Source organism: Strix uralensis, chromosome 11, assembly GCF_047716275.1.
Source record: "Strix uralensis isolate ZFMK-TIS-50842 chromosome 11, bStrUra1, whole genome shotgun sequence".
NCBI classification, from domain to species: domain Eukaryota; kingdom Metazoa; phylum Chordata; class Aves; order Strigiformes; family Strigidae; genus Strix; species Strix uralensis.
This window is the reverse complement of record NC_133982.1, coordinates 10,319,295-10,445,972: the sequence shown is the minus strand read 5'-3', so window position 1 is coordinate 10,445,972 and position 126,678 is coordinate 10,319,295. Positions and strand designations below refer to the sequence as shown.

General features: G+C 42.5%; 4 protein-coding genes across 19 annotated transcripts; 1 reads left to right on the top strand and 3 right to left on the bottom strand.

Moving 5' to 3' along the window:
* Nucleotides 1-14,290: 14,290 nt before the first annotated feature.
* CIAO2A (cytosolic iron-sulfur assembly component 2A) lies at nt 14,291-23,748 on the bottom strand. Of its 4 annotated transcripts, XR_012630385.1 has the most exons (6): nt 23,513-23,748; nt 19,500-19,661; nt 18,915-18,982; nt 17,699-17,748; nt 15,871-15,916; nt 14,724-14,764 (listed from the first exon to the last, which is right to left on the bottom strand). XR_012630385.1 is itself a non-coding variant. In XM_074880344.1 (5 exons), exons 1-5 carry the CDS (start codon nt 23,637-23,639, stop codon nt 14,667-14,669), a joined length of 486 nt encoding a protein of 161 aa, XP_074736445.1. In that variant the 5' UTR covers nt 23,640-23,748; the 3' UTR covers nt 14,291-14,666. The 4 variants fall into 4 exon arrangements, 2 of the variants coding, with proteins under 2 accessions (XP_074736445.1, XP_074736446.1); XM_074880344.1 differs by lacking the exon at nt 18,915-18,982 and having other exon boundaries at nt 14,291-14,764; nt 19,497-19,661; XR_012630386.1 differs by lacking the exon at nt 14,724-14,764 and having other exon boundaries at nt 15,899-15,916; nt 18,915-18,972; nt 19,497-19,661.
* A 637-nt stretch (nt 23,749-24,385) lies between these two features.
* On the top strand, nt 24,386-66,444 carry SPG11 (SPG11 vesicle trafficking associated, spatacsin). 7 transcript variants are annotated; one of them, XR_012630468.1, is made up of 41 exons: nt 24,386-24,664; nt 25,693-25,877; nt 26,681-26,908; nt 27,696-27,894; nt 28,460-28,597; nt 29,353-29,816; nt 30,060-30,205; nt 31,297-31,429; nt 31,802-31,957; nt 33,222-33,400; nt 33,566-33,742; nt 34,201-34,272; nt 34,707-34,834; nt 35,506-35,684; nt 36,152-36,359; nt 36,886-37,089; nt 38,020-38,126; nt 38,909-39,054; nt 39,854-40,015; nt 40,771-40,837; nt 41,290-41,455; nt 42,396-42,601; nt 43,388-43,496; nt 44,011-44,170; nt 45,371-45,628; nt 45,835-46,035; nt 46,353-46,460; nt 47,584-47,746; nt 48,146-48,360; nt 48,720-49,464; nt 50,327-50,469; nt 51,891-52,089; nt 53,171-53,308; nt 54,967-55,100; nt 55,702-55,809; nt 56,400-56,568; nt 57,314-57,402; nt 57,822-57,977; nt 58,429-58,580; nt 58,963-59,206; nt 66,258-66,444. XR_012630468.1 is itself a non-coding variant. In XM_074880833.1 (40 exons), exons 1-40 carry the CDS (start codon nt 24,453-24,455, stop codon nt 59,141-59,143), a joined length of 7,290 nt encoding a protein of 2,429 aa, XP_074736934.1. In that variant the 5' UTR covers nt 24,386-24,452; the 3' UTR covers nt 59,144-60,258. The 7 variants fall into 7 exon arrangements, 4 of the variants coding, with proteins under 4 accessions (XP_074736934.1, XP_074736935.1, XP_074736936.1 ...); XR_012630469.1 differs by lacking the exon at nt 66,258-66,444 and adding an exon at nt 59,770-60,258; XM_074880833.1 differs by lacking the exon at nt 66,258-66,444 and having other exon boundaries at nt 58,963-60,258.
* On the bottom strand, nt 60,879-70,898 carry EIF3J (eukaryotic translation initiation factor 3 subunit J). Of its 2 annotated transcripts, none has more exons than XM_074880837.1 (8): nt 70,769-70,898; nt 70,590-70,690; nt 65,607-65,664; nt 65,265-65,356; nt 64,665-64,779; nt 63,504-63,662; nt 62,457-62,530; nt 60,879-61,897 (listed from the first exon to the last, which is right to left on the bottom strand). In XM_074880837.1, exons 1-8 carry the CDS (start codon nt 70,803-70,805, stop codon nt 61,766-61,768), a joined length of 768 nt encoding a protein of 255 aa, XP_074736938.1. In that variant the 5' UTR covers nt 70,806-70,898; the 3' UTR covers nt 60,879-61,765. The 2 variants fall into 2 exon arrangements, with proteins under 2 accessions (XP_074736938.1, XP_074736939.1); XM_074880838.1 differs by having other exon boundaries at nt 60,879-61,894.
* Nucleotides 70,899-73,832: 2,934 nt separating this feature from the next.
* CTDSPL2 (CTD small phosphatase like 2) lies at nt 73,833-120,241 on the bottom strand. 6 transcript variants are annotated; one of them, XM_074880560.1, is made up of 13 exons: nt 120,222-120,241; nt 98,189-98,397; nt 94,133-94,271; nt 91,963-92,112; nt 91,289-91,504; nt 90,280-90,358; nt 89,896-90,007; nt 88,929-89,015; nt 83,525-83,587; nt 83,351-83,430; nt 80,972-81,098; nt 80,029-80,124; nt 73,833-79,504 (listed from the first exon to the last, which is right to left on the bottom strand). In XM_074880560.1, exons 2-13 carry the CDS (start codon nt 98,378-98,380, stop codon nt 79,439-79,441), a joined length of 1,407 nt encoding a protein of 468 aa, XP_074736661.1. In that variant the 5' UTR covers nt 98,381-98,397; nt 120,222-120,241; the 3' UTR covers nt 73,833-79,438. The 6 variants fall into 6 exon arrangements, with proteins under 6 accessions (XP_074736661.1, XP_074736665.1, XP_074736663.1 ...); XM_074880564.1 differs by lacking the exon at nt 120,222-120,241 and adding an exon at nt 119,138-119,357; XM_074880562.1 differs by lacking the exon at nt 120,222-120,241 and adding an exon at nt 118,751-118,760.
* Between the last annotated feature and the right edge of the window lie 6,437 nt (nt 120,242-126,678).

Sequence of the window (126,678 nt, the reverse complement as noted above, 5' to 3'; positions counted from 1 at the left end):
CCTCTGGGAATAGGCTGATGAAACAGGCCCTAAATCAAAGGCACTGAGCTTCTGTGAGAGCTCTGTGCACCACGAGCTGTGCGGCAGGCAGGTTTTCTTGCTAGCCCAGCAGTGTTTCACACACCCTCGAGTGGAGCCGGTCCCTGAGCATCCCCAGCTGGCACGGCCACAGCTCCAGTTCACATCCACAGCACGGTGCCCACCAGCACCTTCGTGTCCCTGCAGCCCCGACTGGCTTGGGGCTCTGTGGCAGCCAGGGAAAACCTTCCTGTTTCAACCCAGAAACCTTCCTGTTTCAACCCAGAAACCTTTTTGTTTCAAGAAGGGCCAACCCCAATGAACCCGTAGCCTCAGGTGGGTGGCCACGGCTCCACGATGACACAACACAGGGGCCAGGGTGTCCTTCTGGGAGAGGCTGAGCAGAGCCGGTTCCCAAGTGCTCGGAGCAGCAGAAATTAATGTAAACCAGAAGTGTGGCCAGCCCCCGAGCCCAAAGGCTCCCAAACTGCGGAGGTTTTGGGTGGGTGCTGGGGCAGGAGAAGTTTGCATCACAGTGTGGGAACCTCTACTGGAAGGGCGTTTCATCTGGTTTTTAGCCAGATAATAAGCCAGGCCTCCTACAAGCACATAAATTACATTATAAGTAATAATCACACACACCTTGCTTAAATACCTGCAATATTTTCTTTCAATGACACACCTACAGCTTGTAAAATGGGCTGCAGCTGTAAATTAAAAGCTCCAGAACTGGAGCAGTTCTGTCTGCCCGGCCTGTCGTCATGAGCTCTGACATGTCTGACGTGCGTGCAGCTCCTCGCCTCCTCCCGCAGCAAAGCCAGACCTTTCCCAGGAGCAGAGCTGGCTGTTCACTTGCTCGGCTGTGTTAGTATCCGTGTTTTCACTTGCTCCTTGTAACCAAGGAACTAACTAGAAATGCCTTTTTTTCTCCTTTTAAAAAAGCTTTTATGAATGTGTCGACACAAGAAGGATGTTATTCAGAAATAACTGCTGTGGTAGCATGCGAAGGAAAGCAGGAAAGTAATTATGAATCAAAAGATGTTTGAAATAGAAAGATGCTTTTCCCTGAGGTATCTAAGGGGGTTTGCCAGGAAAGCAAGTTTATCGTTTTTGCTAGGTTAATTAGAGCAGAGTATGAAAGGCAAAAGCAAGAATCTGTCAGCCCCCCCATCAGCGAGGTTCCCCAGCTCCACGGGCGGTGCAGGAGGAAGCCCACCAGCGCCGTTCCCTGCCGGGGCTGCACCGGTCACACCAAGAACACACGTGTGTTTGCCCAGGGCCCCCTCAGCGCCTTCCCCTCCGCGCCTCCAAAGAGCCCTGGCTGTGACCAGCACAGACAGAAGAAAAGCCCTAAATCATGCTTTTCATTGGAGGTACAGGATGCATGGGGACCAGGATGCATTCCCTTTGTCATTCTAAGATACTTTTGGTTCATTACTTCAGAAAGACCCCATTGAAGACCAGCGCTGCAGAACTCACATGCTTCATTTGGCACAGAGTAAAGGGGGGGATTCCCACTCATTGTGACCCACAGTGATGGGGGGGGGCAAAGTCTCTTCGACCTTTGGCCGCTCGGTTTTACTTGGCCTGTCTGAAAAACATTTGGTTTCTCTGCTAAACCATCAGAGGCTACAGAGAATTATGTTCTTGCAGCCTGGTCATCTCCCAGCACCGGCTGAACATCTGCAGTGGGTTAACTGGAGCTGAGGGCTGGTTTTTTAAGGCAGGAATGTACATTTATACAAATCTAAGCAAGCTTAATTACAATAGCAACTGATACCAGAGCTATGTCTCCTCTTTCAAATGGGTTGCTCTTAAAATTTAATGCCACTGAAGACTTTTATGGGCGCGTGGCATAGACTGTGCCTTCCTCGGCAGGCTCAGGCTGACAGAGACCTGCTGGCCCCTGTCTCTGCATGTACATGTATATAGATAGACATATATATACACACATATAGAGGTACATTCAGTCAGACCCCCTGCTGTCACCACTGCTAGGACAGGGAATCGGGAAAGCACACCCCTCCTCCGCCCGCTGCTTTCTCCGTGCCCCCAGGCACCCCCATACCCCCAGCACCAAGCTCTGACAGACACTCCTGAGTGGTTTTTTCCTATATTCCCCACAGAGGAAACAGAACGAACAATATGTTTTTAGAAGAGGATTTCAACTAAGTTTCCTGAAATCTATTGTAATCTCCAGCTGGTAATTACCAAACAGGGAAGGAATTGCTCACAGGTTTCACTTGCCCTTTTTTGGACTAACAGAATAAATCCAACAGAAGGTGGATTTGGAACAAGGGAAAACCCTCACATTGTGTAGGCTTCATTCTTGAGAAGTTGCTGATGAAGTCAGTTTAAAAAAATAATTTGATTTTGGAGTCAATCAACCCTAAAGTTCAGGTTTTTCGTCTGCTCAGGCGTGGTTTGGTAGCTGGAGGCTGTTTGAGCAGCTCTGGACGCACAGGGGCTGTACAGGCAACTCGGACCAAACCAGAGATGATTTAAGTTTAGTGTAAACACAGGTGAACTAACCCCCTTAGCCAGGCCGCTTGCTCCTTCAAAGTAATATTTAAACCTGGTCAGTTGACTATTTTAATCGCAGAAATACTGACTTAAATGAAGGTCCTTTCTTCCCAGATTTTGCTGTCTTCCCATCCAGCCTGCAGCTGCAGCTCCCGTTAAAGCCATCCTGACATCCACGAAACTGAACTTACAAAGGACTTTGTGTGGGTTTTTTTCAGGGATGATTGTAAATATAAAACATCCCTGAAATATTTTCTGTTTCTCCGTAGGCTTTCAGTTTAAGCTTTTATTTATAAACATCCAATTTTGCTACAAGCCAGCCGTGCAAACCATTGACATCAAGACACCGTCAAGGCTGGCTGTGCTCAGGGTCCCCACCTCTTCTACCTCCATCCAGAATCTTTTTCGTAGCTTCTCCTCACCCCCATCCTTATCAGAGGTAGGATTAAATCAGCCATCTCCGCACCGCATCTGTCAGGGGAGCTGGTTCCAGCCCAGTTTCTGGAGACAGATGACAGGTGTGATTTAAGGAAAAAATTTGCAAGATGTGAGAGCTCCCTTTTAGTGGGCAACAAACAGTGTGGGAAAGAACTGGACTAGGATCCAGCAGGAAATTTGTGAAGAAGGCTTGTGGCTATAAAAGGAGACCGAGGACGGTGGTGTTAAACCAGGGGAAGAGGAAAGAAAGGTGCTCAGACCGAGCACCCTGCCCTGCAGCTGCAGGCTGCATCACTACTCACCCCAGTGTTCTGGGCTGTGTGAGCAAGGCTTGTCCCCATGTGGTTATGGTGGGACAAGGGACAGGAGAGATTTGGAAAGGTAAGTGCCCAGCAAAACCATTTAGATGTAACTAAAATAATAAGGCCTTCTAAAAGAAGCTGAGCCCAAGGCCTTGTCCATCAGCACAGCTTAGTCAGAGGAAGCAGCTCGCGGATGTTCATTGATGGAAAATTGTGCTGAGCTCAGCCAGCTCTGCCAGGGAGGCTTCCCCAAGCAAGGGAATCATAGAATCATGCAATCACAGAATTACAGAGCAGTTTGAGTTGGAAGGGACCTTAAAGCCCATCTAGTCCCACCCCCCTGTCCCGGGCAGGGACACCTTCCACTAGCCCAGGTTGCTCAAAGCCCCATCCAACCTGGCCTTGAACCCTTCCAGGGAGGGGGCAGCCACAGCTTCTCTGGGCAACCTGTGCCAGGGCCTCACCACCCTCACAGGGAAGAATTTCTTCCTTAGATCTCATCTAAATCTGCCCTCTGTCAGTTTAAAACTGTTACTCCTCATCCTATCCCTACCTCCCCCCCATCAAGAGTCCCTCCCCCCTTTCCTGTAGCCCCTTTAAGTCCTGGGAGGCCACTCTAAGGTCTCCCCAGAGCCTTCTCTTCTCCAGTTGAACCCCCCCAACTCTCTCAGCCTGTCCTCACAGGGGGGTGCTCCAGCCCCCTGAGCATCTTCGTGGCCTCCTCTGGCCCCACTCAAGCAGGTCCATGTCTTTCTGATGTTGGTGCCCCCAGAGCTGGACCCAGCACTGCAGGGGGGTCCCACGAGAGCAGACCTAGAAAACCGAATGAGATCTGCTGAAACTGGAGCTCTGGGGACACGTTGACAAGTCTGGTGGCTTCAGCCTGGGCAGTGGGGAGAGGCTGTGGGCACGGCAGGCACTTGGCAGTGGCATCAGCATGGCCAATGATGGGAAGAGGTGTTGGGTGCTCCCCAGCCCCACAGCCACCCCAGGCTGCGATTGCCTGGGGATTGGGTAGGGATGTCCTGCAGGGCTGTTTTTTCCAGGGGAAAGGAAGGAATGGGAGTATTTTAAACAGCCACTTCAGCTGGGCAGCTGGGAGATGGGTGACTGGCAGATGGGTGACCAACAGCAGCAGCATCCCAGCAATCAGCAGCAGTATGGTGCTTGCAAACACTTTGAGACTCCTCCTGATTGCAGCATCGCAGGAGAATCTGCACGAGGAAGGTGTTAGGGCAGTAACCTGTAACTCATGTTTTGCTGTTGCTTCTATTTATTCACCGGGATCTCCCTCTCCCCAAAGCCTCTCCAAGAGGAGCCAGAGGCTTCTGGCTTCAGATTAGAAATGAGACCTTGTGCCTCCCCTGGTCACCTCCAGACATTTCCAGAGCTGGAGACAGGAAGGAACTGAGAACTTGTTAACTGGGAAGCAGCAGGCATTTTATGGAGGAGGTTGTTTGTGTCTCTTATTAACAATAACACTTAAACTGCTTCCGCATCTCCAGAAGCAGCTGGGTCACCCTGTCAGAGCACCTGTGTTTTGCAGGCTCTCAGATCTTACCCAAGTGCTCCTGTCCGGACCAGAAGATCTCAGCTGGAGTGTTTTAATCCCCAAAGAGCAAGAGGGGTCACCAGTCCTCCCGCCCAGCATCAGCTGCAATGACTGGTGAGGGATGTGGTCCCACCAGTGACCCGAACAGACCAGGAATAGCTCACAATACTCATCCGTGCCTCTTCAGCTAAGAATAAGACATGCTTTTATTTTCTCTTCTTCTTAAAACCTCTAGCCCTTGTGCTACATAGAAAGGTTTCACCAGCACAGCCTCAAGGGTCAGAAAAGCAAAGGCAGGACAGTAAGAAAAGGATCTGAAGAATTTAGCTGTTTTACCTTTTTTGGGCTTTTATATTGCAGCTGATCGCTGTCAGCCTCTCAGGGTGGGGAGCAGCCATCGTCCGACCGCTTCGGGGTGCCAAACCCCAGCAAGTGCTCCAGCAGGTCATGGCCATCCCAGGGCTGCCTGTTGCAGGCAGCAAGCAGGCAGAGGGACATTCCCAGTGGGAAGTACAACAGCAGAAAATAGGAGGAGGAAAGCAAAGGGAGAGAAAGAATCTGCCTCCTTCCTTGGCTGCATAGCTGGCACCAAGGCATGACATGCTTTGCTCACTCAGAGCAACCGTTTTTTTGTTGAGAAATTAAATAAAGCTGTTTCACACATGTGTGGAAGGAGGGGAGGAAGAGAGGGAGGACCCGCACAGCCCAGGTCAGAGCTCACCTCCTTGGGACCCCCAGTTGCTGACCTGCAGTTGTGCTTTAAGGAAAGTTCAGCATGATTGGATGTAAATATTTAGAAATATCTATATGCTAAAAATAGCTCTATCTATATGCTCTGTTGCCATCTGTCGTGACTAACAGTTACACTCCATGAAAAGTTTTTGCAAACAAGCCCCATCATCCATTTATACAGCCCTGCTGCCCTCAAGGCAGGGGCGAGACCTCCCGGGTGTAAGCAGTAAGAGCCCCTTTACCTCACAGCTTACACCTCACTTGCAAGTGCTTGCAGCCCAGTGATCTGGGATTGGAAACATGGATTTCCAATCTGTGATGTCCTGCCCGGAAGAACAGAAACTGCTATAAATCCCTCTGCATTCAACAGGAGCCCAGCAAAAGGGCAAAAGGATGATGCTGGCTTTTTCAGGAGGAATTGGCAATGGGGAATGGCCTGGGCAAGGCAGCGCCGCGGGGCAGGAGCTCGGGAAGCTCCCCCCTGCCCAGCAGGTGATCCGGGTGGGATGAAGGTGCCACACCAGCATCCCCTTGGCTGAGGTCCCCACGGCTCCACGCGTGGTGGGGGGCTGCTGTGCTCCTCTCACATCGCTGCAGACGTTTCCCCGACTCCCTCTGAGCCTCTGGCAGAGGTGTAACCCCAGGCACCCACACTCCTGCCACGAAATGTGGCTCCCCTGTGATGGGCACGAGCAGAGAGAGCCAGAACCCTATAGAAACCATCACAGCTCAGGTCACTGCCAGCTTCTCCGCTTCCCAGCTTGTCCACAGCTCCTCCAGCAAACACCCGGCGGCTCTGCAGCCGCAGGAGACACCAGCCTGGTGCCACATCAGTGCCCAGCCCCGGGGCTGCCCGGCTGGGGCCTGGCAGAGCCTGCGGAGCCCGGGGCAGGGATGCTGCTCACCCAGCAGCAGCAATGACTGCTTGTAATATCGCTCTGTGGCTTGCTGGTGCCCTCTGCAGTTGTTTCTCTTTATTGTAAATGCAAAATATTAATAAGGGACAATTTTATTACTTGATGATAGCAAGTGAGGACAGTGCCTGTCTTCCCAGGTTTGGAGAAACATCGCATGGTCCTCAGGCACCTCAAATCCTGCCCGGTACAGCCCTCCACTTGCACACAGACACCATGACCTGCTCACGGGCTGTTTCTCTGCTGCCTTCACCAACGCGGTGACCCCGAAACCCCGTGGCTGTGATGGGAGCACAGCAAAGCCTCTGCCCACCCTGGTCTGCAGGGCAGCAGCAACAGGGACGGACAAAGCTCCCAAACCCCAATTCAAATGGAAATGCTGAAAAGTTCATTTTCCTGAGCTGCTGGAGCCCAGCCTGGGGGAGCCACCTCTCAGTCCCCCCCCAGCAGCGATGCATTCCCTGAGGAACTGGGGCTATTCCTGGTTTCAGAGTTTCACAGCTTTTGAGGTCAGGTCCACTTTCCCGAATTGCTGCTCCAAAGAAGGACGTTAACCTCCGTGCTCCAGCACAACGCCGTCAGCGCTGATGATCTCAATGCGCTGCAGAAACAGGGAAAGGCCTCTCCTGGTCACCAAAGCATCCTATTCCCCGTCCACCAAGGCAAAGCTTTTGTCTGAGGCGGGAAGGCCTGCCCCTGGGTGTTTTGTGGAAGGCTCATTTGCTCCAGCTCAGTTTGTGTCATGTTGCTCTCCAGAGGCTGGACAAAGATGTAAAAAGGTAGAATCAGGCTATTTCAGCAAAAAAAATGAACTTAATTTTATTTTGGGAAGGAGTTTGTTTTCTATATTTAGTTTTAAAAACTCAAATCTAGACCAGAAGCTGGGTTTTGGGGTTTTAAGTAGACATCTCAGAAGAACAGCCGAACCCCTGAATCCTGATAACCTTTCAGTGGTGCAACCTGGGGCTGTACACAGGCCCCAAGCACCCAGCAAATTACCAGGCAACTCATCTGAGAAGAGGAGCCGCGTATCTCATGGTTGCAGTATTTCGCAAAACCTCATTGCTCCCAGCAGATATCTTCATTCTGAAAAGAAATTATCAATCCCCTCGCTGGAAAGCAAAAAAAAGCAAGTTCCAGGAAAACGACTGGCAGATAATGCCAGCTCACACTCGCAGGTTCGTTTCGTTGTCTGCCTGTAGTAACCTCTTCAAAACAGGGAGGTCACGGCGCAGGACACGCGGCCCCGCTGCGCCGATGCAGTGACGCACTCTTGTTCCTTCCCTCAGATTTCAGAAAGTCAGACAAGCTGCCTGGGCAGTGAAATGCCCTCTGTGCAGGGATGCTTTCTTCTCTCGTGAGAGAGAGGAGTGGAAGGAGGTGCCTTAAATCTAGTTCTAAGTTAAAAAAAACAAGCTTGCTTTTCCTGAATTGCTTTTTTTTGTTGTTGTTCTTCTGTGGCAGTTTTCCAGGTCTGATAGGCACAGGGGCAATCCCCTCCCTGCATCCTCTCCAATTCTCTCTGTATGGGGTTTTCTCACTTATGGGCCACTGCAAATTAATGACTTAAGCAAATGTCTCCTAAGGCTTTGGTTAGAACAACTCGCTGCTTCATCTTCTGCCAGCACCAGGAGGTCTTGCTGACGTACCTGGCGTAAGACGGCCTGTCGCTGGTACCTGCAGGCAGCTGCCTGACACACGTGCACCTTCAGTCACACAAATCCGTGCCAGGGAGTGGTGAAACCCCCTGGGCATCAGCAAAGCTGTTACCAAAAATGACATTATATCTTTGAAATTATGTTTTGCCACAGCTGCATTTGCTGGCCTGGTTAGATCTCAGGTATACGGTATTTCTAGAAAATGGCATCTTTTGATCATCTGTCAAGCAAAACATAATCTGGAAAAATCCATTATTTTAGTCATTTTAGTAATTTGAAATAGACCTGTGCCTCTCAAGAAGCTAAACAAGCTGCAGACATCCTCCTTGTCACCTTATCTGGATGTCACTAACACCAACAAACTCCCTTGCTTGGAAAACAACTGGCTCTTCGGAGCTGAAAACCTCCTCCAGGCAGGAGTTTTGTCCTCCTACAAAAGTAAAGTTGTTTTTAAAAAGTCAGCTCCCAAGCTCCATCAATCCCTGGGCCTAAGCAGGAGTTAGCAATTGCAACTGAAACAGTAGCTGGACCCTGCTTTTGTGCAAAACTCTGGGAAACCAAATCTATCCCCCGGGGAAGCTGTGAGGCTTTGCTGGACTCGTCTGGAAGCAAATAGCCCACGGGGCTGGCGGCTTCAGGGATGTCCAAAGCAGCTGAAACCAGCACTGCTGCTGGAGAAAAAACTCTTTGAAGTTCCGTATTGGCATTTAAAAATATTTTAGCCATCTCTGGCCTGATACCGGTAGCTCCAGACGGGTTCCAAGGGCCTGTGTGCAGAGAGATACAGAACAGCCAACAGTCACCGGCTGCCCTCAGCCTTTTATGTGCAAATCACACACTCACTTATCTTACTACAGTCCAGAAGCTGTTTATTCCAATTAAAGGTTATTTGAAACGCGTTGAAACTCTGAAAGCATGACTGGGAGCATTTTTGTGTTGGATCAGGAAATGGAATAAGATAATCCTTTTGGGATTAAATTTCTAGAGAAATAAAGTGAATCATTGCCATTTCCCTCCCCGAGAAAAGCCTTTTCCTTTTCCCAGGGCATTTCTCATGGTGTTTGAAGGATACACTTACACTGAAATTGGAAGAGAGCTAGTGTAATTTGAGCAAAATTACCCTCCCGACGCCTGCTGAATTTTGTGGGAGGTTTTGCTCGTGGTCAATAGGCTTTAAGCACACAACAGCCCCCAGTAATTCTGCAACGCAAAGCGCACGGGTACAGGCAGCGTTCCCTCCCGCACACGGACTTTCATCCCCTGAAAATTAGTTTAGCAGAAGCTTCCTCTGGGCCATATCATTCAAACGAAAACTGATCTGCCAAGCAGCTGTGTCTGGGCTGTGGCAAAATCAAGCAGGGAATGGGAAAATGAGTCGCACCTTTCAGGGCGGCCATTAATCCCTTCCCAGAATCTCAGGAATGACAGCCTCTGCCGCCAAGCCGCGCTGTCGAGGCTTTCCCACTGGCACCAGGATGCTGTTTCCCTTTGTTATGTGACTGGGGTACTCCAGGGATGGGCCCAGAGCTGCTGCTGATTTTGCAGGGAAGTCCTAAAATGGACCTTTGTGGATGACACTGGGGCAAAGCTGGGACGCGATGGGATGGGACAGGATGCAGCCCCTGTGCCCGCCGCCGTCGGCTGTGTGCAGCGCTGCTCTCTGGCACCACGGCGAGCTCCCTGCGAGGAGGTGTCTGGGCTTGCTCCCCTTCGGAGAACAAACTCCCGGGGCATGTTTCGAGACGCGTCCAGCCCCGGCTGGGGGCAGCGGACAGATGCGGGCACACGGGTGAGGAGAAGCAGGTGCCGCACGGCTCGGCACTGGTGGGAAAGTGTGAAACCTCTCTTCATCCCCCCACCCTGGGTAAAACCGTTACCTCAGAGAGATTTCCCTCCTGTAACTATTTTCAGGGGGCAGTAGGGAAACAGAGAGCCCCAGGTGAGTTGTGATTAAAGCTCTGTGTTCATTTCCATGTAAAGTGGCTGAAACTGTTGCCCGTTTCCTTCCTTTTATGAATCCTGACAAGCAGTGCCTCTCCTCACACAGCAACGGCAGGAGGACACACTCGTCTGACATAAGGAACGTTTAATCCAAACAAGATGCTCTAATTTTTCTCTTGATGCTTTCTATGTGGGAGTAGATCTGTCAGAGAGAAGGTGTAACAGCTCATGGAAATGTCATGAAAATGCTGTATTGTGCTACAACCGTATTAACGTTCTTGCTTTAAAAAAAAAATAACTGTTATCAAGTGGAAGATAAAACCCATTCAGTTTATAGGCCTACTACAGCAGGATGTTATTTGATTATTCAGTCAATTTTAAATGGCATCCTCATATGATGCTTAAGGAAGTATTTTCAAGAAAATCCACCCAGGACAAGAAATATTCTCATCTAATAAATACCAACCAAAGCAAATAGTTATGCTTACATTTCTGGTCCTAACAACATTTTAAAATAATGCTTTAAAATATCAGAAAGAGAAAAAAAGGCTTGGTGAGAATAATTTATCAAAATTTGCCTTGTCTATCACCAGCACTTTGATGCAAGTAGCTTTGCCACAGATTTCATCAAAGCCACCCAAAGAGCAGGAGTAGGAGACCCCCGCATCCACACAACTCCCAGCATCAGAGGCATTTCACTTTTAGACTTAAAATGCACTTCTGGAGTACAATTTACACCTGCAGCACACGGCACCACAGACAGAACCGCTCTAAAATTTGCATGATACAAATCCAGATCTATCTTTAAATGTAGTATCCGTGAAGACATCTCTTACTACCAACATGTAAGAGGGTTTAGAGTTTTTCTTCTCTGTTTGAGTCTTGCATTTGAAACCTGACCTCTCCTGTCTAGTTCCTAGAGTATCGGCATGAAAGATCAAACCCCAGAGTTTTGGAGGAGACAAAGAGGAAAAAAAAGCATGTAAGTGCTATTTTGGGATGTCTGGTGCGAACAAATATGTTTTCTCAAGGGATGAAAGTTTCCTGATAAAGTTTCTGCTTAAAGGCATAAAATGTAAAATGTGGAATTAGAAGATAAAGTGACGGCGCTGGGGGACAACTCCCCAGTCTCTAATGGCAGCTTTAAACCACTGTAACCGGGAATTCTGATAAAGAAAATTATCTTTGCCCCCATATATTGACATCTTGGACCATTATTAAACAGCCCACAAAAAGCAAAGACAAACAGCAAATAACAACAGCCTTTGAGCTGTGGCTACCTCCCCCGGCCAGCAGCCTGCGGGCTCTCAGCCATCCCCTACGTCTGCACTGGACCAGGACCTGGGCTACAGCCCTGGGTTTGGCTGCTGGTGGGTGCACTAGGCTTCCCTCTGAGGCAAAAAGAATTGATTTTAAGGAATGAGAAAGGAAAAATTAAAAGAAGGAGCACGAGCACAGGTTTGTTGAAAGCTCCCGAACACAGAGAGTGGATCAAGAGGAGGCCATGAAAAAGATGCCAGGGCTGGAACACTCCTATGGAGAGAGGCTGAGAGAGCTGGGGGGGTTCAGCCTGGAGAAGAGAAAGCTCAGGGGAGACCTTTCAATAAAGGGCGCTTACAGAAAAGATGGAGAGAGACTTTTATACCAGGACCTGAAGTGATAGGATCAGACATAACAGTTTTAAACTGAAAGAGGGCAGATTTAGATGAGATCTAAGGAAGACATTCTTCCCTGTGAGGGTGGTGAGGCCCTGGCACAGGTTGCCCAGAGAAGCTGTGGCTGCCCCCTCCCTGGAAGGGTTCAAGGCCAGGTTGGACGGGGCTTTGAGCAACCTGGGCTAGTGGAAGGTGTCCCTGCCCAGGGCAGAGGGGTGGGACTAGATGGGATTTAAGGTCCCTTCCAAACCTAAACTGCTCCGTGATTCTGTGATCTTTTCTCAATGCTCCCCCTCGTGGGAAAACACTTCCAAAACACTTCCAGCTCCACTCATCTCTTTCTCTCTAGAAATCATTAATAGTTAAAAAATCCTTTGCTTTTGGTTTTTTCCTTTTGAAAAGGAAAAAAAAAATGACAGATTGCTTCTACTTAATGGAAACAAAGTCAGTTTAGATTTAATTTTAAACTTGAAATAGAGGCTCTTCTATATGAAGTATTATTCTCTTTTAAACTGACTTTGGGCAGAGGTGCAGACATCGCCTTGAAGCCATTTTGGACATGATGTGTGACAGCAAGTCTTACGGAGCAATAAACAAAAACAGAGGGGGCAAGGAACAATACAAGCATCATAGTGCATCATGGTTTAGCAACGCAAAAAACTTTGGAAGAACAGTTTGTATTAGAAGTGCTAGGCTGATGATGACAAGTGACTACACAGAATAAATCCCTTATATTGAACCGAACTGCTAATTGCACGTACTGAAACTACAATTTGCAATGGTCACCACCTAACTAGTTTATTAAAGAGTAAACAGTGGGGAAGAAAAACACTGCTCTTGCTCTATACTTCTGTTTTAATGGCGTGGCAGCACAAAGCATCTCCCCCTGCTTTTCATAGAAAAGAAACTATTTTACAGAAGTACTTGCCATTTAATGAGTCTTCCCAGCTGAAAAAAAAAAACTGGACAAAACCCAACCAAAGAAACACAAAAACCCAACAGAAAACCTTGCAAAATGCATCTTTTAGGATACTTCATCACAGACCATTCTAGCAGGAGTCTAAATACACAGATTTTTAGGTTTTGCCCAAAGTAGGATTTTAAAGAAAAATTGGTCCATGGGCTCTTTAGTTATTTGGGAAACAGTAGCAAGTTTTTAGTTTCTCTTGCAAACATCAAGCAGGTTGTTGAATACCTGAGGTAGTGGACATAGTGTCCCACATTTAGGTTTACATCTAATTACACTTGACAGAAGCATCTGTAGGAAGTGGTGCTTAAGGACATACGAACTTCCCTCAAGCTAAATTCAGGGTGAGCAATGAGGCCACAATGGGTTCTGAAATTTAAGTAAGATTTAATTGAAGCGAGTAGCTGACGTTACGAAAAGTAATTTTCCACACACATGCTAGAACTGACAGTTCTGCAGATGTGCAATAACCTATGGAAAAGGGCAATTGTTCTCTCCCTCCCTTTTTTTTTTTCTAAGATAACTTTGGCACTGAAAGTAGGGAGATTAGGAGCTCTTGTTGGCACAGCTGTGACGCGTCAGCGTACTGCTTTACAAAGGGAAAAATTTCCCCCACTGTTTCTAATGCGCAGCCTAGCTGGAGTCCACTCAATCATTTCATGCCGTCAGGAAAGCTTCATGTGGCTTATTACTAAAATGGTTACAAATCCCCAAAATCTCAACAGATGTTTGCACTGAACTCCAAGGATTTCTTCAGCGTTTAACCAAATACAAGCCCATTAGAGTAATCGCTGTCTCACAGAGGAACGGCTCCCTAAATCTCTCAGGAACTGCTGCAGAGGATAACTCTACATGCTGACGGGGTAACACACCCCTGGGATACCCCCACAGTCTGTCAGAGCACGAGACGGGCGGCTGCAGCCTCCCCCCTCTGCACATTCACCACCAAGGCCCCCCCACAGCTGCGGAGAAGATCCTGAACATCCCTGCCGCTGGGAGAAAGACAGCTGAGCGAGGAATAGCTGCCCAGTTCCTCAGGGAAAGGTAAATCCATGGTCAAATCCACAGCTGTGGTGTAAACTAACCCCAGGGAACTTCTCCAGTGACGGCTGGCAACATTATGGCTGGCCCCGGTAGGATTAGTGAGGGAGCAGCAAAAAGAAACAGGACAGTGGGAACCAGAGGAACAAAGGGGCTGTGGGATGCTCCCACCTTCCACATTGCAGGTAAGTCAGAAGAAAAAGCATCAAACTGGAGAGATCTTGTCCATAGGAAAATCTTACCCTCGGGGTAATTATAAAGTAAAGCCTCCAGAATCAGAAACCATCTACTTAACAGGGAAAAAAAGTGCAAATATTTAGCAGGAATAGTGTCCCAGTAAAAAAAAAAAAAAAAAAAAATTTAAAAAAAAAAATCTACCTTGTTCTAGTCCAGTCCCTTGGTTCTGAATTCTTTTTCTGAATTAATTTCAGCTTTAATGTGTTTATCACAACAAAGAAGTTGAATGAACCATTTCCTTCTCTAACAGAAATCTAAACCTAAGCTTAAAGGAGAAAAAAAAGAGAAAATTTCTGAACTCAGAAAGCAGCATTTCAATACAAGAATCTGTTTTATTTTTACAGTGCAGTGATTGAAACAATGTAGAAATTTAACTTGCAAAACTGAATTCATATCACAATGTCTATCAGAAGGCAATATGTATGCATTGTTTTGATTTTAATCATAAAATATTTCTCTGGACACCAGAAATTACAAACTCTTAACACTATACACCTCACTTTATTTTAGAGACTAATTAATCATAATTTAAATCTATTTTATAAACAATTTCCTTTAAAAAACATGTGGAAGATAAAAAGAACTCAAGTATTAAACCCAAGGCCTTGATTATTATTATTTTCTTTTTTTTAAACAAAGATATTTTAAGAAATGTATCAAAATGATAACTCTGTGGGTATTTTAGCTACTAGTCAGGCTCCATAACACACTGCTCCACAATTTCACGCAAGTTTGGATTCTCCATCGCAGCTGCTACTCTCTCTTTGTCATTGATTTGCTTGTTGACTGCAAAACATCACACCAAAAGTAAAGTCAGAAGGAGTTTTCAGCGGTACTTCACACATACTGCATCAGTAACACGACAAATGCAAGTTATCACAGTGCAGCGAAGATCTTCCAAACCTCCCGAATGGCCAGCTCAAAGACTGAGAAAACCTACAGTAACAGCACATTGTGCCAACTTTTCAATTTTCTCTTTAGGTGGAAGATATTATTTGCATAATATCCAAAGCTGCCATCTGTACAATAGCTGATAAAGCACTGCACAGGCAGACATTTAAGCTGCATGGCCTGGAATAAGGAGCTTGTGCCAGACACAATAGAAGGACAAGACAAGAAGAATACAAGGGTGCTCAAGAGCCAGCAGTCAAAGGGCAGAGGATTAATAGAAAATGGGGAAGAGAGCAAATGAAAGCTCAGTCACAAAAACCAACCATCAGAAACCAAACATTTTTGTTCCTTTTCTAGTTTAGGAAAAGAATGTAAGGTGCTCTAATGACATGTCTTAAAAATCAAGTGTGAGATTTGTGTCAAATTAGTAGCCCAAGTTCTCCAGGTTCAACTTCTAGTCATTTAATCAAAAGAACTGATTTTCCCCATACAAAGGAATCTGATGCTTAAGAACAAAAAAACCTGGGACAGTGCCTGGACAAAGGCTTTGACAGCTGTTTAAGAGAGTGACTGGCTGTAGCTCTGAAAGAATTTCCATGTCCTGCAAGTTTTATTTTAAACTTTGACTGAGAAACATATATTTTTGTTATGATGATGTTAAGGTAGTGAGATCAACCAGTCATGAACTTCATGTTAATTATTCAGCAGCACAGTAACAACTTCTTTTGTTATAAACACAACTTAACACTAAACACAACTTAACACCTGCAAGAACCCTGGGGTTTTTCTGTTGTTTAAAAAAACAAACCAACAAGCAGCAGCAGCATATGTTCACAGTACCAATACAGCTTTTGAAACAGCCTCAACTGCATGTTTCATTTTAAAGGTTTAACGGTGTATTCATTTCTGAAAACGGACAGTAAGGCAGGGGAAGGAAAGGACTTCTCAAAAGAACACAAGCACACAGTCTGAAGCAGCACTCGTTCATAAGCTCTACTTACTGTCTTCTTCAGTGGAATGTGTGCCTTCAGATATGTAGATTTCCAGCTAGAGGAGAGATCATTAATGTTAAATGCATACATCATCAGTTGAATATATTCATTACTGGAAGAAAAACATTGTACAGTACATATACAACGTGTGTAATTCATACTTCTAAAAATGTTCACAGACAAGAAAAGAGATCAATGACAAGAGCTGATCTTAGACATCACTGCAACACCATCGCAAGACAATCTCCTCCTCCATTTCAGAGAGGCCCCAGTAATCTTTCTTCAAAATTGTGGAGGCATTCATTCCCCACAAATATCAACTGCTCTTGTGAAAAACTAATTGCAGTTAGGCTACTAACTGGCACTGGAGAATTGGCACTACTTTCTCAACAAGTTCTCTGCAGGCCACAATTCAGGAACAATTTGTTTAAAAGCCACCAGAATTGCAAGTGTCACTTTCAAAAGCTAAGCACTCTTGAAAAGACATCCTTAGGAAGAGATTCCTAATAAGATATTCCTAAAAAGTTTTCCTCAATGATGAGAACCACATACATTCTATTTGAAAATGGTAGTGTAATGCTGTACCTATTTGCTGCATAGGAACAGGTTGTAAGACTAGAACCTAAACAGACCTAAATCACCTTCATGCATTTAACAGGCCTGGGAAAAACAACAACAAAACCCTCACACCCACTGAACTGCAAGGAGATCTCATAAAACTGATGTACCAAAGGAAAACCAAGTAAACAAATCCTATGCCTTTTACCTTACCTTGCTGAAGCTAAACCTGTTTGTTACCACGTGTCCAGCATAACAAATCACTGCCTACCTAATTTTCTAGAAACACAAGTCTCACTTTACACTGTTTTACTGGAAAGATGAAGCTAGCAACTATAAAAACAAAACAACAAAATCAACACCAGAAATCCACAGTTAATTAATTCATACTTTAAATTATTTCGGGCAAGTTTCTACAGGTCTATAAAAGACTGTGTTTGACATTAAAGGTCTACTCTTAGTTCCTGATAAGACCCAAACAACTTACTTTCAGGATATATTAACCCCCTGTTTCCTATGTAATTTCTTACATTCCAGCAGCACAGCCAGGGCTGACGCCTGTCAGGGACAGTATATTGACCAGGGCCAGGCCCGTATGCCATCTTTACCACAGCCCCTAAGGCACAGGTCATAAAGAGATTTCCTCAATGCAGTTCCAGTTTTGAATTCTACAGTTCTTCTAAACTCTAATGAACTACTTCTGAAGCTTTTACTTCCTAGATGATGCCTGCATAAAGTAGTGGAACTTCCCTTAACCGGTTTCTAACGGACAGCAGAGAAGTTCTGTTGCTTGCAGGGCTGCTCACTCACAGAGGGTGACAACTCTCAGATATTCCAAATGGTACAGAGTCAGTAACTATTAATATTTTATATTTATGATGCTTAGATATATTGAAATATTGCAGAAGGCCAAATTCATTTTCCTCGAGGCAAGAGTATGACCTCGATTCTTTGTAACACCGGATTTGAGAACACCCTCTCTTCCACCAAGCCAGAACCCAAATGACAGCTGGTGAGGAAATCCCTTGAAACAGAGTATTTCGGAAGTGTCACAAAACATGGTCTTTTGTAAAGGAAAGGAAGACCCACAGTTATGCACAGACCCCTTCGGGTGCTACGCTGTACTGCAACATTCACTCCCTCCATAGGCAAAGCTTTAAAAAGATTCCATTCTTAATCTCAGCTTGCAAGTTACTTGATCCTGCAGCACAGACTCTTTTAGAGAGAACAGGGCATACATTTGTGTAGTTTAGAGCAAGTTCCAGAACAGATACTTTACCTTATGTCTAAAAGGCAAACACCTCTGAAGTTTTATTCTTAAACAAAGGCCTGTTTAAAGAAAACAGAGAAGATTTCCTTGTAAAATTCAAGGTTTGAGGTGCATTTTCCAGAGAATCCATATTTAACAATCAAAAAACACCAGTATAATTGACAACCTTCTCCTTTTGTATTCTGAGCAGCACAAGCCACGGAGGAGACTAAATAATGTGTGGCTTGACCCTTTGGACGTAGCTTCTCACTTAAGCTCATACCTGCCTTATGAGTTTAGGAGGTCTCTGGTCTCTAAACACCTCCTAGAAACATTAAATACAGACAAATTCCTCCATTTCCAGCTTTCTTCTATATTTTTGATAGTGCTTCCCAGCTGTCACTGTGGCTGCATCTGCACTGAGAAGAGTGCTTGGTTTGTTTTCTAACATAACAACATAAATTGCTTGAAGAACACAAGCCTGCAATGACTCGGGGGCGATTCAAGCTCATAACTTCACTATTTAATGCGTAACGTACAGCCTGAGCAGAGGAGCGTTGTGGTTCATCTCTGGGAGCGAGATCCAAGTTTGGGAACACCCCCACCACTAGCCCATCACGGTTTCCCCACAAGGCCTGGCTTTGCGATGAGCTACGCGTGGACAAAGCCATACTGCAGCCCCAGGTCGTCCTCAGGCTGAAGCCAGCGGCAGTGGGAAGAGCCAGCAACAGAAAATACTCCCCAGAAGAACTACCAGCTTGGAGTACTCTGTACAGACAACGAAGTCTGGAAAAAAACGACCTGTTTACTATATTCTTACATATACTACCCAACTATTTAGAACAGTTACCATAACCCTTTCCTGTAAGAGCCTGAGGAACTGTGCTTCGGGGTCACACAATACTGATAACGACCGCACAATCAGAGATCAAAGACCTGGCTGACATTTAAGTGCTGAGAACATGATTAGCAGGAAGTTTAAGATTTGACCTGTACATCACTGATCCTCAGGTCTGAGCCTTAACCCGCTGATGTTCCTAACAGGGTCAAACCACAAATCATTACTGTTTGGCATGCTAATGCTTTACTACCTATACTTTACTTTCTACATAAAGCTCCAAAGCTTTTTTTGGGCATAAATACATGTACTTCTTCATTAAATTAAATTAAAGACTTATTTTCCCTTAAATCTTTAAAACAGACTGAGAAATGTTAGTATTGATACATAATGGTAAGGGTTGCTAACCTTGGTAGATTTAAACAAATCATTTCAGAGATCTCAGACGTGATTTTTCAGATGGAATCTCACCACAAATAATGAAAAAAAAAAGCAAAATAAGCCAGTGTAGATTCTCATTCAACTTAATTGCTTTCAAACTCCTAACAGTTCAGAACTTTTTTTGGTATTCTTAGATTGCACGTGGGGTTTTTTGAACGCGTGTGGGAATGAAGAACAGCCCGTATGGTAAGGGAAAGATAAGAGAGACAATCAGAGTTTTAACATTTTTTTTTAATTTAAGACCTGACAAATTTTCAATTTAACATTACTAAAATAAGCTGGAGAGTATAAAGAAGGAATTCTGTACCACTTCCCAGTAGATTTTTCAGAGCTTCTCTTTGAAGAGTTTCCCTAACTTGATAAAAACAGATGGATGTCCCCACATTTCTTCTGGGTTTTGTTTGTTTGCATTGCCAGTAGGGTTCTCAAGATTAAACCCCCGGTCAAACTGCTGTCAAAGCAATACTGAATTTTAACTAAGACTGGTGTTACTCAGACAACCTAAACCTAACTTGACACTCATTGTTACAGACGAAATAGAAATCTTACCAATGAGAGTAGCCAAAGAGCAATGAGGTACTGTTGGTGTAAACCTGATGATGACCAGATATTCATCTTCACCTATCTCTTGCACTTCAACACAGCTTTCCGTTACCACTTCCAGTTCTTCTAAAGTATTAGGTTTCTCTGGGTCCCGGATAGTACGGATTATATCTAAAGCAGAAGACAAGTGGCCAACAATAAAGTAGCTTTCCTGAATTTAATAAAAGGTACTTTTATTACAATCCATCTTCCCAGCACTGTTTATTTTGCCCCTCTTCAGAAAAGACAGAGCTGTAAATATCAGTGATACATTATCTCACGAGTTGCTTCAGAACTAGGCAAGCTGAGGCGTTTGTTGTTCACTGTGCACATATTTTTCACATTCCAGTTCTAAACTTGCTATTATCTTTACAATCCCATCATAATAAATAGAAATCAAAACATGCCTATTGAAGGATATGTATTACCTTCAGAACTACAGGTCATTTAATATTAGCCTATCCAAAAGATACACGTTGATGTAGTATTTCGGATAGGTTTGCTCGCCTTTTGGGTTTTTCAAAATGTAACTTATTAACAAGACAAGACAGATTTCCTTCTCATCTTCTCTCCACTTCCCAGCCTGGGCCTCACAGATAAGATTGTGAAGCCACCTTAAGGAAAGCCAATACAAAAATAACACACTAGTCCATATTTATCTGTATCAATGGTCACCTCCTTCGCTTGTAAAATGTGGGGATCAACTAGGTTTAATATAGCTGTACAGAAAATGATAAGCAGCATTGCCTTTTATAGCAGCACTGTGCTCTGGATTAGCTTAAGGAGCTTCCACCATACAATGAAACAGTTACAGTTATTGTTGCTTTTTCATAGAGCAAAAGGTTTTAAAGTAGTATTCAAAAGCTACAATATTTGATTACAGGACACCCAAAAATAATGCACAATAGAGTATCTGAATTCAGTAAATTTCTTAAGAGCCTGAAAAAAATAAGTCTCTGCATTTCAGTGTGTTTGCTGAGTGATGCAGCACAGAAGGAAAGGCAACGAGGCAAATGAGGGTGGTGAGACACTGGCACAGGTTGCCCAGAGAAGCTGTGGCTGCCCCTCCCTGGCAGTGTTCGAGGCCAGGTTGGACGGGGCCTTGGGCAACCTGGGCTAGTGGAAGGTGTCCCTGCCCGGGGCAGGAGGGTGGCAGTGGATGGGCTTTAAGGTCCCTTCCAACCCAACCCACTCTGTGACTCTCTGCAATGAGATCTCTAGCCCATTCACATCGGTGCCACGTACGCAGCATAACTTGAAGAAACACTAATTCTGACAGCAAAGGTAAAACCTAGGAAGTTCCCAGCTGTCGCCTCACACTCACTTCTGCCTTGTATGCAGTTGTTTGACCCTTAGAAATGCACGTACAAGCATTTCTGGTATAAATAAGGTAACTAAAGGGATACAGGTTAAGATCAGTTTAAGAAAAAAACAGGTTAAAAGAAAGAATAGCTAGGTATTTTTAGCTAGCTACAGCAATTTTATTTTTAGTGTAGCCCTACCAGTAGCTCTACTACAATAGCTAACTGTATTGCTAAAGCAAATGTGACACCAGCCTTCACCACGGCAAACTACTTCAGTCTATCTTCAGGTACAGACAGACCCACCCAGCTCTTGGGAGCTGCAAAGCCGCTTTCGGGGCATTCCTGCCACTAAGCTGATAGGCCCGGCCTCTGCGGGGATCACAGGCATCGCACCACAGGGCACTCCCATGGCCACATTACTCCAGGCAGGAAGGAAGCAGGCAGCCAGCGGGCAGGAACAGTTGTTTGTGTCTGTCTGGACTCCATCCGTCCGAGAAGGGTATGCCTGAAGTCACAGCCATTCCCTAAAGCCTCTGACCCGTGAGCAAGGATAAGACTTGTATTTGTACAGTTGTACAAGCTTTCACTCCTGGTACTCACCTCACCTTCGCAGAACCTCTCCCCTCCTGCAAGGGCTACTCACATTGCTCTCAAGACCTACGCAATCCTTTCAGCAGGGCTGGGAAACGTTTTCCAAAGTAAGCTGTCATCACTCATACCCTAACACAAAACTGAGGATTAATGAGAGAACTGAGCCCCATTCCCTGACTTCCAGGGAAGCAGACAACTGCTTGCATCAGCTTCTCTTTCTCCATCTACATCATAAGGATGTGATGCTGCTGAGTTACAAACCTACAAGACACAGTAGATGTCACAAGGCTGTTTTACAGAATCACAGAATCAACTAGGTTGGAAAGGACCTTGAAGATCATCTAGCCCAACCATTAACCTAGCACTGCCAGTTCCCATCTACACCATATCTCTCAGCGCTATGTCGACCCTACTCTTAAACACCTCCAGGGATGGGGACTCCACCACCTCCCTGGGCAGCCCATTCCATGTTTGTTCTGTGTTCCCAAAGAACTGATAACTGTTCCCTCAATTACATTAAAGATCATTATCACAGAATCATTCAGGTTGGAAAAGACCCTTGGGATCATCGAGTCCAACCCCGATGGTAACAAGCAAACTGTCTAGCTTTAATAGACGTTTACCAGCAAACAGATTGTCTCATCAGACCAGTAAAAACTATTTTCACCTTTTTTCCATTGTTCTGGTTCTAGTATCACTTTTTGTCTAAAGTCTTAGCCACCTGCTGAAGTCTAGCCAAACAAGAAACTACTTCACATATACATACAACATAAGTATCTTCACATACACATTTCCTTGTAATTTCTGATACATTTCTTCCTCTACTTTTAAATTTTCTCCTCTATGTGAAAAGGCCCTCGAGGAAATCAATCACTTCACCAAGCAGCGAGAGGAACACTGAAGTTGATATTAGTTCAGCAGTTCTTCATGGATGCCTCTGGTCTTTTAAATCTAAATTTTACACAGACAGATGCTTTCATTCAGCAAAGATCACGCACAAGCATAACTTATGAACTGAAATCAGCAGGACTACTTACATACTCAAGGTTCATAACCTAAATTATTACTTAGAACCACTGATGTTTTGAAGTACCTCTATTTAAACATCACTCAAGTTTTAAAATTGAGTTTGTTTGACATCATTTGCTCTTTTATTCTTTTTAAATAAAACTGTGTGCAGTCCTGCATAAAATCCTCACACTACTCCTAACTGCCCACAAAATAACAGTGCCTTGAAGCTTGACAATGTTTTTGGAATCCTCTAAGATGCTACATGCACCACATGCAGAGGTGAAACCTCTTCACATTTTACAAAAAATTCATTCAGTAACAGAAATCTCCATTTTGCTGGACTAACTGGCTGACCTTTCTGGAATTACTTGCCTTTCCAGGTGTCCAGCTCCTCTTCTAAGGTGATGAAACACTAAGGTAACTCCCCCAAGGCAGGGACTGAGTAAGCCCAGCAGCAGCCCAGCCCCTTTCCCACACTCGGGAGCTGGGAAGCAGCAGCATCCCCCAGTCAAGGGGTGTGTTAAGACAGTTCTCTCAGCACACTCCTTGCTCAGGATCCTAACAGTGCCCATGGCACACGCCCCATCCCAAGGTCACAGCATCCACCCCACCTCTAGACACAGCCTGGGGCTGGCGGTGGGGTTGGGGGAAGCTAGGAGGCACCCAGGACAGGCCCTCACCCTTCCCTCAACGCTTCCTGGACTCTCCAGCATCCCAAGGTAACCCCTCCCTGCCCCACACCCCTGGCAGCGACTCCCCTTCTCAAGGAAGCCAAATATATTTCCTTCCTGCCCCACACCGAGAGCAGCCATCCTCACTGCAGCCCCTCAGGGAGGGATGTTCCCACACACTCAACCCCAGGACACTGCTCTCGCACCCCACAACGGCTGGGCAGGGCCTGGCTCCCCCCACCTCACCCCCCCAAGGGCACAGCACCAACGGCCCCCAGGGCCCCTCACAGAGCCCCCGCCCCACAGGCCCTCGCAGGCCCCTCACCGCCCTCGCCCCACGGACCCCCGAGCCCAGGCCTCCCCGAGGGACGACCCTTGAACCCCCAACCAGCCCCACGCCAGTCACCGTAAACCTCGAGCGCCTTGTCCTGCTCCATGGCCTGGTTCCGGGGGGCATGGCAGCCCCTACGCAGCCCGGAGTACCACAGCACCCTGCTCAGCGTGTGCGACAGCAGCCCCAACACCAGCGACATCCTCCCGCTCCGCCATGGGAGAGCGCGAACGGGACCCTCGCGGCCACCGTCCGCCGCCGCCGCCAGCGGGAACTTCCTCGCGGGGCGGGGCCAAGGTGGCCGAAGCTCCGCCCAGAGGCGGGGACAGGTTGCGGCTGGTTTACGGGCGGGGTCGTGTGGCGGATGCTCCGCCCCGGAGAGGGGCGGGGGGTGGTTAATTGTTTCCTCAGCTTTGGCGGGATTTCGCTGCTGCTGCGCGGGGTCTCTGCAGAGCTCCCATGGCGCCGGTAGGCCCGGCCGCGCACACACAGACACTCCCGCTCTGCCGGGCTTTGCCCCAAAAAACCCCACATTTTCCAAGTAACGGTAGGAACTAAGCGTCTAAAGGAGCGTGGGGGAGGGAGCCGTGACGCTTCACTTCCCAAGCTAGAGCTGCAAGGTTTAATAGGATGAGGCGCGGGTTGGATGATGGGAATGAGGTTTGCTGTAGGTTTTGAGCTTCTTCAGACGGCTCGGCTGAGCGCAGAACCGTGTCCCCAGGGGCTCAGATAAACAGAACAGCCCCCCCCGAGGCTGTCCCCTACCTCGGTCTCACCGGCCGCAGGGAGCGGAGGTGCCGTCCGCCCGGTCCCCGCCCGCCGCCGCTGGTCACGGAGACTCCAGCTCCCGGCGTGCATTGCGCCTGGCCGCGCGGCCTGCTGGGAGTTGTAGTCGCGCCAGGGCACTAGTCAGCGCTGTCAGCTGACCGGAAGGAAGAGCCGCCCCGCCCAAGATGGCGGCGGGCCGGGGCGCGGGCGGCTGCTAGGCCGGGGGTGGCGGCCCTCTCTGAGGAGGATGGCGGGGACGAAGCGGGAGCTGCGCGTACTGCTGGCGGCCCTCTCGGGGGAGGCGCAGGGCTCCCTGCGGGACGCAGCCTGGGTCCGGCTGAGCAGGGGCCAGGACGCTCTGGGCAGCCTCCTGGCCCCTGGTGGGATCTACCTGGAGTCCCTGGTGCCGGGCGGAGGCGGCCGGGCCCGGGGCAGCGTCCTCCCGGGAGCCTGGGCTGAGTAAGTGGCGGGGGGCGAGCAGAGGAAGGGGAGGCTGGGAGGGGACCCCCGGCGTCGTTCTGCTTTGGTGAGAGGCGCCGGGCGGGCCCCAGGGGCTGAAGGGGCTCCCCGAAAGGCAGCAGTCGTGCACAGGCGAGGGCAGGCCCTGAAAGCTGCAGGAGACTGAGGGAGACTTTCAAACCCTGCCTTGAAATGGGATCCTCTCCACTTTAAATCCCATTGCCGGAGGGAACGTTGACTTTTATCTGCTTATTCGTGTAGTTGTGGGTGCATTCATTACAGCAGATCAAGAAACAAACAAGAAAACCAGAAAACTTGCCTAGTTTTATCGAGTTGCTGTCTTAAAATTTTGTAGTGCTCTGACTGCTTGACTTCCTTGTCTGCTGGTCAGGGGTGAGCTCTTGTGCATGACGTTCAGCAATCACAAGACGTTTTTCATCTCCTTTAGTAGCTTTTAATACTGAGTCAAAACCAGCACTCTGCAGTGTCAAGCAGAACCAGTGCTGTTATGGTGCTCTGGTCTCATGTTTCACTCTGCACCCTCCCAAGTGGCCTTCTAGCTGTCTCCTCTGCCTACTCCCCCTCCATGCCAGAGCATGTGTGGGGACAGACACCTGAAGAGTTTCTCAGCCTGAGCAACAGGAAGGCAAAACATACAGAAATGGGCAATATACTCTGCTTCTCCCTAGCTCACAGTGCAGATGTTCCTCTTCCAAAAAGAAGCCCTGACGCAGAGGATCGCTGACATGGCACGTGTCATGGATGACTAAAGGGAAGAAACACAAGGCTAGAAAACCCCTGTATTGAGAGGAAGAGAAGTAGGGATTCCTTAAGTGCTGTCTTGCGTTGCAGTCTCTTGTTAGGGATGAAATATGTTCTAGAATTGGGGAGGGACAGGGCAGCATCAGAATCTTTACTGCAAAAGATTAAATTATACTGTCTGTCATTGGTACACTTCCAGAATTGTTCAGTGTGTGAAATGTGGAAAGAGAATAAGGTCAATAAACATACTGATTGTGTATCTTCAGCTTTGTGTGGGAGAACACAGAAGATGGTGATCTGCAAGCAGACAAGACAAAAATACTGGCTCTTAGTAAAAGTCATGAACTGTTTGTCTATGAATTGACTATAGAAGATGGAAAATACAACCCGATTTCCCTGCACAGTTGTAAGGAAGATACACTTAAACAGCTTGTTGAAGCTAAAAACATTAGTGAGTAAATTTCAATGTGTATTCCATATTTTAAATTATTATGGGTCTAATTCTGCTTCACCCGGTGAAACAAATCGAGGCAGTGGGATTGAACACTAGGGAAGCATCAAATACTTTTACACTGATTTAAAGTGATCAATAGCACTGTTAATGAACTTGAAAAATAATAGTGACATTTCTGTGTTCGAACATGATATTGTGAGAGGGAATTAAACTGTTGTAGGGTAAGGTGTTTGGATGATACAAAGTTAAAAATAAACTTTAATAAAACCTATTCATGCAACCCTGCTATCTCAGACTATCCCTTTAATATTGGAGCTGATGGGAAGACAACATGGTAGGGCTCCTCACTAATCCTGCAAGGACTAATTATGTGTTTAACCTTATGTTCTATAATTAGCAAATGTAGCGTACGTAGAATGCACAGTCTGTGCAGCACCCAGACCTTTGATGTTCTACATGTTCTTAAACAGTCTCCATTGCTAAAGTATTTTTATTTCAAAAGATTGTAGCTTTTATTTTCAGTGCTGACTGAAATACTATTTTGTGATGATTTTTTTGTGTTCTTCATAGTATTGTCCACTTAAAAAGCCTGCACTGTTTTAGGCAACTGTTCTGAAATCGGTGCTCCTGACATAGGAAGTGAGATTTAAAACAAAACAAGCCCCCCCCCTCTCCCCCAATCCCAACTTTTATTAAGATGGTAGCAGAGGCAATGAATTTGAGCTGTAATTTTCTTGAGATATCTTTACACATCAAAAGTACCGGATTGCTATAATCCTAAAATATCTTTAAATTTACAGGTCTGTCTTCAATTTTCTCTTTGAGGATACTGTCCTTTGGAAACAACAAATGCATACTTCTGCTCAATAAGTTTGTTGTTGTGCATCTTACCTTTCCTGGAAATGATTCGCCCTTAGAGACCTGTGACTGCTTTACCCTTGATTTGCCTCCGCAAGTTTTGGAAAGAATAATGGATACACACTTCTGCAGGGGGATCCTGTTTCTGTTAGATAGTTCTGGCTGGATTTGTATCCTTTGCAGTAGAGGCAAGCTCTCAGTGTAAATGATCTGGAAGAACAAAGTCGTTTTCTGTCAGGGTTAACCAGAAATGTCTTGAAAGACATCAAGTGTCTGTTCTGGAGATGCTTTCAATAAAGGGGTTGTGTAGCAAAATGCTAATTAATGTAGAAAAAAATGCCATAGTTGTGTATCAAATGCAGATTCTCAACATGCCACTGGAAATCTGTTTCACACAGAAGTAATGGTTTTCAGTGGTTTTGATATATGGGTCCGTGTATATCAGGCTTAAGTCTACTGTCACTAGTCTTTCTTAATTAGATCCTTTAGAAATTATCTACAGCTGTGCAGGGAATCACAGCTTGGAAACCAGATAGCTGTCTTCTGTGGTGTGATGAACAGGAGCTCAGACCTGGCAGACTGTTCCGCAAGGGGCTCAACTTTAGCCTACTCTTTGTCAATTTTTTCTGACACATATGTAAAAAAATGCAATTAAGTCAGGTTACTTTTTCCTCTTAATTATATAACTGCCAATATATATTTGTCCCAGTTTGCTTCTAAGTATACATTACCTCTTCTGAGATGGCACAAGCTGCGTGTTGGTACAGCACCTAGCACAGCTCACCCTTGATCCTAGCCGAGCTTAGAATGCTCTTGTAAAATAATTCTAAATGTTTTGTTGTGCAGAGATTGTCTTGGACCACAAAATTAACAGGAAGTCACCATCTTTCCCTTGTGTGTAATTTCTTGGTGTTTGGACAGTCTGAGGCCTGGTGTTTTCTTTGATGCTGTTTAAAGACATATTTGACACTTTTGATGGTGCAAATCTGGCAAACGTCAGCATGGCGCTCTGCCAGGGAGAGGTGCAGGACGGGGACAGGAGTCCAGCTATCACATCGCCACTCAGGGCGGTGAAGGTGTCGCATGACCTCAGTGTTGCTGTGATCATCAGTTCTTCCAACTATGCCATCGCTGTGGATCTGAACATGTACTTCAGGTATGTTTGCAGCAGAATTAAAAAAAACCAATCTTCCTTTGGAGTACAACTAACATTAAAAAGTGCCTAATCTTGGTCCTATAATACTTTAGATGCTGTCAGCTTTTTATTTGGAGTTCTGGCTCTGTGGTAGAGTGGAAATTTCATATTTGTTTAAAGATCATTCATTATTATTTGCTCCAGTTGATGCTCTGTCACGTTAACAAATAGAAAAAGTTTGTATTGAACTTTTTTTTTTTTTTTTTTCCTAGGAATACGTGCTGCCAATTAGTGCCAGTGGTGGTAGCACCTTTTAGAAATACTGTAGGGTATAGGATTGTTAAACTATTCTGATACAATCTTATTGATTTTGCTTGATAAATTAGGACTGGGTTGTAATTAGAGGTGTTGTCCACCACAAAGGAAATAGCGTTGGGTTTTGGTGACTTACCTGGATACGTTTTTGTGAATGCTGTTAATCTGGGAGAAAGCTGCTTCCCTGATGGCTCCTGGAGGAGTTAAACATGGAGGAAAAAAGTCTTAAATCATCTGAGGGAGGTGAAATTTAATATTTATTTCTTTACAGACAGTTCCCTGGGCATTTGCTCTGTAAGCGAGATTCTGAAAATCTTCTGGTGAAGCCTCCTGAAGGACTTGATGAGGATGACCTTGCTAGTTCTGACTATAGCATGGAGCTTTTGTCACTGCCTTTCCGCACAGACAGGTACATAATGCAAACACTTTCTAAAACAGGCTGGGTTTTGTCTCCTTTAGATCATTGATTAATAAACTGCTGTTTGGATTTTTTAAATTGTAGTTGTGGCAGGTAAAATCAGCTCATTCTGCTTTAAATCTTTTGATTATTAGGATGATGTTAGGAAATGGGCTGAGACAACTTTACATGTCGTTGAACAGCTTCCAAATAGTAATTACTGTTTAGGGTGTTACCTTTAGTTTGAAGCAGTACTGACAGATTTTTGTGTTCAAGTACTGTACAGTTTGTTGTGTGTTTCGTGCAGATGAGTGCATTTAGATTTCAAAATATTTTGTGTTCATGTAAAACATTTTAATTGTGTTGTGACCCTTAGTATTAGAGGTATTAATACTAAGGTGTTAATACTAATAAAATATGCTAATTATAACTTGATGTAAATGTAATAAATAATTCTGGAATTCATTTCATTCTACCTTTTTTTAAATTGATGGGGGCATTTTCTGTAAGGAAAAGAAGATTTCCTACTAAAAATACTCAGCTTCATGGACATTGTCAGCTAGTGCAGCTGTGATCATTCAACTTGGCTACAAACAGTATTAAATAGAAATAAACAGGCCATGTTAAGGTTAAAATGCAAGATGCTGGGTGGAATCTGTAAGCTTAAAATGCATATTATTTAATTGAGGAAACCTAAAAAATTTATTTATCTGCATTGTTCTTGGAGTAATACCTGGTATTACAGGTAACTTCTTTCTTCACCCCAGGTCCTGGAAGGCACACTTATCCTCGCTGTGTGATAGAGTAAGGAGAAGACGACCAGGTTCTCCAGATTTGGTGAATGACTTGAATTTACCTTGGTATCAGTTTTTCACTCATCTTGAAAATCATGATCCTGAAATCTATGAAAATTCTGAGAAGATGGTGGCTTTTGTTCCACGGGCTGTTACGTGGGTCCCTTCCAAACCGTCACAAAGCGATGGTACAAACCTCAGCAATGCAGGACAGCAATGGAAACAAATCCCCTTAGAAGCACCACAGGAAGTGGTGAAACTGGAGTGTAAACTGGTGACTGGTGTTAAAGCCCTGTTTGTGGTACTAACAAATGACAAAGGATTGACTCTTGCTCTCTGGGATTTTGAGTCGCAAGATGTGACATATTACCACTTCGGCAAAAACAGTGTTTATGTGGATTGCAGTGAAGAGGTGCCATTGTGTCTACTTTTGACAGGTGAGGGGGGGTTTATATAATTGTTCTGATGTAGCTTTCTGAAAAAACTTTTTTTTGGTAGTGTTCTTTCCTGTCTGCGTGGCTGCTGTTGGCTCGTTTCTAATGCATTCTTGCTGAGGTGAAATTCAAACGGAGCCAGTGCAGCTTTACGTCGTTATTTTGGATGAGAGACAGCGGATGGAAATGTTGCTGTGTCGCAACTTCCTTATATATTTTTAATTATGGTTTTATTCTTTTGTTTAGAGCACGGTCTCTCCTTGGTTCTGTTTGGTTTAACTCAAGAAGAGTTTTTGAATAGATTGATGATCTATGGCAGCGCTGGAGTTGTAGATTCTGTTTGTCATCTCAATGGATGGGAACGATGTTCAATTCCGATACACGCGCTAGAGGTAAAGAAATCTGTTTCATGTCTTACAGATAGCAAAAATACTTCTTTAAAGTGATTACTGCAGTTTAGCAATGTTAATGGTGTTCTTAGACACAAGTAAGAATGTGGCTCAGTAACCTAGGGGCAAAAAGTAGTGGTTTAGGTATTAAATAACCAATAGGAAATCCAGATAACCCAGGTGAGTAACCCAAAAGAAGAAATACAGCAACAAAGTCAACACACATTTTAAAAAACAAATAAATAAATTTTAAACTAAGCAGTGCTCAAGGCTCCCTCTTAATTGGACCCAAAAGCATTCTTGCCAATTCCCACAGCAGTTTTTGTCCTCTTGCAAAATGTCAAATATCAAAATAAATCCTTGGAACTAGATTTTTGTTTTTATCATCCCACTCTTGTAAAGCCAAGAGGAGACACTAAAGCTACCAAATGTTGCTTGGTATCCCTTAACAATAGGTGATAAAATATTTTTAATGTACCAGATCACAAAACAAATCTCCTTGTGTCTCTGCAGTTTTCCAGTGCTCTAGTTCTACTTTTAGATGGCAGAGATCCTTGTTTAAAAAAAAAAAACTGTTCCGGAAGTGTGGGACTCTGTAACAGTCTGTCCATTCGGTACACTCAGTCTGTGTTTTCTGTTGTGTTTGGAAGGAGGGAGCTTCGATGAAGACATTTAGTAGGGTTCTTTTGGTTTTATTTGAAGGGTGTGGTGGAAAGTGAATTGATGGGAGGGAGGGTCACAGCAATTTTCAGTTGCTGTAAGCTTATTCAAAATCCTGATTCTCACAGTACTTATGTTATATCCCAAATCAAACTCTAATAAATTGCTGAATTAACATCTGAAGATACAGGGCAGGGTTTCTGCAAAGCCTGTTAAAGGAGCATGGCAGGTACTGAACAGGTCACCTTGTTTTTTCAGGCTACAGGTGTTACAGACATAGATTAAATTTCTTCTTTTTTTCTGCACGTGTACTTTGTACTTTTTTTTCTGCATGTGTACTTTGTTACTGAGTATGAAGTAAAAATATTCGCAGTAAGCATACAATATCTATTTTTAGAATACATGCATAATTGTTCTACTGCATGTCTGTCTAGGCAGGCTTGGAAAATCGTCAGCTAGACACAGTAGACTTATTTTTAAAAAGCAAAGAAAGTCTTTTCAATCTGTCTGCACCCTGCTCTGGGCCTGAGGAGTCTACTGATAGTGCATCCCAGTCTTACCTGAAAAGTAAGTAAAATACTTTCAGCTATGTGGAGGTTTAAATTTAATTGCCTTTCTGTTGTCGGCTTTGTGCTTGTAAAAACAGATTGAATTGCCTGTGGTCTTGTATGTTTGGATGATGCTATATTGCATCTTCTCTACTTCTGGAAAGTAAGAGAGAAATGGTGCATGATGTGTGGGGTTTTTTGTTGTGTTCTGATATTGGCATACCTATTTTAAGCATTTTGATGTGAAGGCAAAGCATGTTATGTATATTGCTTGACACATTTTAGAAGATTTTTGTAGCATACTTTATAACTTTTAATGTAAACTTTAAATTTATGTGATCAGTCGTTTGGTAGAATGCAGACAGTTTAACTTTTACTGTAAATATTGCAGATTTGGAAGAGCTGAGGCCAGCTTTAAACTTGCTTTGCTCAGCAATCAAAGAAAATGATATGGAGCCTCACAGTAAACACTTTTCTGAGCAACTGCTAAACCTGACGTTGACTTTTCTTAGCAAGCAACTTGAAGAGATTTTTGTACACACAGAGGGTAAGATTACTCATTTTGAATTGTAGGTAGTAATGTAATGTGTCGTTGTTTAGGTAAGTAACAACTAATTCTTTTAATTAAAAGCCTATAATTAACAAAAAAAGTGCTAGAGTTAACTGAATGAAAGATGTTATTTAAGGGGAAACATGAGAAATTAATCTGAATACAGTATCTGTGTTAGCTCAGACAGCTATGGTCAGGCTGTCAGATCAGACGGGATCCTGTCGACAGGATCATTCTGGGATGCATAGGAATGGCAGAATGGGACTTGCAGGCTATTGCCGGACACTTGGTGGTTGTGCAGTAAAGTGGCTTGAGTTGAGCCCTCAGCTGCTTGTTCTTTTCTCAGTGCTGCCACTTGAAATATTCCGGCACAAATATTTGTGTGGTTGTGAAATGGAATAGACTAGTTTAAGAAACTGATACAGCTGAAAAAATAACCTGCCAGATTATTTTTCATCTGGAGCACTTCCCAGTCCGATCTACTGTGTGGTGACACAGTCACCATCCCAGTATAACGCGAGGGGTGGCACAGAAGCAAAAAGCGGTGTCTGATGGGGGCTGCAGACTGGGTGTGGGAGTGCGTGACTGTGTACGCTGGCAAAGGTCCCGGAATATTGCCCTTTGAACTACAGCCTAAAAGGTACAAGAATAGAGTAAGAGCTGGAATACTAATGAAGTATTAAAATGACAGAATTCCAGAGGACAATTTTGTTTTGCTAGAGAAAACTGTGGAGAGTGGGGTGACGTGTCCCAACATTCAGTGTGCTGTCCTGCCGCGTGGGTCTGAATTGCTCTCGGTGGTGGTTTTTAGTCTGTGGACCAACAGGCCATACATGTTCTGATGGTAAAAGGTGCAGACCATTAACTGTTATTCTTAATCATTTTATTCCACATGATTTTTAGTAGTCTTTGTTTCTTACTACATGAATATTATGTTTAAAGGTCCCTGCATTTTAAATGCAACTTACCTGACTAATGTTTGGTTGGATTAATAAAAAATTTCAGTTCTCATTTACTTGTCCATGAAGGGCAAAGCACATCAGTGAGGACAGGGGAACCTCTGTGGAGCACTGGTAGGATTGTGACTACATCCTGACAGTTTGCTGGCAGTGGTGGTCAGTATCAGTACCTGTACACGTCAAAGTGCAATACAGAGCTGATGTTCTGTTTATTAGGAGAATTCATTCAACATTGAAATTCAACACTGAAGATGCTGTATTGTTAATTTGTGTTTAACTGATACCTTGTATTCTCTTGACAGAACCTGATGAATTCCTGCAGAAGAGTGCAGATATTTTAACTGATTACATTATTAAACTTAGAAAATTTCTGAGAAGATATCCTCGACCACAAATAAACACGGTACACGCAGATAGTGATCTTGATGAAGACCTACCTTCATTAGAAGAAAGCCACATGTGGGAAAAACTGACACCAGAGGTAAAAATGAGTAATCCATTTTGTTCTATTCCTATGAAATATATTTAAGGAAATTATTAATATGCAAATGTCTTTATTGGGGGAAGAAATCAATATAAGGATTATAAAGATAGTAACACTGAAGATTACTGAGATCAGTTTGTTTCATTTTTTCCCCCCTTCTAGGAAGTCATTGCTGAGGCCATCTTAAGCAACAAAATGCCAGAGGCCCAGGCTTTCTTCCGAATGCATCAGCATCCTGCTCAAAGTCTTCAAGAGTTTATCCAAACAGGTTTGAATCTGGTCTATGACCGTCTTCTGAAGGACAATACCAGAGAGGCCTCAGAACTTCTACGAAATATGGTGAGAGGTGTTCAGTAAACATGCTGATAGTTCTTAGCACTTCTTTATGACTAACGCAATAAATGAATGGTAGGAGTATGGGGAGCATTTAGGTGTCTGACAGATGTGTCGATTCTACCACATACATGTATTACGGTGAAAATGAACTTGTTTTAAAGAGCTGCTTTGATTCAGAATGCTGAGGGAGCCTCGTTATGAATGTGTATTGGCTGATGTCATGATCAGCAGAGTGTAATGATGATTCTGGCAAGTTGGTTATTAAAGGGTGCAGATTTTATATGGAGACATCACACAGATCCCTGGGTTATTATGACATCTGTAGTAGCTGGTGAAGTGAATATGACGAGCACGCTTGTAAAAGGTTGTGTGCTTTGGGAAGAAAGCAGGTGCATTTGTTCTATCAATGTACAGCTGCATTTGTACTGTTTGCATACAATGAGTATCTTCTTTTTTGTTAGGGCTTTGATGTGAAGGAGGAATTGCATAAGATATGTTTCTACACAGTTGATAAACATGTACGAGATTTGTTGGTAAGTGTAGAAAAGGCTTTTTTTGTCTAGCTGATCCTCTTAGGTCTGAAGTCTGATGTGTATTTACGCTGAGAGAAAGCATTGTATTGCACAGACCCTCAGAATGGGACCAAGCAGGCTTTGTCCCTGCATCCTTGCAATGCAGTTGCTGAAACATGTCATTGACATGCCAATGTTCTTTTGTATTTGCAGTTAAAGTAAAAACGGGTTAAAATGTCATCTCTTAGTGCTGGCTCTGGTCTAGTTCTCATCTGCTTGCACACAGTGTGAACTCCTGGCCCTCTTGTAATTTAAGTGTATTGACCTCAATGTTTCCACCGTTTTTTCCTACAGTTGGTTAACTCTTTACACTTGCAGGATCATTTACAACTTTAATATATTATGAGTAGATAAAAAAAATGTAATTGGAGGTAATACTTTAATTTGAATTAAAGGTGAAAGTTTTACAAGAAGAAAATTATTTTTCTGAAAAAGAGAAGAAAATGATAGACTTTGTGCATCAGGTTGAAAGCTTTTACTCGGAATCCTTCCAAGAAAATAAAGAGATTCAATCTCTTTCCAGGTAATGTGGGTTATCAGTTTTAATTATTAATTCATAACGTTAATAGGATTTAAACTATGCTAGCTTCTACATTCCATATGATTTACTGCGCTAACAGTCTCCTGTAATTTCATTAACTTCACACTGGTCTTTGATTGCAGAAATAAGAGACAGTGTGGGAACTGATTACTGTTCTCATTAATGTAACAATTGCTGTCGTGTTCTTTCCAGACTGTCATGATGTACTATTGTCGGTGTAACAGAGGTCTTCTGTTCATGTCATCATCACCATAAATGAAGTACTTTTAATAACAAATGGTCTTACTACATTTATTAATCAGATGAAATATATTCAGGTGGAATGTTTGCTCTGGTTTTGATCTATGATATTCATAATATAGCAAACTTAAGTAACCTAGAAAAATCATTTTACAGTTAACTAATTGTAAAAATGTTACAATACTTATTATTTGCTATGTCAGTTTTGGAAAAATGAGGTAATTCTTTGCTCATTGCTCTCCTATGCACTCTCAAGCTTTTAGCTGAAGTAAGTCCCTCTACCACTTCCAGAACTCTCTTCAAAATGGACTAGCAAAATTTGTTGACCCTTTCATCATCTTCTATTTGTTAAATTGTGGACTATTTTTTTAAAAGAGTACTAGAAAACCTCCTAATGCAATCCTTCATTGCAGCTTCAAGACCTGGAGAAAGGAACAAGACTCTTCCAGCAATACAGCTGTTCTAGACTCACTGCTGGGTTGTGATAGACGTCGGGTTCACAATAGGAGAGTCAGAGTGATGTTTAACTGGGCTAGGTGGTGGGATGAGCTTACTCAGGAAATGATGCTTCTCCCCAGAAAACCACGCCAAGGCAAGTATTCCATTGCTAAGGGCTTACAAGAAATTGTGAATTAAAAGTCTGTCTTTGACGTAGTATGTTGCAGTTGTGTAGGAGTGGCACTGATATAACTGAACTATGTCCCTTACGTTTTGTCAGTGAAAATGGGTAAACTATGTGTTTTCATCCTGGTGTTCTGACCGGGATCTGTGTTTTTCCTGTAGAGAAAAATTTGGAGCTAGCTGAAAGACACTTGTCTAGTGCATGGCCACTTGGTGTAGGTGTCGTGATCTGCTACATTCTGTAACACTTATTACACTGTAGTATTACATTTAGCTTTTCCAACATAAAACTCTTAACAAGCTGTAGCAGTATGCTTAATCTCAGCATCATGTTGCAACCATTCATTCAAAATATGTACGTGTAGAAAGAAATGTCGCTATTTCCCAAAGCAGTGTTTGTTTGTGCTGGTTTCATCAGTTTGCCTTTTTGAAACACAGAACTCAAGACGTGTAATCCTGAGGTTCTTTGGATGCACTTGACAGCCCGGCATGATTGGCTTAATATTTGTTCATGGATTGAAGAATGTGAGCCCAACCAGACTTTGTATGGACAAGCTAACTGGCCCCCTCTCACTCCAGACATTATTGACCGGAACATGTTATGTAGTAGCTATATGAGAAATGATATATTAAACAAGCTGGCTAGGTATGTGCCCTTAATGCATTATGCTACTTTCTAGCTTACATGAAGCTAAAATCAGATAGTTATACATGTACATGTTAATAAAATCTTTGATACATATTAATCTTTATATTGTATTTAGAGCCCTTTTTTGAAGCAGCACAAATCCATTAATAAATTTAATTTTAGTCTTGTACTTGCACTTTCTGTTATCTGAAAACAGTAAGAAACATGAGAGCAATAGAAATCTTCTGTCAGCCCTTCGATCTTTCATAGTGATATTTCTGATGCCCTTTTTAATGCAAGGGAGAAAATTCTAAACACATAGCATTTCCCTCCTCACGCCTCGTTCTCTGCAGAGAACTGTAGTAACTACGATATTGTTTGAGCACTATCAGACATCTTTTGGCATGTTGTGTTTGGCTCAGTCGTGAAGAAATCCCCTAGAAGGAAAGGTCTGCTTTATCATTTTGAACTGAAAACACCCTTCAGAACTTGTTAAAAAGATAACTGTCTAATCAGTGCCTATGCTTTTTCTCTTTTCTGATAGAAATGGAATTTTTGTCTGTTCTGAGTTGGAAGATTTTGAACTTCTGCTCCAAAGAGTGTCTCACCTTGGGGGAGTACTGCAAAATCCTCACCCTGTTCCGAAATACAGTGCTGCAGGCGGTTTGGACTTCCATGCTCGTTTTGTCCTTCACTGTTTAGAACATAATTTGCAGTATCTGTTATACACTTACTTAGACTATTACAGGTATGAATGCTTTTCACCCCTCAAATCTCATGCAGATTTAAATGATGAAACACTATTTTAATAGCTGGCAGCGAGAGTTTTCCTCGACCCTTCCTGTTTGGTGAGGAAGACTACCTGGGTCACAGCAGTGTCATTTAATGAAAAACCGTGGGGCAGTGTGTTAGGTTTCATGTTGTATTGTAAAGCTTTATTCAGGTTGTCTTGTCAATATTAATTTGCGTGCCAGTCATCAAAGGAAACAATTATAGTTGTAATTAGTATAATGTTATAAGCGATACAGTCTTAAATGAGCCAAGACAACTGGTTCTTCAGAATCTCTCTCACTTGAGCACAAGTATGAGTTCATGCTTGATACATTCACGAATAAAGAAATTGCCAGTTTCCATCTAAATTACGATTAGTTGGAACTTGAAGGAGAAAGCAACATTAAGTATTGGAACTATATGAATACTTTCCACTTAATGAATACTTTGCAATTAAAACTTCTTAGCTGTAACTCTAGTCTAACAGTGTAATTATTAATGAGGTAAAAGTGACCAGAAAAAAAGCCAACAAATCTTTGATTGTTTGTATAATCAGTTTTAGTTTGCATAAAATATTTAGTCTATGCAGAGTAATATTTATGAGTCAAGACCCTTCTTTGCAAAGTGTTTGGGGTTGTCAGGGCTGGAAACTATTACTTTGATTTACGAAACAAGCAAGCACAGAAACATAATCTTAAAGAAGGGACTGTCAGAGATGCCCTGTCAGCTAAAGCTGTACATCTTGTAGAGAGGGGTGATGTGATTTGACTCCTTCATGAGAATGGATGAAATAAGTCCCTGTAACACCAAGTCAGATGCTTTTAATTTTTAGTGCGGTGTTATACTGGGGCAGGGGATGGTTACAAATACTGTATTTTCACTGTGCTGCTACTCATCTTATTTCCAGTTTAACTCCTTCAAATTGCCCTATTTTGGATAACAAGGAGTTGCATGAAGCACATCCCTGGTTTGAATTCCTTGTGCAGTGTCGCGGGGTCGCCAGCAATCCACGAGGTAGGAGCCTGGCCTGGCCTCGCTCGGGAGTTACTGCCACCCTCATGCTGCTCACTGGGTATTTGGCGTAGCTGGGTTTAATTCTCTGCTCTGCTGCAAACTTTTTTTTGACCCTGGCAGATCATTTACCTGTGCATCAGCTCCTCATCTCTAAAATGTAGATTATAATTCCTACTTAAACTGTACATAAAGATTTGGAGGCTGTAGATACGTGAGAATTATTCTGTATATGACCATCATTACCTCCAATTTGATTGTATTCTCAACAGTTTCAACAGAAGGAGAATTCATAAGAAAATGCATATACTATTAAAATCAAAGTTTCCTCTAGTGCTTCTGGTGCATTTTGATTTCTCTGCCCCTTGGACTATGTGTTTGCTTTTTGTTGTTATTGTCATTGAAAATCAGAGGAATTTGTGCCTTTAACTCCACTTTTTAAAAAACATTTCATAGAGTCACAGGTTAACAAATTATAAAAATAAGATGGCTGTTTCAGAAAGTGTGATCAGTAGAGGATAAAGAATTAAACCAATGCAATGCTGAATTGTGGGACTCAATCCAAATCAGTCTGTGTAGGTAAAACTGTGGTATGAAATTGGGGAAATCTTGGTAAAATTTGGAACAGCCTATCTGTATTTGTAAGTAAATTGAGAAAAGTCACTATTAACAACAGAAGATAGGAAATTCAGCATTTTTCATAGTCATAGAAGCGTTTTAATGAAAGATGTAATGATTTAATATTGGTTTTGCATGAAATTAAATCTCACTTTTTTTATTTTAAGATCCAAAGATGATTTTCCAGGCTAGTCTAGCAAATGCTCAGATCTTGATTCCTAGTAATCAAGCCAGTGTGAGCAGCATGCTGCTGGAAGGACGTACACTGCTAGCGCTCGCTACCACAATGTACGCACCTGGAGGTATTGATCAGGTACTGTGTGCACCACGTTACTGTTCTCACATGGTGTTGAAAACTCAAAGGATTACATTAATAAAATAAATATGCCATCATATAGTTTCTTCTCATACAAAAACCTGTTTTCAGTGTTCTGTGTTTCAGTGTTAGCTGACCAGATAAAGTGAGTAGAGCAGTTTGAAGTTCCATGGTTTAGAAAAGACACAGTGGCTGTGAGTTGGAGTATTTAACTCCTTTGTAACAGTTACAGCCAGGAGTGTTTGTAGGCACTTGTGTTCCTCAAATAATTTTAGTTTGGAAAATATTTTCAAAAAAACCTTTTAAAATAGTGTGCCTGTATTTGTTAGGCAACTACCTCCTTTTGCAGTCATTTGTAGTTTTTAAGGAAATGAAGTAATGGATAACTGGACTGCTTTTCTGCTTGGATTTTTTTTGGTATGTGCAGATTTTTAAAAAGACTTCAGCTGACTCGTTACATTGTGTTACTAGTTGCATTGTGCTGTAGAGATCAAAAAGCACATCGTAAGCAATTACACTTTTAAAAGAAAAGTGCTCGGTGTACCACATGTTGGAATAGAATTTATGAATGCAGATATCTTTTGATACATAGCACAGTAACCTAAAACATCAGGTAGTGTTGAAGATATGTGTAATATAACTTAAAAGGAAATTACAGGAAAAAAACAGACTTTCTGAGTTGTCACCATATGTCCGATTCCCATGAGGTAGTTTGGCGCATTCAGAGATTGTTTTATTATTATCTCAATGCAGTTTCTTCTTCCTAATGAAATCATTTTGCTTCCTTGCAATGTAGGTTCTTCAGAATGAAGATATGGAAAAACCTCTAAAGAAAGTTGATCCACAGCTCTTAAAAATGGCACTGACTCCTTACCCCAAAATCAAAGCCAGTCTCTTTCCCCCGTGTACTTCTCATGGAATTTTGCCACCTGACATCTCTCTTTACCATCTTGTTCAGGTACACAAAATGCTTCTCGGCAGTGCTTTTAGGCAGAACAAAAGTCAACTAAGAGAAGCTTGTTTTCAGCTAAAGCCTGGAGGGTGGGCACCATATGTCGTTGCCTTGGAATCCTTAGTTTGAAGCTAAAGCTCACAGCTTCATTCTGAACGGTTTTTTAAAATGGTATCTAAATCCTGTGAGTCTGGCTTCCCCCCTGCCTCCCCCAGACATGTAAAGACATCTGCAGTGTTTAACTTCTGCAGTCCTGGAATGTCAGAGAAGTGGTATTCTTGCAGTGTTCAGTGGGCAGGTTGTTTAGTATTATAAAAATTAAAATGTTTTTAATTGTCTAAAGGAAACTGAAATTTGGAATTAAAAGATAGTGTCTCATGGAATGTCAAGACACATTTCTGGGCAAATGCCTTTTCAGATCTGTGGTATGAGATAAACTGAAAGTTGGAAGAAATGCTACAAATTACTCATTATTAGGAAAGTGTTAACTTTGCTAAGATCACAGTTTAGCAAAATACTTGAGTGTGTTCTTTCCCTATTTCCTTAGACCAAAGTCTAAGCCTTTCCCTGCACTTGTCTGCATTCTGATCCCACCAAGTAGGTGAATATGTACCTTTGAGAGAGAGCTGCACAAGATCCATCACTGCTTGATAGCAGCACAGGCCACTCCTGATTGTCTGCTGCTGTAGCTCCCTAAAATATTCTGTAGTCTGGTCTGATGTAAAAATCTGCAGCTATCTCAATATTTTTTTTTTTTTCAGTCATTAGTGCCCTTTGATCCCACTAAATTATTTGGCTGGCAGTCAACAAATACTCTTGCTGTATCAGGTATGTTATTTTTCATGTTTTATAGGCTTTTCTAGCCTGAGTACCTAGGATAAAGTACCTTCCAGTGGAATGATTTGGCAGATAAAGGCCATATATTGAAAAGGCCATTTATTTTACAAAAAAAATAGTGTAATTTCCTAAAATTTGGTTTTGCAATTAAATCCTAGATAGGTTTCCTTTTTTCATTAAGCTCTTCATAGACAGATTTTTTCCTAAATATATTATGGGATAGAAAAGCAGTATTTTTTAAAAGCAAGTTGAGGGCCTAAGAAGTGATCTAGAGTTCAGATTTTACCATGAGAGTTGGAATTTCAGTGGGGTTTGGGTATGCTGAGATTTGAATTAGAACAAGAGGAGAGGTATTGATTGTAATCTCATGTTTTGTAGCTGAAAGCCATTTTCTATGTTTAATTCAGCTGTTTATCAGCTCATAATGATGATATTCTTTCTAGATGCATCAAGTGACTTTCCTCATTTTTCATCTCCTGACCTGGTGAACAAATATGCTATAATGGAACGACTGGATTTTTTGTACTATTTGCACCGTGGACGTCCATCATTTGCTTTTGGTACATTTTTGGTCCAGCAGTTAGTAAAGAGCAAATCCCCCAAACAGTTGTAAGTCTTCTTAAAACTGACAGTCAGATAGTTCTTTTGAAGTTATAATCTAGCTCATGGAGTAACATGAATCCTTCCCACTAGCAAACAAGTGGTGTGCATTGCATCACTTGAAATTGTCGGTGTCCTGGGAATTTATTCAGTCTAGCATTGAGTAGGGTAGAAATCAGATGTCACCTAAAAGGTGGTGAGCTTTATTTTGAATTATCTAAATAAAATCTGCACAATGAAAGCAAGGAATGAAAAATATTCCAGTCATACCAGCCACGGGTAGGCTTTTCTTCTGGGGACCTGAGCCTCTAGATCACTTTGTAGAAAAGAAGATGCCCTTTTTCTTTGACATTTCCTAAGGGTGACACTTCTTTAGTTAAATTAATAAGACAAATAATGTACTAGAGATTGAAGGAATTAAATTTTCTGGCTGAAGCTTCAAAATCATGTGTTCAAAAGGATACAGTCAAATTAAACATCTTGCTTCAATATATTAAATTTACTATTAGGTATATTAGTAGGCGTTACCTCAGAACAAATCATTTTGTTTCTAGAATGTCTTGTTTGTGTATTAGTCACTATGTGTTTCTTTTCATCATTTCTATACAGATCAGTTTCTCTTGTGTAAACAGCTAAGATTTGGACAAAAAAGAAAACATGCGTTAATGCACTAAAACTGCTGACAAGTGTTTTTTATTAATTATATCATCAAATGCATTGGCTTTAGTTTTTGTTAGTTTATTAAGTTACGACCTCTTTGCTTATCATGTGTGAGGCTTTATTCTCCTCCCTGCATTTTTTTATAAATAGGAAACTTCTGGTTTGTAAATATCGTTCATGCTAATAAAGTCTGAGTTTAGTAAACCTTGTAGGTATTTATGTGGGGAATACTCATGTCTGAAAATTGGTTTAAAATCCTGTGTGTTAACTGGTGTTCCTTTTGTTTCAGGATTCAGCAGGCGGGAAATGAAGCCTATGTTTTAGCTCTTTCTTTCTTCACTCTGCCTTCAGTAGGAGCAGCCTGTGTGTGTTTTCTAGAATTGCTCGGTCTTGACAGCCTCAAACTCAGGGTTGATATTAAAGTCGCGAACATAATTTTCAGTTACAGAACTAAGAATGAAGAATCTCAGCACAATCAAATAAGAGAGTCTTTGGGTAAGGGTGTCTTTTGTTTTAAAATAATGTACTATGTATTTCTTGGGAAGAGAAGCAGAGAGGGATTGAAAGGTGGTGCCTAACTTCTCAGGAATGCAGAAAAAACATCCTGTCCTTTGAAGAGCTAAGAATTTTGCTCTCATTTTGTTCCTGCTTCATACTAATTCTGAAGGTGCATTTTGAACCTTGTGTACCAAGCAAGGCGGGAAGACTGTAATATGACATGCAGCCAGAATTGCAGGAGTATCCAAGAGACACTGTCAAAGAGCTGCCTAAGGCTCAGTGTCATATTTAGTAAGGTTCAACCTGATGTTGTAATAAGATAACTAGAGGATTAAACAAAGGGACATTACCAAATCTCTTTTCTCTTTTGTACTTTAAAACTATCTTACAGGTGCAGTGAGATCAGATGTTCAAAGCTGTAAGGAAATTAAATTTATTCTAGGAATAACTTCAGAAAGTTGAATTTCTAGCTATAGGTCCACAGGTGTCTTTTTGTCTCAACTAGGAGACTACTGGCATTTATTTATATTTTCCTGATCATTCCAGAAACATGTATGTTACTTAAAACTATAGGTAGAGCTTATTTGAAAAAAAAAAAAAAAAGGTTATGTGATTTGAAAGTTGAAGTTTCAAAAATCTTGTAGCCACTTTGGTGCCAGACATGTAGTTACTGAAACATTTACATTAATAGGATTTGTTCTGCTTGTTGATTGTGGTACTTTTGAAAATATTACTCTAATCCCAAATAGCATCTCAGAAATAGTAATATCTTCTTTTAAACAGTTGAAAAATTAACAAAATTGGCTGATGGTGAAAAAGCAGCAGCAGCAGAAGTTCTTATCTCCTTAGAAGAAGCCTTTTGGGATGCAGTGGAGCGTCAAGGAATAAAGAAGTGAGTAAAACATGATTTAAGGGATTATGCTGGCAGATTGAGATTGAGCACTGAATTTTGCCATTTGTACATTCAGAAAATATTAAAGAGATCTCTGTGTGTTTTATTGCAGTAAACTGAACAACAAGATTTGAATTTAGAATATAGTCCTGGTATTTCAAATAGTAGAAGTAACAGGTGTCTGTTGGCAAGAATAAGGAGGTGCAGTCTGCATGTCAGACTCGGTGCCCCACAGAGCTCTTGCAGCACGCTTAGGAGTGAAGATTGTTGACTTCTTTTCAAAGCCTGCATTGTCAATACAGTACAATACCTGCCTTGGGGGGTGGGAACATCCACAGGGAAGGTGTGGAAGCTCCCACAGTGGAATGTGACCTGAGCTGTAGGGAAGTCGATGAAGTGCTGGTGTTGGCATTTGCAGGCAATGGATCTCAGGCCACATGAGGAGTTTATACATTGTTAGAATCTGGTATAAATACCAGTTTATTACAGCTGAAGCTCTTTAAATCCCACGCAGGACATCTAGTGACTCTAGAAGGCAGTGGTCTTTGGTAATGCAGTTCTGTAAACTCCATAATATCGGACTGAGTACATCTTACCTGAAGGAGTGTGCCAAATCCAACGACTGGCTGCAGTTCATCATCCAAACCCAGCTGTACAGCTACCAGCCGGATGAGGTGAGCTGTCTGTGTGTGGTTTTAAGTGAAGATAGAGTTTGTCAAGAATGTTCTTTTGTCTGTGGTGTTCAAAAAAAGGAAGGAAAAAAATTGATTCGAACAAGAGAATATCACTTGTGGGAACAACATAAAATGGAAGCCTCATCTGTTTCCAGGGAGTTAGAAGCTGTCTCAGGATGCTCGATATCCTCTGATTATGACAGCTCTTCTCTTACATCTGGATTTCCCAACTTTTCTACTTTTCTCTCTCTCTTGCTATGTGAAAAGCTAACCAGGACAAAGGAAACTGACTCCAGAGGGAGCTGACTGTTCAGCAGATATAATAATATGCTTCTAAGAGTGTGAAAGCTAACTATGAAAGGAGAAGATTAGGAAAAATTTCCCTGTTGGAAAAATCTTATGTGATGTTATTTATCAGTAGTGGAGAAAAACATTTTCAGAGAGGAGTGATTTGAGTGTCTCTTTGAAGTGAATTGCACACAAAAGTGTTTGCCAAGAAGGGACTTAATTTTCATTTTAGATTTAGTCGAAGTTATGAAATACTCATACTGTTTGTAGGTTTTCAATTGGTTTTTAAAGTAATCTAGTTACTGTTTTTTTTACTGGAGAGTTACCGTATAGTCAGTGTAAGTTTTAATAAAGCCACTCATCTTTCCTTTCAAAACTTGCATTGATTTTTGTGTAAAGATACTTAAGCTTTTGGGAATCTAAATCTTCCATTTTTTGTTTTGAATGTAATTTAAAAATGAATAAAGCATTACCAGTATGTAATAATTAAAAGCAATTTGGGAAAAGTAATGTGAGGATGCAAACTGGAAAATTTCAGGTGAGATGACACTTATTAGGCCTAGGATTTTAACTGGGATCTCTTTGTGGTTGTCTTGAAAAGAAGAAATATGAAATTACACAACAGCCACTTACCTAGACACTTTTCATGATATGCTGTTAGCAGTATGAGAGATAATGCCAAAAATAAGTGTCTCTAAGAGGCATTTTAGCTTCATGTAAAAGGATGAGCTTCAATATTTTATTAGAATCATTCACGCCTACAGAACAATTTCCTCTCTAGGTCTCCAAACAATGTTTTAATGTTTTGAAGAATGTTTTATTTGTCTTTTCTGCATATTTAATGCTTCAGTCCTTCCCCCTCGTTCTCTTTGGATCTCACTCTGTATAGATGCTTTCATTCTGTTTTCCTAGGTCATTTCTATCCTTCAAGATTTCACTCCCATTTTACAAGATCACTTGATGCTGGCGCTGGAGAAGTTACCATTTTTGTGTCCCGATGCCAGGAGTCCTGAAAACGGTGCTGCCAGTGCATTTAAGAGCAAATATGCAGATAGTCTCTTCCAAATCCTTCTTCAGTGCCAGAGGAACTCGAACCCTTCACGTTACCTTTTGACTGAAGGATTGAGAGAGCACGCTCCCATTCTCAGTGTTTTAGCAGCTTGTTTTCAAGTAAGTATTGACAAAGTTATTTATCTTTTAGAGGAGTAAGTAATAAAGTGATGGTTGGGCATAATTATGTTAAATGACAGATACCGAGGTTTTTTTCTCAGTTTTTGTAGTAGTGTGAATATTATGATATGTTTCACCAAGTGATATATAATGAGGTGATGTTTGTCTCTGGTTATTCCAAAACCATCATTTTTGTCATTTGACAGGATGCAAACATTATTCATTGCCTCTGTGTTTGGATAATTACCACTGGGGATGATACTACCAGAGCTGAAGCAACAAACCACATCCAAAGCTCAGCAGAAAATCACGAATGGGATCTTCATGACCTCTCAGTTATCTGGAAAGTCTTTTTAAGAAAGCAAAAAAGTAAACCACTTCTAAATGGCTTCCAGCTCTTTTTAAAGGTAAGGTAGTGTCTTTTTAGTGGTATACTTGAGTGTATCTCAAATCATCTTCGTGAGGAGGTGCCTTATAGATTCCCCCTCTGTCTTGCTATTTGTGGCCTAGATAACCTGGGTGTAATCCACTGAAAATCCTAGTTAGGTAAGAAGATGTTTGAATGGAAGTTTTTCCAATTATTACACATTTGCAGATCATATATCAACCTTGCATATAATTTTAATAAATGAGAACTTTATTGTTCTGATACTAAGGAAGATAAATTCTATGTTTATTGAGGTACTTTTAGAGAGGAATTATAACCTGGTTTTGTGTTTTAAAGGATTCCCCTTTACTGTATATACTGGAGATGTATGAGCTATGTATGGACTGTAAAAAATACAGTGAAGCCAAAACCAAACTGGACAAGTTTCAGGAAAGTCTCATAAAAGTAAGCAAATTCATTTTCTCTAAATGTCATTGCCTAGGTCTTCCCTTATTAGAATGTGACAGGCATCTGATGTCCTGTGTGAAAACAATTAAAAAGGATATGTTTGGAATGATCTAGGAGCCCATTTGTGAAGCGGTAGGTTTCAGCAGATTCTTTTTATTGCTGGCAGTTGATGGAAAAATGGTTTTGACAATTCAAAACCTGCAATGCATTCTTCTAAATCATTTTGTTTTAAGTTGATATGAGCTGATTGAAATACAATGTCGTCCTCCTTGTGTGAGCAGTTTACTATTTGAAGGTTGACACTGACTCAAGTAGGGCCACTGTTGGTAAATTGAATTATTAGTGGTAAGTGTGGAATATTCTCTATTCTGTATTGACCAGGGCAAGTCAATACTGAGCTGATAAGCCAGTGACTTACAGGGAATATCTATTTAAGAAAGACAACTCTTTTGAATACGTTTCAAAGTTTCTGAAAAAGTCTGTGATATTGCTTTAGTTTTGGTAGTTGCGTAGACTTTTCTTTGAAAATGACTCAGTGAATTGAATTACACCCTTTGATTAAAACACTGATTTAGCAGTTGGTTTTAAGAGGACCAAAGTGTTTTCCTGCAGTGTTCCTTCTTTGCCACATACAGATGTTTTCACAAATTATTTCAGTTCTTTCCTTTCCATCACAATTTTCTAGTTCCCCGAATATCTTGGTAACTAACATTCCCTGTCATTAGCGGTTTTCCTTCCTGCAATTCAAGCTGAGACTGGATCAGCTTCCTTTCCCTGTGCGCCACGCACATAGCGGATATGCTTATAAAGTATAGAGCAGTTTGACAGGAGCTATTAATCTAGCAATTTATTTTATCTATCCATTTTTGATCCTTCTTACATCTTTTATCTCTTCTGTGATTATCAGGAGTAATTGGTGCCATAAAATTCACTACTTCCAGATCAAAGTCAAACATACATCAGTAATGGATCAGTGCCCCCTTGGGAGTGGCAGTTCATTGTTTGTTGAAGATGGAGGTAGACCTGGTACACCTTCCCTTGCCAGGGCAATTCCCACCAAAATGCAGACTATATTTGCAAAAAAAACCTGCCCAACACTTAAAAATCTTTATCTACACAGCTTAAAACTGAAGATGAACCAGCAGCTTCAGAATTACCCGTGCCATGGTTGGAATCACAAGCAGTGTTTCTTCTTGAGTTGATGCTGCAGCAGTGTAGAACGGAATATGAATTAGGAAAGCTCTTACAGCTGTTTGCTGCAGCAGAGAATCTGCTACTCGATGGTAAATACAGCTTCCTGTGTTAGATGATATCTAAAGACCCCATACAATGTTTTTGGAGTGACTGAAAACCTTTCCTTTACATGTATTCATACTGTTTTATTTTTGTATGAGAATTTATATAATCAGACTTGGCCCTTATGGTGAATTGCAGTGGTGAAAATGTAACTGTGTGTAAGTCTGTTTGGGAGAATGATTATGTGCAAGTGTTGATGAGGAGTGCACAGATTATCTGCAGAAGTATTTTAGTTATGGATTTAGAGCTTATTTTCAGTCCTGTGAAAGCTTTAGAGTGTAAAATCTGTGCTTCTGTGGCAGGGTTGCAAGCTGAAATAAGTAGCAGAATTTCCTCAGGTTTAAAAACCTTTAAAGCCTTTCGTTGTTTATGCTCTTTTAAAACAGGCCCTTATGTGAAAAAACTCTGTGCACTCAGTGAGACCCTGAAGGATTCCTCCATATCGATTAATCGCTCCATCCTAACGAGTTACAGTATGGAGACATTTCAGAGTGAGTGCAGAGCAATTCTGGAGCAGCTACAAGAGAAGGGAATGTTCTCACTGGCTCGGGAGGTCGCAGCACGAGCTGAGCTGCCCATGGACAACGTAGTGACGCAAGAGGTACAATCTAGTTAAATAATGATATTCACCTCTTAACACTCCTGTTACTGGCAGTATTGAGAATGTTACTTCTCAGCCTTCCCCAAACACAAATTTTTCTTCAAATCACTTTTTATTTTAACTACAAGTACACCAAACAAGTAGCTATAAGCGCTGAGCTGAAAAGGATGGTATAGCTTTCCTTATTTTCTTACTATTTTTACTTGCTGTGCAGTCAGTTTCATTTGGTGAGAAAAATAGATGGATTCATGGCATATTGAGACGCTTAATTTAAATTGAGTTTTTCGGTGTGCTGGCCATCCAGTGTGATTCTTCTTCTTTGGAAAGATAGTTGTTTAAAACCTCTTTGAATTTTGCAGGTTCTAAGAGATCTACATCGTTTAAAAGACATTGGACAGTGGCACCAAAACCAGACAAGAATTGAGTTCTGGAAAAAATGTAATGACAACTTCATGAAAAATTCAATCTCCAGCAAAGCTGCATCCGATTTTTTTTTGGATCAGGCAAACACAGTATTTGAGTCTTCAGCTCGTGAGAAGATAAACAGCATTATGGAGAGACATTTGTTGCTTACCCTAGCTGGCCATTGGCTAGCCAAGGATGACTCAGTGTCACTGTACAAATTAGAAGAGATAGAGAAGCAGATCTGGATTTGTCGCATCACACAACAAATGTTATTCACAGATGAGGGGTTGGGCAAGTCGAGATTTTCCTCCCATGTTTTAGTGAACAGGGATCTTACCTTTGATAACCTGGCTAAGGAGTTTTCTTTTTCAAAGCTACCTGCTCTGAACACACCAAAGTACTTAAAACTAGAGGGTCTTGCATTCAGAGAGTCTCAACAGACCCTGAGTAACGATGAGGAGGAATCACTCAAGTTTCTGATTGGATGCCTTCTTGATGAAGGAAACGTGCACGAAGCCAGCCGTGTCTGTCAGTATTTCCATTTCTACAGCAGAGATGTTTCACTGGTGTTGCATTGCAGAGCTCTGGCCTCAGGGGAGACTGATCTGGACAGATTACACACGGATGTTCAGACTCTCCTGGTGGCAAGAGAGAGGATACCTGAGAGCAGTGCGTCTCAGCAGGGCAGAGGCCCAGGCGGTAAGGAGCACTAACCACTTCGGCCACTTGACAAGTAATACCATTGCTGGGCTTCCACTGGATTCTTCCTCTTTTGGTACAGTGTTCATTTCCCCAAATATTTCTGCAGGAAAGAAGGTTTTCGTGACAGTGCGTTATCTCCTTGGTTCATAAATCCTAGTGAAAGGAATTTGAAGCCTTGTAATATACGTTGCTTGTATGTGCTGCAGGCAGGGTGTTTCTGTATACAGTTTCTGTAGTCTCTTAACTGTTCATTTTTTATAGTTAAGAGTTCTGTTCCGGTAAAGTAGCACTGAACTTCACCTACGTTCCTGCTTTTGGGATACACACCCTGGTAAATCTTGAGTGTGTTTCTGGAGCTGAAACAAGGAAATGCTTTAATTAATATTTCTCTTAATTCTTTGTACATTATAAAGGGTTCAGTGTTTCTTATTAATGGCAAGGCTAAGACTGATAATGTTTATATGTAAAATACTCTGTGTGTATTTATGAAGTTTGAACAGCTGGAACATTACTTTCTAATAATACTTTCTAATACTAATATGTATAAAGCTTAATAGAAATAGAATAAATGAAGCCTAAGCCATCAGAAAGAGGCTGAATCCTTATGCTCTCATGCTTAGGAATTCTACATCTGAGATAGTATTGTGGATATTTTGGCTCACTTGTGTTCTGTCATATTGTTTGTACCCTACAACCTAACAAAAAGAAAAAATCACAGGTATCAAGAGTTCAGTTTTCAAAGACTGAGAAAGTATTATGTATTTGCTACTACATATTTCTGGAGTCTTGCTCCAAGTATAAGGCTTGTTGGTGTTACCTGTCTTTATGAGAAAGGAATTTATAGTATTTCTGTTTCCAGCATCAGGCTTAGAAGACTGGACACACATTGTGGCTCCATCTCTAGATGATCAAGTTGTTTGCAGTCTGAAGGCCCTCATAGATGAATGTGTCCATGGGAGAAACTACTGCAGACAGGTTCTCTGTTTATATGAGCTTTCTAAGGTATGTGTCTAGTAACATTATTGAAGAAACAAGTGGTTCGTATCAAGCTGTGCTGTGGAAGGAAAGGATAGAGTGGTGAAAGTACTCATCAGGTGCCTGAAACAAGCTTCAGAGGTGAAATGACCAAGCCGTTGTGTGGAAAAATGGCCAGATGCTTCCTAGGCATGAAGTGTTGAAATGAACTCAGGTCCCAGACACCCCAGGCCCCTACCCCTGGCTCCACTAAGCCAGATTTCAGCCTCTTTGATGTGCCTTTTTTACACTCCTTCAAGCATATGTTGTTCATCTAGCACTTTGCTTTAGGCCTTTGTTGTGGGATGCCTTCATAATCAATACCGACCCAGAAGTAGACACACAGATAGCAGCTGCCTTAAAAGTTTTAGCAGAGGAGTGCTCTGCAGGCTCCACACAGTGGCAGCTCTGTGCCCAGAGGCCGCTCTGAGGAGTGGCTAATAAGTTCCAAGTGGTTTGACCCAGACAGTGATAGGAGTAGCCGCCGGTTGTTGTTTGCTGCCTCTCTGCTCCTTGACCCTCATGACTGCCAGCAGCCCACCTCTGCTTCTCCAGAGGGTGCTGCTGAACGCTTCTTCAGGGTACAGAACCCCTTTCCATGGTATTTTTGGAATGTAACATTAGTTTTTTCTGAATAAAAACAGCAGCATGCTGAAAATATTAGTATTGGTTTTAGCACAGAGGTTCTTAGATTTTCCTACAGAATTTTTCTTGCCTCAGATATTCAGAGTGAGTGCTTTAGGTTTGAGCTACTAAGAAGTAGTCCTATGACTGGCTTGTTTCCTTTGATACCATCCTTATACTTCTTGCCTGAAGCTGGATGTCCATACTTTTGAATTAAGAGTTGATAATTTCTGAGGTACATTTTTTGATTTTTAAATTTGTAAAGTTGTAATATGTTAGGGCAGAGTATTTACAGAGCCTCATCAGCTCCTCTTCCAACTGTAGAAAATGTAAGAACTAGTATATCTTTTTCACTTAGAGTTTGTGGTATGTAGAGAAGAGGAAAAGGAACCTCATAAGTAAAACTTACGCAGTAAAACACAGTTCTTCCTTTGGGAGGAAATATTCCTGCCTTTCTTCTAGGTATTTTAAGTGTTAAGGTTTATATTGGGTTCAGGAAAGCATCTCTGTCCATGGCAGAGCTCTGTGAGTTAAACTTCAAATACAAAGTACTTACCTGCTATCCTGGTCTGGAGAACATGAGTACTGAAGATACAGAGGTGAAGGCACTGTTAACTGATACAAGGACAGATTATGTTTGCATTTTTTGAAAATGAGTTTTGTCTGCTTCTCCAGCACTCCCCTCTTGCATCAGCTCATTATTAAGATGTACTGCAGGTCAATATATGTTCCGGACTGGAATTTTTGCTGTGGAGAATCTTCTAAGTGTTATATGTGTTTCTTAGGAATTGAACTGCTCCTACAGTGAAATGTCAGCCCACGACCCTGAAAAAGTGCTTCGAGCAATTCTGTCCTCCCATCAGCCAGACAGATGCAGGAAAGCTCAGGCATTCATCACCACGCAGGGTCTCCAGCCTGAAACTGTGGCAGAGCTGGCGGCTGAAGAAATCATGCAGGAATTATTGGCATCTTCAGAAGGGAAAGGTAGTAAAGAGGCTTGCTCTTGTATTTTAGCCGGTTTGGTTTTTAGGTGTGGTATTTCTGTATCTGAAAAACAGTCCTTGCTCTGGAGATATCAGAGTGCTAATTATAGTCAGTAATGTTTGGGCAGCTCTTGTGTAAGGTTTGTAAACCTTGTATACCTTATATAAAGTTTTATACAAATGTTTATTTTTAGTTATTTTTGTGTCTAGTGTGGTGTTGCAGTAGTTAAGGTTTTATTTCCTATGGATGTAAATCTAATGGTTTTAAAAAAAAAAAAAAAAAAAGGGTTGTTTGGGTTTTTTAGTCATGATCTTTTCAGCCCCACATTATCTGACTTGGAAAGACTCATGTTCATGTCTTTCTGGCATGGCCAGAAGATTTTCCCTTTTTTTTTTCACTTTGTGAAATGAGGGATGTTCCTCAAAACAGCAGGAATTTACTGGGGGGACTTTTCTGTTTGAGTCACTTCTACTTTGCCACAACACTAACGACAGAGTTCCATGAGAAACAGCGAGCCATCAGATGGAGATTCGTGAGCCCAGGTGTGCTCTCCTCTGCTCCTCCTGTCTTCCACTCCGCCACCCCTTAGGCTTGCAGCTCCCTTGTACCGGTTCTCTTGGTTAGCTCAGAGGATTGGGTGCCCCTCCTTTGGAGGAGTCAACTCACCCAGCAGAAGACAAGTACAGAAGAGTTTTCTGTTGAGTTCATGAGTTGAACTGGTTCGTGGAAGAGTATGAATCAGAGCCACTGCAAGGGATGGGTTAGAACTGTGTCGTGTAAGGAAGAGGAAAATGTTTTTTTCAGCAGCAGCAGCAGCCTACTGGATTTGTGAAATTATAGGTGTAATTAGAGTAGCAGTATGCTTGTTCAGTAGGATTTCATTGGATTGAACTGGCAAAGAATTCTTAAATTTAAGGAGGAAGATCAAAAGTGTCTTTAGAATTGTAGTTTCAAGTCCCAAGTCAGTCTGGATGAAGTTATATTGGTTTGTTTGGACTTTTTTCTATTCACATAGCTGATCTCTCCTGAACAATTGGCACTGCTGACCTAACTCTCTCTCTCTCTCTCTCTGTGGGCACAGGACAGAAACAGGTTTGGAACCCTGCAGCTGAGGGTCAGGCATTCCTGCAGCTTGCGAAGCTCTGCCAGGATCATACATTGGTTGGCATGAAGCTGTTGGATAAAATTTCCTCTGTGCCGCATGGGGAACTGTCATGCAGTAAGTAAATGGCAAATAATCCTTGATGTAACAAGGGCATTGCTAAACATGGCACTGCCTGCTTCAACATCACATCACAAAGAGTAAAAGCAATGCGGATGGAAGCATTTACTACCCATCTCAAATTTGATATTAAATTAATAGATCTGGTATATGCACAGTAAATAAGCATGTTGCTTAAGTATTGCATCAGTTTACTTTCCAAACAAAATACAGAGGGGTTTTTTTGTGCCAATGGCTGGGAAGTACAGTCAGTGAGTTACCTGAACTTTTGTAGTTATATGTTGCAGGAGGGTATTATGACTTTCTTCATATTAATCACAATTAGAAATTGCTTTCTTGATCCCTTTGTTAAACGGACTTTCTAGATCTTTTGTTACTGAAGTCCATTCTACACTTTGCAGCTTTATGTACCATGGAGATGTTGTCACTGACTTTATTAACCATCAGTACCGTTTTGCCACTGCTAACCAGCAGTGGTAAACTGCTAGTTCAGACTGTTCTTAAAAAAGATTTATTGTGGACAGTTCACCTGTGAGGAAAACAAATGAGAGTAAGATTTTGGTGTGAGTTGTCTCGTGAGTATTAACATGGGCAGAACTTCCAGTGCTGTTTTGCCCAGAGTGGTGAGGAACGAGCAGCAGCAAAGGCATGGCTGAAGTTAAGGATGAAACTGTTCCGTTAGAATCCAGCTGTAATATTGGAAATTCAGAAAACCTTTGTGAGAAAATAAGTAATTAAAAATATCATGTTCCATGTAATCTTTATGTCCCTAACACATTTGTCCTGCTGTCAGATCTTAGCTTACCCCTTATTTTGTCAAGTTAAGTAATATAAGGATGACTATTAGTATTTTCATGTATGGCTGACTAAAGTAAGGACAAGAGTCTGAGGGAACAATGTTGGGAATTACCAAATTGTGCTGGAGGACTCTACCTCTCTTTGAATGGAGTCTCTGCTACAGCACCTTTTTACAGGTAGAGGTATAATTGGTTTGTTTCAAAATATGTTGTATAGGTTTATGACATTAACTGTGTTCTTTTAAAAATCTGCATTTTTAAATATGATGTGTACCACTTCATATACTGCTACTGTGCTGAAGTTAATTGCATGGTGCTGAGAGTAAGTCCCGGGACTCAACCGTGTCATGATTGCTTTACAGGATTGGGTCAGGCCTTCCACAGAAAATGGAGTATGCTAAGATGTGCTGGTTTAACTCATTTATTTAGTGTATGGAATTTATGAATGATTTTTCAAAGCCAGATGCAAAACTCATGGCCTGCCTTTTTCAGATGCAGAGCTGGCTGGTAATAGTGGAGTGCTGATGTGTTGTTATACATTTGTCAATCAGCTTTTGGTGGAGGAGGTTGGAAGTTTTGTGTGTGGAATAAAATAACGTCTCAGAAAATGATCCAGAAAACCCAGACTTCCCCACAGATTGAGCAGCCAGACTGAACGCGTGCTGTTATAGCAACTGCTACTTCTTAAAACTGCGTAGGACAGAACTGTAATAGCTCAACTTTCTAATCCAGTTCCGCTGTTTGTAACTGGAAGGGTTGTGTGTCCTCTGCAGAGACGTCTTTGCTTCTGGAGAGAGGCATAATAAATTAACTTCCTCAGCTGACTAACTGAAATACCTGAGCTCTTCTGTTCTTCAGTTACAGAATTGCTGATTTTGGCCCATAATTGCTTTAGTTTGACTTGCCACATGGAAGGGATCACCAGAGTCCTCCAAGCAGCCCGGCTTCTCACGGATGAACATTTGGCACCTAATGAAGAGTATGGGCTTGTGGTACGTGTCCTTGGTGCCGTCCGTGTTCATCCCGACGCTGTACAAAGGGCTCCACGTGCACTGGGGGAGCAGGGAGGGGCATGGGGTACAGCCTCTCCCCTCTTGTCAGCTTTGAAGCTCAAAGTGGGAGCTTGGTCTGATGCGTGCAGGTGATGATTTTTTATGTCACAGAGGCTCTTAGAAGACTTCCCTGGAAAAATAGAGGGGTAGATCGTGGAACGGTGAGGTGGCAACAGTGTGGTGAATCAGAATGGCAATGTCCAAGTTATTCAGCTCCGGGTGAAACGGGGTAGTTTGTCTCAGCGGGCCGTCACGTGTCTCTGAGTCCTGGAGTCTGGGACGTGCCCAGGGTAATGGTGACATTGCTAAAAGATTCACTGCGTATTTTTATTTGGTAAAATGGTGTCCTTTCACCTCGCAGTAAGAAAGATGCAGTAGGTTGGTTTAAAAATAAACCCTCCGTGGCTCTGAGGGAATGCACCTCACTGTGCCGTGTAGCGGTGTCAGTGAGCAGCCTTTTCCCCACCACAGCACCAATGCCGTCAGGGAGGGGTTTCTTTGCTCTGTTTTGAGCTTCGTACTTATACTGTTATTTCCACAGGTTCGTCTTCTCACTGGAATTGGCAGATACAATGAAATGACCTACATATTTGAACTGCTGCATGAGAAACACTATTTTGAAGTGCTCATGAGAAAGAAATTGGACCCGGTAAGTGGAGGGGGATAAAGGGGAGAAAACATTCAGAGAACTGTGTGGCTACATCAGAAACCAATATTTACACAACAAGGTGGAATTATCTGGGGATTTTAATTACTGGAGTGTAGGAAGTGTGAAGTCAAGTTTTGTAGTAATAAATTCTGGGCTTTATTCTGGTTTTAGTTTGGCTGATTTGTCTAATTAATTCAGTGCTGCAATGAGAGCAGTGTTGAAACTTCAGGCTTGAGAATGTCACTTAAGGGTTTTCATGTCCTGCTTTGGTTTTACTTCCAGTTAAGAGTTTCATGGGTTTTTAAAAATCATAAATATTTATAGCTTTCTTGTAACATAAATAGTTATAAACAAATGTCAGTTTTGACATTTGTATATAAATAAATAAATGGTGCTGGATTTTCTTACCTAACATAATGTAGTTAAGCACAATATTGCCATTATGTTTTAAAGTACCATGGAGAAACCTCAAAGAGTGTAATGATCACTTTTTGGAAAATTGTACCGCAACAGATTTGCTTGTGGGTACCAAAATGTGAATTAAGAAAAGGCTCTTCAGATCTTAATCTGGTACTCCTTCATCTGCCCAGAGCGGGACACTGAAGACAGCTCTGCTGGATTACATCAAGCGTTGTCGCCCCGGGGACAGCGAGAAGCACAACATGATAGCCCTCTGCTTCAGCATGTGCCGAGAAATTGGGGAGAATCACGAGGCTGCTGCCTGTATCCAGCTTAAACTCATCGACTCTCAGCCATGGGGTGAGTGGAAGCTGCAGAAACAAGCAGGTTTAAGAAGGAAGACACGATAGGTAAATGTAGTTTTGATTGCCTGGGTTGTCCTGGTAACATCCGTTAAACTTCCACTGTCTGGAAGGAGGGTCCTGTTTGCCTTGGGGTATTCTTGTACTTAGCAGCTTATCTGGCTGCTCTGGTATTTTTCAGAGTTGAGATTTTTGGCTCTTACCGTAACGTATGTTCCTGTGGTGCCATGCACGGGGGGAGGTAAGGACACACACATGCTGTCCTCACTTAATAGGATGTGAGACCGTGGTTTTTTATAGAGAGTGTATCTATAAAGTGTTGGGGTTTTATGTTTGTTAACATCTAAACTTGGTGAGTTCTGTGCAGCTGGGAGAACGCCGGGGAGCACACAGAGAGCTCGCTGCGGAGCAGTTAGCCAGGACCATCACAGCAGCTAAAACAGCAGCTGTGCCAGATGGTTTCTGAATTTATCTGGTGATAGTCAGTGCTTGCATCTACCACAAATGTAGGATTGGGATTTCCCTTCAGTTCTTGTGTCACTCGAATAGGTTCCAGCAATGGCTTTGGTCCGTTAACTGAACAGCCATTACTGTTTCTTTGCACTTTTTTAATACAAGATTTTTTGTCTTTTGTTGCTTTCTGAAACACCACTAGGGACAGATTTGGTACCAGGAGGTATTTCTGTAACTTGCTTTGTCACCTTTATAAATAATTGGTTATTCATTTTTTTTCCCCATTTCAGAGGAGTCTCTTCAGGATGTTGCAAACTTAAAGAAACTGCTGATGAAAGCTCTGACTCTCTTTATTGATGCAGCAGAAAGTTATTCCAAGGTAAAATGAGGTGGAATTGTATGACTGCTGTACAGCATTGGGAGCATCCAAGGAGTGAGCAGAGCTGCTCTCGGGAGGGTGTGCAGGATCCTGCCCCAGCAGAGGAATCTCCTGCTCTCTCAGCTCGGTGGCATCTAAAATTGGTTCCCCAGTTTTAGAGGGGTGACCATGAACTTAACTAGCAAGAATAGAGCGATACAAACTGTTCAAAAACTGGCGTGATTATGATGACATTTGTATTTGTGGTGAGTGAAGCTTCATTTAAAACTAATGGAACATGATCAATGATAAAACTGCAGTGATCTAAAAGATGAAATACTGGACAGCTCTGAACTCATTGTTGCTCTCAGGAATATTTTATTCCTTTCCTCTAGAAACATGCTTCAGAAGCTTGCATTTGTCTCTGATTTATTAAACAGGACTCCTGCGTCCGCCAGTCCTTGCGCTGCAGCCGGCTAACGAAGCTGATAACGCTCCAGCTGCACTTCCTCAACACTGGGCAGAGCACGATGCTGATCAACCTGAGCAGACAGAGCCTGATGGACTCCATCCTGTCCTTGCCTAGATTCTACCAGGTAAGCCTGGCTTCATCACCGGTTATTTTTTCTGAAAATGATTGAAACAGCAGGTACCTGTACACTCTGCTCCTGGGAGCGGAAGGCTCAGCTCTTCCACTGTTGTCCCTTGGTATTGCTGCAGGCGGGAGCAAGCTTGGAAACGTCAGTGCAGGCCTGAATCCACGCTAGAGCCCTCAAATCTAACAGACGGTGGTATTTGTAAATTCAGAAATAAGTGAGAAAAGGGCTTTCTGAAGAGAACAAATGACTGCCCTCTGACACCTTGTTTAGGGGTTAAGGAAAATTATTTGCAGCATTTTGTTACCCTTGTATTTCTCTGTAATACAGCTGCTCTCAAGAACAGCATCAAACAGAAGACCTAGAATATTTTAAGTATTCTAAATACAGGAATGTTTCTGTGCAAGAGTAAACTCCTGCTCAGTAATTCCAGCATCTGTTCTCCCTGCAGGCAGCTATTGTGGCTGAGGCTTACGAGTTTGTTCCAGACTGGGCTGAAGTTCTGTATCAACAAGTGATCACCAAGGGAGACTTCACTTACTTAGAAGAATTTAAACAACAAAGACCCCTGAAGCCCAGCCTATTTGAGGAGATTGCTAAGAAGTGAGTAGTTCCATGGTCAAATTGGAACTTTCTTTTCCACAGGCTGCTTTTAGAGGAGCTACTGCGTGTTTAACAGCATGTGGGTCTTAGTACTGTTAAAACCTTTTATGTGATAAAGTGTCGTACACAGACTGGAGACCTGTGTTCAGTTTCTTAAGCATATTGTGGAAATAGGCCTGGATCTACCAGTTTTATTGAGCTGGATAAATAGGGTGTGCCTTAGGGCTGGTCAGATCAAATCTCTTTAAAAATGAATTGAATGTCCATGTTGAGCACAACCTCTTTTTGAGAAAGACAGTTCTTGGAGTTCTACAGCAAGACAGTCTTAGAACCGGTGTCTGTGAGGCCTTTCTATTTCAATTACATGTACAATTATTTTCAGAGTTAAACAGCACCCACCTGCCGACGTTGCTCTGAAAAACCTGAAGAAATTGCTCACCTACTGTGAGGACATCTACACGTACTACAGGCTGGCTTACGATAACAAGTTCTACGATGTGGTAAACGCGCTCCTGAAGGATGCACAGACGGGCTGTTGCCTTAACGATCTGTTATCCAACTAGACCCCAGCCTCCAGGAAGCAGAGCCTGGCTCTGATGAGCCCCAGCACCACAGCTTCTTGCAGGGTTAGTACTCACCCTTTAGCAGATATTTTTATCAATTTTCTGCTTACAGTGATACCCTGCTCTGTCAAAGTTACTCCAGAAAACTGGTGGTGGTTGTAAATATTTAAAATGGTGAGACTGTGTTAACCTAAAATTGTTTTGTATAATAAATCTTACTGTTTACAAAATACTCAACTAACCAGCACATACAGGCAGGCACAGCTGATGAAGAACCACAGAGATCCAGCAGCCCTTTAAATTAGGGGTGTGGATGAGGGATCACCACAGGAATTGCATCTAAACCAACAACAGGCTGAAATGGAAGGTGCAGAATATCCAGTACACTGACAACAGAATAAGCAAAATTAGTAAACTCCTTGGGAAGTTTCAGCTATGCACTAGAATCATCTGTTCTGTGATTCCAGTCTGATTAGGCTGGGTTTGTTTTCTAGCTCAGTGATAAAGTGAGAGTCTTGTACAACTCTAAACAGCGTTATCTTAATTGGCTACTGTCCTGGAGTAAAAGAAGTAATCAAGTACAAACATATGCTTATGGTTATTAAATTTTAACTCCTTTCCTGCAGAGCTGGTTATGGAGACACAGCCAGCATGTTCTGCTGCTTCCACCTCTTGACAAGTTCACAAAATCGGATCTGATTTAACTGGGGAGGGGGACAGGACCTGGCCACGGCTTCAGGCAGAAGCCCAGTTTCAGCTTGGAGTCTGTACGCTCCCAAAATAAACACAGAGCTTCCAGCTAATGCCGAGAGCTTCCCTCCTGCCCAAAAAAGAGGGGTGGGGGGCTGACAGTTACAGACAGCTTTGAAGTAAAATTAAGCAATGACATCCTATCTAAACATTATCCTTAGAAAAATACACTTCCCACAGCAACCCCAGTAATCAGTAGAGAGATGCTGACTTGGATTTACAGCTTAAGAGTCCTGCTGCTTGCTGAACATTTTCACACCAGCAGCCGCTGCACGTGAGCAGTTATTTACACACAGAGCATTCTTGGTCACAGGTGTAGTGCAACTCACAGCTCCTTTGGTAAATAAAACATTTTATGTAGTGAGGATCGTGCCTGAGTGGAACCTGATTTAAAATTCCACTTCTAGTCAGTCTAAGGCCAAATGAGTCTGAGCTGGCTGCGATCAGTCTAAGGTAAATGATGGCAAGCAAGCTTTTAGCTTGAAGTTCCTGGCATGAAAGGAGAACGTCGAGCTCTCCTGAGAGCTACCAGCCCTGATCCCTGGGCACCGCTGACCCGGGGACAATCTGAATGAGGCTGGCCTGGCAGGAGCACCCGCATATCCCACCTGAGCACAGCAACAACACCTGCCCGGTCGAGTAAAACAACCCCTTCCACTGCCAAGGGACCCTGAAATAGTCCCAAGGCAAGTGCAAGTACAAGCACTGAGCTCAGCAGGCCTGGCAACAGGGAAGATTGAAGTTGGCCATGGAAGTACCTGGATTGCAGCAGTCCTGGAAGGCCTTTGTTGACCATCAGCATCTGTAAGAGTCTTACCATAAACAGCCATTTTAGAAATAAAGGAAATCCTGCCCCTCTAACACCAGTTAAGCTGCAAGTCAGAGCAAAGACAAGACCAAGCAACACATCTCAGTTTTGCAACTCCGCCACTTCAAGTATTTTTATGGTAAGATACTAAAAGAACTGGTCCAAAGGCAGCTGCAGTGAAGTCCTCAATAGTGATTTTTATTAAATTAGTTGCTTTATAAAACATTGCAGATGTTGTAATTGTTAACATAACAATTTGCCCAACTGTAGTAACTGTTGCAGTTTGCTAAGCAAGTTTTTTTTTTTTAAATGAAAGAAAATGGCTGAGTCGTGAAAAATCTACCACAACCCATGAGAGGCCAAAAGGAAGTCTTGTTTTTTTTACACTTAAACCAGGCAATTAACTGTTAAAGAATACCCAACCCATACAGCTGCATTAGTAGAAATTTAGGTGAATGGAAACTAAACTTCATACTCCAGACCCAAGTCATTTTTTTCAAAGAAGCAACTCTCACCTTGTTGTGACCCACCCCGTCAGTATCCCGAGCGGCGCGTTCCCCCGTGCAGTATCCTCACCCTGAAGTTAGCAGTTCCCCTTCACAATACACTGAAAACCTCAAGCTCTAACTTAAGACAAAGCAATTGTAATACTAAGTGCACACCATGCCCTTGCTGCAAACTGCTTCTGTTCATCAACCAGGTCCCCCGTGGGGGTACAGTTAAGGCCATGTCACTGAACTGTGCTGGTAATAGTACTTCGCCTCATTGAAATTCCTTTCCAATTTAGCAGCTGTTACTATAAAATCAAATAGCAACAGTGACCATTATCAGAATTTTGGGTTTTTTAACTGCAATTTACATAGCTTTTAAATGTCTTCATTCTAACCCCCGACCACAGACCAGGAAGGCCAGTGCTTCAGCACAGACCGTCAAGAGTTAAACCACCAGCACAGAGATACTGCAATTTTGATTGTAGCATTTGGCAGAATTTAAAGGAAGAAAAGTTGTGCTACATGTTTAAGGGATTATGGGCAACAGAAAGACAACAGAAGGGGAGATAAACGTCACATGAAGTCTTCAAAGTCTTGTACGTATTCTCCATCGTATCCTCCGTAATCAGCCAGGTCATCTTTCATAGTAGCCTTTAAACCACCTCCAGGAACAACACCTTTTTTCTTCTTTTTGGCTTTATTCTGCTTAAATAGGAAGAGCATGTTTACTTTAAAACCCACAGCAATTTGTTGTACTCAGATTAGAGTAACACCACACGTCTCTGGGTACGAGCACTCACATATGCACTTGCCTATGCACTTATTGCTCCTTTAGTTTGCATGACAGTGTAAAAATCCCAGTTATCTGCTATTCAAAAATCTCAAACTTTGGCAAAGATTTAAGTCACATCCATAGACTGGTTTTCTACTGACATTTAACTCTAAATGAGCTTCTGTCTTCAGGATATCCTCTGAGCCTTTTAACTCCATGACAGCACAAAATGGAACCAGGTTAACATGTAGGAAACATTTCTATAAATTAGTCAAGGTTTTGCCTGCGATCTCTAGATTCAATCAACTCCTGATCACCTCACACAGTAAAGAAGATTTAACGTTAAACCAGTCTCCAAGATTATAATTTAATCTCCTGCTACTACCTGTAATGAAATCAGCAGTTTGAGTCAGTGTTAAACCTATGGCCATTTTCCAGCCTGGCCCCCTTAGCAAGTACCATTATTGCTGCAGAAACACACAGAAATCTTACCTTTTCTTGTTTTTGTTTTTCACTGCATAGTACTGTCAAAGTATTTGTGATCTTTTTCAAATCATCAATTTCCACTACATCGGGGGGGAAAAAAAAATCCTCATCAATATTGTTCTTACAAGGCAGTTAATTAACATCAACATTCTCTAAAAACTAGAAGTAAACATGAGTAATAAGTATGGGTGATTACTTGATTTAAATCAGCAAAATACAGACAGGGTATTTCTGATCACAGTTACTATTTCAGGCAGACTGAGCGCAGCACAAGGTAAAACTTGCAAATTAAGGAGTCAGTGAACACAACAGTCTTAATGAGAAGGCACCTGAACAGTAAAACATATCAAAAGGAGCAGTGGCTTAACAATAATATTAACAATAAATGGTCGGAGCAGTTGCGAGTCCCTCACTCTGGAAGGCCTGGAGTCCATTTGAAGTACAAGCTGCCAGCTCCCATCAGCTCATGATCCCCGTATTTATACGGCACTAAAGAGCATCAAGTTACCCCTTCAGTGAAGGACAACGTGCGTACAGGATGGGAAAGGTCTCAAGCAATGCGCTCACCGAGTGCTTGAGCCCACCAGAGCAGTGGAACAAGACGAGGTTCAGATAGTTTTATCTCTATAGCTCCCTGCTGAATTCCAGAACAATTTATTTTGTGGTACCAGAATTACATAAACTCGATTTTATAACAGTTTCCTTACAAATGAGTTACTCAAGTTATCTGGCTCAGAGAATTTTTTACTGTTATTTTAGAAATGGTTTTAAGAAAAACAAGCAAGATTTAGATGAACATAAAAATTCACACTCTAAAGTGACCATCTTTAACTGACATGCAGAAAGAGTAACTCTTGTACAAGCACACGATCCGTAAAAACACTTGTGGGAATGGAATCGGATCCTAGTCAGCAAAACAAACAAGTACTTCATTTAGTATAAACTGCATCGATCAATCTGGATTTAATATTTACTATAACAGCATGTTTTCAACTTCAACTCCATCACAGTTTTGGGGGCAATGTATTCTAGGATGTCTTTCACTTAACTTACATGAAATACATACGTCTCGAACTAATGCTTCCAAAAAACTGGCATAATGTAATGATTTTTCATACTGTGTGATTTTCTCTTTTAGTAGTTTGCCAAATTCCGTAAAGTCATCTTTTGAAGAGGGATTCATGGCATCTATTCCACAAGTGTTATTTACACCTGCACAAAAAGACAGAGGTATTACAGGAAACATTAGCTGTGATCCCTCAACGATAACCCCAGAGGAATAAGTAACATTCACATTCAGTTCCTTCACCTCCACCGAAGCTTTACAAAGCCAAAGCCCAGGTTTACTCACTCAGCAAAGCCAACAGCCCCAGTTACTGGCCTGTACAGGGAGGTATTTTGCTGCAGAACTTAGTAATTTGAACCAGCTATTTCTAGAGCAACATGCACTACAGGAAGCCCTTTTCCCCTTAAATAAAGAATTCCTGTCTTGAGCTCCTAAGTGCAAAATGCAGTCAGTTCTTTGCAGCCGTGTTCAATGCACCCACCCTCCCCAAGGCACTGTACTCTCTCAGAAGGCTCAGAGCAGAATTTTCACTGAGTAATAAGCTGGGTAAGTCACTACCATCAAGGAAACACGCTTTCATGTTTGAAGGATGCTGCTGTGAATCAGGATCTTTGCTAGTTCCGTCGAAGCACAAAACCAGAACGATCTGCTCAAGCCTGCTTCGTCTAGGCCAGGGAACGAGCTCACCCCACTGACCTCACCGGCGTTCTCAACACCGGCCTCGTTGCACCAATCGCCTGAAGCAGCACTCGCACGAGTCACGCTGTGCCACGCTTGTCTACTGCATTAAACCCGTGTTGTGAAGCACCCCAGAACATTAAGACACAGCAATTCTTTCTTTTCACACACTCATCTTTTTACCAGAAGTACCGGTATATTGGGAAATTTAGTCAGCCATCTTTTTCCTATAACCACATGTTAAGAAAAAGCACCTTCTATTCTGAAGATGTTTTTGTGGTTCTTGCAATTAGTCCTTAGTGCCAGCAGACGCCTCCAGCAGTTTGAGTTTAAACCCCTCTCTCCTCTCAGTAACACAACCTGCACCTGCCCTGACAGACAAATCCTGCAGGGTCCCCCCACACCACACAGTTTTCTTTAGAGGACACAGCGCTTTCGTGCCTTGCTTGGCTTGGGCGCGACACACTTACCAAAGGTTTCTTTTGCTAACTCAAGGTCTGACTCCTCTTGTAATTTCTTTAGTCGTAGTTTGTCTGCTAACTGTTCTTCTGGTGTAAGTTCTTTATGTTCCTCTGGTGCCTCTAACTGAATTTAGAAGCATATATAGGGAGAACATTATATTTCTTCCCCTTGAGCAGAGATCAAGGGTATCACAAGAAATGGCGTTTTTTGCAGTGCCACCGCAATAGCTTACTTCTGCCTGAACTCAGCACACCTCAAGCGTGTACAAACCTGAAACCCATCCCACTGAAGTGTAACAATGCCACATTGTTTAAGAAATTGTTCATTTTACAAGAAGTGGGAAGAAACACCTTAGTTCTGAGTTTCACAACTGCATGTTTTATCATGCGGTGCATTGCAAAGGAAACAGAGATAAGCATTATTTCAGTAACTGATTAAATTACAGAGAAATTAAAGCTAACATCCCCCAGATGCTATTAAGTACAAGACTTAAGTTTGTTTTATCAGACCAGTCAAGATCTTTACAGGTCGTCTTCAACCTCACAAAAAAAAAAAAAATTAAACCTGCCCTCTAAATTTTATGGTACCCAGAAGAAATAAAGAGTTACCCTTTTTTTAAGCTCCTCCTGCTTTTTCTTCTGTAGCTTTTCTTTTTCTTTTATTTTTTCTGCTATTTTCTTTTTTTCTGAAACTTTTGGTTCTGCAAAACATTGAACAATACAGCTCTCAAGAGGTCATGATTTTTTTTCCCCAGCAACTATAGAAACACTAATCAAAGAGAAAGCCACAGCGCTCAATTACTGGAACCTGAACACAGAGTGAAAAGACAGGCTTTGTCAAAAACAAGACCAGGCCTATTAAGTGGGTTTGATTCTTCAGATACAATCAAGACAAAACCAGTGTCTGTTCTGACGTTGCCTGCAGAGCCACGTACGACTTTTAAGTCTCACCTTGTTTTATCTCCGTCTCCTTTACTTCCTCCTCTTCCTCCTCATCATCCCAGTTATCCTACAAAATAAGTTTTAATTATGATTCTTTTACAGATACTTTCTACTTGTGTAGGTTACAAATCAAAGAACAGCAGCTTACATATAACCTCTTTAAACACTCACATATCCATTAATCTTAGTGGGGTGAGGAAGTGGGGAGAGCTGTACACAAGGGCACGGCTTTTGGGAGATGACCAAGATGTTTCAGGACCCATTCTTACCATGAAAAAGGCAGCTTTTATTCAAAGGATCAGAAAACTCATGTCAATATACTTACAAAAGCAAAATTACAAACAGTCAAACCAATACCCACAGTAAAACATGAGTTTATTGTAATTTCTTGTATTACACACTACAAGATACTGGAATGTCACTGGGTGCACACACATAGCTTGGCTGACACCATTTTACACCAAAACACACTGTCACCAGCACCCAAACACACCAGTGTGCCCCTCTCCCCAGCCCAGACCTGCTGCTGACAACGCGCAGAGGACAAGGAAAGCGGCAGTGAGCAAGGGAATGCAGGAAGCCCAGCTTCAGGCAGGAACACCAACTTGGAACAGCCACAAGACCACGTTTTTGACCAAAACCCTCTGTTTTTAATCTAAGCAAAGGAGCTACCAAAGGACTCTTCCCACAAACAAATCCCTCAAATGTTCTCCAACAGCCACCACGTTCTCCAGCGGGCTCAGCTGCGGTGTTTGCAGTAACTGCCTCCAGTTTTCACCCTCAGCACATTCAAGATCCGTGGTGGTCCCCAGCCAGCGCTCACAGCCCTCCTTCCCTGCAGAGCCGCTGTCTCCCCAGCCTCACTGCCACCGGCCTGCACCCAGGGGGATGATCCACCGACCAAAACACTGCACAGTTCAACCCAGCACTGAGGAAGTTCCCTCTTCTGCAGAACCAACTCGCTGATGCCATTTGCAGACCCTGCCAGCAGCAATTCCGCAGTTTCTTCCCGACAGTTCCCTGGGTAAGGGTTATGGGAATATATATTCTCATCTTAACTCCAAATTCCAGCAGATGGCCTCTGTGTGGAAGTCAATGCTCTAAAACTGACCTGAAGCTCCATGCCGAGTACCACACAATGTACACACCAGAAGTTAAAGCCAAATCTCACAGGAATCTAATTTTAGTTACCTGATTCAACTTAACTCGTAACCTCAGGAGATTCCATTTGCCAAGACCTAGTTTACACAAAACTCACACCTACTGTCAGTACATCATCAGAGCTAAGCTTAAAAACCATAAATCCTGAATTTTGTGATTTCCACCTCACAACACTCATGTGAGCAGTCATGCAAGCTATTTATTAATTTCTAAGGGTTGTTACTGACATGGCAAAATGAAAGACATTGGTGGGAGAAATCGGTATTTCACTGCAATGTGTTGACCCAAGCAAGGAAGACACCCGAGTTCATCTACCAGCTCACGCAAGTTAATTGGCACTTGTAAGGGCTTCAGCTTCCCTTCCACATTCCAAGAAGCTGACTTGAATTTGGAGCAGCATTATTTTAGCTCCTATCTAATTAAGAGTTTTGTTACACCCACTTCTTAAATAGCTCTTTTCATTACTGCTGTATATAGCTTGCTGCCTTATCCCTTGTCCTGTCCCTCACAGATTTTAAAATCAAGTATTTTACAGTGCACAACCCCAGAGGAAGGGCGCCCTGCCCACGCTCTCGAGGGATCCAGGACTGAAGGGAACTCTGCGCGCCGTCAGTGTGTTTGGGATGCTGAACAGAGGGTACGTGGGCAAGGACTTCCACGTGAGGACAGATGCTCCTTGCCCACAGCAGACGCCGCCTGCGCGGGGACAGCACGCGACGGTGGGAGCGCCCTGGGCAAGGCAGCCTGCGGACATCCCCGGCCCAGCTGAGATGTGCAGCTCTCCCAGCTACACCCAACACTGTCTCACTCTTCAAGCTTTTTTTTCTTCCTTTTAAACAGCAATAGAACATGAGTAATAGATTAGGCAGGCTTTTTTTTTTTATTTTTTTACATTGGAGGAGTGGGGGGAGCATCCAAACATACACCTATTTCTGTGTTTTATAAATTCCAGTGAACTTTCTCAGAGGAAAAGAAAATTGTTTTAGTATCACTGGAAAGATACAGCACTAAGTAATTCGAAGAGGACATCTTTATTCCAGAATATATCCACTAAAGCAGCTTAAAACTTTGAAGTATTTCAACAATACTCATTTACACATACTTATCTAAAATAAGGTTACTGAAAACATCTTCCATTTCATGTAAATAAACTCCTAATGAGAGCAGCTCTCTTACGATTTCGTATGTTCCATCGGAGGTACCTTAAACACAGGATAATGCACATTATTCCCCCCAAAAACCAGAAGACACGATGGCAAAGTGACAGGTACTGTACATTTAGACTCCCAGCTAAAGCGGAACACTCTGCATCAGAGGGCAGTGGCAGTACCATGCCGAAGGCTGTCGCCTGGGGGATAAGAGGCACATTTCCCAGTTTTGGCTTTGCTAAGCACGGAATTGCCCAAGAGTAAATAGATGAAAATGCCTTGGCAGGAGGCCTGTCTTCTGGGAAACTTGTGTTCGGGGGAACACTGGAGAGGAGTTTTGTTACTGATGAAGGTGCTAATTTTAACCTGGGGAAGTCGAAGTTCCCTTAACAGTTACTTTAAGTTCATTCTAAAAAATCTTCCAAAATAAACTACAAAATCTGAATATATAAAACACATTCCAAAATGTGAAATATCAACCTTAAAACAAATAATTGTCAGAAAACACTTTGTGCTTCTATTTTAGACCATGTCATTCTTCTTACGCAGGTACTTCCCAGGGTGGACCCTTGCAAACAAGGAATCCAGAGCTGAAGCAACCACCTCCCAGGCTCAGTTCTGGGATCTTTAGTGTTTCTACAGGGAGAGCAAATCAAAGTAAAATATAACAGATTGCTTTGCTGGACCGGTCCTTCTCTCTAGATGCAGCTCCAGTACTAAAACCATACCCTTCAGAAAGAGTTAAGTATTTGCATTCTTACTACATGTGAGGAAACTTTGTTCCTTTATTAAAACAGCCCCAGAAAGCACAGGTGTCCTCAAGAGAATAACGCTAAGAGTCCAGTTCTCTGGACATTCCACCCTAGCTGAAAAGTTTCTCACTTTCAAAGGAAGGAGGAAAAGCAAAAAGCCAGCCTCATAGAGACAATGAGTCTAAGATACAGGTGTATATATACACACATACACATATATAAATTATATGTATGGTTACCTGCTAACCACACTCCTTACAAATGGCCGTAGCTACTGTATACAGAGATACCTTCACTTATTTCGCCTGCTGTAATGTGACAGCTGTGATAACTACAGGGTGTGGGTGTTATTACATTTAAGAAGGAAAATGGACAGTCTGTAAGTCACAAAAATTTGTTTGCTTTTTTGTTGGGTGGTTTTTTTTTTTTTTCCAAAGAGACTATGAACTACCTTTTTCATACTATTTATAGAAAGAATACCATCCTAAGCTCCAAGGACAACTGTGTCAGTATTTTTCAAAGATTCTGGTAACGCAGTCAGCAGCCTCAATAACCAACCCAACAAGTCCTCACCCTGCAAGCAGCACCAGAAAAAAGAGCTTCATACCTCTGACCCTACAACAACCAAGCCACCTCTAAGAGTCTATTACAGTAACTGAGCAGCTTGATTTGAAACAAAAACGCCTTTTTCAGTTGACCTATTTCCATTCCTTACATTCATCAAGCACTTCCCTGGTACCCTTGTACGTTCCCTGGTATCATTTTGCTGACTGTCTGTACGAACGCGGAGCAAACTGAGCTTTCCGTGGCATCTGCCACTCAGTCACCCCGGCTTGCTAAGGGGCAGCTGGAACTAAGTAGGAGAAAACCAGCTTTTAAGGAACATCTGCTTTCATAAGCATCAGAAATAAACGTCAGCACATTTTATTACCGATTCCATTCAGACATCACTTTGAAACACAGTAAAAATCCATTTCAAATAGTGCGTTAAGTAAGCATATTTTAAGTGATCCGGGCACTACCAAATCTGAAACTGCACAGTAAGGCTGCTGGACTTTCCAACTGTGGCAATGGGGCCTGGAGAGGAGGGGGTGGTGTGTGAAGAAATAGAAAAAAAAAAAAAGAGTGGAAAAGACATGCTGCCACAACACCCAAGTTTCTGGTCAACAGCAGAAGCAGGAATACAGCACCGTTTCCATTCAATCCCATCCTCACGTCTCACCCAGCATGCCACACTCAAAACTACGAATCTGAAAGGCTACAGAAAGCAAGGGGACACTAGCCGGCCACAGGAAAGCGCCCAGAAGCCTGGGCAAGCAGCTGGGAAGCAGCAGGTGGATCCCCCAAGGAGCAGGAGACGCCTCTTCAGGCTTGAGAAGCGTCTGTCTGTCTTCGTCTCCCCTGGCAGACTCAACGCAGGAGGAACGAACCTCGGGCAGAAACGCCCGCTCTGAGCAGGGATTAAGGGGCGCCGGGCAGAGACTGACTCGTTTTCCACTTGGCATTTTGACTCGTCATCTGTAACCGACCGCTGCCCTTTCGCGGCGCCGACACCCGGGAGTCGTTTCCACACAGGCCGAGACCCGCCCGGGCCGCCCCGGGAGACCCCCGCCGCCTCCCCGAGGGCCCGGCCCGGCCACGGGTGCTCCCCCTCGCCCCGGGCCAGCGCGTCACCACCGCAGACGCGTGAATCCAGCCGGCCCGACGAGTCCGACCCACCCGGCCGGAGGTTTCCTCCCCCACCGCCCCTGCCCCGGGCCGGGCCGCGCCGCCGCGGGCCCGCGTCCCCCACACACGCGGCACCATATGGCAGCGGCCCGCGGCGGGCCCGGCCCGCTCCCCGCCGCCCCCGCGCCCCGGCCGGCCGCTGAGGACCGGCCCCGTGGCCGCGCCACGCCGCGAGGACCCGGCGAGGGCCCGCCCGGCCGCACCTTCACGTCGTCCTCCTCATCCTCGCCGGCCCAGCGGTCCCCGGCCACTCCCGGCACCAGCCGCTTGGCCACCGGCTCCACCACTTCGAAGCTGTCGGCGTCTGTGGGGGGAGAGGAGAGTGGGTGAGCGCGGGCGAGCGGGTGGGGGACGCGGGCGGGGCGCGGCGGCCGCCACTTACCCCAAGAATCGGCCGCCTCCATCTCCGCCGCCGCCATCTTCCCCCGCCGAGCCGGCGCTCGCAGCAGGCACGGTGAGGCGGCCGCGCCAGAGCGGCCCCAGCCAGCGCCGCGCGCGGGGCACGCCGGGATAGCGGCGGACTCGCCGGCAGCACGCCCCGCCCATCCCGCCGAGCTCCGCCCACCGCGGGGCGGGGCGGACCCTGAGGGAGTGGCGGAGCCGCCATGACGGGAGGGGCTGCGCCATTGTCGTTTCCGCGCCCCGCGGCGCCCCTCGGGCCCGCCGCTCTGTCCGGGAGAGCCCCTTCCCCGCGGGCTCTGCCGGGCTGTGGCGGAGCGGCAGCTGCGGCGTGAGGGGAGCCGCCCCCGCGCTGCCTCGGCGCGTCGGAGCCGCCGGCTGAGCGCTCCCGCCAGGAGCGATGGCTCTGGCCAGGCGCCCTCACAGAGGCTGGTTTCCCTTCCTGCGGTTGAACGTGCCCGCGCAAGGGAATGAAGCAGGGAGTGTGCTGAACTACAGCGCTTGTTTCTGGGGACCGGTGTTTATTCCCTCTGAAGAGGGAATAAACCGTGTTACGGTAAGAATTTTTACGTGACAGTAGCCATGCCTATACTCGGCACGTGCTACTACTTCAAATCATAGGTAAGGTTAAACCAGTAACATTCCATACTGCCTAACTGCTCTGCACAAGGAAGCTGGTGATTTTCAAACACTCTTCTCGCGCCACTGTTGTACAAAGCCTTGGGGAGTCAGCCCCAAAGTGGAAAACTTTCCTCAGTAAAGACAAAGCTTGGGGCAGTCTGGGCTGATTGCTCACACCCTCTGCACATAGCAGGGATTTAATAGTCTTAACACCACCAAAAAAAATAGTCTTAAATAGTCTTAACACCACAAAAAATAGTCTTAAATAGTTAAACAGTCTAACACCACAAAAAAAAAGCATCTGCTTTGAGAAACTAGCCTCATACTTTGCCAGCTGACACTTCAGCAGCTGTCCCCATTCTGTTCTTGGTGGCTTAGGCTTCATCCTCTGATACTGCAGACAGGCTGATCTACAATGGTAAAAGAAACATCAAGTGTCATTCAGAAACTTGGTTTCTAGGTATCGATTCCTAAAAATACGCAAGAAACGGACACAAAAATGGAATATAAAGTAATAGACAAAGGGAAAATAAAGGGTTTTTTAAAAAGAGAAAATCCTATTAAAGTATCTATCAGGCAATTCATCTAGGAGTTACCCCTGTATCTGGTCTGAATTTATTCCCTTATCTTTCCTGCCATGTCTCCTTTTTTCCTTAGGGAAGAAAAAGCAAGCAGCACACTCTTTTGAAGATCCTTTACCCATTAAAAATATTAATGCATGAATCAAACAGAGCAAAAGGCAAAGGCTAGGAAAACACCCCAACTGTTGACCATTCAGCTTCCCTAGCTGACTTTCCTTCAGCTGACTCGGATTCTACTTTTCCTTTCTTAAAATGTCAGCAGTACTGATGAGTTAAATGCTTGCTGCTTTTCAGTCAGTCCAGAATTGCTTGATTCTATGAACGTGGCTATTTTAAAGTATTCTGGGATCTGTGTTATTTAATGATGTTTAGCAGTAATAACGTGAAGATTAGTATCATCCCACTAAGGTACCTTGACAGCATCTCTCTTAACTTGCTGAGGGACTTGCAAGTGCTGTCTCAAGAGCACGATTGTGTCATCTTGGATTTCTTCTTCCTAGAAGCATCGTGCTTCTGTTGCAACACAAATAATTTCTAATTGATGGATACATTGGAGACCGGACAAGAAGCAAGAGCCACAAATCCCGAAGTTTCACCTAGCAAGGCTTGTGTCTGCCTGGACACTGCTCTGCCTTCAGCTGTTTCCACTTCAGAGGACTTGGGGAGTGGGATGTGGAAGGGTTCATCCTCCGATACCGTTGTCTGAACATCGTTCACACTGACTGGACCTGTCAGCAAATAATCTAAATCATTGAATTGTGGAATGGTTTGGGTTGGAAGGGACCTTAAAGATCATCTAGTTCCACCTCCCCTGCCATGGGCAGGGACACCTTCCACTAGATCAGATTGTAATAATATACTTTGTTGGAAGAAGTAACCCCTGGTAGTGGGGGGAGGCTGTTGGGCGGCTGCATTCCCTCGCCTCTTGCAGTCCTGGAAACGCCTCACGCGAGTAATTTGATGGGATGATTATATGGGTGAGTGGGAGAGAGGAGAAAAGAGAGTTGAAGTCTGATGCCTGAATGTTGCAATGAGGTGTCTCCTAATCCCCTAAATAATAAGATAAGCTTATAGTAAAGGTAGGTTCTGCTAGTCATTCCTAGCTTTCAGGTTTCAGACATGGTTGCAGCAGAGCAACCAGCGATAGTCTAGCAGCCAGAATACACAATTTATCCCCAGGATGCTGTTCAGGGTGTGATTTTTGAGCTCAGATCCCTGAGGGGTCGTGGCCTTGTGACCACCAGAGTATAGGCGAGGCCTTTACTAACAACTTGAAACGCAGCAGCTGACCTTAACCAAAGGGAGCAGAAGTGTAAAGATCACCTACAGGAGTCGTGTCCACAAACACAGCACTCGCTCCTCAGGCTGCAGACAGACTCAGGTTTAAAACAGGGAAGCATTATTCCTATTGTATGGATGAGGAAACTGAGGCACAACCAACCCTCAGCACAGCTCTGAGTCAGAGGAACTACTGCCTTCTAGGAAACCAAACAGCTCATCTTGGAGATGTCTAAAGGTTTCTGCTTAGGAGGAGATACGAATAAAAATGAGATAGATTGGGCCTTGTGGTCATTTTACAAAAGGTACCCACTGGAATATGTATCACGTATCAGACTCAAAGCAAGACCATCTTAAAAGAATCTGCTGTAACAATTTTAGTACCTAAACCGCATCTATTTTTGTTCTTGTTCAGCCTCCAGTATCCTTAGCTTTCAAAACACATAAACCACTTATTTTCCTTCCGTTTTAAAGGCTGAAAACTGACATGAGAAATGTCTTGCTTTACAGAAAACGGTCTTCAATGAAGGATATCAGCTAAAAATCATAGAAACAGTAGCCAGAGCATAAATATTTAATATAAATCTTTATGATTCTATATACTAGAAATGATTGCAGAAGAAACACAAATCTGTAGAACATGAGTTCTCTTCCAATTGTATTTTACAAGATTCAGCCTATCAGTACAACGACATTTTTCCAAGTATCAAAAAAATAAAGCAAAACAGTATTACATTACACAGTCAAGACAACCAAAATAGTGATGTGCTTCACAAAATCTATACAGGTTAACCCTTAGCAGACCATCCTTGCTTGCTTCCAAACAAAAACGTTTGCTGCCAATGTTTTGGTTGAGTTTTTTTAAAATTTTTTATATTTTTTTTACAAAATTATGACTACTACCTAAGAAAATGATGCACCTATGCTACTTCTTATCAGCCATTTATCAACTTATTTAGGATTTGATTTATGTATCAAGAACCTAAGAAGCAAATCTGAAATGAGGTGGGTTTGGTGTAAGTGAATCTCGGAGAGCAGTCCTTCAGCGCCTTCAAGATACACAGCGACACTGTTCTCCAGCTGAACGAGTTTAATGCGACAATTATTTTTTCCAGAAAAACTGCCTTCCTGTGAACCTCCGCTTGGCTTCTGCTCCCCAGCAGCTTTAACTGACTGAAGGCCTGGAGCCCTCGTTACCACAATCTCAAATCTTCCTCTGCCTTTATTCTCCCATGGTCAGTTTTTGGCGGGGTCAGCTCCTGGCACAGGCTGGCACGAGGAAGCGGGCAACACCCGTGACCCAGGGAGGGCAGGAAAGGCAGGAGAGAGACTCCGAGCCTTGGCCCAGCCCAGGCCGCTGGGGAGCGCCGCTGCAACCCCCGCTCTTGTCACTTCACGTTCCAACTTTACACTGTTCACAGAATGGATTTTCAAGTCCTTTTTAACCACAATCCTCAAAACAATATTTTTGCCTGCAAATACTGATGGAACACCTCCCTGAAAGAGGCCTTTGCCTTCTAAAAACGAAGACATTTGCCTCGCTCCCGGGAGGCCAGGACCATGAACAATTAGCTGCGTGCGGCGGTCCGACGCTCACCGCGCTGCCTGTGTGCCCGTGGTTGCTTTATTTCTTCTTGTATCAGTCTCTGATAATGAGTTTAAAGAAGTTTAATGGCATGAAACGTGGAATTGGCGTGGCTGCAGACCAAAGGTACCATCTGGTGCCTTTGCCACGGGGATCCGCAGGGGTCCTTTCACCAGAAGAACGCTGCCTGTCTGACGGAACGCTCTGCTCGGAGTGGAAGACATTATTTTAATAGAAGTGATTAGTTTCTTTTGGCACCTGCTGGGACAAACTTGTCCAACTGAGCTGATGTCATACCAGTAGGTATTGTCAGTTTTAAAAATTTTTTAAATTGACAATAGGTTGTGGAAGTTTACAGTCTGGCCTTGACTCCTCGAGTTCTCTGAAGTTCTGAGCTGCCTGTACCAGATTCCTTTCGGCCACGCAAGCAGTGGTTTGACATTGACCTTTCAGCTTTGCGAAGATGCTCTCCGCGGCCTTCAGGTGGAACGTGCCGGGAGCGCAGCACAGCGCGGGCATGAAGAAGGCACCGTTCACTGCTCCAACTCCCCACACCTGGGCATACTCAGCGCTACTCAGCCCTTGCTCCACAGCAAGAGGAACAACGGCAGGGGCCACACGGCTGGTTCGGTAGCCACAATTCCCTGCGATACAGCATCTTACCGCAGGCATGGGCTCACCTCAGCCCTCGTATCAATTGTAAAGTTACGAATCTCATCATCTACTTGAATATACAAACGATACGTGGTTGATTCAGGTTAGTTTAGACCAGAATAAAGGGTATGATTTGCAAGGCCATGCTATAAGGAAGCCAGAACCAGGAGGAAAATAAAGGAATATGGGTATTTACTCAGTAGAGTCACAGTACTTTTGTGTTTCTGGGCCGCTTTCCTTGCCGACACGCAAGCTCTACTGTTAAAGGCCGTTTCACTGTTCTTCTGAGATTTCCACCCACTCCACCTTCTCCTCATCCGCTCCCTCCTGGTCCCTCTCCCGCTCGGGGCTCGATGCTTCTCCAGCTGCACCAGTCCAACCACCAGTACGACTGCCCTCCAACTGGGACGCGGGCAAGACGTGATGTGCTGGGGAGGGGGCATAATGTGCTACGAAAAGGGACACTTGCTTCCCACAGCCAGTTCTCCTTCAGCGCAGCACTTGCAGACCTGATGATTTGTGATAATTGAGGTGCTTTGTTTAAAGCAGATGTGTCTCCTCAGCATGCCCTTGGGTGATACCACTCTTGTTTTGGGAGATTTTTAATCAGGTCTTGAAACATTCAGGCTTTCTGATATATTTCAAAAGTAATGAAAAAATGTTTTCCTACACATTGGGAAGGTGAGATGAGTCAAAGGTGGAAAGGAAGCCAATAATACCAAGGTGAATGCTATCCTAGCTACACAGCAACTTAAGGGGGAAAAAAAAAATAATTGAACATGTATTGCCAAAATAAGTATGAAAGACATTATTTTGCTGCCAGAACCAAGAACGCTCAAACCTAGAACAGAATACACATGGACATGTAAAATTAACACACAATTACCACGATCAAGCAAAAGACCACAAATGAAATCATTAAGAACTTTGAAAATAGGATGTTGTGTTTTCTAAAAATACATCAAATTGGAATAAATGATACAGCTACAAGATTAACTGCTTCAGTTGTGCAATTCTACATTCCAGACTCGAGTAACGCGCGTAGCTGAGACTCCCCCGGTTATCAGTGTCAGTTTTGGTGTGCACAGTTTGATCCAGACTCGTGTCAGAGAAACAGGTAAGTCTCACCCCTCAAGACTAATAAAACAAAAATAAAACAAAACCTGATGGATTATAACTCTGCTTCATGCAAAGACCATTTATGCCAGAAGCGTTTGACACTTTTAGGAGCTTACATTTTGAAGAAGGTAGACTCATTCTGCAAAGAAAGTTCAGAATGATAAATACCAGACTTGCAGCACATTAAAATATTAATATTTAATATGTTTACTAAGCAGTCTCTGTTATTTTTGTTGTGCATCTATGTAGAACTAAATCCCTCAATTTACATTTTGATTTCCCTCACTGATCTGATCATCACAACACAGATACAGCTGTAAAGTGCAATGTATGCTTTGGTTTCCTTAACTAAAGAAAGCACTTTCAGAATGGTTTTAGCCAAAGATAGGACCCAGGTGTTTAAGGACATTATTTGAACAGATGATCATCTCTTTCTACAGTCAGAGAAAAGCAATGAACTACTTAACAAAAATCAGTTCATTCTGGTAGGCTAGTGAATTTTAAAGCAGTTCTATTTTGTCAATTACTTGGAGAAATTTGGAAGAATTCCACATTAAACAAGGATTCACCGTTAAACCAATTAATCTCAGATTTAGATTTACATTTTAAAGAACAACTAAAAAATAGTTGGCAAACCATGTAGCAATTCAAATACAAGCTGACCATTTTCAAAATCTATAAATATTTCCAGAACCATCTTATCGACATAAAAACAGGAAGGAAGGGGGATGGTTACAGGGTTCACACGTCTGCGCAAAAGCATATATAAAGGTAATGTTATGTACATTTTATTTCAATAAAGACATAAGACAAACAGCGTAAAGATGCCCAGATGCCCTAAAGATAAATACATTTAAAAGATTCTCATTAAAATGAATCTGTAGTATTTCTTTCCTGCAAGCAAAATACCTTTCTTTAAATACAAAAAAAATCAGTATTCTGAATTGCAAATGTTTTCACTTTTTTGCAGAAAATCTGCCATGATGATTTTTTTTTTAATGAATAAGGATTTTCCACAAAACAGGCTTGCTCTACATGCTAATTTTTTTAAACAGTTCAGTGACACAATGTGCTAGCTACATACACAACAGATAATATAGTAAGAAAACACTCAACCTGATGAAAAGTTAAAATCTTCATTAATACACTGGAAAAAGTTGACATAACTCATGCCTTTTAAAATCAAAAATACAAAAATTAAATGTTTTCCTAAAAAGATTTTCCTTATTTTAAGGACTCATTTGAAAATGAAGCTGCATGTAATTTGTACAATAAAATTGTACAAGTAAACAGGTAATATACATAAAAAATTAATTGACATACTTCTCAATTATCAGTTGTCCACCTTTAATTTCCAATACTGTACTTTCTTAACAAGCATACAAAATATCAAACTTCTCTTTAGAAAAAGTGCCGTTCTGTGACATCTTTTACACAAAAACAGTCTGAGCCTATGGCGTGGTAATGCAGTCGAGAGGCAAAGCATCCTAACTTTTACAAATTATACCTTCCATAAAAAGCCTCCTGAAAAGGAGATTACACACCATTATAAAAATATCCACCTCTTGGAGTAGCTGCATTAGAGAACCAAGGCTGAGAGACTATTTCCATATAGCATAGAAAACCACTATGATAGCAGGCTGACTGCGTCGGTGGCGCGGGAGTGTCTGTACCACAGGATTCTGCATAGTTACTGCCAGGTACCTGCGCTGTCACACCGGGTGTAAAACTGATTGTAACGACGAGTGTCACAGGGGTACCATCAGCCCATGCACAACATCTTAAAATACTGAGCCACTGTGCAGAATACTTCAATCTTGGAGGAAACAGAAGGCAGCAGTAATTGAATTGCATCAAACCTAAGAGGTGACCAGACTAGTTCTCCTTTCAAGATCTGCATGCACAGCATAGTCTGAGGTATTCCTTGTCCATCAGTTGGTTGTGCCACTGCAAGATATCATCTGTCCAGAGTACATGCCATCACAATGGTTTAAAATATTCTGAATATTAGTAATTCTTATATTCTTCTTATCTAGCCAGTCTCTTGATTTTTGAAAAGATTTCAACTACAGTAGAATATTACAGAAAGAAAATATAAATGCAGGGTTTTTCTTTCTAAATGAAACTTACATGGACTAAAACTAGAGAATATTTTTAAACAAATATACAGTATGCAGGCAGACGAAGCAGGAAAACGGCCATCCAACTGTTTAATAAAAAACTAAGAAAATTTGGCTATTTCCAGAAAAAACTATGAAGCGCCTCAACTAAAAGGAATGCATAATGAAATTCTAATCTAATACAGGTCAAAAATGTAAAAAGGTTATAAACCTTAACAGGAAAAATAAAACAACTTTTACTGGCCATTCCTGTTGAAATGAGAATCTTAAAAGTAACAGAAAAGTGGCTACAAACCCACTTAGAGCACCAAACAGAGAGAAAATAAGAGTCCATTTTCGATCTCTGTTATTTCATAAAATCCTGTGTTTCTACAGGTCAAACTGCTGGTGGCAGAAACAGAATTCTTTATAAACTGCAGATGTCCTGTACATAAAAAAATTTCATTGGAGTTGCACTAGTTCTAAAGACTTTTCTGTTCTAGCCTACCTACTGTGTTGTACTGTATTGTACTGAATGTATTCAATCTCAGATATAGAAAGTCTCTTTCTGTAACCCTTGATTATTGTTGGGCACCAAAGATAAGAAAAGCAAGACGGGGTACAAAAATGCAAAATTTCAACAGTAATGGCAATGTTTTGTTTTAGTCCAAAAGGGTCCTGCATTTTCTCCCCCTTCAGTAATTAGACAAAAGGCTTTAATCTGGGGGTAGCAAGTCATGCAAGCGAAATCTGTCTCTGATGTGAGGTCGGACATCTTCGTTCTGTAGAAGGGGAAAAAAAAAGGTGCAGGTTTTAGGAGAACGAACACATCTGTTAAATCAGATTTTAACGGGGTCAGTTTTCTAACATCGGTATTTTAATGTAGCCAAATATAAGCAATTACAAGAGACTTAAAGAAATAACTACATAACACTAGCAACAATTTAGGAGTAATTTATTTGCGTTTTAAGAATAAAGGCACACATCATGGCCAACAAGAGGCATTATTTAATCTAAATGCCTACAGATTCTCCATTTCATTATGATTGATGTTACAATTCCCCATTTCTTGACTAAAAGCTCAGTTAGAAATAACGCCAGTCTCTCTTCTGCTCTGTAAATACGTCCTTGTGCATGCTCTGAAATACTGCCCGGAATATCCTTTCCAACAAGAGACATACGTGACTTCGCGCAGTCTAAATCTCAGTGACTCAATTCAATCTTAAAATATGTGAAACTACTTAAAAGAGTTAACTAACATTTTTGGGCAGGGGGTGGGGAAGAGCCAAATAAAGGAAACACTTACCAGCTCTACAAGTTTCTCCAGAAATGGAATCAATTTTAGGAGTTCGTTGTCATTTTTATCCATGAACCAGCTTTCTATAGGAATTCCATTTGAAAGCTAAAGTTAAAAAAAAAAAATAATCAACACATGATTTATACTTAATTTATCTAAAAATATGACTTGTGAAATAGCATTTTTGGGGAAAACGTTTCCAAGCGAGAGTTTAATAATAGGCATTCTTCCTCTAAAATTTGTATTAAAATTCACTTCCAAAATATCTCCTTCCTTTGCATACATTGCTACAGAAATTTCCACATCAAAGCTGAAATAGAACTAGCTCTAAAAGTTCTGCTGAGCTGAAAAGCCTTGGTATTTTGAGAAAATTTTATGTTAAAACACACATGGATACTAACAGTGCACCGGCAAATGAGGCTAAGTCGAACAGGTTTGGGGTTTTTTGCTTCTTTCATGTAGGTGAGACGCTCAAGCTGAGACTCTGCACGTCTTTATCCATAGAGCAGGTACACACCGTACTTTGGAGAGAATCTAAATTGCAGCCTGTAACTTTGTAACATTTAAGCATAAGCAATTTTCACAGCTGTGCGTCATTCCAACCAGCAATTTGCTCTTTATCATTTCACTGGCATTAAAAAACTAAATCCACAATAGAGGCCAAGCAACAGACTGGGCGGGACTGGTGGTTTAGACAGGCTGATGAGAAATAAAACTGACTGGTTATATGGTCTGTTCACAAGAGGAGTCATTTAGTTTGCACTTGCTCGGCTCTTCATAAAAAGAAGAGAAAAGCAAGCAAGCCGGAGGGATTTCTTACAGCTTCATTTGTAGACTTAAACACAAGCTTAAGCTCAAAAATAAGAAGTTAAATCAAAATGTAGAGTTTCACTGTCTTCCTTCACAAATCTTTCTGCTGCATCTGGGAGTTGGCTGACAGCAGCACCCTTACCTGATAAGCAAAGGCTTGCGGTGAATTGTCAATTATGATCGTTTTTGAAAGATCTCTACCAAGAATGTTTAAATCCTTTATGTAATTTCCTTGTACACAAACACAATGCTCACGGAAGAGTCGATGCCTGTGATTAAAGTAAAATACTAATTAATAAAACAAATTACATCTACATTGCACATGGAAAAAGAAAAGTTAACTCTGCCAAATGTTATCAGTTTTTTTTCTCTTCTAATCTACTTTGCTCCTTTTAAAGAATTGTTCCTGTTTTTTCCATTCTCTTTTGAGCCTTTTACTGGTAAATTTACTAGTTAAGGTAATTTTACATCAACCCAGTTCTGCAGGCGGTTGTTTGTATCTAAGCAGAAAAGCTCAACTCAGATGTAACAAATATTTGTCAACAGGGTCTTGCTTCCTAACCATTTTTGCGGATGGATTGACAAAGGGACCCAAAATACTGGAATGCTTTTGCAAGGCCCCAAGATCAGAGATTAGTTCTGCACAGGAGTCAATTTATTGGGTTTGTTCCCTTTATTTTGTTCCAACTGTTACAGCATGCGGCCACCCTGTGTCCCTGCGTGCTAGAACACAAAGTAGCAGAAGAAATGTTTTCTTTTTTGTTACCTCTGTTGGCAATTAACCTATTTCAGTTATTAGGGTTTGAAAAAAGCCTCGAGGCCAAAACATTCCATCAACTTCTTCCTTTCCAATTACTCTACTCCCTTTTAATTTACTACAGATAGACTAAAAGGACTCAGATTAAAAAAATACCAGGAATAAACCTCACATTTCATGGAATATAATGTAAATATAATTTAAAAAATAAACTGTAAACTAGACGGATTTTGCGTTTTACACAGTCGTATTACAGTGCAGTTTCTTCAAGGCTGCTGCTGTTTTTCAATGAAGTTTTTAGAGGCTGTACATCGCGTGCTTCATTTCATAAAGGGGCTGAGTTCCGAATGTTGCTATGGAGGAAAATAAGCCGGTGCCTTGGCCGCGAATGAATTTATATATAGATTCTGAGTCACACGTGTGGAGTGCCTGACAAGTCTACCTTTAGGCTAATGCCAAAACTAATCATGCCTTGATGTCAGCTTTCCATTGGCACATGAATCACAACTAAATTCATGCATCACATGAATCTTTCTGCAAATTCTTAGAATACTGTTTGGCTGTACATTTTATTACCTTTTTCCTGTTCCTAACGCAGTTAAAATTGCAGTCCTGAATCATACGTATTAAGTTCTGTGAGAAAGATTTTTAATGTTACGGACACACACTCAGACTCATTTTCTGTAAGTGCAAAGACCCTGTTCCTACGCCCGTCTGGGATGTATTTAAAAGTCTCATTTTGTCTGCCCGTGCAAAATGCAGCGGCATGTAAGTTTACCAGGACCAAGCTGGGATTCTGTTGTGCGTGCCGCATAAAAACAAGCAGTAAGATGACTGTTCCTGGATGAAAACTAGCAAAGAGTTTATCTTTACACTCTTAAGGAAAATGAGTTCCAGTGTGCCTAAACAACCAAGGGATGCAACCACTGTCTCTGTCCAAATGGTAATTTTATTATGCGTGTAAAGAAAATAAAGTTTTCACTGAAGAGTATCACAAGAAAATGATGCAGAGAAGCGCTTGGCCGTGATGGCCCACATACAGGATTTACACAGTTCGCGCAGTTGTTCGCTCCCCTTGCTTGGGACGCCCTATGGAGGGTGAGTCCCTGAGCAGACCTGCTTTGGCTTCAACTTCCTCACGTAACAGTTCACCTTCCAGATGAGAACAACGGGACGAGTCTCATCCAGCAGTTTCTTTATGCCTTAGGGAACTGTTCTTGGGAAATGCCAATCACCTCCCAACAAAGCTCAGTATTGAGAAATGAAAAGCAACTCTAACACAAAACCCAGAAAACAAATTATTTTGTGATTGAATAAGAAATAAAACCATGCTGATTGTAAAGATCACGATACAATTCATTATTTATAAATAACACATCAAGTTTGAATAGTTAAAAAGTAATTTAATACTCAGCATTTTCTTTATTCATAATGTGTTTTCCAAAGCTGCTCAAGCACATTTTTGATACCCAGGAGGTCATTTTTGGTGAGCGAGCCCAACTCGCTACGGAGAAGGAATGGGCCTGGTTTTTGGCCACAGAGGGCAGTGTGAAGCTGCCTGGGTCTATCTTATCACCAAGGCAGTAATTCAATCACTTCATTTCATTCTTCTCTCACTCTTAGATCAGACAAACCCACAGAGAATCAGTTTAGTGGGACACATTGCAATAACGAACATGTCATCATCGCTTTCTTCATCACATACATTAGGAAATGCTACTTAGTTTGCTTACAACAGATACATTCACAATTTTTTATATTTACCTGACCAGTTGCTTTTTAGGGTCTAGTATGTTCAATAACTTGTCTGCATACACCTTCTTAGAAGCAGTAAAAAGAATGATCTATGGATTAAAGGGGAGAAAGGAATTATTTTAGATATAAGTATGCGAATATAATTAAAAATTAAATTCAAAGGTAATGTCTAATAGTTTTTACCTCATAAATCTGAGACATACGTTCCAGGAATTCTCGGAAGAATGGCCTTAACCGGACATAAACCTGAAGCAGAGATGGACTTTATTAAAGATTCAGGATATTTCAGCTATCACCTGCACTTCTGAGTATCAGTTTGTAAAGATTAGGTCAACATGAGCATTATCAAGAGAGTAAACAGCAAATATTAATTTCCTACAGACACTAAATAACATTTGGGTTCTCTGTGACTGTAAATTCGGGCAAACCGTTCCCTCGGGAGCTTTGCTCTGCATCTGCACAGCACAGCCCGCATCCTCCCTGGTCGTAACCCAGAGTTGAAGGGAAGGTGAGTTTTGCTTTGCAAGTGCCAAAAGGATTATTCTGTTTGTGTCATTCTTCCTGAGTAAATATTTACTTTATTGCGACCTAAATATTTCTATTCAAAACTAAGAAGTCAGCCACAGAAAGGATATTAATGTTTTCACTGCACACGAGGTAACAGTTGCTAATAATGGCAGGTAAAGAGGATGATATTTGGTTCTAAGGTTTCTTCAGGAGCTTGATTTCACATGAACAAGCTTATTCTCTGCTACGGAAGAAACACAGATGTCACTCCCAAAACTGTCTCTTCTACAAACCCTCCCAGCAACCAAAGCAGTAAGCTAAGGTATCTGTCGATATTCCAATGGCCACAAATATAAACAAAAGCACTTTCTATATGATTTATTATTCCTTTAAAATCTGGACTGAATTATATTGGTCACAATGGCCCGTTAAAAGAATTTTAAAAATCGTTCAGTAAGATCGGAGAACAGTTATGGCTGCCTGGGTTCCTCACGTGTGCACACTCCTGGTTTATTTTTTAATTTATTTTTTTTTAGTCTGTAGATAATTGCAACGTCTTTGTAATGTGTCCTAATTTAGATTGCTGCCACACAGTTATAAGTGGGCATCTATCTTAATATCAATCTTTCTCTAAGAAGTTCACATGTGAATGCAAACAAGAAATCCAGGGAAAATAATTTCTTTTTAGACTATGTATCTCTAATTACCGCTTACACACAGACAGATATAATTTAACAATCGCATCGATGGTGGATTCACTGGGCTGTTTTCACTGGTTTGTGACACTGGCACCACGTCAGGCAACCACACCACTACACCCAGCTATGATGAGCTGACCCAGAACTCCAGATGACCAAAGCAGAACAAAAAGCTTCCATCACTGATGAGTAGATCAAACGTGAAAGATCATTTTTGAAAATACAGGTAAAAGTCTAATAATAATTTTCACCATTTTTAATGGCTGAAAGTTTGTCAACAGAGATACACGGTATCACCTATGAAAAGCTCCCCTCAACGTTTTTTGGTGGGGTTTTTTTGTTTGTTGGGGTATTTTTTCCCTAAATGATCATCACATCCTGTTATTTCAATGGCAACAAAATCCAAACGTGCAAAATCAGAATTGTCATTCAATGTATTCCTTGTGCAAAATACACAGGACTTTACCTCTTTGAAGGTGGAACAGGAAGGAAACAATATTCCTTTCCTGCATTAAAGAACCCCCCCAGAGGACACGTGTTGCACCTCTGAACCTCCCGTAATGCGGGTCAGTGGCGCCGCAGCGTGCCTCCACCGCGCTGCGTCCGCCAGCACCGCACAAGAGGCCGGCGAGTCCACCTGCCCCCGTGAAGCTGCACTTACCCGCTGCGCTTCCAAGACAAGCGCTCTCCAGCACGGCAAGACCCCCCCGGTGGCCCCGCCACGTCCACGGCCCCCGCCTGAGCCTGGGGCATGCGGACCCAGTGCCAGGCTGCCCTGAGAGCTGCTCCTCTCGCCCGCAGAGCCTCCAGAGCCTGCCGCGAGGCCAGGGGCAGGTGTGGCCAGCCCCAGCTCAGCCCGCAGGGGACACGCACGAGGCACTGTGCCGGGTCTTGCACGGGCCCGGCAGCAGGAGGGACTTTCCAGGTAAACAAGCCTGACCCATTTCCAACTGGACCATGTCTTAAGTGACTGCAAAGACCATCTCGTAACCGGACGGAACTGCTGGCAGCGTAGCTGATGGCTCTCCGAGGGGCAGAACCGCAATTCTACAGCTCCTACTGAACTAAAATTAAGTCTTCCCAACCCAAGACCAGATTTCTTTGTGGATGCTGCTCAAGATACACTAAAGCTTCCTGGCTTTCAGATCCAATGCTCGATGGCTCTTCTCTTATTTCTGAGAGACAGACAGAGTGGAGTTCATGAGGAGGGAGAGCTGGAATTCACAAGCGTTGTTTGCCTCATTCCACGGCAGTGACAAAGTAAAGCATCTAAGTCGGTGCTGGCGACAGCGAGATGGAATACGTGTAACACTATATTCAATAACCTACAACTGACCTATGGAGTTCCAGAACGTCTTTCAAGGATCACAAAGATCAAAGAGAGTTATTCGGTGATAGATCAGTAAAGATGCATTTCAACTGAACAACTGAGTGAAAACATCTGCCTTTTGCCTATGGCCTGCTACTGCACGGAAGGTGCCCTCTGAGGGGAGCAGAGGGCCAGATGATCTCACGTCTGGGACTGGAAGCCAGCAACAGAACAAAACCTCTTTACCAAGAAAAAAAAAGATAAACTTCTTCGTAAGATAAGCCGCTTATCTTATTATGTAAAGTAATACAAGTACAAAGTCTAAAGTCTACAGTTGAAGAGCTGAACATTTAATTTTGATTTCTAGTCAGATGTAAGATAGCACTTAACAGATATGGTATTTAAGAAAACTTCAGCTTTGCAAAGACTCTATTTTTACTGAGTCCAAAACTTTTTAGAGATTTTTTTCAACCAAGAAAACACAAATTCATTGTCTCAAAAGCCTGAAGTAAGTAAGCCCAACTGTACCCATTTCACAGATTTTTTTTATTTTTTATTTTTAAACAGAGATCAGTGAGTGTGACTCATCCAAAGGTTTAAAAAAACCTGCACGTCAGTGCTGGAATTGCATGGTAATTTTTACGTTTGCAGAACACTGCTCTATGCTCTGACATTAAATAGTTCTTCTCTTCTGCATAACTCTGGGTAAGTTGTGGGAGATAACATAGGAGCAAACAAGCCCTTATTTTTAGAAACCTTTCTTTAAAAAACAAACAGTCAGTTACAATCACTGAAACAAGCAACAACAGAGCTGAGTTCCTGGACATGAAACTTGTGCTTGGCTCCCAGGCAAAGGGACTTCAGCTGTATTTTATAACAGACCTTCCAGAACCCAAGTCAAGCCGATTCTTGCTGCTGTAGTATCCTACAATGGCCAGTTCTGGAGCATCTTTTTGAGAAAGTGCCTGGTTTATCATCACATGATTGCTGCAAGAGCACTGGCTTGATGCCTTCAGATGGGTAAGAAAATTGAAATGCTATGAACCCAGGCTCACATTTGCAGTATTAGTCAGACTTAAGGTGAGAAAGAGAAGATATTCAGCAGGAAAAGGAGCACTCAGCTAGGTTCTACTCTTTCTTTAAAAATAATGAATAGATAATTGTCTAATAATTCTGGAAAACCTACATGAAAGTGGTACATATTTTGATACTAACGGAAAAAATCTTCAGAAATGTCTCTTTCACATCTAGCATTGTTTTCAGTGGGTTATATTATGCAATACTTTATAAATAGTAACTTGCTGACTTCACTTTGCTCAGACAGCTTAGTGTCTGCTTCGCTTCTGTTGCCAGCTGAAATGACTTTCAGAATGAAATATGGAGATGTGAAATTAATACAGGACTGTGTCAAAGGTGATGGTCAAATTGACAAGCAAAGAAATACATTTTGAATGCTCATAAATAGCTATTAATTGACTAAAAACGGTAAGCAGGGCATGAAATACCAACAAACTTCTTTTCAACTTTTAGCACAAGGGAAGATTATTTGTCTTTTTGCATATTATACCCTAGTTAAACATGAACTTAATTCTATTCTTAAAATATTTATCTTGCTTATTGCCTGTTACCTAGTAAAAGGCAATGTTTCGTCAGCGTTTAGTGTGACGTAAAACCAGCAAAACAGAATAGGTTGATGGGGAGAGTGGGCTCAAAGACAGTGGTCGACTCTCGCAAGCCTGCAAGAAGCTGCTGTTCCTTGGCAAACCCAGGCCAGACTCCAGAGAGAGCTGGGAGAAAACTTATCCAGGACCCACAGAGTAACTGTACTGTGTACGATGCCGTTAAATAAAGCTTTAGAAATCCTGTAAGTCACTCTTCCCATTGAATTCCATTTCCTAAAGGCAAAGTCCCAGTTAGATCTCAGCATAAACATACAATCACTAGAAGGAGCACAGTTATAGACAGGAAATACTCGAATCACACTGAGATCTTTTAAGAGAAGGAAGGGAAAAAATGAAGCTTCAGTCTTCCTGATTCTGTTAGCGGTGTCAAGAACCTCCAAAGAACTAATTCTAAGGCTCATCTCAAGTTCAGCCTGGAGGAAACTGTGCATGGCCATCACCAAATAAGAGATAAGATAAACCCATGTTTGAAAATTATTTCAGCTTTTCAGATTCCGAGGGTTTTAATATGAAACAGCGAAGAAAAACATTTTTAAAATCAGGAAAAATACCTGGACAAGTGTCCTTTTAAGGTGCCTGATGACTGGCTCATTCTCCAAAGATACTAGAGTGGGGTCCAATATCGTGCGAACTACATGGTGGGGAAGCTGTTGCTACTCCCAGGTACATCACACAAAAGGACCTGAGAACAACAGCCTGGGTCAGTGCAGCATCTCTGGTCGTTGCTGGAAGAGAGTTCCTCCTTCCCATGCTCGCTCCTCTGTGGTACGTCCACGTAAAACACCCACAGCTAACAATACCTCCTAAAGCAGAACAAAAACCTACATCCAGCAGTCTCCACAAGACAGTCAAAAACGGCTCTAAGGACCCAGCAGACTCTCTCTGGGAGTCAAGAGGCAGAACTGGCGCTGGCGAAGTGTACAGCGAGACCAACGACCGAGAGAGAAGCTCATTAACGCCAGGCTCTGAAGATGTCCTCTGTACAGAAAGGAACGATCAGCCAGCGTGGGCTGGATTTCCCTGCCAAGGGAAGAGCGTTAACAGCGGGCGAGAAGCGGTACCTGGGACGTGCCCCCGGCTGAACCGCCGGCATCCCGGCCTCTGCCGGCCCGCGGGGGCTGAGATGGCTGCCACAGCCACCCCTCAGGCGCTACAGCGGAGTGCGGGACCGGTGTTACCGCGCTGCGGCAGCCACGAGCGGTGCTGCCCAGAACTGCTGACACGGGAGAACCCTCCTCCCAAAGTCTGACACCTGCAGTTTATAACCCAGCTGGGAAATGCCAGACAGTCACTTATCGCTCTTTAAACAAGATGATAACAAATACACACAACAAGGATTCATGTGTTAAGCAAAAGGAAAAGGTGTATGTATTTCTATGCACACTAATTACCTGGTAAATGACATCTTGAAAAAGAACTGGAAAGGTGAGTGCAGCATCTTCTAATTCATTTAGACTACAGTGCACTAATGTTTCATCCTATTAAAAAAAGTAAAAGATGGTATAAGAGAAAGATTGTGAAAAGAATGCTGAAAATAGAAGTCGTTTTCTGGATTTTTATGCTCACTTTAAGGTAGGTTTATTTAGCCTGGAAAATCTATTTTTGTGAAAGTGCTGTCAAGATTGAAGAAGAATTTTTAGAATGAATTACATATTTCATTATTCTTGCAGTTTTTGAAAAATTTCACTTTGAATTGTGTGCTAAGGGCATAAATATAAGATGATATTTTAATTTTGTAGGCTATCCTGTCATTCAGTTCAAATGTGCATCTGTCAACTTGAATAGTCTATCCATTCATACCACCACTAGAGGACATGCCAGCTGATATTGTTCACGATAAAATCATGCTCCTGACGTCATTAACAGGGTCTGAAACAACTTTCAACACAGAGACACTAAAAGAAATTATTATAAAGACAAATACATTTTCTATTAATATATTTAAAAGTGGATTTGTGTCCTCTAAGAATAAGAATGTTCTAAGAACGGAAAGATTCATTCTTGCTCAATCTTGATGCAGGACATATGAAGCTGAATTTTCCCATTTATTACATCCCATTTCTTTCCACATTGGATTTAGGAAAGCTTTAAGGGGACAGATAACTGTTTGAGACAATAAACATCGTAATGCTTTTTTTTTTTGAACAGGGTGTTAAGTACTCAACAAATACAGCAAGCATTCTATTCTTGCCACTATTATTTTTTTTTAACGAAGACTATAACTAAAATACTAAAAATTGTGTCACATTCAACAAGGCCTTTTTGTTTAAAGCAAACATTACTAATTTCAGCAACAAACAAAATAAATTAAATGCTACATATCCCCTGCTTCAGGTAAGTGTTTATAAAGATATTTACCAAGTCTAGAACTAATGAGAATTCTGGTGTGCTTCTTGTTTTCAGTGGAAGAGCTGGCTTCCTGTTGAGTTGTTCTTCTGTTAGTGGTGGAACATGTTTGATGAAATAATATCTGAAAAGAATATGGATTTTGCTGCAGAAATGTACATTATTTGACTGGTAATGTTGTAGCCCAACTGAACATTTCAAATATTTAAGGCTGCTCAAGAAGTAAGTATTTTAAATTGAAAAATAACCCACATCAATATACAGTTGTTTTTTTAACTTAAGAGCTTTTGGGATTCATTACTATAATTTAAAAATGTTTCAATTTAAATAAAAACGTCTTAATCCAATACCCAAAATTATCAATTTAATACTTTCAGTACAAACATTAGCACTTACGGGTCAAAGACTTCCCAGTCTTCTTCATAGGTGGCTTCTGCATGAGCTGATGAGTAGCCACTGTCTGGAGATACTGGTGCTAAAATTCAACGAAAATGACCAAAACAAAAAATAAAACAAAAAACCACAAGAGCTAGTCTTATTAGTGCAGTTTTTACAAGTGAAAATTTGCACCTGATACACAAGCGCCTCAGACAACACTGAAGAAAGTCTCCGTTCAGCCCTGCCCTCCCAGCGGCTGTCTCTCCTCCGGAACAGCCTGCGCAGCTCCTCAGGAAGCCACCCAGGGCTCCGGGACCTGGCCCAAGTGACACCGCGTGGCACTCGCACGCCTCGGGTGACCTGAGCTACCCGGGCGCAGGCTCCAGCCCAGCAGCCAGCTCAGCTCTGCCAGGCTGCAGCTCCCCTCCCCTCGAGGCCGAGGGGCCCTCCCGAGAGCAGGCCCAGGGCTCAGATTAAAGGAATCCTCCAAAACCTCCCTACTGCTGAACGCCCGCCGAGCTGAGGGGCTAGGGAGGGTGTAGGTGACTTAAGAATCTGATGCTGGCCCTCCACAAAGACAAGCTGAATTTTATGGGCACAATTTTTGTCAAAAAAAGATGTATGATGAGTCTTTTGAAGAAAATGTGGAAAATTAATACACAATCTATATGTTTCTCATTCACCTCGCCAGGTTGTTCTAATATAATCAAAATGTTGCAAAATTCTCTTTTGTGAGCAGCAAATCCAGGGTGGGAAGGGTTCAATATTAATAAAAATGCCTTTCTTCTGGGCTCTTTGTTTTCATCTAAAGAAGTGTTGTGAGGTCAACTGAGCTATACCGGGAATAGATGAGACTTGCCAAAACTGTGTCTTTGGTCCATAAATCACATTTGTCTATTGAACATAAAAATCAGTATTAATACTGTTTGCATGCCCTAAGCAAATGTGAAATAGTCATTTACACGAAACGCAGGTGCCAGGATTTCCCTAAGAGTACTCGAGTCCGAGGCAAGCACACCTCTCTTACCTGTAAGTGGTGGCAGGTCACGGTCATTTGTTTCCTCCACCTCTTCTAAGCCGTTGTTGACAGCAGACCTGACCTGCACGGCCTGGCTAGTGTAAGCTGCTCCGTTGGTCGATGTTGCGGTACTTGTAGTAATCTCGTCTACCTGTTCCATATCAAGCTGTTTGACTATTTCTTCAGCCTCAACAGCTTGTCCTGGAGAATCTGATCCTGATGTTCCTGAATTAAGATTTCAGTACACTCATAGTCATTATCTGTAAGCTGAGTTCTCTGTCAGAACACTGATAGGCATTATTAACCACACACACAAAAGTTTCAGAATAACTGAAGATGGCTGCCTTTGATTTACGTTACAAAAATAAGCAAAATGAAGACAGGACAAATGCATTTTATGTGTGAGACAAGGAACTTAATAGCAATTTTTTTCTTTTTTTTTTTTTTTTTAAATAAATGAAAGGTACACTGCTAGGTACTTACACCTATGAAAGAAATATTCTAATGGATATAAATTTATTGCTTCTTTACTAATGATCAACACTTCTAAGGATTAAGGATCCCTTTATCTGATAGCAGTAACTCTTGGGCTGTAAATCATAATGAAAAGTGTATTGCCGCTCAAACAGTTTTTTCTTAAAAAAAAAATCTATCATTCTATTGACTTTTTAAATAACACTCACCATTTTTATTTGCTGGTGAAAAAAAATTGAAAACAGGAGAAAATATGGTTCCCAATAATGTAGTCCGTGGAGGACTGCCAGTGGTAGGATTATCTTCTAATTTTCCATTTTGCTTTACATGTTGGTTTGTCATTTCATAACTTCCAGCTTCTGTAAAAGAAAAGTTAGGCGCTATAAAGCACTCTTCTGTTTTTCACAGTTACATCCTCTCTTTTATTGTAATTATTTTCACTATAGGAAAGATCGCCATTTGCTCATGGTTCAACTTGGTCAACAAAAGATTTAGCATAGCAATTTAGTATCGACATAAAAACGAAATGCCAATTTTGAACACCATCTTAAGTTTAACACTTCATTGTTTATAAAAGCATGATGTAGACTAACAAATAATAGCAGTTCAAGTCCTTTAAATGGGCTTGATGATGGAAGACAGACGTGCACCTTCCACAACAAAGAGATGTCAGTATCAGTGGGACTCCACTAGATGGAAACAGGAGAAAGTGTCAGTGGAACTCCAGTGGCTGAACCTCCAAACTTCACAAGATCAAGGCCATGGTTTGTTATTCCCCACATACACACACACACATATATGCATAAATACTATTATGAAGCAAAATAGTTTTTAGTTGTTATCACAGGTAACCAAGGACATAGAATTAAATCAATCTTCACGTTACAAAACCTAACACATAACAATTCAGGTTTTCTATAAACGTGCACATACAGTAAAGTACATCCTAGAACTAAAAATTGCCATCTCGTGGCTGAGATCCAAGACACAGTTCTGAGACTGAAATGAAAGAGAAGTTATTTACTTCACAGTAACAAGTCTTTGAGATGTCTGTCCATATGGAAGTAAGCAAATGCATTTTGCGCACATGAGCTGAGAACCTTTTTGTCAGCGGAGCCTGATGGAGCTGCACAAGTACTTCACACTTCCTATCGTTTCTATATAAAACGGAGGGTGTGCCAGCTGCAACTCAGTGCCTTCACTAATACGGGTATTTCAACCCAGAACCGCGCGTCGCTGTAACGGTGACACAGGCGCGGTGCGCTCCATGTGCGTATCTCACAACACTTAAGTCTGTAGTTTCTCTTTCACTGGGCATTGTCTGCCTGCATCACAGTGTGAGAGGCTGCATATCTGTTACCTCTCCAGGAGGCAAAACACCTTAATTACAGCAGTAACTGCTGGAAAAAGGGGCTTCTCCTAAAGCCATGTTACACCGACACCTGACAACAACCAAACAGGTAATTCTCTCACACTGCAACCTTCCCATCACTGAAGTCAGTCATCTGGAGCTCTAGCCTCTACTTAGCTACCGATTTTGCAAACCTTGTTGGACTATGAAATCTCTGAGACCTCTGCCTTGCTGACAAACTTGGCAGAAACCAGACAACGGGTTCCAAAGTTACTGGGGGAAGGGAGAAGGAAGGAACACTGACAGGCAGCACAATCACCCAAGTCTTGTTTCCTTTGAAAAGAAGTCTAAAAAAGGTTTGGAACCACAGCTGATAATTTAAATGTCATTAACCATTTTATCACGTCGTTATTAGAGTTATCCAAAAAGAAACAATTTTCACAAGGAGGTGGTCGGACTGGAACAGGGTTGTGGAATCTCCATCCTCAGAGATGTTCAAAACCTGACTGACAAGGCTCTGAGCAGACTGGTCTAACTCCAGCGCCAGATCTGGCTTCAAGCTGGATTCGCTGCTGTGAGAGGTCCCTTCCCATCTAAATTCTCCCACGATTCTATGACAGAAACCTGCCTGGGTTTGACAAGGACATCTGGTTACTTCCACAAAGGTCATGAGCTGGGAAGTCACATTTCACTTTTTTTGTGAGAAAATGGAAGAAGACCTAAATCTAATAATTATAATTGGCTTTTTAGAATAATAATTTTTTTAAAAAGTTAAATTAGTTCCAAAATAGCTGATCATGATCACATATCCAAATCGTTCTTACAAAGATACAATGGATGTGTCTGGGAGGTAATGCAGGAACTGTTGCTTCCAGTCTTGGAAACCTTATTTTGCTACTATCAGCTCAGCCTTGCTGTCACTGAAGTCGATCACAAAACCCTTAACCACCTCCACCACTGAAGAAATGTCCTGTATCAGTTAACAGCTGTCAGACTATTGAATCACAGCGATTAGAGTATTTACAAACCTCCATTCATCTGACTTTTCCGTCGTACTCGAGAGATCTGTTTATTAGGCTTTTCTCCTGTTTGAGGTGTGGATGTAATCAAGTTGTTATCTATATCCCGTTCAATTCTACTTCTTTTTGCAGGATTTTCTCTTTCTTCCTTAAAATAGAAAAGGTGGAAAAAAAGAAACATACTGAATAGTGCCTCTTTTCCCTACTGAGTACTACCAGAAAATGTTAGCTGTTAGAGAAAGTGTCACAAAAGATCCATTTATTGTTCCACTTCCAGATGCAGAATATGCAACATGTATCTGGCCAGCTGGAATTTTAAACTCATTTAAACTGACACAACTCAAGGTAAATAGCAAAGTATCGGGAAAGAAAACTGTACTTGGAAGTTCTGTAGTAGAAACACTGTCTTTAAGTACTGTTTCACTGGATAGCCAATTTATAAATATTTAAGTGCTATAGAATTTGGGAAATGTAGAGACAAGGCAACTAAAATTAACCGAAACTTGATTTCTCTGCCTGTTAAATATAGAGGAAGTGCACAACAATATCCAGTATGAAATCCTCCGCCATGCTCCCTACATAGTGACTTGAGAAATTGTACATGAGTCTGTAACTCACGGCTATTCACTCCGTATAGTACATGAGATAGCACATGGCAAAACTTAGCAGTTAGAAATGTTGTGAGCAGGGTTATGACCCAATGACTCTTCTTACCTCTAAGTAAATGACTGTTCTTCCCTGAGGCACTTATACAAATGATATAGAACCAAACATTTTTGCCTATTTTCTGTGCATGAGTATATGCGTAGGCACACATGTTTAAGACAGGTTTCTTCCCCTTTTTCCCCAAAGCACCTACTACAACTTAATAAAATGGCAATCTGAAATCTAAAGCATGACCATATAGAGTACACTGAAATGTAAGGTGTGAGACAATGCAAAATAAATTGAATTAAACATCAAAATAAATAACAAGGCCACAGACCATATTGAAGTTAATTAAAATTTCAATTTTAGAATTACAGTATTACCTTTCTGGAGCAGCAGTTTCACATCTTTAAAAAGAAAAGAGAAAAACAGTTTGCGTGCTCCAAAAAAAAGTAAATAGATCTTTTAGAAAAATTAATCTAAAGCCCATGCTAACAGTACAGTAGCTAAAAGAAATGCTAACGAACATGGAAATGTATTGACATCCGTAACAGAAGACAAGTGAACACCACTGATCCCAAAAGCTTCCTACTGGCAATATCCTTGACCAACAACCTTGGTGAGAACAAGCGAATTACTACCACTTAGAATTAATAATATTGTATATACCATAAATCCATATAATGAGAGAAAATGGATGGCTCACTGAACTGATAAAAGAACAGTAAGGCATCTCATCTTCTAGGTCATTTGTTCAAATGTTCAACACTGGGGAAAAAATGAGAGAAATTAATTGACTTCTAAAAGCTATCCACTGGCTTTCATAAAATGAGTTGTGCTCTCATTCTGCTTTATGGAAAACAAGTGTAGAAACATTACAAAAGTTACATCAGAAATGGGAAATGTGGCTGACGGTATCAGCAGAGGCATAAAAAACTTCACTGGATCTGGAGATCCGTTTCATCCTCCAGAAGAGAAGCTATCGTGGTGTGGTGGGAAAGCTCACACTGCTGTGCCCATGCTCTACTAGTTAACAGAATCCAAAGGTGAAATTATATAATGTTGTGCTACTTGGTTTAGACACTGAAAATTTTATTGCACAGATATCGAATTAAATATACTTATATGTATCTATATAACAGCCTATTTGAATTCTACAATCTATTCAATTCAGTATAACCTCTCATTATCAATAATTCTGCCATAAAGGAACACGGCAATGTCATACCCACATAAACATTTTGTTTGCTTTTAGGTTGTTTTCAGAAGCCATGAGCGCATTGAGGAATGGCCCAAAACGAGACCAGAAGTAATGACAACACATTCAAAGTCAATGCCATTCCTGGCAGCACTAGAACCCCCCAAACCAAACAAGTTAGAGAAACTTGCAACAGCAAGTTCTACAATATTTCCGAAGTTAACATTTAAAAATTTTAACAGTACTTCCTGTACACATATCAGTTTTTTGGGTATATCAATTTGTCATTTTGTAAATGACAACCACCATTGTACACTCGGCCGACTTGCACGGGGGCCGTGAGTTGGCAAAATTCCTCGAGATGAGACCTACCACCATCCACATTCGAAGAGCCACAGTTTACTCTCTGATTCTCTACCCAAATAGCTATAAAGTTTTTTCAGGTTTTGTTTGTTTAAGGAGCATTTCTAATCAGACATCTTTACAATACCAGATAAATGACCTATGACTATCACCAAAATTGTCAAGATAATCCTTGTTATGAAGACATTTATTGCTGTAAATCCACATAACCTCAGTGGTGATTTAGATTTTAGCATACCCATAAACGAACTACTATGCAAGTTGTACACATGCACTATCTCAAAGAGTTATAACGTTTCCATGGCAGCCACAAGACTACTTTGTTAAGTCATTAGCGCTTTGGAAGGTAGCCCGGCAGTATCAATATCATGCCATGCTAATGCCACTGGAACCACTCCAAGTCCTGCTACAGGCACAGGAGAGGACATGAAAGGAAGCAGGAGAAAAATGTGGACATTTTATATTAAAAAACCTGTCAAGAAAAAAAAGAATGAAATGTAATCCAAAGATTTGGGAGAGGAAGAGAAGAGGGGAAGAGAGAAAGTTAACAAAACCTTAGAGACAAAGGAAAGGGAAACCAGGCATTCTTCCCTTATCTTAAAATTCCAATGTAAAATGTTTTGCTTAGATTTCAGCATTTTGTTGCAGTGCTTTTGCAGCCAAAATGTTGCACTACTGAGCTACAATATAGATGCTGAATGTAAAATAGATTAATTATCCTGGTTTAATGAAAAACAAAATGCAAGCAGACTTAACCATTTACTTTTACTGAGATGTTTCTTTGTCGGTACCTCAATGTTTCTATGATAGGTAATTAGCACATGTCATGAAATACATTTCACTATATTTTTGACAATTTAAGAATATACCGTTACTTTAAAATTATTTCAACTTCAGCTTGTTACAAAATTATCATTTCAACACTTAGTTCAAAACCCAGAAAATACTTCTCAATTTCTATCATATTTTTATTTATCATATAGTTAATCCGGGATACATTTTAATTTAGTTATGACTTCTTGGCTTCTCTTCTTTAAAATGTACAGCTACATAATGTCAATATCCCGATTGCTGGGACCGAATGAAGCTTTGTTATTTTTTTAACTGGCCTCCTTTTATAAAGAAAAAAACCCCACAGGTTTTTGAAGCAATTGCAAGGTTACATTCAGCCTATCAAAGTATTTTTTATCTGTATTTATATAATTCACCCTCAAAACATACATGCAACAGGTTTTAACGTGTGAAGATTAGTCAAGTTCACATCTCTGTCTGGCTCAAGACAGATGAGATTTAGTGGTTTAGCCCTGACAATGTCTGAATTTGATTCACTAAGTGGGGGCAGCGTTCACTGCAGTAATACACTGAGTAGTTGTATCAATTTCACGATAGTTGAATTGGTGAGGTTTGACCTTTATTGATTCATGGGCTCCTAAACAATTTTGATAAAAATGCTAAAAACAGTCAGCAAATTTATGCTTACAGACTTGCTTTTCTTAGTTACCACTACTGTTAATTCCCAAATTCAAGGAACCCTTAGAACAGAAATTATTACTGAATTTATTAGTCAACATTTTCACAAAGAAATACCTAGGTAATAAACCCTGTGATTTATTGGATCGTCTTAAATATGCCTACAATTGACTCCTGTAGGGTTTGAAAGTCTGCTTTTTTTTTTAATATCTGTTACCTGACACGACTATCACAGGTACTTCTTGCCTTCCAATTCTTCATAGAAATGTTTTGCTTCCAAAATATTACACATTTATTTATTACTCTTAATAGAGATGGTTTTAAATCAAATTTAACTGAATATGACCCAATTAAAAAACAAAAGAAGAAACCCACTGATGTTGTACCTTGGGTGTGCTTCCTTTAATAAACTTTTTGATTGAAGACAACAAGCCAGTTTCATTTTTCTGTGGTTTTCCTCCGCCAACAGGTAAGCTCTCCTCCACTTCCGAATGTTTCCTCTTTGCCCTCAAAGCACGTTGTGTGTGAATTTGATTCGATTGCTGAGAAGCTTTCCGCGTTCTCAGCCTCATTTTCATGTGTACCACATGTAAAGCTATAAAAGGAAAAAACAAGAATACTTAGTCATTGAAGAAATGTATTAAGCTTCAGATCATGATTTCAAAAAATTATATAACACTGACAGTGTTCTGATGCACTGAGCTTTTACATCCATATATATGGCTTAATTTAAATCAAAGAGAAGAGCTATTTAAGTTAAAGCATAACATTGGCAGAAGAACAAATGCATATAATCTGGCTATGGATACATCTAACCATTAGATCAATGAGGGTTTTGCATAACCCTCCAATCCGAGTAGTAGGAACAAAAAATCTACCTGCTTTTAAGATGACAAGGATTGTACGGTGCCTGGTGTCTTCAGCATCAAATGACTAGACTCAATGACCTAGGCAGTCCTTTCCAGCTCTGTGTTCCTCACAATACTTCATTTTAAGTCTCTACATTAAATTTGAGATGAGGCATAAATCTAAATTCGTGTCAAGTGTTCACAGAAGAAGAAATCATAAATGAGACTATGCATTCGGTATGGGTGAGGATATAGCAGCTCAACAAAGGAACCCGAGATTGATCTTCAATACAGCTGTATTTGGGAATAAGATTAGACCACAGGAAGACTCATGCAAGGGCAACATTTATTAAAGCAGAGTAAAAGCCCATTCCAGGGAATGTGGCCCATTTATCTCCAACCTCCAATTGGACTGCTGGTATAGTCAGATTTGTGCATAAATATAACTGCTTTCTGGACGGAGGGATATGCCTTCTTCAGCTGACTGGAGCTCGTACGCGTGTTGATTTGAATGGGACTACTCATGTGCTTAAAATTATGCGTATACTGGATCAGGAGCAGAAAAAAAGAAGTAGCAAGAAATCCATCTGAGTTGTAATGCACAGAAATACTGGTAAGAAAGTTTATATGCATTTGCAAGCTGAAGTCATGACAAAAAGCTTTTTTTAAAAGAAAAGCATATGCTTATCACGATAGGAAGCAGTATCTGCTTTTCTGAAGTTCATTTAGCATGTATCTGGTTGCTGAATGGACAGAATAAATAACCTATAGTATTTAAAACAGAAGCAATGTCAGAACAGCTATCTTGTTGAGGAAGAGGCAATGGTGGCACTGGTATGATGCATGGACACAGAAACACAGTGATAGTATTTGTCAAAAACTGTACACAGTTGCATTTGCTCACAGTCAGATAAATCTCAATCTCAAATGAAAGGTGTTCCAGCTAATGAAGAATAGCATAACTACTGACACTGTTTTTAGAAGACTTAGCAAAAAAAGTACGCAATTGCTACTGTCAGGAGTGACATATTTTAGTTACAGATTTGGTTTAACTGAGGGCAAACACGGAATTTCTTTTGTTATACGTACATGTCCAGCATTTTCCATCAGTAGTTAATACAACAACTGTTAGCAGATGGGAAAAGGACAGGTCAAGATTCTTAAATAACTGAAGGAACTACAGCAAAAGGGGACTGATATGTGAGGTTTAAGGGAAGACAACAGAAACCGTAACCTAAATTTATAAAAACTGGTTCCTTATAATCTTGCACCCTCTAGTAGCAGAAGTATTAAAACTCCGAGTCCATGAGAGTATCCTTTTGTTATTAATATTTGCAATAAAATTTGCATTTCATTTAAAAGAATCTACTGTATGTGGAAAAAAGTAATGCAGAGAAATAATGAAAAAAAATCCCCAAAGATTTTATCCAATTTTCTGTTCCTACTCCTTGCCACTAGAAAAATAAAAAGATAAAAATAACATTCTTATACAAAGATGTAAAATAAATATGCCTGTTATCAGAACTTACATCTCGACATTTCTTACAAACTGCTGCCAGATTAATTTTTTGGGCATGATTTATAGTGGGAAGGATCCACAACAATAGACATATGCTCCTATTGTACTTCTGTACAAATCAGGAGGACCTAATTATAAAATTGAAGAAATTATCAAACATCAGTGGACAGGATGGTCCAAAGATACCTTAAGACATGTAATGTATTTTCACTTCAGAAAAATTGAAGAAAGCATTATTTTTTTATCAACATTGTGTGGATTAAATTATGTATTTTAAGTTAGCATCACTTACCAAAATCATATTATCCTAGGCGGCTGAAAAAAGAACAATTACATTTAAGGTTTCTCAGTGTTCTTGTATGTGGGAGATGAACTAATTCACAACCCTAGCAGGAAATACAGCCTGAGATAGAAAATGGCCATTAAACTTTTAAACCAAATAGTTTAAATATATCAATGTTTCAAGTTAAATACTTAGCAATTTGTTGGAATGAAGTTAGAGAAAAACAACACTGCCTTGCCATGTGAAAAATATTCTTAAAACTCTCCAAGGAGCTCTAGTCCTTCCACGCTTTGAAAAGGGAATTTTATTAGCAGCATTATCAACCTGTTTAGAATTAATTTGGTTGAATTATAACTCTGTGAAGTCTTCCATCTGTAGATTGCAAGGAGACACATATTAGATCCCAGACAGCAATCTCCAGGACAGAGAAGCGAGCAGAGGAGTGCCGAGTCAGAAGCACTCCAGCCACCCCAGCTGCCATCGGTTTCAAGGGGACATCGACAGCCGCAGCATGCCGGGCTCCTGCACGCCTCTGACACACCAGCTTTCGACTGACCACGCTTTTTTTGTGTTCCACAGGTTGAATGGATTTTTGTTTGCAATCCTTCCTGCCAGGAAGCCCTGGAAGCCAGGCACAGGAACAGAGCCTATACCCATGATGGTCACTTGGGTACAGGAAACACGTTTATGCTGGGAAGTTGAGAAGTGATAAAGGGGAGTGAAATCAGAAAGATATAGAAAAAAAGGTGCAAGAATCTGTAATCATCAGAGCAAACTTCTCAAAGGTACTTCAAGGTATGGTAGGATGACATGAGGGAACCTAGGTGGCTTGCTCCTGCTCCCTCCTCACATCTTCCCCACACTCATTTCAGAGTTTGTCTCCTCCTCAGGGACCAGGCTAGCTCACTGAGCTAGCATGGAAAAAAAAAAATTACTTCATTTTTATGCCAGTTAAATCCCTTTATAAAGGGAATCAGCGGGCATCCGAGTAACGCAACAGAGCAGGCGTGGAGAACACACAGCACACCTTGGGAGAAACACAGCCAGACATCACGCAGCTGAGATGGAGTATTTTGGAGAGCCGAGTAGGCCAGAGGTCTGAAGGTGGACGGAAGGACGCTGGGAGTCCCTGGAGGCTCCGCTCCCAGAGCACTCGCTGTGAGAGAGCGCAAGGTTCAGAGAGGCCCTGATGTCTTGGGGCAAACAGGTGGGCAGCGTGCGCGTGACGCCAAGAGCCCAGCAAGTGGTGAGGAGCGCAGGCAGTCCCACCAAGAGCTCCCCGATCTCTGTGACATCTGCCCATGCTATCACAGAATCACTGAGGTCACAAAAGACCCTTAAGGTCATCAAGTCCAACCATAAACCTCACACTGCAAACTCCACCACTAACCCACGTCCCTGAGCACCACGTCCACAGGTCTTTTAGATACCTTCCCGGGATGGTGACTCCACCCCTTCCAACACTTGACAACCCTTTTGGTGAAGAAATTTTCCCTAATATCCAATCTGAATCTCCCCGGGCACAACCTGGGGCCGTTTCCTCTTGTCCTATCACTTGTTACTGGGGAAAAGAGACCGACCCCCACCTCGCTCCAGCCAGGTAGTTGTAGAGAGTGATGAGGTCTCCCCTCAGCCTCCTTTTCTCCAGGCTAAACAGCCCCAGTTTCCTCAGTCACCCCTCACAGGATTTGTGCTCCAGACCCTGCACCAGCTTCCTTGTTCTCTGGACGTGCTCGAGCCCCCCGATGTCTGTCTTGCCCAAAACTGAACCTGGTATTCGAGGTGTGGCCTCACCAGTGCCCAGTACAGGGGGACGATTCCTGCCCTAGTCCTGCTGGCCACGCTATTGCTGATACAAGCCAGGATGCTGTTGGCCTTCTTGGCTACCTGGGCACACTGCTGGCTCATATTCAGCTGGCTGCTGACCACCCCCCCAGGCCCTTTTCCACAGGGCAGCTTTCCAGCTGCTCTCCCCCAGGCCTGCAGCGCTGCTGTGGGGTTGTTGTGACCCAGGTGCTGGACCAAGCACTCAGCCTTGCTGAACCTCATAGAGTTGGCCTCCACCTATCAATCTGATCTGCCCAGACCCCCTGTAGAGCACAAGAGGAGAATCCCCTAAGCCAGACACCAAAGCTGGGGCCTGAGCACTGCTGCTGTTAAGCCTCTTCTAGACAGTAATGGGTTTGTCCCACTCATAACTGCAGTCTCACGTTAACCCAATTACAGAAACCAATTTTCAACCACCTGTGCTATGAACTCTCTGGAAAGGGCATATTGCACAGAACTGAAATACTCAGGACTCCTAAAACATTTCTGTTGAGTATATAAACATATACACAATTGAGAGTCTTCATTCTCATTTACCTAGTTCAAAAAACTCTGAAAGGTAAGAATAGAGTTACACTGAAATAATTCAAGTTTTTGACTGACAATGGATAACCATTTACCAGGGGGAATTAGGAATTAAGTAAATGAACACTAAAACATAATGGGATTTAATATATTCAAATATGTAAAGCACATTCATTAAAATGTTACTTACACATTTTGAAAAACTGGAAAACATCCTACAATGTGACTTTATAGAACAGCAGTTTTTTAAAATATTCTGGTGAGAAATCTAAGATGACTGCCGTTTCCTGAGTAGGAATTAAACAAGACTATACTAAAAACAAATGTGTGTAAAAAGGAATTAGACAAAATTGTAAAACACTCAAAGAAGACTGACACTAGTGAAATTCTAATTTGTGAATGAAGTATTACTTAATGTTTGCTATACTACAAGTTGCCTGATTTTTCTAGAACTGAAACAAATATTAGGCAGACAAAAGATGAACCAATTTAATGTTTGTCAGTGGCGAGTATGTATTTATCCAGCAAGGAATCGTTCAGCTCATCTGTACGCTCTTGCCTGGGAGCTCTTTGGCTCATTTCACATCCTGGGTATCAAGCCTGGGGTTATAAATATCTCTAATGGACTTAGCAACAGTTACCTACAATCCTCTCAATGACAGAAGTTTGCTTTCTTAATGCTTGATACATTTGGCAGTGGACAGTTTTTACTTGAATTGTATTTGTGTTTCTTTTCTGAAACAAGCATAAACCAGACTACGATACTTAACACACTCTCTCAGTCAAAATAATCAAGTCTAAACATGTAGGTGAATTTCCTTCCTCAAACACGTACAATTCGGACCTCACCGCAGCATGCCGACGGGCGAAGAGCCCGACTGCCTGACTCAGTAAGCCAGTACCAGCCACGCTCGGGCAAGGCTCTGCCAAGGAGGTGCGCTAAGAGCAGAGCTGAACCACCGCACAGGCGCTTGCGTGGGGGATTACACTAAACAATCCCGAGCAATTTCTGTACTTTAATGCTCTTTTCAGCAGATTCTCTTTCAGGAGCTTGCAGCTCAAAATCCTCTCTCTGTGGAATAGTGTAATTCCTTCTCATCACAAAAAGTTGATACTGAAGTATTACCACAACATCATGAACCCAAAGTCAACTAAATACATTAACAACAAATATACTGAACATTTAAAGACTCAAGGCATGTTTCTGCACTATATACATGTCATATTTTAAAGTCTCAAAAACCCCTTCTTTCTTGAATCCCTTCTACATTTATAATAAACCAAGAAAGTGTGAGGAAAAAAGAAAAACCTCATTCTTCAGAAGAGAAATATATGGCAAAGAGGGACTAAATGGAATTCTCATTAAACAATTTGTGAGACAGGAAAATAAGAAATGAAGGAGCTATTACAAAGCAGCAGCTGAATGAGCTACAGGTACGATAAATTCCCCTTTTCCTGAGTCCCCACACACTAAGTTGTGAGGCTCACTACCATGTAAACACTTTGTTATTCCATGGCACAGGTACAGGGTACCTACAGGAAAGAACTTCCTGAGAATGACTCATATTTCTAAATAAGAGCATACCTCCATGAAATTTTCAGTTAGGGATGATTTATTTTCCCACCACATATGGTATTACTGTTTTATCTATTTTTCCCAAAACTATTAAAAGAAAAATTAGGCGAGGCACATCTAATTACAGGGTTTGAGGCTTTCTGATACAGGAAAAAGTTTAAGATGGTAAAAGAACAATAGTGATGAACAATAGGGAGAGATAACTGACAAGAAAATTTAAAATTACAGCGTTGAACGATTTCTACATTCAGTTCGGCACTCAGTAATAACACTGAGCTGCCACCACTGAAAACTAGATATTCCAAGCCTGAACACCAGAAGAGCTCTAGAGGAGTAAGGCAACCGAACGCACTTCAGGAGTGTAGCTTGGTGAGCGACAGGAACACATCAGGTGAAATTTTTTTGTTTATTTATTTGTTTTTCTATCTCATCAGTTTCTCTCGCATTCAAATGTAATGCCCAGGTCTTTCCCAGGCAGATCAGAGCGATGCTACAAATCCTGACTGGGTCTCGGAGAGTATCGTGCGCTCCCCAGCACCCCTAAAGGGGATGTACAGAGCGAGAGAGCTTGCAGGAGGGAGACTGAGCTCCTCCTCAGAGGTGAGGTAGTAAGAGAAGAGGAAAGGATGAAACCTGTGTCAGCTTTGTTGGGATCCTCAACATTTTTTACACAACAGAGCTTCTGCTTCTGTAAACTGTATTAACCTCCTATTGTGCACACAGCCTATGTTAACAGTATTTTTTTTTTCTGCTGCCACAGTACACCTCCCTTCCAAATGACAGAAATAAGCCAACAAACGCTCCCTTCTCTCAGAGTAACTGTGCCCATACATTAGTTTTTGCCATCACGGAGCTGGTGACCAGTGAGTATGAAAAATTCACACTGCAAAACAGAGCATACTGAAAAATGTTGTGGAATACATCAGATTTTAACAACCACAATATTCTTCCCACGTTACTTCCACAGCATTTCTTGGAACACTTTTACACAAAGCCAAGAAGGCAGTAAAATTTTTTTTACTTTTTTTTTTTTTTTAGATTTTGAGCAAGAGTGTCAATGCATGCTGTTTACGTTGTAGATACAGATGGATACGTGACCAACACACACAGAGCTGTGAACTGTCACCAAATTTAACAGCTGTGACAACTGATGCCTGGGTTTGAATTTGTGAGCTCCCAGTGGCAGGTTCAGTGTCCCACTATCAACCAGTTCAGATAATGCAGATCTCACTGCTGAGAAAATGTGTTCGTTCCTTTCCAATATTTCTAGACATACAAGCTGGATCACAGCGGGCAGATCCACAGAAAGGGGAACCAAGAACAAATATTTTCTTCAATTTCCTTTTAAACAAGTAATACCAATCATAGTTTGCCAGCACGTTTCATCACTGCGACGCGAACCAGTTTTCAAGTATGAAGAAACATCCCAACGAGAAGATGCGTTCACTGAGCTGGCTGACATCCATTCACACGGTGCTAGTGATGCTTTCAAGAAACGTAAGATCCTGTGCTGGTGTACGAGAAGCCCAAGTCACTGGGAAACGGACAGGAAGCTGGTAAGTCTATGGCTGGTGGGGAGAGAGAAATCTGGGACAAACGATAACCCAGGTGTAACGATATACCTGTCTGGACTCACCACAAAGCCAAGGAGAATGACTTGGAGATAAAGTCTTTCATCCAGACAGGCCCCAAAGCACTTTACAAACTTCAAGAAAATGCTTTTGTTAGTTCAAAGATGTTGAGACTTTTCCCCCCTCAAAGACTCTTGGCCTTTCTTTAACCAACTTATTCTCCTTCCCTAGAAAATCACAGCAATTTCATGTTATTCCAGCTGATGTATTTCATATTTTGCAACATACTGTATTACTCGTCACTCTCCTCAAATCTTCAAGTGTGTTCTTCTGCAACTGACTCCTAGAAAGACAACTATTAACTAGGAAACCATGATCCAAAGAAGTCTGGAAGTAGTGCTCGTATAGTGTAGGTAAAAGCAAAATAAGACGACACTGATTCTAGCAAAACACACAGCATGTACTATTCAAATGTTGGTGCTTGGTTATGAAATCTGGATAAATGTATACAGAAACCAAAAGTTCCATCAAAACAATAGCTAGCAATTGTAACTATCAAAGACACAATGCAAATGGCACCTCTAAATTTTCCTTGTTTCACTGAAAGCACTTTTTCTTCTCTTTGGCATCTTTCAGGTTACTAAGGCATTTCAATCTGAAATAAAATCACTCTTGAAACCCCTGGGCTTCAGTCCCTCATTTTAACCACGATTCCTCAATGCCTCTGCCATGGGCTCACATACATAGTTCTATGCTCCCAAAGCTTAAGCATCTCCCCTAAAGAAACATTTTCTTAGAAAGATTTTGCCAAAGAATGAAGGCAGCTTTTTATAACTGGCCTTAACAAAAAATATAGATTTTCTGTTACTTTATTTTTCTGCTCCAGCAATCATATTTCTAGGCACCATTGTTTTGTCACTGCTTTGCTAGTGAGGCTTTGTTTTGATTATACTATATGCATTTGGAACTGAAAGTTTATTCCCTCCTGGCCAAGATATTTTTCTCTTTGCGACTGAGGGTACACTCTTGGAAATAATTCAGTCTTTTCGGTTTGGGTCAGACTACTAACCAACAGAGAAAAATGGAGAGCTGGGTTAATCATACAAGAGTTAATCTCAGAACAGAACCCCAAAATCTGCTGCCGAAGAAAGATACTATTTACAATCTCTGATGTTGCCAAGACAAGAATTTTACATCAGTCATATTCAGATACTGTGAAGCTCACCAATAGCTGAGATGTTTTGAAAAAAGTTTGCAGTGCTTGAGTTCAGACGAGCTGATAACAAATTCCACTAGAACCAGCACTGTTCCTGTTGAGATTCTGGAACAGACCAGCTGTCTTTAGACATATTAGGCTCTCTGGACATTTAATCCATGCTGCTAGGCACACAGGGAGCCTATTTTTGGAAGTCATCTCCCTCTTGTTACAACCCGTGGTATAGACAAGTTGCTAAACACTTCCTGAACAGACCTTCCAGGATGTTGCCTGACCACAAAAAAATCCTAATTAGTTACTTTTTTTAATTGTTCATCTCATCCATACTAGTTATCTTCTTAATTAAAAAAAAAAAGGCAAAAAAAATCAAGAGTATTAATAAGCCCAAGTAAGTCTGTGTTGGACTATGGAAGCCATGGAGTAACTCCTGTGTTTGTTACAAGAAGCTAGTAATTTTTTGCAAGGTCTACACAAACAAGAGAGTTGCATTTTGCTCCAGAAAACCTAACCTTGCTCAACTTCACCTTAATCTTCCTGTGGGATCAGAACCACAATCACATATTCCACAGGCCTTTGTCAGGTTGCTATCTTTTAAAAGGCTAGATAAGGTTTTTGGCTGCTCCTTTGGCCTTAAAAATAGCAGACTATTTTTATTGTAGGATAAAAACTCTTTAAATGATAATATGATTCTTATTGCCCTGGAAAACATTTTTCCTTGGCACACTGTATAGCTTCAAAACCTTTAAAAATAGTTTAAACTGTGCTCTCTACCTTGTAAGGGGCTGCTATTATGCTCTTCTCACACCTGGCTTTCCTGATTTAAAAATAAAAAAATCAACCAACTCTGTTATTAAAAATGGGGAAAATGCCATCACAGTCAAGACTTTTATCAGTCACTGTCCATACAAATTTTAAACTGAACATTTTCCATTACACTTACATGCTGATTTAAACCTGATTTTTTCATAGCCCATTCTGGCCTATTTCTTGCATGGAAAACTTCATTCTTATAAATTTCAGTCTCTGAGATTAATTTGCTAATTCATGCATGTACCTAAGTTAAAACTGATATGAAAATAAGTGCTAAAGTTTTAACAGCTTTACTAATTTGTGAGTGAAATTATGTTTTGACATACAACCTTAAAAACATATTATTGAGATGTTATGAACTTGAATCTCATTCAGTTTCAAAAACTTAACTGAAACGAGTTTCAGGGACCTGTCTGATCCCATCACAACGAGGCTATTTTACACATTTTAATTTCTTTCATTATTTTTTTCCCCCCTATTTTGGGTGAAAAATCCACAAGAAAAAACAAACCTCGTTGGCAGTAGAAAGTTACAGGAAGTTTCTGGTCAATATTCCAGTAATATAAAGTACAATAAGCACAAGTTATCAACAGCAACAAAAGTTTTGTAAGCCAAAACTGATCTGCATACACACTATAACGTTTCCTTTCTTCTTTGGTTCTACCCTGAATTTCACTTATTTATTTCACAAGCTATTTGCCTCCAGTTTGGTGAACATATCTCTGCTACTTTATGTAATGAAATAATAACTTTATGGCTGTAAAGTAGCAGATATGGCTCTGTAAACAAACAGGGAAATGCTCTGTTGAGTGAGAAGATGCTGTTTGTCTAGTGGAAAGTCTTACTGGTGTCTTGTCTTTGGAAAGTTTATGTCTGAGAAAAAGGAAAGAGCTATAGAACTACTAATACTGCTGTTACTGATGCTGTATGGTGCAGGTTTACATTCTTAAGAAAAACCATGCAAAACCAGCTAGCATTTTAGTACGCCCAGAGAGACTTTGCAAGTCAGAGAAAAAGGAGGTTGCACATCTGTGTCCCGGGGCACGGATTCATATGCTACGCTAGTAAATCTGAATGGAGAAGCGGCCCAAGTCCACTCATCTCCACGCTCGTCCCATAGATCTATAGCTGTATATTTTAAAACAGAGAAACCTGCAAGAACAAAAAGTGCTGCTACCACCTATGAGCTTACACGGTTGTTGGATTTTTTCCAGTCATTCCCCAGCGTTGGGAGCAAAACTGGCCTCCCCAACAGGAATCCCAAGGGTGAGAAAGGGCCATGCCACGTTCCAGAGCAATGCAAGTCTTCTTGACAGTGGTTAATTTATTACATTACAAAGCAGTTACATTATAATTTGGAAGAATTTTCCAGATACTGAGGAGACCTCATGGAACTTAAATACCAAACTTAATGCAAGTTAACTTAAATACCAAACAAATATGTGGAAGAAAGTCAGTTGTCACCTTTGTGCCATATAGTAAATCCGACAGAGCACACAATACTTGTCACCAGAAGTGCTGAAGAAACAATTCAGCAAAATCATGGAAGAGTATTCTTGATATTTATAAATGTTTTAATGAAAATAGAAGGAATGCTTTCTGATTTCCATACCTCCTTCCTCTACATCCCTTATTGCGTATCATGACCAAGGGGGAGCAGGTAGGGGGAGAGGGCAAGAAAAGGCAGCCTACAGTTCAGTGATGTTTTCTCTGACAGCAAAGTCAGTTTAAGGAGCTTTGACTTTGCTGCCTTTCAGCGTGTAGTTGCAAGACGCTGGTTTTTGCCGAGCAGCTGGCACAGGGAGTTCCAGCCTCCCCTTCTCCGGCACAGCTCACTCCCACCCGCATGACAGAGTTTGCTGCTCTGACAGGCTGTGGCTCCATGGCAGCCCGAGCCAATCTCAGTGCCGTCATCCTCCTGCACCCTCCCCGAGGCAGCTTTGGCACTTAGCTAACCCTCCACTTAGCCATATTTTTAGGCCAGCTTAGTAAACTGAAATGTTTCGACACAGAATCATAGGAGCAAGGGGTGGAATAAAAACATACAACTCCTGGCAGGGGAAAGCACAGCTGTAGTAGTGAACCAGCAAGCCCAGGCCACAGGGTTACAGCACCAATCCATGACCAGCCACGCACAACCATGTAACGTAACACAACTGTTGAGGCATCAGCGCGCTCCCGGACGGTGCTCAGGAAGGGCTCAAAGCACTCCACAGGAGAGGGCCGTTCCCCACAGGCAGGGCAGAGGAGGTCACTCTGCGCTGGAGGAAGAGCGCTTAGCAGGGAGGATGCAACCTGTGTCACGCCGCTTGCTCTCAAGGCCGAGGGATGGGTCCTGGCCCACGTCACTGGCTGGTCCGTGGGACTGCAGCAGCCACGAGACTGTTCTAAGTTGCTGTGGAACCACAGCCGCAGCTGCTCCAGTATCAGCCATGAGGCTGGGGCTTTGTGTCGATGTGATCACTGAAACTATTCAGGTTTTACTTTTTCCTTTTATTTTCTGGCACATTATTTTAACAAAGACCATCCAGTCACAAATTTTTAAAGCAACAGTATTTTATGTCATGGGTTTCATTTGCTTATTGTACTCTCGATGGGCTGTATTCTTTAGCATTGATAAGCTTTTTCTATTACAGTTGATTTTTTTTTACAGCTTTGTTTCTAGAGAAAATAAGGCTTATGCAATTGCACTGTCCGTAACTGTCTGTGTGTCTGTCAGTCCTCCTCTGGCAAATGCAGAACCCACTGACCAACCTCAAACCAATTTCACAGAGGGAGAAAAACTTCAAACATACCAAGTTCCTACAAGTTTTCTGAAAAATCAAAAGCTATGTAGGTAAGAGACCCTTTCAGCATCCCCAATAACCGACAAATGGCCACAGCTCAGTCCTTACTCCACATCCACTCTGGCTACACACAGACACACTCCACCTTGTCTCCTTTCGCAGCTCCCCTCTGAAAGTAAGGTCAGCTCCTGAGCAGACAGGGCACTGACTGAACAGCCCCGCATCCTGCTTCCAGCTCAACCAGCAAGCAAACCCAGTGGAGGCACCTTGGGCACCAGGAGGTACTCTGACTGGAGGTGGGGATGCCTGAAATACTGTGGATAGAGAGTCTGGAGGTATTACAGGAGACGAGAGGGCTGGAAGGCACAAAGGAATAAGAGTCTGGGGGAAAACAGACCTTATTAATTCTGTTGCTCAAGAAACAACATATAACTAACCAGATCATTTTAGCTTGTGCTCGTGGTTCATTAAGAAGAATCCTCATTTATGACACAATATGACAATAACTGAAATAGAGTTTGAAGAAAAATGCTAAGCACACCATTCAGGTAAATGGAACAACTTTTGTCCCTGAGCACTACAGTGGATCAAAACTCCTACAGAGGAATATTTAAAAACCTGCACATTAAAGTGTGTGTGTGTTGGGGGGGGGCGGGGGGGGGGGGGGAATCATTCTCTCATCCTTTCACTATTATGTATGTTATAAATCAGAAATTAGGTTTTTTTAACTCTCTTTGAACACAGAGGATAAACCAAGTCCGCCCAGATGAGTTTAAACAACCATCTACTACAAACCGAGTTAACGCGGCAGACCCTGTGCAGGAGATGAGGAGTGTCCATCTAGCCAGAGGGAAAAGAGCAGAGCTGAGCTATGGCACTCAAGTAACAGGTGAAAAAGCATCTGTTCAGACATTTAGAAAACTCTGCACAGATTTTACATGATTTGCTTCTATCCTGTGATGGTTGACTGAAGGCTTTAAACCCTCTTTTACAGCCTTTTCACATCACATTTGTCCCTTCTTCAGTTTGTCTGTGCTTCTCCTTTCGCAAACAAAAACTTTGCAAGTGAGACGGCATCTTCTGCCTTCTCATAAGGCAAGATGTTGTTTATCATAATTCTGCACCAGTTTCTTAGTTTGGATCTAGTGTGAGTTTTTAAAACAGATCTCCTCATCGTCCCATTCACAGTGCTTCAGTTCACGTGAGAAAGCCATCTCAGAGCACACCAACTGGAGTCCTCTGAAATAAAACTGGAAGATACACTTCAACCACTAAAGGACATGGAACCAGACCGAGTTAAAATGAAATGCAAACAACATGGACATCAAGTCCTCAACACCAACAGACACATTCCACAGGTCTGTTCCTACTGCATCGCACTATTCAGCAACAGAGATGAAGACTGACAACACTCTGAGAGTAAGCTGATATAACAGCAGCGGGTTTATCAGCACAGTTACTTTAGTTTAAAAATAAAATTAAACCATCAGACAAACCAAAAAAAAAAAGCCCTTTACCCTAGTAATTCTGACAAAGTATCTGCAAACACAGGCACAGAGCCTTTCAAACTCCCAGCAACAAAGTAAATGGCACATTAACAGCTACACCTACTCCTCTAACCTTACAGCACCTAAACTGAAAGGGGACAGAAAATGCATAAAGAGGAGAAAGAGCAAAGAGCAATCTTCTTGAAATAACTTTTTAATTTTGAAAGCATGGACCACTGATGACAAATGTTTATTTCCTAATCTTAAACTACTTTATGGTTTGGAACCCTATTATGTTAATTGACTCAGGACATTTTTATATTAACTATTAATCTTTGAGATTGAACATGATGAAACATTTTGCAGGTATATAATAAACCAGTCTCCTATCAAACCAGAATTATCTTCAAATAAGTCCGACAGGGTAATTAAGCATAACAATTAAGCATGACACCTCTTCACCTAAAACCGTATCTATACAGCCCATTTTTCCAAGTGAGCTCTCAAAGACTTTCTCCTAAGAGTGCTGGTAAGCTTTCTAGTCCCTAAGCAATACAAAACTAAGGAACTCTAAATCCAGTCATTACAGCTGTTTGAGAATATCATTTTAGCTACATTCAAGTCTTCAAAAGTTTCTTCCAAATCTGTATTTTTAAGAACATAAGTTAAAAGTATCAAGATTCCACTAACTTTTTTTGTTTTCTTTTTTAATACTCATCAGTTCTGTCTTGATAAGCAACATAAACAAGGTTTTCCAAACATATTTAAATCGATTTAATTCCAGCTGCTTGGTCTTGACGAGTTTAAGGCATCAAATATATTGAGCTAGGTAATTCAATCAAATATACTATACTTAAATCTAGTATACACAAAGCCCATAAATACCTTTAATGTTCTTGAAGATATTCCTGCTGTTTATAAATTACTTCCTTTACTTCTTCTACACTTTCCCCCCCCAAAAGCAAACCTTAAAACTTCAGTTCATATTATGCTTTTCTTTAGCAAACACAGAAACAACCTAACAGTTGCCCCTATACTACTAGTAACTAGCTTTCTCTTATCCTCTTTATTTATTTCTTAACTTCTGACAGCCATTCTTTCTCATCATTTCTCAGACACACAACTGCAGTACAAGCAGTGTGCCACAGCCACATTTTCAAAAGCAAAGGAGCTCAGCTCTCACCTCTAGGATTTATCTCCCTCCCAGGTGATGGATTTGAATCAGGTGACCAGGCATCACACGACAGCCCAAAGGCATTATTTCATATAAAAGGAAGCCTGCTGCACCTAAATGAGCTCCCCTAGGATAGTAAAATGAGAGAAGTTCCTGGGAAAGGGAGAAAAGAGAAGCAACTTGGGTAGTGCTATCACATCTGAAAAGGCTACTGGAAAATGAAGCAAGGACAAAGGAGACTGTAGCCAAGCTGTTAACTCAAGCCAGCCCACCCCTTCCTGAAATAGCAAATACTCTGAAAACACCAGCTATGAGATGTAAACTGCAGAAGAGCGAGCCTAGAGGAAACTACAACGGATGATGCAAAATCCCACCACAGAGGGTAAGAAATAAATACACCTGTATTAGACTCTTTGCTCTGGCACCTTCAGCCCCTGCATACTAAGCCAAAGATACTGAGTATCCTTGAAGCCCTGTCTAGACCAAGGAAAACTATGTTAGACTATGTCTAAACCAGAATCTTTACCAGTACAATACCACCTGATGGAAATGTGAAAGGAAGGGGAAATACTGTTTTTCCCTAGTCAAATACAGCCAGGGTAACAAGCCTCCTAGTAAGTGCAAACGCAACTTGTGCTGGCCAGAGGAACCCTTCTGTGTAGGGGTTTTACTGCTAACTAGGCTGGGATTGCTGTGCCAGTAAAGTCCTTGTGGTATAGTCTAATCCTTAGATTGAATTACCTACCTTCCTCTAATTAGCACCTCCTAAAACATAGGGTGAACCAAAGCAATCATGTTTTAGAATGGCCCAAAGTAAACTGAGTTATGATTTAGACTGAATCAGTGCAGCTAAAGCTAAATGGCTTAGAACAACTGCTCTGATCTGATCTGAGTTCCTGTTAATTTATTAACTTAAATTAGCTATTCCTAAACATAGCCTAAATAAGGACAGGTTCCTTTTCTTTCATACGAGGCTCCAAGGATGCTAACATGCCCTACAGTATCACCTTCCCAGCCTCGCTCTGCTGATAATGGCACTCCTGCTGTGTTGCCACTGTGTGTGTTTATATATATAAAATAATTTATTTATAGGTAAATTCCAATCCAAACGTTTTAGAGTTTTTCTCCCACTTACACTTGGTATATTGGCAATGAATAGGATATATTCTTCAGCATTGTGCTGCTTTCAGTATGCATAGCTTGTTTTCCAGATGCAGGGGAGTTAACAGCTCCTTTCAGTTAAACTTATCTTCATTATAATGTTACACTTAAACCTGCACTGCTACAATAAATATTATGGATTTAAATCTAGAAGCGTTTCATGCCTTCTAACTAGATTCCTCACCCAAAAAAAGAAATCCTGAATTCAGGCAGGAGTTTGGACTATTAGGGATAACTTCAATTTCCATCACCTCTCTTATACATGACTCTGGCATCCACGCCACGGAGTGGACAGAGGATCCTCATTAGATCTAATGCAACAGACACGCGGCTTCCTAAATGTTGGCTTTAGGGTTATTTTTAGCTGGATGCATAGAAATCTGATTGATGGGGCTGGGCTCTCATAAAACTTTCCCCACGGGGAGCTGTATTTTTTATGTCACAATACAGCAGAGATCAATGCGGCTGCTGAGTTAATCCTGTCCACCAGCGGCTGCATGTTTCCTTCCCTTTGGCTTGTCCACAGATCTTGGTGTTCCCATAAATACTGACCCATCAGAGAGGGAAACCGAGGCAACAAGGGACGTATGTCAGATCGCACATCCTGGCAAAGGTGAAAAGACACTTCAGGCTGATACTCAACTCATTATTTTCTTACACTAGATTGTCCTGACAAGTGTTTTCCTTGGATCACGAGGTATGATGAAAGAACTTCTCATTTTCCATAGTTAAGAGGACCTTAATCAAAGTAATTACTGAAACTGATCTGATTGGGAAGTAATCTATTTAGAAAAAGTTAAGACTGCCAACTGGGAAGCTACTATCCAACCTCTGAAACTGATTGCTTTAGATGTGGATGATTTCACACTTAATTTTTCAAGTGCTGTTGAAAATGTCTTCACCTGTGAATGTAAAATATTTATTTTTCTAAAATACTAAATAATGGCCATCTAGGCAACTCAACATGTAAACAACATGTTACACTGGCTTTCAAGCATCTCGGTGCATGTGAGTTTCTCCTCCAAGCAATCAGAAGAGATAGACTGCACTGCAACTAACACCACTTCTGCAAATTAACCTGTGTTTAAAGTACGCTGCAAGGCCTGACGCTGTCAAAATCCCCACCCGAGACAGCTACTCTTTTTAAACAAGCTTGTAAAGAGCTTACTGTTCCCTTACAGGATCAGAGCGGCATGATTCAATTTAAATAGTCTGCCCCTAAAATTGTAATCCATTATGAATTTGATTAGTCAACTATGCATTTATGGTGCATATTTGCAGTTTTTGAAGACTTATCCAGGATGTATAAACATCAAATGAACTTTTCATACACAACAGATGAAAAACAATCTTCCATTTAAAATTTACAAGAGATTGGGGCCAACACTTTAGTGGTAATGTAAGCTGCCAGCGAATGAAAGAATTTCATTCAGACTTAGTCCTCTACTTTCTGGGCTAATAAGAGTAAGAACCATCATATCTGATCTGCTCACAGTAATGAATGAGAAAGGCACTTGTCTGAGAGGAATGCTCCTAAGAAAGTACGGAGTAAGGACGCAGTCACAGGGGGAGTGTGAGGGGCAGACAACAGCCTTTACATCTGGGATAATCCTAATAGTCCTGTGCTGACATTATCAAAGTCCAAAACCCACGATACGGAGGAACTGGCTCCCCTAGGGAGACCAGGCTGAAAACACATGGGTAGGGAAGAACTTGTACAGGGTTTGAACAGGGAGAAGCTGCAAACCCGTAAACTGGAAAAGGCAATTTTAGAGTTCTACAATTACACTGACTTCAGTGGTGATCTTGAAATGATCATGATGATGTGCTGGAGCTTCCAGTTACTCCTTCAGAAGGGCAAGAAATCTCAAGCTTCTTTCTGTCAAAGTATACATACATCCAGAAATGCACATTAACTTCAAATTTCTGCCAAATTCCAGTCCTACTTAATACATGCTGCTCTCACACACTCACAGAATGGTCGAGGTTGAAGGGAACTCTGGAGGTCATCTTGTCCAAGCCCCTGCTCAAGCTTCTCTCCCAAGGTCTTGCCAAAATAGTTCAGTCTGACTTTCAGCACTGGTTCTTACCAAAATGTGCAAGTACTCCAAGTTATTACTCCACTTACACCTATGAAAAGGTTTCTTCCACGGGAATGAAATATTTGCATAGAAAACTGTCAGAGAGAAAATGTGATTCTTAGTGTCTTCTGCAAACACTATTTTTGTTGGTGTCAACCTCAGCAGCATTACAAGTGATCAAAGAAAATAAAAGGCAATACAGTATGGAAAAACTTTGTAAGATGAAGACTAAGTTTCCTTTTTAATTCAGTAGACTTTTTTTTTTTTAACTGCTTAATGCTATTCAGCCTGCAACAGTGTCACGTCAGTGTGCTGGGGAATCAACCCAGTGGAAGGAAGTTATCAACACTTGTGGTGGAAGTCTGAAGATGGAAAATTACCTTTAAATTATGAAAATGCATGTACAGCTCCAGCATATGTGGAATGTTTACATCTTTAGAAAAATGATCTAACTGTACCATTAAATCTTTGGGACAGACTGACAAGAGAATTTTTTCTTTAATGAAAGAACTTTCTCAGATGAAACAGGAATGTCAGCTTCAGTGCATACTCCACTGACTGGAACAGGATCAAGTCTTAACTAAGTTCCACATAATGTTTTCAGGGGAAAAGTGGAGAATGTTTTATGGAATTTAAGTCTGGACTTGGCTTGCATCCTAGAACATATATCTTGTTATGAAAACTGCTGAAACACTTTTAAGTGGGCAAGCCACAAGTGTCCTTGGAGCTATCCAGTCAACTGGAAGTCACACAGGAGGCAAAACCTTCTGAAGTAGAAAAGCTTGAAACTGGAAGGAGGGGGTGAGGGATGGGCAAATAATCTTGGAAACATATCTGTTATATAGAACTGTTTGCTTGTGCCTACAGCGTGAAGTAGTTACAACTTGTTTTCTGCTATTGTCACAGATCCAGTATGTTACTCTGGCTAAATCATAAGCTCTTCCTGCCTCGGTTCATCCATGTGTAAACCTGGTTCACTAACTCTTACCTTAATGTGTCATGGGGCTTAATTAATAACACTTAGGTCTTTTAAGCCCTCTACAAACATTAACTACTTCTTGTAACAACTCTCCGAGGTATTATTATCCCCGTTTTACTGATGGAGAAATGGCAAAAGAGGTTGTGATTTGCCCAAGGCAACAGAGTAATAGTTATACTTAGAGATCCTCTTCACGGACTACTGTATTGTAACAGGGGAAACTTATCAAGAAAGACAAAGCCAATAATTACAGTCTCAAAATTACTTTTAAAAATGCACCATAAGCACCTGGAAGACTATGAAAAAGCCCTACCAGAAACAATAGGCTTGGGATCACAACAAGTGCCACAATCATCCTCCCAGAGGAAGAAATATCCCGGGCGGATCTAGGCTAGAGCTCACCAAAACAGCCACAAATAAGACCTGTCCTCTCATGTGCTCCTAAGTACCATAAAATTGAGTAACAGGCTTGTACAGTACTCTTTAGTAACACAGAAGCGAGCAGATAATCAATGTGGTATGCAACATGCTAATGCCTTACGCTGCGTGCCCAGGACTGACGGGGAAGGCGGCAGCGGGTTGAGATGGCGGTGGTCCTGCACCCTCCTGGCCGGTACCTCACAGCCGCCCCCGGCCCTCCTGCCCTCGCAAGTGACAGCAGAAAGTTGGTGTTTTCCCCTCTGCCCAGCCGTGCTGCCACCCTCCGCACCAGCCTACCTCCGCCCGGGAGCCCCGCGGCGTCGCGCCGGTGCCTGGCACCCGAAGAGGAGGCAGCGCGGCGGCAGCCCCCCGGCCGTGTCCCCCCACCTCCCGCAGCCGGTGACAGGCACGTCCAGCGCTGCCACCCCGTCGACGACGACAACAACAACAACAACGGCAGCAGCAGCCAGCAACAGGCGCGACCTGCGCCCCGCGGCAGCCAGCGCCGGGCATGGCCCGCCCGTGTGTAGCCGGGGCTGGGATGCAGCCCGCGGAGCTACGCCCCCTCCGCCGGCCCGGGACGCGCCCCCGCCGCCCCCCTCGCCCTCCTCCCCGGGGCGCACCGCGCAGCCCCCCCGCCGCCGCCCGGGGGACGGGACGGGCGGGACGGGCGGCGGAGACTCACCGCAGGCCTCGGCCTAGAGGGGCAGGCGCGGGGGGGGGGGGGGGGGGGGTCGGCGCGGGGGTGACAGCCGCGCCGACCGCTCCTCCGGGGGCTGGCCCGGGAGGGCTGAGCACCCTCCCCGCTCCGGCGCGGCCGGGGCTCGGCTGGCCTCCGCGGCCGGCCAGGGGAGGTGAGCGGGGAGGGAGGGAAGGAGGGAGGGACGGGGTGTCTCCACAGGCAGCGGGGCGCGGAGCCCGGCGGGCGGGCGGGGACGCGGGGCGCAGGGGCCCGCCGCGGGGCAGGCCCTGAGGGGAGGCTCCCGCCGGTCACTCCGGAGCGGCCACCCCTTCCCTTCCCACCTGATCCCGGGCTGGGACCCCGCGCTGGCTCAGCCGCCGCCTCGCTTACCTGCGGGTGCGGGGTGCCGGGGAGGCGGGCCCCCGGGGTCCGGGTCCCCGGCGGCCGGGCCGGGCCGCGCCGGGCCGAGCCGGGCCGGGCGGGCGCCGCTGTGTTTACACCGCCGCCGGGGCTCCGCGCTCCGCAGCCGCTCAGCAGCCAGTCGCCATTTCCCGCCTACCGACCTGCTACACCGCACGGAGGGACCCGGATGGGGAGAGGGGCCGCCGCGCAGGCGCAGCCCGGCCGGGGGAGGGGGGCCTGGGGCCGGCGGCGCCGGGGCAGGCCGGGAAGGAGGGAAGCCGCGGCCTGGCGCGGGGAGCGGCGCCCCGAGGCGGCGGGCCCGGCCCGGCGGGGAGGGCGGAGAGCGACGGGCCGCGGCGCGGCGGGAGAAGGGGCCCGGCCGCCGCTTCCCCGGGCCGGGAGCCGCCGCTGAAGGGCGGAGGCTGCGCCTCAAGGCGCCGGGGGGCGGGAGGCTGAGGGGGCAACGGCCGCCTCGCTCGCTGGGCGCCGGGGCCCGGCCCGCCGCGCCCTGAGGTGAGGCGAGGGGCGAGCTGTGAGGGGAAGGGGGGAACGCGCGAGCGAAGGCGGGGGGGCGCTGTGAGGCGGGAGCGGTCGGGGCCCCGCCGCGGGGTGAGGGGGGTCCCCGCCGTTGGCCGCCCTGAGGCCGGGTCGCGGCGGCCCTTCCCGGGGGAGCGGGCGCCCGGGCCGGCTCGGTTCTCCTTCCCCCGGCCTCCTTGCTCCGGAGGAGGCGGCGGTGCGGCCGGGCGGGAGGGATTCCCGGCGGAGCGGCGAAGCGGTTGCGGGCGGGAGTAGCGTTTTCCTGCGCTCCCCGGAGAGGAAGCGGCGCGGCCACCGCTGCAGCCGGAGGGGCGGGCGGCTGGCGCCCAGACAAGCGGCCGGGAGCCCGGGGGAGGCCGCCCCCCGTCCCCGCCGCGGGCCGGTGGCTGCTCCGGCCGCCCCCTCCCCTGCCCCGGGGGCCGCGCGTCCCTTCTGGGCCTCGACACGTTCCCCCCGGCCGGTCAGTGGCCGCTCGGAGGCGGCTGCCAGTTCCGATCTTGCCCTGCCCTTGGACGCTCGGCTTATGGCGCTTTACCTTCCCCTCCAGAGCACGGGCAGTGCTGGTTTTGTGGTCTGAGTCGCAGTTTTAAGACGCCTGCGGAGGCTAGCGTGAAGTTTTATTTCCACTTTCTCTTTTTTTTTTTTTTTTAGGCAGCCTCTTTCGGTGTGAAATGTTGAGGATGCCGCGTGCTTTAGTATTTGATTTGATGAAGCAGCTTGACCATCTCGTGCAGTAAAGTCTAAGAGGATGTAGCCAGGTTAGAGTTGTAATTTGCATCCTACTGAACTTGTATATCTAATTTTTCTATCGACGATCACTTTTATTTACTGAGCTTTTTAAACAGAAACCTTCAGTCCTCAGGTTAACATGTTTCGGCATTAGGATAACTTCTCAAGGTATTGCTCAAAGTGGAATGCTTTTGCAAAAGTAGCTGGTGTCCGTATTCTCTAATTTAGCTGTAGGCAGAAACCCACACAGGTATTGTGCGTCTTCTTTTTCTAGTACCTGTTGACTCCCTTCTTAGCTTTTAAACCTGGATCATATTATAAGAGTCCCAGCTCTCTAGTCACTTAAAATATTTATTGGCTTGTTAAACTGAACCACATCTGCTGCTGTGAAGCCAGGATTTGTTTTAGAATTCTATCACAGGACTGTAATATTCTTTAGCAGAAGACATTGTAAAGCTGATTTTTATTACCTCTTTTCTTAAGAAACTGTGGTAAAAAGGCAGTGGAAACAGCATAGTCCTCGTTCAGAACAGGTAGCCTTATTCCTTTAGAGCACTAGAGTATTTCTAAACACGCTCATTAACCATAGCACTTGAATATTTTTTGTATGATCAGCTGTGAAAAAGGTTAGCTTGGACATGTTAAAACTTAATTAAGTTTGTCAGTCCATTAAGAAGAACTAGTATGACAAGATAACTTTGTGATGTCTCATAGTACAAACCCAAAAGGACGTTTGCTGATACTTAGAAAGTGGGAGTTTTGAAAAATGGTAGGTGGAAATACTTTTTCAAACCATGTAATTAGAATGAAACTAGCTGCCAGAGGAAGTCATTCAGCAGGATTCGAAGTGAGCAGATATTTGTGTGAATACCAGAACAGCTGAGTGCATTTATAACGAAAGCCAAAAAAACATTTAGAAGAGAGGTTAAAGCATATGTCTCAGGGTTCAACCTAATCTTTATGGGAATGAGAACTGTACTTTTCTGCGCTACAGAATATTAAAATACATCTTTCCCAGTGGTCTTGTGCTCTCCTCACGTTCCCTGGTTCTGAGCCGTGTCAGGGAGAGGCTATTGGACCAGCAGGATTGTGAGCTTTGCCACACGTCAGGTGGGAAAATGTAAAATCATGTTGCTAATTGATGTTGCTGTGAAGGCAGAAGTTCAAAGGTCCACCTGCTGTAACCTGTTCCCCATGTTCTAGTGTATACTGTGAAAAGAGCATTAGCTCTGCGTGTGTAAAATGTAAAAATGCTGAATAATGCGGCGTCCGCCTGCGTACACATGAAGCATTAGAGGCTTTGAATGTGTGTTCGGCTCAAAGAAAAGGCTCGTGTGTTGGCAGCAGCGGGTTTTTCCCCTGACAGTGGATTTCAGGCACTGTCAGACTGAGATATTCTAGGTGTGTGTTTTCTTCACTTTACAGAGGAACTGAAGGAGAAAAATGTATAGTTGCCAGAACGTTGCACATTCTTGAAATGGTATACTCTGAGTGCTCATTTGAAAGGCCATTCTTCATATTTTATGATTTCCTCTCTGCTCTTTTTTTCTCTAAGTCTTGCTGATCCATTAGCTTTGTGTTTATATGTTCATTTAAAATGACATGCTTTAGAGCGACTTCCCTGTTTGTTGTAGAGATCGAGCACTGGTGAGTCCACCAGGTTCTCTTGGCAGGCTCTTTCAAGTATCTGCAGTTAGGGGGTTGAGTTTAACTTCCAGCTGTTGCGTCCAGCGCTTCTCAGCAAGATCCAAAAGCTGCTGGAGTTCCTCTTCCATGTGGCAGGACCCATGTGTAGGGATCGGGTCATCCCTCAGAGTTCTGTTTCATAAGCTGAAATCCTAAATCTTGCCTTGCGGGCTTTGCTTTTTCAGGGGGAAAGGGTCTAATTCCCTGGATATTTTGGGAGGGTGAGGGTCTCTTGGTTCTCTCTGGTATTTCAGCATCCTTCCTGCAGATGCCACTTGGTACTCTGAGCACAGCAGTTCAATCTAGTTTATTTTTGCCAAAGTGAAAACAACTGTGACATGACTGAGAGAGAGTTGTTGTATAAACAAAATGATTCTTGTTTGGGTTTATATTTTTAAAACTACCTGTTTCCAGTATTTGTTGTTTCTTCTGCTTATCTGAAGGGAAGAAGTTCTGTTTAACAGGTAAACAGAACCATGCACTTGGCTTAAACGAGAAGCAGCTCCCAGGCTGCGCTTGCTCCTTGGCGCCTGGCCGTCTGTGATCCAAGCTGTCTGTCCAGGAGCAGCTATAGACTTGCTGTTCTCGCTGCTGACACTTCAGCTGACAGCAACGGGAATTCATATGGTGCTGTATCCCCCCACCGAAACAAAGGCGAGCACAGATTTCCCTGAACCTTTTTGTGTGTTTGATCTAGCGGGGTGTGTTGTTGAAGATTGTCATGAAACAGTCCTCTGGGAAGAAAAATACCCATCCACGAGTGGTCAAGTCCGGTTTTAGGAAGTTAAACGGTAGAGTGCCGGTGCTAATGGTCCCGTGGTGACATGGGGAGTGTGATACAGGTTGAGGAATTGGAGTATTACGGTTTCTATACTGGCATGAAGTTCTTGCATAAATAGCATTACTCTGTTTCTGGCTGGCTTGAAAACTCCACTGCATTCTCAGAAAAGGGTATATATGCCCTCAGCTGGTTTTGTTTTCTATTTTATTTAAACCAGTGCTGCATTAGGGAAATATGGTTGTCTCCTTAGTCCTGGAATCAGCTAGAAGGCTCTAGCTAGTGCACAACACTCTGCTGTTTCTCCACAGTGATATAAAGCACCCAACCTCACATTTTCTAGTTTACTGCAGCAAGATTTTTTTGATCCTATTAAATATTCTGGTCTTTCTCCTCGAAGAAGGGCTCCAGGTTACTTAAGCTTTAACTTAAAGTTACGTACTTGGGTCACAGGTTACTTGAAGTTCCGTATATGTCCTGGAATAAGGATTGCAGTTGACAGCTAGATTTATGGCATGCTGAAATTCTCTGTAATACGGATCAAGTAGAAAGTTGTCAGATACAGAATTTCTTCAGAGGCTGGTGTTGAACAGTGGAATGGATTCTGCTAAGAACTCGGGACCTCAGAAACCTTGCTTCAAGTAAAATAGCATTTTTCAATCCAGCTTTTCTCCGATATGCAGACAAAAGAGTGGTATTAAATATATTTATATGGAAGAAAACCTTTTGCATGCTCCATTATACACATTTCTCTGTCTTGGGAACATGTAAGAACATTGGCTGTTAATCAGTTTTGTCGATTCACTGTTTTGAGGATGCACGAGCAGTGTTGGTAACATCCCGTGTTTTGAGCAAGCTTAGTAAGGGACTGCGTGTGCTAACAATTTTACTGTTGCTACCTGAAAAACACAGTTTTAGGGTATGTCCTGGTTTTGGCTGGGATAGATTTCATTTTCTTCCTAGTAGCTGGTACAGTGTTGTTTTGGATTTAGTGTGAGAATAATGCTGATAACGCACCGATGTTTTTAGTCGGTGCTCAGCAGTGTTTATACTAAGTCAAGGATTTTTTAGCCTCTCATGCCCTGGCAGCGAGAAGGCTGGAGCGGCACAAAAAGCTGGGAGGGAGCATGGCCAGGAGAGCTGACCCCAACTAGCCAAAGGGCTACTCCAGACCATATGACGCCAAGCCCAGTATAGAAACTGGGAGGAGTTGGCCGGGAGGGGCAGATCCCTGCTGGGGCATCGGTCAGTGGGTGGTGAGCGACTGCACTGTGCATCACGTGTCTGACTTGGGTTTTATTTCACTCTCTTTTTGTTATCTTCCTTTTCATTACAATTATTATTTATTATTGTATTTTATTTCAATTATTAAACTGTTCTTATCTCAACCCACGTGTTTTACTTGGTTTTGATTCTTTTCCCCATCCCAGGGGGTGGGGAGGAGCGAGCAAGCGGCTGCGTGGTGCTTAGTTGCCGGCTGGGTTAAACCACGCCAGGGTGATAAAATGTCATGAGTTCAAATAAAATTCAGGCTTTTCTTGTGGCATGTGGAAGTTGAAGAAATCACTTTTTTCATGCTTCGTTGGGGCACGTGCAAGTATGTGAATTCTTCAGTTGCCGTAAGATACCCGGGGAAGAGTGAACTTGTGGAGCGGAGGCGAGTTCTCCCCGCGCCGCCCGCACACACCACCCGGGTGTTTGTTTGGGGAACAGGAGGGTTTGAAGTGAGCAGCGACCGGCTCCCTGTGCAGAAAAGAGCCCAGGGAGTGGATGTACCACGCAGTGGCCGATAAAGACCAGGCTCCTCTTCCTCCCTTAGTACTGGTTTGGCCTCTGGCAGGTCGTCTGTTGAACTGGGGGGGAGATTTGATGGCATGTTTTATAACTGAGCTTTCATAAACTGCCTGTGCAGAGGGTCTGCCACACGTATTAATGTATAACTGAAGCAGAAGGGCGTGACGACGTGTGTAAAGTCTGGTCAACCTTGTGTTTTCCAGGCAAATCATGCTGTGATTCACCGAAAACATTTAATGTTCTGTTGCCAAATACTTGCTTACAAGAGATCTCCTGCTCTGCAGGCTTTGGATTTTTCACTGTTTATGATTTTGCCTATATGAAAATGTAAAATGATAACATTTAATAAAATACATACCCCAGCAGTTATTTAGTCTGTTTTCATCTCGTCACTTGAGCGTTCAGAGTGTTTTGAGCAGAATGCTCTTTGCAGCTATTAAAATTCTGAAAAATGTGGTTATTTTTAATCTGTTTCATACAGATCCATTTTTTACCTTTTGGCGAGCTACCACCCATCTGTTTGGTTTTCCTGATGTTTAAACTAAAACAGGTTCATCCGTGAGTCTGAGCTTTTGTGGGATCCATGTAACTTTAGGAAAGCGTTGGCAAAGCCTGTTTACTGAAAACCTAGAGAATTGGACAGTCGGGGCTACGTGGAATAAATTGAGTTATTTCTTTGACTGTTCATTGTAGGTGTCTACATATCTCATACTTGTTGAAATCATCCTTCAGTCTTGGCTGCAAAGTCTTCAGCTTACTGTTAATTGTTTTTCTTCTGCTCGTCACAGAAGTACCTGGAATTTATGTAGTCATGGCTATGCTGAGGTTTTTCCCACCAAGCAGGATAAACACCCCCCGGATTTCACACTTAGGAGGTTTGAAGACTGAATCAAGTCATCTTAAGAGGAAAACCGAGTCTCCTTCTCTCCATCCCTTTTTTGGGGGGAGAGAGAGAAAGGAACAGTGAAGCGAGGAGGAGGGGAGGGAGGAAAATAACAGTGGCAGAGAGAACATGAAGTCAATTCTGGTTGGGTTTTTTTTTCCCTTCCTCTGAATTTTTACCAGCTTCAAATTTCATGTCTGTCTCTGAGGTATAAGGGAGTACTCATATTTTAAACTGAAACAAAGATTTATTCTCTGATTTTTAACAACGTAATTGATTTGAGCTGTCTGTAATGGAGTAACAGTTGCATAAGCTTTGAAAGTTCATATCCCATTTGTATGCTAATGTCTCTTCAAGTCGGATTTCTCTTCAGGGCTGGGCATAAAAACAAAGTACTGCAATCGCTTGCTGATCAAAAATGACTTGGGAAGATGTATTTTCCCAGTTTAACCTTGGGCAAAATATTTTTGGCATCAGAGTGTTCATTTACATGGACTTGTGAGTGCTTTTAAAGTATAGCCTTCTATAATTAGGGTTTTTAAAGTTTGGTTATTTATGCAAAGTGTATAGGTGTTTTGTTCTCTTGTAACTTTGCATTTGAAATCTTTAGGAAATGGGACAACTGCAAGAATTTTCTTGGTCTTTGATATGGTATCAGCTCTCGGTGTTTGAGGAATTCAGTATTTTCCTAAACTTCCTCACTCAGTTGTTACATGTGAATTAGTTTTCTATCTGTACTGTGCTTTGAAGCTGTAAAGTGTTGTTACTCTTTAATTAAAAAATTGGTAGAGATCACCGTGTTTAAATGGATGCAGATAATTCACAATAGGTTCAAAGCAATTCTTCCAGTAACCCTGCTGCTGCAGTCTCTATCGGATTTTTAATTACCCCGTGATTCCGCTGGAGGCCAGAATCTGGGGTTTGCATCTTGTTCCTACGGAAGGGGGACATCCAGCCCTTGCTGTGCTGCCATCCTGTCCCCTCAAAGAGTTGGGCGCTTTGTTTAACCCCACGCCTCTCATGGTTCCCCTAGGTTTTGCAGACAGGTAACGGTGTGACTGCAGGTGTTTCTGAACATGGGTTTTGCCCCCAAAAAAACCTTCTTGGTTGCCACCGGCCTGA

Excerpts from the sequence above, each read along its gene's own strand:
- CTDSPL2 (XM_074880560.1), bottom strand. The coding sequence starts at position 98,380 with ATGAAAATGAGGCTGAGAACGCGGAAAGCTTCTCAGCAATCGAATCAA. Across the intron at positions 83,431-83,524 it reads GTATGTCTCAGATTTATGAG|ATCATTCTTTTTACTGCTTC; the intron begins GTAAAAACTATT and ends TTTAATCCATAG. Across the intron at positions 81,099-83,350 it reads CCTAAAAAGCAACTGGTCAG|GCATCGACTCTTCCGTGAGC; the intron begins GTAAATATAAAA and ends CTTTAATCACAG.
- SPG11 (XM_074880833.1), top strand. The coding sequence starts at position 24,453 with ATGGCGGGGACGAAGCGGGAGCTGCGCGTACTGCTGGCGGCCCTCTCG. Across the intron at positions 29,817-30,059 it reads ATTGTGTCTACTTTTGACAG|AGCACGGTCTCTCCTTGGTT; the intron begins GTGAGGGGGGGT and ends TCTTTTGTTTAG. Across the intron at positions 33,401-33,565 it reads GGGAAAAACTGACACCAGAG|GAAGTCATTGCTGAGGCCAT; the intron begins GTAAAAATGAGT and ends CCCCCCTTCTAG.
- EIF3J (XM_074880837.1), bottom strand. The coding sequence starts at position 70,805 with ATGGCGGCGGCGGAGATGGAGGCGGCCGATTCTTGGG. Across the intron at positions 65,665-70,589 it reads ATGAGGAGGACGACGTGAAG|GATAACTGGGATGATGAGGA; the intron begins GTGCGGCCGGGC and ends CTTATTTTGTAG. Across the intron at positions 65,357-65,606 it reads GGAGACGGAGATAAAACAAG|AACCAAAAGTTTCAGAAAAA; the intron begins GTGAGACTTAAA and ends AATGTTTTGCAG.
- CIAO2A (XM_074880344.1), bottom strand. The coding sequence starts at position 23,639 with ATGTCGCTGGTGTTGGGGCTGCTGTCGCACACGCTGAGCAGGGTGCTG. Across the intron at positions 19,662-23,512 it reads CAAGGCGCTCGAGGTTTACG|ATATAATCCGTACTATCCGG; the intron begins GTGACTGGCGTG and ends CTTCTGCTTTAG. Across the intron at positions 17,749-19,496 it reads CTCTTTGGCTACTCTCATTG|GCCTTTGTTTAAGAATAAAA; the intron begins GTAAGATTTCTA and ends TTCTTTAAACAG.